Raw genomic sequence first — 144,179 nt, forward strand, 5'->3', positions numbered from 1 at the left:
TGGCAGACTGTCAAGAGTAACGTTTAACACTAGATAATTTATTTCTATGACTATATGATTGGATATCCAAAGAAATCATGCATTTAATTCATTCGTCATGGAAATGATTTACCTGATATGCGAAATCTTGTCAAGATACATTATTCTTTCACATAATTTTAAAACCATAAGCCTATAAACAGATTTTTGGCGAACTTTTATTTTTTATTGTTCAAATTCTTAACGTTCGTTCTGGATTTTTCAATCTGTTCTGCGATAAATATTTTCAAGAAAATTTATTTGCATACTGTCTATTTCAGTAGGATACTGTAGTAACAAAGGTTATTTAAATCATTTATGTGGAAATAGGTTAAGGAAAAGTGTCCAGTCAATGTTGTTAAGTTCGTTTTTTTTTTCCATCGAATTGAAAAACTGATTCAAATTCACTCAGAACAAAATAAATAAAATGTGTACTCACAGTTTATATATGGTGGTAGTTTTCTTTTCAGTTGATTGACCATTATTTCTTTTCGCTTATCGAATTCTGTAATCTTACTATCATTTTATTCCACTCATGATAAAAATTAAAAATGGTTTAACTAAAAATGCGAAAACTCGCCAAGGCTACTTTGCTTGCACAATACTAAAACTACTATAACCCTAAACAAATTTGGCGAAACCTTTCAGCTGAGAATAAAAGGAATAAAGTAAATTCTTTCTCGGTTAAACATTTTTCATTTTGTTCTACGATAATAAATTCAAGAAAATATTTTGCATACTGTCCATTCCAACTAAATGCTGCTGTAAAATATGATTAGTTAAATTAATTTAAGATTAAAAAAACTCATATTCTTACAAATTCATACAAAACAATAAAAAATTTTACCTGGTATTACGTTATCCAATTTTGTTAATCCAGACTTTTCTTGTTTACGCTTCCACCATTTAATACTTTTTTGAAAGAAATAAGAAAAACTAACATTATTTTGAGAAGCTCGAGAATACTACTAAGGGACGAATTAATTTCTGTAGCTGAAAGCAAACTAAGACACATCGATTGCGTTAATAAATACTCAGAACAAACTGCCTGTGTTTACGTCAACAGACACACGTGATGCGCAACGTGGCAATGTTTTAGGTGCAGACGCAGTTTTATAAATCACCGCAAGGTAGCGTATTCGAGCGCTGGAGTTCCGAATTGTTGCATTAATAAAAATATTTTTATTCGCAAAAAAAAAAAAAAAAATCAACACCTCTTGGAGCGATCGGCATCAAAATAGAACCAAAGCCTGTTTACATATGGATTCACATATATTCCAAATTTCAACCAGAACGTAGCATTACTTCTTGAGATAGGGCACTCAAAATGGAAAAAAAGAACGGGTGATTGCGCTACCCCCTTTTTAGCTGTTGACACCAAAATAAAATCAGCTCTTATACCCACTAAGGACTACTTGCCAATAAATTTTTCTTTCATTCCGTTCATTATTTCTTGAGATACAGCAGTCACAATTGACGACAAAAAACGTTCTATAGCTCAACCCCCGTTTGAGTTATTGACACCAAAATTGAATCAGCACTTGTTCCTGTTAATACCAACATATGGACCAAATTTTGTTTGATTCCGCCAGTAACTTCCTGAGGAATAGCAAGCACGCGTAACTCGAAAAACGTCCCATTGCTCCACCCCCCTTGGAGGAATTCGCGCCAAAAACTAATGGGCACAAGTTCACATAGGGGCACATATGTGTACTAAATTTCGTTCGATTTCATGCGGTAGTTTTTGTTGTAGAGCGGCCACAAAAAACTGGTCACACACAGACGTGACACACATACATACACACACACATACATACACACAGACAGACAGACATTTTCCAAAAATGGTCGAAATGGACTCAGCACACCTCAAAACGTTCGAATCCGTCAAAATTCGAAATTCGAAAATTTGCACGAATCCAATACTTTCTTCTATATATTAGATATAGAAGAAAGTAAAAATATGCACCAATATTTGGTTACCTATATGCAAAGAAAAATTGTCACTTTCTGGGTAAATATACAATTTTGACCTCTCTATTTTTACTTTCTTATTAAAGCAATAAATATATGAAGATTATTCAAAAAATAAGGTCTGTCTCTCCTCACAATGTATTATTTACTCCTTTGATTTTCGAAATTTTTGAAAGTGAACTGGATTTTTCTCCGGAAGCTGACTTGCTCGGAGAATTCTCGCAATGTGCCCTTCTGATGACTGATGAAAGAAATACTGTTACGAGTCCAGTCGCTTCAAGAAATTCGTTAAATGACAACACAGTTCTGGAGAAAACTCGGGAGATTTATTTACAACTATGTACAAGAAATATCATTAGCAACTGCTTAATTAATAGCAATTAGGCAAATATCAATCAACACCGTAAACTCAACGGTCACACCACATATTTAAATCAAAATGCGCGAAAACACAGCGCAAAGGCTAATACACACAGAGCTAAATACATGCTCTCCAGCGCAAGTGTTGATACTATTCACAAGCAAAACTAACTCTCCCATTCATCAAATGCCACACGGCTTTTATACTGCTTTGGAAGGTTCGATAAAATTCTACAACTTTCTCATATTTTCTTTTTATTCCATTCACAAATCTTATCATTGAGAAATGTGGGGACCGTATACTTCAGTCGAATGTTAGGGGGTTGTATGTACATTACAAAAAGCTATTTACAGGTTACGTCACTAAGAAAATTTTAGATGAAAAATAATAGAATAAACGCCTAATTTAGCCAGATTACGACAAATTAATCACAAAAATAATTACTATTTACGGAATTTGTAACAGTACTTTAGGCAGGGGTACCCAATTAAGGGGTCATGAACCCCGGACTCCCCTGAAATTGGAGATATTGTACATTCCTCTTAAATGGAAACCCTGCATCACTCTCTTAATATCATCCCCAGTCTCTTAAAGTCAGTTCAAAAAGGACAGCAGATAACACATTAATCACAACGGCACACAAAAAAAACCCGACGACGTTACGTTAGGGACCCTGTTAAGTCTAGTTCAACTAATAGTGCTTCAAAAAAAAAACTGCCCCCCCCCCCCCATCCACCTAAGAACTCAGTCCTAAATCCGCCTATGCGTATAAAGTACTTTATTTTATCAGGCGCTCAAGTCAAACCTTAGAAATATGTACACTAGGGTGTCCCAAAAAAATGAAAGTCGTTTTTTTAAAACGCATACCCTCTTATTTTTTTCCTTTTATATCAAAACCGTTGGAAAAAAAGTTTCATGCAATTTGAAGCACGGTAACCCGTGCCGACTTGCGCCTAAAGGCCTAAACGTGTAAATAGCACGTGTATTCATAAGCAAGCGAACGCTGGCGACGCGATACTTTGCGAAGCTCAAAACAACTGTAAATAGTGTACAGAAAACAAATGAAAACAGAAAAACATATGTTGGGGAAGGGGGGGGGGACTTATCCGTATCAATTTGCAAACCGTCAAACATGTCAGTACGAATACATTCCGGTGAGCGAGCTCAGTATAGTCCTTCCATAGGGAACGAAACATGGCAGTGGAATTGCAAAGTTTGAAAAAAGAAATATTTTTAATAGGAGTCGTAAAACACCAAACTACGGGCTTGCAAACTTCCCTCTAACGGACAAGTTCTGTCTGTTTTGTTTTATAACATTCGAGAAGTAAATTTAACCATCAGTGAAAGTGCAAATATCACTATTCGGGAATGCATCATCTTTTGGGAAAAGGCACGCATTCCCACCAAATCGTTGCGAAATTGTGTGAATAAACTTAAAAACCTGTATCAAATCTGGAGAGACTTACAAAAAATGCAGAGAAACTGCAAGAAGTATTCAGGCAGCGCCAATAAGAATTTTCAAGTAATTTAAACAATTTATTCAATATTGTACATGCTGATGCACTTCGGTTAATCAAAATAGAGAAAGATGGGATTTTCTTGCAACTCCAAAGAGAGCCCGGTCGACGTGGTCACTTTAAGTGGAGTGGATAAAAAAAAAAAAAAAAAAACCTGGCCGACAAAGAGGAAAGGACTCGACTTTGAGCTGTCAAAGAAGAAAACAGGCGCATTAAATACAATTCCATTTCAACATCCTCGGAATTGTATGAACCTGTACAAGAAGATTCCTCTTCGAGCTCTAGTGTAAGTACTAATTCTGAAAATTTCCCTGAAACATATAAATCAGTACCTGGAACAAGTTTGTCAGAACCTGGAACAAGTATATTAGAACCTGGAACAAGTTCCAGGTTCTGATAATACAAGTAAATATGTAATGAGGAGCGATTTTATTACTCCAAAGTCAGTTGCTGCATTGGACAGGTGGCCAAGTATACGAGATTATGTGTTTATTCTTGAAGCTACTATTGACGCACTTGGGTGTTACATTGATGAATTTCTCATAGGTAAATTTTCAATTCAAAGAATTCGAACCCAAAAGCGGAAGGAGCACGAGGAAAGAATAAAAATTAGTTTTAAGTACGAGGTACCATCTGTAGTGAATTTACCTTGGGATATGAAACTGTTGCCTGCTTTGAGTGCTCAAAAATCAAAAGAAGGTCGCTTATCTATAGTTATTTTATATGGATGTGACGGAACAACTCATTGCTGAGTCTAAACTAGATAATTCCACAGGAAAAGAACAAACAAAGGCTGTTTGAAAGGCAGTTTTAGATTGGAATCTCGAAGACAAAGTTAAGTTGTGATATTACAGTTTCCAGAACAGGTCCTTTAAGTGGTTCTTGCGCTATTCTTGAGCAAAAATTTGATAGAGAAATGCTTTCCTTTGCTTGCCGCCATCACATATATGAACTGATCTATCTCACTAAAATACAGTGCTATGGAGGAGCTGCGGAGTTGTTCCGAACTGTACCCTAACTTGGAAAATTTACTTGACTTTTACCGTGCTGAACTTACTAATATTACGCTCAGGGATGACTATCAAGAGTTGACAGAACTGCCTATCATATTTTTAGGTGGAGATACAGAAAATGAATTTAAAATAAGACCACCGGGAGTCATGCACAAAGCTCGATGGATGGCTCGAGCGATTTACTCCCTAAAACTATTATATTTAGTTCACAACTAAAATTAGATACGAAGGAAAATGAAGCATTGTTTGATGTCTGCTTTTTTGTAGTGACAATATACGTGAAACCATGGCTGCAATGCATTTTGACAGTCAAAGCACCCAAAAAAGATTTGTGCTTTTTGATAAAAGTGTGCGAAAATGTGGACACAATTATCTCAAAAGCTGCTCTACAAAAATTCATCCAGCTTTTATGGTATGGTCGATAATATTTCACTCCTTTATGTAAAAAAGACTGTCTCAAAGCTTAGTGCAGTAAACGATGCAGCTGAAAGAGCGGTAAAAATGATGCAGAACTTTCATGGTTTGCTAACAGCTGATGAGGAACAAAAACAATCTGTTACGTTGCGTTCAAGAGCAGCGGACGCTCTATCCTGACTGCAAAAAGCAAACATTGAATTAAAAAAATGTGCAGTAATGTTTCTTTTAGTCTCATATTTTTGTAAATATCTGCTTTAAATAAATTGATGTCGCGTGTAGTAATAAATTATGCAGTTAGCCATTTTTCCACTGTAGTCGCCTTACAGGATTTTAGGTCCAACTTTGACCTCAAGTCGGCACGGGTTCCCGTTATTTAATTGCAATGGAACTTTTTTCTCATGTTTCTGAGGTGAAATGGAAAAAATTTGGAGGGTATGCGTATTTGATTTTACAAATTTTTTTTTCGCCATTATATCTTGGGACACCCTAATGTACACAACTTGGTTCGTTTAATCTGTTTTAAAATCATCAAGCATCTGCCGAGTGCCCTACTAGAGTCCCTTCCCTTTGCTTGAAATCTTAATCATAGGTATCGAAGAGGAGGGATCTAAAATCACTTTTCTCAATTCTTTTCTTCGCATTGGGCCTAATATAATGTAATGTGTGTTTTGATTTATGTGATAGCTTTTCAACTGCAAATATTTTAATATTCTTCGTCACGTATTAATAAATAATTTCCAAAGTGCAAACCTCAATTGATGTTCTTAAATTCCGTTTCCTGACACCCAAAACTATATAGCATAAATTTTAACGAACATAATATCAATTGTGATATACCGAAAAGCACCATGAATTTGCAATTTAGTGTATTAATCTGTTTTGCTCTTTCAACTTTAGTAAAATCAGGAACGCATATAAAATTTTCAAAAGAATCTCAGCATTGTACTGAAATAACTGATGAGAATTGGGACCAAATACAAAAAGGACAATGGTTAATCGGATTGTAAGCATGAAAATTAAATTTTAAAATTTATTTGAATGTTCTAAATAACTGGAGCAACTTTCTTTCTGGAGAGGAAGCTTTCCACAATTCAGTTTCTTGACAAGTTTTTTAATTGTGTGGTATATGTGTAGCAATCTTGTAGGAAATAATCTTGAATTCGGCGTGGTCAGTCAAATTTTGTGCAGTGCTCATTTTATTCTGGATACCAAAGCGAGGCTATAGCATATATAATAATAATAAGTTCAGCATTTAAGCATAAATCAAACTAGCATAAACCCAACTCTCAACCATTTATTAATGATTCGCATTCCATCAATCTCAATGTTGCCACTCACATTGTAACAATACTACATCCCTTCTTTTCCTTTCTTTTTTTTTTTAACTCAAAACAAACAAAATTTTAAAATAAATAAAAGTATACTTATGTACAGTTCTTACGTGAAAATATAGTCCTGGTGCCACTTAGGTTTTTTCTATGTCGTATCGGTCGTGATAAGTTTGTTGACATTGTTGATGTTGAAGCGTTTGGATCTACCATTAATGTAGATCGATCTTCCTGTTCATCTGTTGTTTCATCTTCATTTACGTCTTCAATACCAGCTGCAATTTTCGGATTTTTTTCATTTGTATGACTGATATATTTCTTAATATGAGTTATATTTCTTCGGTAACAAACTCCGTTTGGATCTTTTATAGTAACTGCATTTCCTCTTCTTCCAACAACAGTCATCGGTATTGGTTTGAACGTAGTTGTCAATTTATTTTCTTTCTGTTGCTTCATAATTACTATGTCTCCTACATTAATGTTACTCTCTTTGGCTTTGCGTTCTTGATCTGCATATTGTCTTCCTTTATCCTTAAGAAATTTATCTTTATCTCTGATTTCTTCATCTGTGACTTTTACAGTATTTTCTCTTATATCAGGTAGCTTACTTCTGATTTTTCTTCCAAACATTAGTTCTCCAGGAGGAACACCGGTGGTAGAATGTGGTGTGACACGATACGCAAAAAGAAATTCTTGAAGTTCATGCCTCCAGTTTTTTCCTGTTGCATGTGCAATTCTCAGTCTTTTCAAAATCGTTCGGTTTTGCCTTTCAACTTGGCCGTTTGCTTGTGGCCATAAAGGAGTTGTATGATGATGATGGATACCCCTTTCTAGTAAAAACTTCTTGAAATTTTTATCAATAAATGTCCTACCGTTATCAGTCATAATATGTTTTGGAAAACCATACCTAGCAAATATCTCTGTCACTTGATTAATTAAAACTTGTGCATGTAAGGACCTTGTAATTAAAACTTCAAAATATCTACTATAATAATCCACAATAACAAGCAAATATTCTCCTGCTGGTAGGGGGCCTAAATAATCCATCGAGATGTACTCCCATGCCTCTGATGGTAATTCAGTTCGTGTCATTGGCTCAGGTGGATCTGGAATAGTAACCAGTTGACATCCATGACAAGATCTCACGAATTTGTCTACGGCTTTGTCCATGTTGTACCACCATACTTTGCTTCTTAGTAACCTTTTCATTGCTGTCATTCCCATATGACCTTCATGTGCTAATTCTAAACACTTTCCTTGAAGATCCGCTGGGCATACAATTCTTGTACCTCTCAACAGAATTCCATCGATTTCACAAAATTCATCTTTTATTATCTCATAATGTCTCTGATCTTTAGCCCAATTGTTTGTTCGTAAACTGTTCTTTAATTTCTGAAGATGGTGATCTTTATTTGTAGCAATTTTTATGTCTTCTAATTTAAGAGCTATGGGCACATTAACTTCAATAATATTACGTATGTAATTCTGCTCTTCGTTAGATCTTGCTTCATCTTCTACCGATTCAGAAATATCCAATAATCTTGATAATGGATCTGCAATATTTGTTTTTCCAGGCTTGTAAATGATTTTGTACGAATAGCTCATCAGCCTTAATACCCATCTTTCAATTCTTGCACATGATCTATGACGAATGCCAAATATTGTCTGCAAAGGCTTATGATCTGTGACCAGTTCAAACGTTTTTCCAAATGTGTAAATGTGAAATGTTTCACAGGCCCAAACTAAAGCAAGAGCTTCCTTTTCTGTTTGAGAATATCTTTTCTCCACACTACTAAGTGCTTTACTTGCATAGCGAATAATTCTGGGTCCTTCCTTCTGAAACTGGACCAACACTGCTCCGAGTCCTACTGGGCTAGCATCACAGTAAATTCTTGTACGTGAATCTGGATTATAAAATCCTAAAGTTGGCGAGTTGGCGATAATTTTCTTCAATTTATCAAAAGCTTCATTTTGTTTCGGTCCCCAGTTAAAAGATTCATCTTTTTTCGTTAGTTTTCTTAAAGGCTCTGCAATTGTTGCAAGATTCGGAATAAATTTTGCAGAAAAATTGACTAATCCTAAAAAACTTCTAACTTCACTAACTGTTTTGGGGCATCGAAAATTTTCAACTTCATTTTTATTTTTCACTGTTGGTTGAATACCTTCTTTGCTAATGTGGTGATTTAAGAACGTTATTTCTTTTAATCCAAATTTACATTTATCTTTATTTAATGTAAGTCCTTTTTCTCTTACAACATTTAAGACATTTTCTAAATTTTCATCATGTTGACTTTTATTCTTTCCATAAACAATTAAATCGTCCATATAAATGCAAATTCCTAGGCAGTTCTGAAATGTTTGAGTCATTACTCGCTGATACATTTCTGGTCCACAATTTACTCCAAACATTAGGCGTTTATAACGAAATAAACCTAAATGTGTACAAAAAGTAGTAATGTTCCTCGATTTTTCTTCGAGTTCAATTTGATGATATGCCCATTTTATATCCAGTTTACTGAACACTGTGCTACCATTTAGTTCATGCAAAACTTCATCAATTAGAGGAATAGGAAATCTTTCTCTTTCTATATCTTGATTTGCAATTCTCATGTCTACACATAGTCTCCACTTTCCTTCTTTCTTAGGCGTAACGACAATAGGTGATACCCATGGAGTTGGGCCATCAACTTTTTCAATTATGTCATGTTTCAGCAAATCATTTATCAACTCTTTCACGTGTGACCTTAAATTGTATGGTAACCTTCTTACTGGTTGTGCAACCCCTTTTGCATCATCTTTGATTGGAATTTTTAATTGAAAGTTCTTTAATTTACCAATGCCTTGAAACACATCTTGAAACTTTCCAACAACATCTTCACAACTTGAATCCTTCTCTTCAGAAGAAATATTTAATTCATTTACATTGCATCCTACCCTCAGTACATTAAGTTTAATAGCAGTCTCTTTACCCAATAATGAACTTCCTTCACCTTCAAATACAAAAAATTCAACATCTTCCAACTGTTTACCATGCATTACTTTTATGCTTGCTCTAAAAGCACCCAATATTTTTAATGGCTTTTTATCTCCATAGGAATATATCTTCTTATCAACTAAATAATTTTTGCATTTGATTTTAGATGATTTTAATCTCTCCCATTCTTTTTTTCCAATTACATTACAGCTAGCACCTGAATCAATAATCATAGGTATCTTAACATTTCCCACAATGCATGTAATATACTCACTTTTGTTATTATATGGAAGTGAAAACACAAATTCATTTTCATCTTCATTACCAGAAGAATTAAGATTTCTTACAATCTTTTCTTTCTCTTTAAATTTTTTCGGCGCTTTACAAATCCTTGAAAAATGTCCGAAAAATCCACAGTTCAGACACTTCTTCCCCTTGGCTGGACAACTTAGTGATTTTGAAATATGGCCTTCTTTCCCACATTTCCAACAAATTAAATTATTCTTTTCACGAAAATTTATTTTCTTCTTTTGCATTGAACTCGTTTTCAATCTATTAAGGTGTTCTTCTGGCGATGAAATATTTTCTATGGCTGCTGACTCCAAACGAGACTGTTCATAGGAACGACATAAAGCTTCAGCTCTTTCTAAAGATAACGCATCTCGTTCATCAATTAATTTAATTCTCAGTTCTTTATACGGGCATTTCACAATAATTTGATCTCGAATATGTCGATCAATTTCACTCTTTACAAATCCGCATAAAACTGCTTGTTGGCGAAGTCGAATTATAAATGAATCCATACTTTCATTTTCCCTTGGCGACATATCTCTGAATTTTAAACTTTCAAACGCTTCATTTCCGGAAACCGCAAATTTCCGTGTTAGCATAGAAACGGCAGTCATATATTCATCAGCCGGTTCAGTTCTATACTCTTCAAGTTCTGTCAATGTTTCAAAAATATCTTGAACATCTGTTCCAGCATAATGCAATAAACAAGCTTTCTTACGATGTACATTAGTAATACCTTTGGCTTCAATAAACAATTGAAAAGATCGCAACCATTTTGTCCATCTGATAGCTCTTGTACCTTTGTCGCCAAATGGATGAAATTTCGGAATATCTTCATATAATCTATCCATCTCTTTCAAAATAAACCCTTTTTCACTGCTTTTCGCAATTATTTAACTCTCGTCGCCAAAATATAGCATATATAATAATAATAAGTTCAGCATTTAAGCATAAATCAAACTAGCATAAACCCAACTCTCAACCATTTATTAATGATTCGCATTCCATCAATCTCAATGTTGCCACTCACATTGTAACAATACTACAGAGGCCTAGCTATGTTAGTTGGGAGATTATTGTAGCTGAGACTTTGCAGATTTTTGAAGCGTACAATTTTTTGACACCGAAGACTAGGCTGTAATGCATTTTGGTCTTGTCGATCAGTAAAAATGAGAGCAATTTGTGCCCAGAATTTGACAACCTCTCGAAAGTCTGAGTGATTAAAACATTCCTAGGTTAGTGCTGAGTTTATGACTTCAAACTTTTGCTACTGTGAAAAATATTGTCAAGAATCTCTGTTGTGGAAATTTTCCCTTTTCAGCTTTTAGCAATTTGAATCTGGATTGTTACACAGTGAAATACTGTGAGATCATTGTTTGTGAAGAATTTTTTCGGTTGTGGCAGGGTTGGAAACTGGTTAAATAACCGGTAAAAACTGGCAGAAATCGGCAAAAACTTAAAAGTGTCTCTAATACTCAAGTAATCACTAAATGATATTCATTTAAGTAAAATAAAAAATTAAACTTCACTTCATCATTTTAAAAAATAAAATCCTATGCTAGTGCACTTGATTTAGTTTGAAAAGAGAATTTTCCAATTGCAGATGCTCGTAATATTTGGATTAATCTAACAAAGAACGAAAAATCATATGGGTGCTTAGGAAAGATCAGTGACATACAGAATTAAACAGACATTACTGATTGTGATTTGCTCGCTTATATGCTACATCTAAACTGCTTGTGATTGAAATTAACTTGTGCTTCAAGAAGAAGGTTCCAGAATTTTACTTGCCAATATTAACGTAGATTTTCTACCTAATGTCACAGCTTTGCAAAAAAATTGGCCACATTTCTCAAAATTTATTTTTTCCCTCAAATTTTTACCATTACCCCAGTTATAGTTGGTCAAGTTTAAAAAAATATACAATAGAGGAAAGTTTCACAAACATTGCTTTTTCCTTAATGCATGGTCTGCTATCTCTTCTGTATTTCTCATTTGTACATATTAAATTGAAAAACTGTTTAGATTTTAGAAACCACCTTTTCCAAGGGGCAACTGCAGGGTCCAAATAATGTAACATTTGATTTTGAATTGTGATAATATTGTAATTAAATTGTGCTTTGGTTAACAGCTAATTATTTTTTCCATGCATTTTCAGTTGTATATCAATAATTAATTCTTCATTTTGTGAGTTTTTGCCAGTTTCTGCCGCAAATGTGGCAGAAAGTGGTTTTTGCTATGCCGGTTTAACTGGTTTCTACCAGTGGTTTTAACTGCCTCGGCAGAAACTTGCCAACCCTGGGTCCAAGCTCAATATATCTAGAGACGTTATCATAAATTTTCTAGTCCTGAAATGTCAAGGAGAAATAGTCGGTGACAATGAGCTTGGCTCATGTTTAGTGTTTTAGGTTGATAAATGAACCATTCACAAAACAAATTTACATTAATTCAAATTTTATAAAAGTTCCATTTTTAAAATTAAAAGTGCTTTATTAACATGCAGCATGTGAATCTAAAATAAAGTTTTTCACAAGGACATTTCTAGTCATGTGACAGAAAGATGTTTTGAAAATGTTGCACATATGTGGCAAAGCTAATATTAACTTAAATTAAAAGTAAGCTGCTTATTTATTTTTCCAATAGAATGGGTTTAACCCCTAAAACCCTCCTTTAGGCAAGGACCTTGTGAGAACTCCAACAAAGAAGCACTTGCAGAGAGAGCATTTTGTATTGCTGTGTGATTGTCCTAGAGATTTAAAGAGTGATTTTTTAAAATTTCTCCGTCATATTTCAGAAATATTTAGTAAAATATTTTTATATCATTCAAGAATATAATGTACAGATTTATGGACAATTTTTTTTTTTTTTCTTTAATTTCTACTATAAGTTCCTATCCTCAACTTAAAGGTAGTTTCACAAATTACCTTTTGCTCATTGAAAAAGAGAATCAATTTCTGATCTTCTTTTATAAAGCACAGTGAATTACTAAGTTCAATGCAATGCAGTGTTTAAGTCATAAGTGGTATTGCTGTATGTAAGTATTGCTTTCATTAAGTTTTAATTTTCTGATTTCAGCTTTGATAAAGAAACGAAAGAAAGTCTGGATTTAGAACAAGAATGGGAAGCCATTAAAGTTTCAATTAAAGATCCAAATATTCAAGTTGGCAAAATATTTGCTCCAGACAATCCAGGTAAGGAATAAAATTAATATTACAGAATAGATAATAACCTGTTAAAAATATCAATAGAATAACTGAACCTAGATTGGATTAAGTCACTTTTTCAGGATCTCTTACTTTAAAGTCTGATAAGAAATAGAAACTCTTCAGACCTGGATCTATAAATTTTGCCCCCCCCCCCCCCCCCCTGCAACAATTCTGTATGGTCCTCAGAATGAAGCAGTATATATTTGTAACTTTAATTAGTCTTAGTGAATGTTTTTCAATTCTTCTTTTTTTCAATTTCTTGGACTGCTGGGCCCTTTAAGAGACATACCCCCCCCCCCTCCCCCGGCACTGCGGGGTCTGCGGGTACGCAGATCCGGGCCTGACCATGTTAGAACTAAGAATTGAAACTTAGGCATCATGATGGTGTCTGTAATAAGTCTTTAGACATCAAAGTGAAAAATCTATGTGCCATTTTTGATAAAATCAACAATGTTCGAGAGGTTACAAAAAAAATAATATAAATAAAATGCATTAACAAGGAAAAAAACAATACAAACATGCATTTTTAAAAATTTCAAAACTGAAGATTTTTTTTTCTCTCTACGTCACATCAATTACAAGTTGTGATCGCAATGCGTTGGACAAAGACAAGGCTGGATAGGATCCAAAATTTTATCTGTTGAATTTGACATCCAAGATTGAAAATCTGGACATGAAAATAAAGATGTCAATCGCAAAATATGTCTAAGGACCAATTTATTTCTAACAATGAATGAAATGATGACAGAAGCAAAAGAAATATTTGTATTTTTACATAATAACCCTACAAAGTTTAGTTTCGACTGAATAAGCTCTTAAATATTGCTTTTATTCATTGGTAATTTATTTCAGCTAAAAACAGTTAATTGATAAGTGTCAACTAAAAGATAATAATTCTTAATTTTATTTTTTTGGAAATGATTACTGTTTTTATGATAACACTTATGCTTTTTATTTTATAATTTATTATTTGAAATAAAAATTTCTATCATTCCGAAATTTTTCTCTTGTGACAAAATGAGCTGTTTTCAGTTTTAAAAAAAACATCAACATATACCATACAAGAAAGCAAGTTCTTATTAAATGAATTAAATAATTTGACAGTGCAATTTATACCTAAGCTAGCATCCTATTGTCAAAATGAATGATCAGGTTTTAGTGTGGTCATTAAATATTTGTTCTTACTGAATTTTTTTCCATGTATTATAGGTCTTTACGTACGTTTCTTAGTGACCGTATTTCCGAAAGTTTTCTAGTAAGTTGACTTTAATTATGTTCTTTATCGATTAAGTTTCATAAAATCTAATGCATATATTTTTTCCAATGGAAATTCTGTGTAACCATAAAATAAAGTATAGATTTATCTCTGACTTCATGTGTAGCAAATTCTCTGTAATTTTCAATTAGTTTGGTGGAAATCTGCCTGATATAGTCCAGAATTCACTGATGTATAGAGTGATGAGTCCTTGTTAGTTTGCTTTTCTGTTGCCAGTGTATCTGTATACCATAGTCTCAGTAGCTTAAATCTGGATAATTCATACCAATTTAATGAAAAATATTATGAAGTCAAAATGCAGAAGAGAACTTTTTCCATGTTGCAAAGTTATAGTTTATATTAATTAAGGCATGCATATAGTATCAAAACTAGCTCAATCCATTTTTTAAATTTTACAAAAACGAAGAAAAATTCCCAAATTAGGATTTTTTCAAAGAAAACTGAGTTTTATAGCAATTTTTGGCCTGTACCCGCTTTGTAGCATGATAGTATGCTTCAAAAAATATAAAATTATCTTCTTTACTAATAATAAAGCTGAAAGTCTGTGTCTCTGAGTGTCAGTACGCGCATAGCGCCTAGGCCCTTCAAACGATTTTCATGAAATTTGGCACATAATTAGTTCATGGCATAGGGATGAGGACCTTGAAGCGAGTTTTCGAAAATTCGATTTTGTTCTTTTTCGATTCCAATTTTAAGAATATTATACCGAGCAAATTATCATAACGTGGAGGAGTAAATTACCAAATTATCATAATGTGGAGGAGTAAATTACCAAATTATCATAATGTGGAACCGTAACATGGGCGAGCAAATGAATATAGCAAATTGGTGAGACATTCAGCATCCATTATTTGTAAATCTACAGGCAAACCAAATGACCTTTTAATTTTCTACAACTGCAAAGCCGTGCGAGTACCGCTAGTAAAAGTATAATAAAAAATAACACTTTTAAAAATTCACAGATAGAGCTGTTTTGATATTAAATGGTGAACTTGATAAAATATAATGCACTATAATGCTTGTTTCAAATATGCTGTACTAATTTTACTTTTATATTTACAAAACCAATGTTTATAAAATATAGCTGAATAATACTGATATCCAGCATATATATATATATATATATATATATATATATATATATATATATATATATATATATATATATATATATATATATATATATATTAACTATTTTCAAAATCTTTACTTCAATTTCTGTATCCTATATGTTTTAAAATGCATTTAAATTTTCAAAATATTTTTCAGATAGTTTGTTAAGTACGTTAAAATTCATATATGGACATGAACCTATAATTACCTGTTTAGTTTTTTCGAATCTTTTTTTGAAACTTTTATATCAGACATGTGTATTGCAACTTTGGCCTTAAAAGAAATATTTTTTTCATTGAATGCATGAATTTGTTTTTGTGACTTTGTTCTTCAAAAATAACTCTTCTGGTAGCATGCATAGTTAGTTTTCCAGGAGATACCTAAATTTTGAGCATTTCTCCCGATTGTTTATATAATAACTATATAGTTGTTGCAAGCCTTTACTTTAATTTCCCATCTCTTTAAAATTTCTCTTTGCCCGTTTTGCCCATGTGGCAACAGTAAGAAATATTTTGAGTTTAAATTAAGATTTTTAGAACATAGTTGAATTTATGATTGGAGTCGGATTTTATATTTGTTTGAATCCAGAGAATTCTTCACCATGTTAAGAAGAAATTACTAATATTTTTATGTATTGTGAATTGTAATATTTTTTAAATAGCTATGTGTACATAAATAAATGTTTACAGTGTATAGCTTCTGAATGTTTTTTTGAACCTATTGAATGAAGCGAAATTCAGATTGAAGAGAGAAATGACAAGAGCAAGGAACTTGTATTTGAAGAATAGTAAAAAAAAAATCTCTATTTTTCCCTAAATAACAATGAAAAATGCAATATTGTCATGCATCACAATTATGTACTAGATTTTTTTTTTTTCTTTTTGGAATGTTTGTAGGCATGCTAGTGCTTATTAAAAGATTAATGCCAGTGACTTCTTTTGCAATAAGACGTGACCTAAACTATTTTCAAATTATACCCTAGCATAGCACTTTTGCAGCTAAGAAAAAAAAGCTAAATTCCATTGCACCTAACTTTTTGTATCCTAATTTCAAAACTTGTAAACAGCATAACTTAATATTGTATGACTGCACAGTTTTTTTATCCACTAAATAATGCTTATTTCAGTTCAATGTAGGTTTTTCATTGTAACAGTTTATTTTGAACAAGGCAGTGTCCACATATCAGACAGGTTTTGCAGACCCAAGGAACTGACTGTTTCATGAAACTGATAGTTTGTGACAAGAACAAAGGAGCGAGTTACAAAATGTGTGACATCATGCATCTTTTCTAGGAAAACTAGCTGCGTGCCCGGCGTTGCACGGGCTACCTAAAAAATGTAAGAGCAGTCCAGTTGATGCTTTTGTAGTACACTGACACTAGTTTCTAACGCGTTAAGGAATAAATAAATGCGCGTAAAGCAAGGTTTGCAAAACACCAGTAAAACATATTTTTGCCAAAACACTTCATCAACGTTAATAATCGTTATCAATGATACAAGTTATGAGTACATTTTCAGTCAGCACAAAAGGGGAAAATATATGCATTATCAACTATAATCTTTACTCACGTTAAACTGAATTACATCTGATAGATTATATCGGAAATATTTATGCACAATAACAATCCGCTTTTTACATAAAATAGTCTACTATCCGGCGTTGCCCGGGTGTTTATTAATGCAACATACCACTCAGATAAATATTTGGATGGATTCTATCCACATGGTCGTACAAGAATTACATCAATCAGTTTTCCAGGTACAAACCCTCAAAGAACTCAAATAACTTGTAAATCACTCATTTACTTTACGACGTGCACGGTCCTCCTCGAAAATGAAAGTTATGTCATGTGACAACAGGCTTGAACAAAAAAAAAAAAAAAACCAGCAAAATTTTGCTGCAGATTACGGCAAAATAATCGAAAAGTAAACAACTTAAACACCCTGATTACAGGAAAAGCTTCAAAACAAAAACAAGAATTTTACCTGAGCAAAAAAAATGGCAACAGATCTTTCATCTCAATGATTTTCTTCACGCTCACATACATTTTAATAAAAGCATTGTTGCGGAAAGTTGAGATGAAGCACTGAATAATAATTTAAATGGAGGAAAGCCTTCGAAAAATAGGGATTTGATTTTGAAATCTAAGAGTCATAATTAATAGTTTTTAATTGATATCTCCGCTAATTATTATCGGAGGATTATGTTAAATAGCCAAACATGAAGACGGGAAGATGACGAATCCATCGATACCTGGTTCGATGGTCAGTTCACTGTCGTTCGGGAGAAGAAGCTTGGACATAGATAGATAGATAGATAGATAGATACTCAGATTTTATATGTATAAGATGTTAAAAAAACAGCTTGACAGAGACAAAAGTTGAAAAAAAGTGTAGCATCTTATATATACGGACAACTTATAATGCTTTATTTTCACATAGGTTATCCTTTTGCTATAAATATAACACTTAGATTAATATGGTAATAACAATATTACAACTCAGAGTTTCACGGCTAGCATCAGTAGTATAATTACTTTCCAGGTTTGTAATCCATCCAAAATATTTCTGACTTCTTCTGAGCACAAATGACCTGAACATTTCTTTGAATTTATTTTTGCTCTGAGGAATCTTGAGACGTGTCAGGTGATATATCATCCCAGGGGTCAATTCGGATGCAATTTGGGCCCACTTTGTGGCTCCTTCACAAAACTCTGTATAGTAAAAACAGCCACTTCACAAAATTTTATTTGTAAAAACAGTTCTTCCATCAATTTTAAGCTAAATCAATTGCTCTGAAAGTAAAACATTTTATGCCAAAGAGATTTCAGATTAGATTTGTTATAGCTAAACATTCTTTATACAATATGACAGGATTTTTGTCACAAAAATAACAACCAAAAAATTCTTAAAAAATAGTCCTTTTTTGACAAAAAAAAAAAAAAAAAATGCAATTTTTTTTTCCTCACAAAATGCGGACCTAAAAATAAAACCTGGATAAACCTAGATGGCCCTGGTAGAATCATCCTGCATGAACCACAGCCTACAATTTGGGAAAGTGGCTATTAAATCAAAATTGCATATTTAAGTGTTATAGCTTCTGTTTACCATTTACATTTTGCACTCAGAAATATGCATTTAATTTTATAATGCTTTGATGTTTATAGTGTACCTGTCATGTAGAATTATACCTGTATACATACTTAATTTTCTAGCATTAAGAATGGTGTTGCCCACATAGTTCCTAAGGCTGATAAAGCTTCTATAAGTAATGTTATTGCTGAAAAAAAGTGGAGTGCACTGAAAACAGTTAATTTCCTTAGTAATCCATTTTCTATTCAGTAAGTCTTATGATTTCATCTTTAATATATTTTTCCTAACTTCATATTTGAAATTTAATTTCTGATTTAATAAGAATATTCGTATATCTTTACATTTTGACATTTTGTAATGCTTTTTGCAGTTAAGTATTTTATCTATATCAATAAAAATCCAATGCTTTTGTTAAAACATTTTAAATCAAGAATAATTAAACAATATATTTGATATAAGTATATGTAATTGTTGAACACAGAATGAGAAAAGTATGGAAATAATAAAGTTGTAATACCAAATAAAAATTAAAAACTTTTTTGAGGAATAGTAAAGAGAGCGAAAGTAACTTAAGTGAAAACTGGACACAACGTCCAAACGAGCTGATGTGTGCATCACATGACTTCCTTTTACTTCAATTTAATGTCATTTCCCTATTACTGGCAATTTTAATGTGCTTCAATAGTTTACTCTCTAAATGTCAAAAAAAGTCGCCAAATTTAAACCAAATTTAATTTAAAAAAATGCCAAATTTGTCACTAAGTTGGCGACAAAACTTGGTGACCAAAAGACTGGCGATATATCACTAAGTGTCTGCCAAATTATAACACCACTTGAGTTTACATCGAAATTAACGATGATTTCTCCCAAAAGGGGGCAAAAGACCCATATAGAAACACCCGAATGCTACCAAAAGGGGAGGTGCGCAACCCCCACTATGAGTCTACATACCAAATTTCAACTTTCTAGGACTACCGCTCTTGAGTTATGCGACATACATACGCACATACGTACTTACAGACGTCACGAGAAAGCTTGTTGTAATTAACTCGGGAATCGTCAAAATAGATATTTCACGTGTCTAGACGTTCTTAGGCACCTATCCACGTGTGGTTGAGTCGAGAAAAAAAACTCACCATTCATTCGGGGGTGAGCAAAATGGAAATTAAGGCCGAATTTTTAGTGAAAATTTTTTTGCGAATACAATACTTCCTTTTTTGTAAAAGGAAGTAAAAAAGGGAATAAATGAAACTTGAATTCATGTCTAAGAAATTCAAATAACATTTTTTGCAATCAAGATTAAGATAAGAACCTATCCACAAAAAGAAAAAAAAGTGAACATTTCGAAGAATAATCCAGCTTGCATCTGAGAATACCTTTGTTATATTTCTGATTTTTTATAAATGTTTAATTTTCTTCTAAAATAGGGGGGGGCGGTGGAGTCGGAGGGAAAATGACTGGCTCTGACTCCGGAAAATTTAGAGCCCTCGACTCTGACTCCTCTACCCAAAATCAGTCCGACTCTGACTCGTCAAGCACTGGCAGAATTGTGGATTTGGAGGTAAAATGGCCGACTCAACCTGTTAGAATTTCAAACCGTCGACTCCTGACTCTGACTCCCTTACCCCAAAATCAGAAGAACCCCAACTTCGCAGCCCTGCTTAAATGAGAACAACAAAAAATATTGGTTCATTGAATTTTATTTATTCATTTATTTCATGTTCAAAAATTTTATTCACTTTTTAGTCCTCCTCCTTTGATCTCTGACTTTGTAAAATTAGCTTTGAAATGTTATGCCTCTAGTATAATAGCTCATTTTATGGAGAATAAAAATTGCGTGCACTTCAGTTTGATATGTAATTTGACCAATTTCCAAAAAAAAAAATGTTTTTCCACAAAATTTAAATATTTTTGAGAGTGTCATTTGAAAATTTTGAAAAAAAAAAGGATTTTGATGTACCTTTATGAATACATCTAAACGTTTTCAAAGTGGGACTATGAAGAGATCAGTTACAGCCAAGTTGCATCAGTAACAAAAATTACAATAAAATTTCCTACATTATTTGCTGTAGCTACTCTTTATGGTCCCACTCTGAAAATGTTTGAATGTTTTTGTTAAAATGCATTAAAAATCATGTATTTTTTTCGTTTTCAAAGGACACTATAAATATATATACTTTTTCAATTTTAATTTTCAAGTTTTAAACTTTTTTACATTTTTTTTTTCAACGATACATGAGTAGAAGTACAAAAAAAAAAAAAAAAAAAAGATTTTTGAAAGTTTCATGAAAATCTGAGATGGTCAGGTCCAGTACCTTGTTGATTTGATATAGAAGGGCTCATATCACAATGTCGGGTTTGAACTTCAAATCAGACAGTGGGGTTTTTTTTCTTTTAAAGTCCTTTAACTGAATTTAAAGTTTTAAAATGTTAAGCCTTAATCATTCTTCTTGCTTGCATCCTTATGTACATTTGATTAACCTTAGTTTAGATGTGTGTATTTGTGATTTTTATAACTTTAATTTTTATTTAGGATGTCTTTACTGTCCCACTTGTTTGTTTATGCTGTGAATCTTTATGTAAGTTACCTTTTTTTTTTTTTTTTTTTTTTTTTGTATTGTGAATTTGCTTAAATAACACAGTCTTGTCAATAATTTAAATTTTGTACATTCCAATTGCATATTTGTCAGCAAAATATGGATGAAAAATAATGCAATAATGAAATTATTTATCTTTGCATGATCTCTTGTACTGAATTTTATAAGCAAACCTATGCAGCAAGTTTTCGGTGGATTTCTTTATCAAAGCTGTTTTTCTTTTCATAGGGATGAAATTTTAAGCCATTTACCACTGTTAATATTATTTTTTTGATAAAAGGACTGCTCCTTTCTAATATTTTCAAGTTTAAGGAACTATTGAGTTTTTTTGAGTAAAGGAAAGGTTAACTTTAAAACAAATAAACTCTTTTAGAAAATAGCTTATAACTAAGTTTTAGTGTTTAGTTGATATATTTAATTCAAAAACCACTTTTTTTTTAAATTAAATGCATGAGAATGAAGTTTTGAATACTATGCACTTAAGATTTATTTATTTCTGCTTTAGAACTATGAACACTCTATTGTTCAGAAATTTGTATCAGCACCAAGTGCTACTGATGTTGTTTTTGGCTTAACTTTCATTATTGTTGGAACATTTCTTGGCTTGGTAAGTAAAAGCATAAATAATATCTCTCGATATCTATTTTTGTTTTTAAATGTAGACAGTTGCATTTGTTGCATTCTTTAATATAGTTTATGTTGAAAAAAAATCATTACACAAAGGTTGAACACAAGAAATAAATATTAAGTAGCTGGACCTGTACAGAACTTCTACTTTCTGTTAAGATTGCGCTCTACCGTGTACTACAGAGGTGATAGTGAACCCAAGTAAAATTTTCTGAAGAGAGAAATTTTCAAAAGCTCACCCCCCTCCCCATTGTCAAAACTCTTCAAATATGCATACAAAAATAACTAAATTCATTGGGGGAAAAAAATTTTAAAGGTTTTTTTCTTTTTTTTAAAATAATTTTTAGTTATTGAAAGTTTTGTCAGCCCAAAACTTATGGAAATGGCAACCCTCAGATCACAAACGCACCTTGTGTGCTATTAAAGCTGTGACTTTCTTGCTCAACTTCCATCATCAAGCTTAATGACCACAGTTGCAAACAGCATTGTAAAGACAGTGGTTGTAGCAGGCGATGACTATAGTCATCAGAGTTCAAATGATGTATTTTTTGTCAGCTCCTTTCTGGCACTAAAAGAAAGGTATGGTTGTAACCCTAAAATATAGTCATAACTATATTCTTACTGAAAGATTTCAATTACTAACTAAAAAGGCATTTTTTTACCACAGTATAGAACCCCAAATCCAGAATGCTTGAAATTGCGATTTTTCCGGATTTTGGATTCCGACTCAAAAAACTGTGAAACTCTCCTGTCATGCGGTATTTGTCACGTTTTTTCTGTTTCCACTAAAGTTTGAGAAATTTCTTTTATTTTTTTATCAATCCATACATTACTTTTGATTGTTATGCAATGTGCCAATCTATACAATAAGTAAATCATATTTTTATTAAAAATAATTTTGTACTTTTGTTCAGTACTCTTTGTTTTGCACACTTATGAAAATAAAAAAAGAATTATCGTTTACTAAAAGTGGATGTTAAAAGATTGCTGCACAATTGCAGCAAAACGCATATTTACGCGCAACAACTGGCATGTAATAAACATTTAAAAGGAAACTGAAAGTATTGTGTTTTTAACAAGCAATTGCTGAACTTTAACAATTTTAAAGTTTTAAAACTGGAAAAAAAAAAAAGATTTTTTTAAGGGGAAGGGAGGGTAATAATGTTTGTACACAGCAATAATGTTTGATGTCAAAGCTTAGCACTTTAGTCCAGTTTTTCTCAGATTGTCAATGTAAAGAAAGCAAAAAAAAAAAATAATTTAAAAAATAATATAATTTTATCGCACATTGGAAAAATGAAAAAAAAAAAAAAAGCTTATTAAGTGTATAAAAATAATGCCAAACTCTCCCTAAACTGTATACTGTATACTGATATACTGTAACATAAAAAGCAAATGGTGTGCATTTTATAGTTAGTAATCTGTTTATAGTGGTTTGTTTGAATCTACTTCTAACCAAATATTTAATTCCTTGGATTTTCTTCACTAGGAAAACAAAATTTATTTCATGTTTGAAATCATGCTGAGTTTGTTTCAAAATTACATGGTTATGTTGCTACAAAATCCATTTTGGTTTATTTTTAAGTTCATTCATTGTCCACTAATGTTCTTATTAAAAGCTGAGATTATCTTCATGACATCCCACGTTTCTCAATTTCAATTTACTTACATAATCAATTCATCTTACTTCAGTTTGTTTACTACAAAGCACCATTGTTTTTAATGATAAATTCTATTTTAGATTGAAAATCCTTTTATTTTTTTTTAAACAGATTTTAATTTGCATTGTTTTGAGGTGAAATGTTTTCCAAAACTACAATTTTAGTTTTACATTTTGTATGTTGAGATGTCCATCTTCGTTAGAACTTCAAGTGTCAGTCATATTGGTCAATGAATTCCATCAACTATTATATTCAGTCTTTATGTTTACATAAACAGTAAATGCAAAACCTCTTTGTGCCAATGGGGGGAAGGGGGGGGGAGTTGCTAATTTCTCATGTTTTGGAAGTATTCAAAATTCCCTTCGGGTTCAAACCGTGTCTTTACATTTCTACTTTTGCAGAGTGTGATATCATTTTAATAAATGATGCAGAAGATAATGATAAAAAATGTATTGCATGTTGTGTATATTCAAACTGATTGCAGTTTGAAAAATAATATACTGATAAACATTACAAAGACATTAAACAAATTTCCAAGAGGGTGTGTGTCCCTTGTTCCCTGTGCAGAATTATTTCATAATTATTGGAATAATTAATTTTGTAAGTACAATGCTGTGCTATAAGTTTTGCATTAAATTTTGTTTAAATTTATTCACTCATACCCCATAAGAGTAATAAAAATGAAATGGCCAACTACGGGGCCCATACATGACCAAGCACTGGATTTTTTATATGCCCCCGACTACTGGTGCATTTTCTTATATTAACAATAGGTTAGTTTTTGAAATAAAAATACTTTTATTTCTGAAACATTTTAGTGAATCATTATCAGAAAAAAAGTAGCCTAAAGTTTACAATTTTTTGTGGTTGTATTGATTTTTAAAATTTATAGATAAACAAAAATCAACAATCGAGCTCAAATGTCCCACTACTGAAGCTTATACTCTACAAATAAAATTTAAAATGCAAAAATAGCTTGATTCAGAGATTGAGACTGGCCATGGTATTTCATGGTGGCCCAAATCAGATTTTAGGGGAGATTGACCAGCAGACTACCACTGACTTCAAACAGTTAATGTGTATTTTTATTCTCTTTTACATTTATTGTTATTTTACTTATTCATTTATTTATTTTTTCCAGTTATTTCTAAAAAAGAACCTAAAGAATGTTTTGTTTTGAAAAGTCAAATCCCTTTATTTATTTATTTTTGTGCCATAAAATAAAAAAAAAGCAGTTGTTGCAGTTGAAACAATTGTTGGGAATGGGTACGAAACTGGTAATGACTAGCACAGAATATAAAATCTCTCCGTGAAATATATTCTACTGGCAAACTTCTAATTTTCTAATTGTACCTTAGATTATGAATGTGATGACCTGGTAATGAGCTCTCAAACCAGGGGATTTTATTTAAGTTTTAGATACAATCTTGTTCATATGAAATTGAAATGACTTAGACGATGTACTCTTTTTAAAAATAAATGACACTGCTTTTTTATAATGAAATTTTTTTAAAAAAAATCCTTAAGAGGGATTTAATTCCAGAGATTCGCCTAAACCATTTACGACTGGTAATATTCAACAGCTTTCATTTGTTTCATTTCTCTAGCTATTGACTTGTGCATTTGGTGTAGTTCAAATTTTTTTCATGGACTCCAAGGAATATGAAGACTACCCCAATGGAGAAAAAGAAAGTGAAGATGCAAGTGAAAATGTATCTGAAAAGAAGAAAGCTTTAAAGGAAACAAAAACTAAAAAGAAAAAAGATACAAAGGAAAATCAATCTGAAGTAAGTACCAATGTTTTAACTAGAGCATTAATATTTCATCATTGAAAAGTGGGTTAGTGCATAAGTATAATTTGGGAAAATGGGAGGACAAAATCACCCCACACCTCAAGCACTGCATATCATATATATTATTTCTCTAAGATATTTTTTTTTCTGTGGGAACAGCATAAACAATGCTTCATTAAACGGCATCATTTTTTAAGAACTTTTTCACCGTTTTCGGCAAAAAATAAAGAAAATTCATATTTTGGTTGTTTTGTCGAAAAAAAATTATTTCAGGGTTCGTACGGGCCATGGAAATCCTGGAAAGTCATGGAAAAAAAATAATTAAGTTTCAGACCTGGAAAAGTCATGGAAACTTAATATTTTCATTAAAAGTCATAGAAATTTATTTAAAGTCTTGAAAAAATGTCTTGGGCAGTAAAAAAGTATCAATAGCTAAAAGAGGGCTAGAAATGTTGAGTGGTTTAGTAACATTGCATATAACTTGAACAATCTCAAAAACAAATCTGAGTTTTGGAATCCAATTTCATCCGCTTCTGTAACAGTCACTCGCCTTTTCTTGTAAGGTGATTTTACTACTGAGGCATCACTAATTTTGAATTCACCATTATTTTCAGCACTTTTTATATTCTGTAGTAGCGGACTTGCACGTTTTTGATTTTGCCACGCCCCCTCAAAAAGTAATTCAAGAGCACCCGATTAAGCACCCGAGTTCATTTCAACTACTTGTAAAAAAAATTCATTATTAAATTTATTAGAGTTTTTTGTTGAAGGGTTTAGAAAATGAAGACTTAAGTCAGGAACATAGAAAAAGGGGAATTCTAATACTCTTAAAACAGTAGTACCCAACATACAACTCGCAAAACTGATTGTTGTGGCTGAATTTACTGAAAAACGTGGCTTTACTTTAATGAACGAATATACTGTCAAGTTACATCGGTAATTGGATGCACTATTGACACCAAAGGGCAATGATTTTATGAAGTGAATTTATTATTAGAAACTTAGTAATGACTCATTCAATTTTTTATCAATTCTTTGCTATTCTTCCCTATTTATTAAATATTTGTTAGACATTTAAACAACAGTGTTTTGCATTCACTATATTTTTACTTTACTTGAATTTATATGATAAAGACAAATAAGAATAATTGATAAGTTTCTGGAGTGTGCACTGATATTTTTGAATCACAATTAAGTGCTCCAATGAGGTAGTGGCTCTCATGTAAAAGTTTTTCTAATGCCCATTTCCAAAAGTTGGCAAGTTTTGCATTAAATAGTACTATTCTCTTTGTATAACAAGGTCATGAAAATTTTTATGAAGTAATGAAAAAGTTTTGGAAAAGTCATGGAATTTTTTTATCCAAATTGAGTATGAACCCTGTTATTTGTTGTTTTTAGTATGCACTGCTTCCACTCATAGCATCCTAAATTGGAAACCCATCGTCTCATTTGATTAGAGCCTCATATTAGTAGTGCAAAGGTCGTGAGGTCTAATCCCCATAAGCCGAAAAGTATCGTTTTAGTGACTTATTTTCTTCAGCAGAATTATAATCCAAATTTTAAGGAATATGTAATCTAAACTTGTAGAATTCTGGGCCAAAGTTCTGTTATTAAATTCAGAAATCAAGGCATTAATTTCAACATGGTATTGTTAGAGGTTGATAAGGACAAGAAGTTTCTCAAAAGGTTGTTCTCGGAATTCAGATGTTGCTTACAAGTAAAACACAAGCATTCCTAGATCATTTTGGTGGCCAGAATCTATTTTTTGCTCAGTTTAACTAATGATTAATAGATAAGGCTCATGTTGTGCTCAGATGACACCAATGGTAACAATACAAATAATTCATTTTTGAGGATAAAAGCGGAATTAGAAACAAAAGTTTTTTCAGAAAAACAAAAAATCTGAAGCATACAAATCTTTTCTCGTCTTTTAAGCTAATCAGTTACTAAATGGAAAACTGATGTAAGAAGTATATTTTATAGAAGAAAAACTTTAATTTCTCTATTCAATTATATTCTGATCATTACATTCTTTGTCTACTGTTAACAGAACATCGATTTCTTTTAATGCTGGTTATTGTTTTTTGCATTTTCAAAACCAACTTCTTCCATTAACGACCACTTTTTTGAAGAACAGAGAGTCATCGCCACAGAGAAGTTTCACTTAATAACAATCATGTACTGTTTCTACTTCTGAATTTATGTTATCTGTAAAATTTAATTTTTTTTTTTTTTTTTTTAGGAGGAAGACTCGTCAGAGAAGTCTAGTTCTGTGCGGAAAAGGAAATAAATCTTTGCATATATTTTTTTTTACAGCAATGACTATTATATAAATTCCAGTTTTACAAGCTTTCTGTTCGGTGGGTATTGTATGATGATTTGTTTATAAAATATTTTTACAATAATAAAATTCTCATAAAAGTTTACATCAGTTGGAATCAATGGATTATTATAAAATAAATTTGACTGATATGATGCAATGTACATACACAGACATAAAAAGTAATTGAAACAGTGGAATGGATATTCAACATCAACATAATTTAAAAAAGGAAATACTTAGTTAAAAATAGAAGTATTAAGTTACCTCTAACAACTTTTCTTTTTTTCATTAATATTTCAAAGGAAAAAAAATATGAATGTCTACATAAAAGTCTAAATTATTTACTTTTTATGTCTGCTTATAAATTGAATTGGGTAAAAAAGAAAAAAAAAACTATGTTAAGAGCTTGATTTTAACAGATAGTAAAAAAGAGGGCAAAAACAAGCTGTTTTTGGATCCATTCTTTTCTCAATTGTTTAATGAAATTCTAAAAAGCATTTTTGCCAGTTTCATTCTTTGCTTCAACTGAAATTTTGCTTAGCTAGGTTATCCTGTCTCCTTTGATCTGTAATAATTTAAAATGGATTTCACATGTCTTTTCAGTTTTTCTTCATTCTTTCTTATAGTCCTGTCAAAACCATACTCTAGATCAGGGCTGTCCAACTGATGGACCACAAACTTCTTATTCAGCATATTTCTTTTTTCGACATTGTATGATATCAGTGGCGCACCCACGGAGGGGGCTAAATTCTGTTCTCCGCATTTCCGCTGCTTTAGTTAGTACTACACTCTTTCTCGCCAAAAACTGTGAAAAAAATTTCAGGAGGAAACCCTAAATATCCTGCATCCTCGTTCCAAACGAAGCCCATAATCGTAAATTTCAGTAAAATTAAGTCACAGTTAAATGGCGAAAATTTCCTGGAGGCGATGTTTTATTTGTCTAATGTCATGTCTTATTATAAAGAAAACCGATTTTTACAAATTCAGAGCAGATCCTTGATTGCTCCCTCTTATGTCTCCAAAGAGAGCCTACAATTGCACTTTTTAGAATCCAGCGTTGAAAATTTTCTGGAGAGAACCCCAGAATTTTCTCTATTTCCTCCACATCACCAAAGATAGCGTAAAATTGCGTTTTTAAAGCTTCAATTTCGGAAAATTTCCCAGGAGAACCCTCAACCCCTTAAATTCATCAAAGTTAACCTAAAATTGATTTCATCGGGGAAAAAGTATGGAACTTATTTAAGAAAAGGGGAAAAAAAATGCTTCTTCACAACTGTGGAACACACCACTTTTTCTAGATAATATTATTGCAGTTTTCTTTATTCAAAATTTTTTCTTACTTTGAGAGTGATAAGGTTACTGCGTTTCTTATTACCATTTGAAAAATAAAAATAATTTTGTAGTCAGATGGATAAAAAAGGTCTGAGAAGAGGAAATAAAACTATTTTGTTCTTTTAAAGTTTGTAAAAGTCGACATCAAATATAAACTACACTAAAATGAAAATAAAAAAAATCGGCATTAATTGGGGGGGGGGGGGACTTCCCGAAATATGCCCCTCATTTTAGGAATGAGAGTTTCTTACGAAACTTCAAGCCTCTCCCAGGAAAAAATACTGGATGCGCCACTATATGGTATCAAGAAGCATCCGAGACTCCATTCTTGGTCAAGCCGGGGTCCCCAAAATTTCCTCTGGATCGCTCTTTTACTCCTTTCATTGTATTGGGAGAAAAATGTATTCTACAGGTAAAGGTCAAGTAGTCCTATCCTGTACACTGGTGTTCAAACGAATTCCTAGAAATAGTATTGCCTTGCGTTGGCAGGGGGAGATTGGGAGGAAAAAAAGAAACATTTTAGATAAGCAAACACTGCCTGCAATTGGTTAAAAATAAAGATCCCCCTTACAGACTCTATGGCCTTTGTTGATTTCAAAAAAGAAATAAAGACTCTTACTGGAAAAGTAGGCTAAAAATTAAGCCATGAAAATTAGTTTAGGAAGCATTGTATGGGGGAGGGGAGTGCTTTTCAATTTCCGGGGCTCCCTCCAAAAAAAAAGAAAATCTGTATCTGCCCCAGGGCAAAGATGAGAAATTAGGAAGTACTGATTTCAAGTACATGGAGATGTTTCGCTTCAAAAAGAAAATTTAGCAATTATTAAATATTTTTTTACGATAGATTACAGTCCAAGTTTCCCTTTGTGAAGCTAATATAGCAAGGAAATTAAATTTTTCAAAGAATAAAAAATGTAATACTATTTTGACAAATCCCTTCCCCAAAGAGAGGAGGGTGTAGGGTAACATTTCACGAACCTCTTGTGGGGGAGGAATGACATTAAAAATATAGAAATTTAAAAGAATTTGCAAAATTTGAATAACAATTGTGACATGTTAATGACAATTTTAAATTCATAAGATACAAATTAAAATTGGAAAAGAAACTTTATTTAAAAGAACATACATAATAAACCAATAACATTAAGTAAAAGTAATATCACTGAAAAAGTCACTCGTTTAAACAAATGCTTTGTAAGAACATGCAAGTGTTGAAAATTCTAACATTTTACTAAAAAAAAATTCGTTCATTTTGCAGGAAAACCTAAATCTTTTAAAATGAAATGCATTAAAAAGAACATTTTGGTGAAGCTTAGGGAGCAAATTCTAAGCAGAATCCGCAAAGCCAACTCTGGCATTGCCATAATCAAATTCAGTATAATAACGTCCAATGAAGACATCCCCAAGTATCCAAAGAGGTCCCATTGGTTTAGGAATATCCATACCTAAAAATCCACTCAAGCAAACAGTTTGTCCTAATTGTGAAACCTGGAAAAAAAGAAAACTGTAACAACTTTCCTTGGAATTATCGGAAAAACAAATCTTTTAAAACAAAGATTACAACACAATGTGCATATATAGAAGTATATTTCTTTTTCTTCTCTTTTTACAATTCTTGAAGTATAAATATTTTTAATCAAATCAAATTTATGCTAAATTGTTACATAACTTTAATTTACAATTACAAAAATAAACATTTCATATCATCCGCATCCCAGATTTTAGAATTTAAGAGAAAAATTACGATACTTACTTTAAGAATATAGTCTGATCCTTGAAGATCGAAATTTCTGCCTCCAAATGTAAGAGTTATCTTTGGTAGTTTTGGCACCAAGTCGCAATCCACCATATACTAAACAAATGTTTAAAAATTATAATGAGTATTTGCAGGCAATGCAATTTTCTTATAATTAATTAGCAAGTAGCAACTTTATAAACATTTCATAGAGCAAGAGAATTGAATAAAACCGTAGAAAATTTATGCACTCTGTTTTTTTTTTTAATATTGTTTTAATCATAATTCAGTTAACTTTTTTTCATTAAAATAAGTATGAACTTTGAAAAAATTGGTTCTTAATTCAATATAACTCATCAATTAAATAAAAAAGTAATGCATTTGAAATGTGTGAAACTAAATTATTTTATTATTACATGAAACTTGGACAAAGGTATAAAATAAAAGGTTAAAAAAAACTAGATTATGATTAAGTTTTGTTTGAATAAGTTAATTTAAAACCAAAACAGGAATGTTGCCATTAGTGATTATTAGGGTTTTTTTTTTTTTTTTTTCAAAATTAATGAAACTATAAAATGCACTGCTGGTCTAAGTTTTAAATCAAAAAAATATTAGTTTGCTTTAATTATAACTTATCATTGTAAAAAAGTTTTTCAAAAGGCAAAATCTTTTATTTGACTTATGATTACCTTACTCTACCATGACCCTATATATATATATATATATATATATATATATATATATATATATATATATATATATATATATATATATATATATATATATATATTTTATTTATTTATTTATTTTTTAAAGAGAGAATATCAAGAAAGTGAGGCTAACCTCTCCCATAGCTAAAGGAGTTGCTCCTATTTCTTTATTCAATTTCTCAATTTCAGCTACAGGTCCTGCAATCAAAGAAGTTCCAGTATCGGCAATAGCCTCACAACCACCAGCACAATAAACACCAGTTTTTTCACCAATTGACAATCTACAGGAGAGAAAAGTAAAACAAGTTGAACTGAAATGTAAATGTATAAGCTTGCTGAAAGAAGAGAAATATGTGCAATTCTGGGATGAAAAAAACAAGAGCTACTATTGCGACTACAGTATCAAAGTGTTTCAGAATTATACAGGAACTCCTTTCTCAGTACAAAAGAGGCAATCTTCTGGATGAAAAGATACCAGAAAAAAAACTATATTAACTTCACAAGTTTTGTTCATGATGAGGACTAAGGAGTAGAGATGCAATGAATACTTGGCCTGTCTGCCGAATACCTAGCTTACTATTTGGCCTCGGCCAAATACTATGAAAAAAATACATTTTTTAAATTCATCCTGATATTTAAAGGGCATTTTAAATAAAATTAGCCTTAAACTCATAGTCATGTTATTGTTCTATACTCTCTGTTCTATACTATGCTATACTACTACTCTATACTTCTACTGGGTTGTCAGTTAATAGCATACATTAATTAATAGCAGCTAAAAGTATCTTTTACTACTAATTTAAACTACCTGATTTATTTCAAACCAAATAAGTGTAAACAAAATTAATTTTTTCTTTCTTATTAAATTAAAGAGATTTTTTAGTGTTTTTTTTCCAAAAAATATGAAAATTAAAAATACTAATTCCTACTTGCCATGAATGATTTCCTATATTGTTGAAAACAAAATACAATGAAGCACCGTTTATACGTTTTTGAAGGGACTGTATGAAAAAAGCATATAAATGAAAAAACGTACAATAAGTTTTCGTTAATGTGTATTAGACTCGGCAGGGACCAAATTAAAAAACATGTAATTGATAAAAACGTACAAACAAGAAATTTATAAACAGTGCTTCACTGTATTTACAGTTGTGTTTGCACAATTTAGCAATGGATTATGACAAGTTAAAAGCATGAGTTTCTTTAATAAAGAATGATTAAAATTTGATTCCGAGTACAGTCGACTCCCGCTACAATGCGATCCGACTGACGCAAAATGGCTACAGCGTGAGTTTTTCAGGAGCAACGAATTTTAGAGCTAAAGCGAATTTCTTGCTCTCAACATGAAAATATTTGGAAAGGATGAAAATATTTGGACTTTGTTATTGACTATAAAATATTAATTCGTGAATGTACTTTCATCCTTTCAGCATCACTGACTGCACAAGTTCCCACATACAGCACTATAAACATAGCATTGTTAGTGTGTATGTATCAAAAAACTTCTCATTTTTCATTTATTTATTCTAAATATGAAAGGTGATGAAAAATTGTGGTATCTAAGGACGCTGCTTCATCTAAAGTTTGAAGATGGAAGCGAAAAGCGAAAGCTTTTGACAAGTTAAGAAAAGGTTAAGATTCTTGATACGCTTGAACTAGAAAGTGGGTCAAAGGTAGCACGATAATTAGGTACGAGTGAATCTTTTATATGTATAATTAAAAGTCAAGAGAAGGCAATCCGTATAAGTCCGGGGGGTCCCAGAGGGATGTTACCATAGATGTAAATGTTATAAAAGTAAATGTGAAGCTACTGTATTTAAAAATATATTAGAATGACAATCAGATTGCGCAGGATAAATTATCATCTTCAATTTTTAAGTTATAATTATAACTTATTGTATTTACTGTACTCTTACAGTGAAGGGCTTTATTATTCCTACATACTGTACTTACCGTACTGTGTTATTTTTATGTCTCTCCCTATCATTGATTTTGTGCATCGTAATCTTAGAGTAAGAATTAGTAAATGTAGGGAGCAAGTCCAATCACTGGCTTAGCAAAAGCTGAAGCCAAGAGCCCAACTTAACAATGATGAATGGTTGACATGTTTTGAGTACACTAGCGAAAGAAACATGATTTCTTTCAATGCTTTGCTTTAAAACCTGTCATGTGATTTGGGGTCTTTGATTCACGAATGAAAGTCTTCACTCTCACCATTTTATCTCTTCTCAATGATCATAACAGTATTTTATGTTGAATTATGCAACTTTTTTAAAAATACGGTAAACATTCAGCTCTTTATGTAAGAAACTGTAACATATTGTTAAAAAATGGTCAAAACAGTTTAAAAGGTGTTTAATGTCTAAAATGATTGGGTATGTTGATAAAAAATCATATATACACAACACTTTTCCACAGCTCGAAATTTCGACTTACGCGAGAAGTCTTGGAACGGATCCCTCGCATAAGTCGGGATCCGACTGTATACAAACACAGATAAAAATTTACATTAAAATAAACTTAACATCTGAACAAATAAAACAAAAGTTGCTCTTTAACTATGCCTTCTCCTTACACATGAATGAAAATTAGATTAGAATGGAATACTTAGTAAACAAATATGGATGAAATTTAAGTGGATGTATGCTAGCTTCTCCTCAAGTATTCTCAACAGGTTAGGCTTTCTGCCGGCAGAAACTGGTTATAATCAGTAGAAACTGGCTAACACTTAAAAGGGTCTTTAATAACTCAAGTAATTACTAAATGATATTAGTTTAAACAAAATAAAAATTTTGTTTCATTATTTTAAAAAATAAAATTGTATGCTAGTGCCTTTGATTTAGTCTGGAAAGGGAACTTTTTAATTGCAGATGCTGGTATAGCATTTGGATTAATCTAACAAAGGAAGAAAAATCATCTGAGTGCTTAGGAAAGAGGAGTGACATACAGAAGTAAACAGGCATTACTGATTGTAATTTGCTCGCTTATATGCTTCATCTAAATCGCTTGTGATTGAAATTATGTGCTTCCTGAAGAAAGTGCCAGAATTTTACTTGCCAATATTAATGTAGATTTTGTACCTAATGTCACAGCTTTGCAAACCAAATTGACCCCATTTCTCGAAACTTATTTTTCCAGTCAAATTTTTATCACTACCCCAGCTACTACATATGGTGAACCAGTTTAAAAAAATATACAATAGATGAAAGTTTTACAAACATTACTTGTTCCTTGATGCACTGCCTGCTAGCTCTTCTGTTCGAAGAATATTCTAGTTTCTCATTTGTGCATATTAAATTGAGAAACTGTTTCAATTTTAGAAACCACCTTTTCTAAGGAGCAACTGCAGGATCAAAACAATGTAACATTTGATTTTGACTTGTGATAATATTGAAATTAAATAGTGCTTATTTTCTGTATGCATTTTCTAGTGTACTATGTTAATAATTAATTTTTTGTCATTTTGTGAATTTTTGCCAGTTTCTGCTATAAATGTGGCAAAAAGTGGTTTTTGCTATGCCGGTTTCAACCAGTTCCTACCGGTGGTTTTAACCACCTCGGCAGAAACTTGCCAATCTTGATTCTTAAGTACCTTCAAGTATTCTCCTCCTAGTAAAATATTTTATATCTAATTCAATGCAACCGAGTGAGCATCAAGGTATTGCATTTTTAGGAAATAGACCATGAGTTTTATAATTATGAATAAAGTTCAAAGAAACAAATAGATAAGCTGAAAATATCTCATATATGGCAGTTTACATGTCATGCATGAAAAAGCTCTGTTGTTATAGATTAGTCACATTTAAAAATCAAGTGAATTACTTACCCATCCATTGGAAATTGCCAATATCCTTTACGATCAACAGGCACGTAAGTAAAATTGCCTTTGTAATGAGCTGAGTCACTACCACCAAAGATTATTTCTCCTCCAACTGTAGCACTTGGATCACTAAAAGAATTTTTTTAATTAACATTAATTAGAATATTAAAGTACGATTTAAAGACACTAATTTTTTATGCAATAAATTCAATGATATACAGATATTACAACAGGGAATATATATTTAAAAAATCACCCAAAATACTAGACAAAAAAAAGTATGGTAGAATCCATGTCAATTCAACAAGGGGTGTAACATGGTCTCGGATTTTTTTGAATTTAACATGTTAAAATTCATAAAAAATTAAGAAACCTTTTTTTTTTTGTTTTGCCCAAAAAAAAATTTCTGGGCCAAGATACAGGCCGCCAAAGATGGCGGTTCTGCCATGATTTCTCACTTGGGATTTTCGTCAAAATGTTTAATGTCCATTACCTCAGGAACGGGAGAACATATTTTGTTACGGTTTGTTTTATTTAAAAGGATATTTTTTCTTGTTCAAACACATATGCAACATTTTGAAATATGTGATTTCGTTAATTTTCCATGGTCTTTTGAAAAATAAAAAGTTTAAAATAATTTTAGATTTTTCTCAAAAATGCCAATTTTAAAAATTTACATTTTTTTGTAATTTATTAGTACTACTGAGAACTACCTTCCCTGAAAAGGAGAGTTTCCACTTTTTTGTTTAACAGATTTTAGAGGCATTTGAAAAAATGAGGGTTTTTAAAGAACTCTTTACGTAATGGCAGACATGAAAATTCAAAAAAAAAAAAAATTCGCAACAAGTGACCAGAGAACACGTTTAACTCAGTCATATAGCGAAATTTTCATTTTGAGTCGCCATGTTATCCAGGATATTGAATTTAGTGAGAACATGATGGCATTGCAATTAACGAGCTACGCTGAAAGGTTGCGTGGGGAAATGCAGTAAATCGGCCGGAGGCCGCATTTTTGTTTTCATAAAAAATAAAACTTCTGAAAAAAATCAGAGACCATCATGTTACACCCATTGTTGAATTGACATGGATTCTACAGTATACTTTATTAAAATGTGGAAAATTCTAAATGAATTATAACGAGTAGCAATCATTCTTGAGGGATATTGAAAATAGCTAAATCTAGCTTTCACAAAAACAAATTTTCAGTTTTTAATTGCAAAATTAAATGTTCCAAGAAGAATTTGGGCACATCAGTTTGCATTGAAAAAAAAATCAATTTTTTTTTATTATTGAATATTACTTATCCAAAGGTAAATAAGGTTAATCTTAGCCATAAATATTTCATGACAAAAAGTGAAGAATGATTTGCACACATTATCTGTATACCTACTAACTTCTCCAACTCAAAAATAAGAAGCTCAAATCTCGGAAAACAGAAGAAAATAATTGGCAAAACACTTTACTTCAACATTTTTTCCCGGAAAGTATTTTCCCCGCAAGTAACAATTGTATATTTATTTCAATAATAAAACAGCATCATTTTGAAAAAGAGAGTTTGTTAGAAAAAATGCTGATTTAAATGCTCTATCAGTCATTTTTAAGCAAAATTTTCTTATAGACAATCATGGGGGAAAAAAATATTACTACATTTATGTGGTTCCTTATAATTTTTCAACTGTCAAACTAACGTCACAATCATGACAGTGATATTATGAACTACTAACTATTACTTTACTCAGCTTATTCGTGGCAGTGAAGATGCAACTGAACACACAACTGTAACCAACTTGTTGAGATGCAATTATGTACAAATGAAAAAATCATTTCTACGATTTTTAGGCCTTGGTTTTGTTAGTATTTGAAGTTACAGTGCGTTCAAAGCTGCATTAAGCATAAACTTGTAACTATAAAATTGGAGATGTCAAAAATTACTTGATTAAAATGCAACAATGTTAAAGAACAGTTGTCAAGATTTGAAAATTTGAACACAAATTTACTAGGGTTGGGCTTTTGATGCGACATGTTGAAAACTCAAAAACATGATGAAAAAGTCAAAAACCTTTCGAAAACTGATGTACCGACATTATTGTTAAGTACAGTCATTTTTTAGCACTAAGTTACTGCCCTTACGCAGGGCTAAAGCAGAACCACATGCAATATACTAGACAGCCTGGTTATCACATCCAAAACAAAAGAGCAGTCTCTGGATATGGTGACCGGGCTGTCTAGTATATTAGTCATTATTGACATTTTTTAATGATGCATAAGATTTCCTCATGCTGAAAAATTATTTAACTACTAGCTGCATTGTCCGGATTTGCACGGTCTACCACGAAAATAAAAGTTTTGTCAAGTGACGCATGTTCAACAATCAGTCTTATCTTAGAGGAAAAAAGTATTGTTAATTTCCCATCAAAATAACCATTCTTAAAGAAAGAAAACGGCAAATCAAAAATTCCCGAATAAATTGAACGCAACTTCTAAAATCCAAAATAAAGATAAATCGCCAAATAATAATCAAAAGGGAAAATTTTTATCTCAAAACAAAAACAAAATTTTATTTAGTCACAGTTGAGAAAAAAAAAGTGGCAACCTTCTGAATTGTTTTCATGCTAATTTAAAATGAAATCGTGCAAACGATGAATTTTTGGGTATTTTTCGTGGGCTTTCGAATGGCACCAAAATTGAACTGGTCGGATAATTATTTCGGGTAGAAAAAGCTATTTAATGCCATTTTCGGGTCTTAAAATTCGAACGATTCGGTTCTTTTTTGGCTTTCAAAAACCCTTCTATATTTCTTCTCGGGTACCCAAGTACCTTCTGCCAAATTTGCTCCAGATCCGACGAGAACTGTAGATTTGTATAGAGAACATACATGTATACACACTAATATATATACACACATTCTTGGTTTTATCTATATAGATAATTTGCACATTATATCAATCAAGTTAATTAAAAATTAAATATATTTAATTGTAATAAGTTTAGAAATTTTCCTTTCAATTTATCTGTTATGCTGTAAAAATAGTTATGAATATTAAAACTGTTAAATCTAGTTTTCAAAATGGTTCTTTTTAAATTATTTAATCAATAAAACAATTAGTTACAAGCATTTTATCAATCTAAAAATTCTTTGTCAGGGTTTATATAATCTTTCTCTTTTGAATAAAACTAAAAGAAAGTTAATCAGCACTCAATGATTAATTATAAAGTATCTAAATATTTTTGATGACACTATTTTTTTTTTTTTTTTTTTAACTTTTGTTACTAACTTTTTCTGTAAACTAATATCAATATTCTGTTCCTAAATGAGCTAATATTTGCTGGAAGCGACCAAATTCATTTAAGTTTTCATTAGCTTTTGAAGCCGAATCTGAACCATAACCTGGAAGTTCCGTCTCAGTTGAGGATGTTTCAACAAATTGTTGATAAATACACCCATATTTCAGAACCAATGTAAAGCGTTTTCTCCAATTTTAATTTATTCTTTCCAACCCATAAAATAGGTTTGGTGAACAAAAGGCGTTTAAACTGGCATTTTATTACTGCATGCCTTGAGGGAAAAAAGATTTATAATGCGACTAAATATAATATGTAAATGTTTACTTAAAATGTCTATTTTATTTGTTTTTAAACATGCTGCCATTCATACTACTTTTTATTCTTTCATAATAGCTCTATTTTTCTACAATCTCTTATTCTTCAGACAAACAACTTGTTGAATCAAAATAATGCTAGGGATTTTTTCACATCATTTTAAAAATCTAAAAGTCAAAAAATTTCCTTTAGTGTAAGAGATCAAAATTTAAAAAAACTGTTTACCAACTCTCACAACTTACCGATTGAGGTAAAATGAGAAAATTGGTTGATCAACAAGCTTTTGTTTTATCATATTATCAAAAACAGGTACAACTCCATCAACGGCAATACTGCTAAAACCTAATCCAAGAATTCCATCAAACTTAGCAGCAACAAAAGCAAGTCCAGGTTCTGTTATAGCTTCTCCAAATGTCTGATCTTTAATCTAAAGATAAAATCAATTTAACACAATATTATCAACAAAAAATAATAACTTTTAAATTTAATTTTAAGATTGTTTTGTCACAATTTATACACAAGACATTTACTAACCCATTTGGGACAAAGAACCAATGTGTAGACTTTTATTTAAGCTCCTTCAGGGTCAAACATTACATTCCCTGCAACAGTTATTTTCTCTACGTAACGATCAATATATAGATGAATGGTGTCATTGGAATGAAATTTTTAGCATTGCTAATTCACATTTTCTGCGAAAACTTCATATTTTTTGCGATTCAAATATAATTTCTTTTGTTCTTCTTACATTACTAATAAATTAAATGATATATTAAAGTAGCTTGATATATATGGAAATATTTGAGGACAAATTGCGATTTTAATAATGGAAAAAAAATTAATGATGACAGAATGTAATTCTAATAGGTTTGGTATTCAGACACAATTTTTACGATTTAGCACAAGTTCTAGTTTTGACGCTGATTTTATCCTTTTAGTTTTACATGCTTTTTTCTCACCCTGAAAACATTGTAGTAATGTTCTAAGTTTTCGACTTTTTGCCTATATTAGTCTAATTTTTTCTCAAAAGATCAGAGCTAAAATAGTTGATCTATTAGAAGAGCATTTTTTAATAGATAACACATATAAAAATAATGAATATAAATGTGTAACAGAAGGATTTTCCAAGTTCTGTTCCCATCAAGGATATATTCAACCTTTGGTTTTGGGTAAACTCATTATTGGAAAGGTGGGGGGAGGGAAAAATGCAATTTTCAGACTCAGAGAGTGTGTTGGTATGCAGCTAGCTTGCTCGGCTTCCGGCCTAGATAAAAAATCAAAGCCATCTTCAGGGTCCTATCCAACTGGTTAACCCACAAATAACGTTAGGTACAGGGGACCCTGGAGTGAAAATGATATGCAGCTTGCAAGCCGATAAATTTGGGAAAATCCCAAAGCTTCTAAGCTTGCGAAAATCTGGAAATATTTCTGGTTTTTTGGATAAAACATCACTTTTTCAAAATGAAATCGCTGTTCTTAGTACCGTCACTGCTAAAGGAAAAGATAATAATATTAAGTAATAAAGTTGTTTAGTTCAAAGAAGTTTGGTTATTGCATTATTTTTCAAAGGCAGATATTGAACCTTTTCCAATTTTAATGTTCCAATTCCTACATACTTGTTTTTTATGTAATAAACGTCGTATTTTTAGTACATTTGCATGCATTTCTTTTGCTACCCTTATGGAAAAGGAAAGTGGAATTTTAGTGCATTGCTTACAAGCAGATAGTAATCTTTTAGCAGCTGCATTAGGAGTATATTTCTTGTTATTTTCTAAACAATAAACATTAATATGCAGACCCCGAAGTGGTTTTTGGGGGGAAAAAAGTTGGAAATAAGGGAGTCAAAAATTTAAAAAGTAGGAAAAAAATCACTTAAAAAAGTAGGAAAAAATAGGAAGAGATAGGACTGAACACACGTCAAGAGGAAACAGATTTAGCGTAAACTTTATTTCTAATGTAAAATAAACTAACAGTATTTTTGATTTAAAACTGTCCCAGAAATAAAGTAACTATTTTTGAAGTATTAAAGGGATTTAATGAAAGGTCGACTCATAAAAACAAAACGAAAGAAACAAGCTGACAATTTTCAGTATGGAAAATAAACTGCAGAAAACAAAGGTACTAAATACAAAAATAAAATCCAAATAAAAAAACAACTTTCAACAGTACAGTAATAAAAATTTGAAGTGTAAAAGAATAAAATGCAATATAGCGATCGCAAAAAAAAAAGATAATAATAATAAAACTCATATTTTGGTGCAATAAAACCATTTTTGTTAAAGATTTGTTTTGTCAAAAACGAAAACATTTCTTCGAGAGCATCCAATTATCATTTGAAAATACTAGCACTTTCCGCTCCTGTTGTCATTAACTGCGATACAAAAAGAAAAGTAAATATTAATTTAATTTTAGTTTAAAATAATCAGCAGCTGACATGCATTCTTGCATAAACAGGGGCAGATGTTTGAATTTGAAAAACAAAAGGAAAAGACTGAAAATGCAGAACTAAAATAAATTTGTTCTTAAATATGCAGGGGTGTGGCCAGAGGAAATTTGGGTCCGTTAACAGACCCTTCACAAAAATCTGATCAACCAAAACGGACCTTTCACAAAATCCCGATCAACCAAAACGGACCTTTCACAAAATCCCGATCAACCAAAACGGACCTTTCACAAAATCCCGATCAACCAAAACGGACCTTTCACAAAATCCCGATCAACCAAAACTGTCCCTTCACAAAATTCTGATAAACAAAAACGGATCTTTCACAAATTGTTTATTAGAAGAGTAAATCTCAAATCAAAATAACGCAGCATATTTCCAACGATAATGTTTGGAACCTTTTTTAAAGTTTAATTAGAGGTATCAACTTATACAAAATCTGTGTGTGTGTGCTAATTTTGCAAAAGAAAAAAAAGGCACTCTTATGACGCTCCTGCAAGCCATAAATAACTACTAAGGCCAAATAAATATAATGCTTGTTGTTGGTTTTTATGAAAGAAATTAACAGCTTAAAGTCAGTTTGGATTATAATTTTGCTTGCTTGTTTTATGCAGCGGTGTTGTTGCAAACTTCTCTAAAAAAGTCAGCCGTAAGCACTTTTCTCCCAGCTCATGATTTAATAAACAATAATATACAGCGAAATGAACTTAGAACTGCAAAGGATAGTAGGGATGCAGGGGGGGGGGAATGTAATCGCTTCAAATAGGGTTACCAACTATAAACTTATCGCCACTTAGCATCTGGCGGGTGCGATGTTTAACTGTTTATCAATGTTTAACTATTTATCGCTACTTAGGCAATGTTTAACTGTTATTTTGGGAGAAAGTTATATGGGTTTGATTTTTCGATGCTAAAAAGGATAATTAATTTTAAATGAACTCTTTTATTCATCGTTTTTTTCTTTAGATGCCTACATTTTGAAAAGCGCAATCTTTTTAGATTCGAAATGAGAATCATACTTTATTCTTTTTCAAGCTAACTTCGCTTTATTAGGATGCAAATAAATGAAAAGTCTCTTTATTTTTGTAACAACGCTTATTTTAAGTTTTTAAAGCGGAATTCCATTTTCTTTTATGAGTCAAAAATTTAAATGCCGAATCGATGGTTCATTTTTTATTTATTTATTTATTTTTGATTCAACTGTGTCCAGACATTAATGAAATGTTTATCATAGGACTCTAAAGTTCAATTCTAAAATAATTTTATGAGAAATATTTATTTTACAAGCCGTTTTTATAATTTTGATGTTTTCACTTTGAGGATGGCGATCTGTTTGCATCCGCTATGTGAATCTGATTTTTCAAATTTTCGATGTTTAGTACGCTTTGTTAAGAGGTAAAGAATTAAAATATTTGTTTATTTTTGTAAAAATCATGGAGTTTATACATTTTAAACGAAATTTTGTGTTTTTTAACAATGTCTTGGTTCAAAAAGTTAAATACTGAACCCCTGCCTGAATTTCTTTATTACAATTATTTTAAATACTATACATATAACATTTCTTGTATAATTTAACATAATGTAGAATGGTAAATAAATATTGATACTTGAGGGGTACCCATCTCCCAAAGAGCGATGCCGCCCTCCCATATTCCAATACTTGAAAAACACTCAAGAATGATATTCTCAACAGAAAAGAGGGAAAACACTCAACATTAAGTGTCAATGATGCAGTTTGCGCCATCTCAAAATTCAAAAATTTCGTTTTTACAATTTTTTTTTTTTTGCAAAATTTGATTTTTCACAAAATTAATTGATTTTTCACAAAAATAATTGATTTTTCACAAAAAACGGACCCTGTGAAAAATCCTGGACAGACCCCTGATATGGGACATAAAATTCATAATAAAATAATTAAACTAAATAAATAACGAAATAGGTAAACTAAAAGGTTTGTATTATGTTACATATTTTTAGCATTCAACAAAATTTTTCTTTCAGGAATGTCATTTAGGGGAGTCGGTGGGGTCAATTTCTCCCCTCCCTGGCTTTAGAAAATTAATGCTTAACTATAAAAGTTTGTGTGGTTTTTATTGTTTTCAGACAAAATTTGCATTCAGTATACATACTTCGCTAGCCATCCCGAGGGAAAAGTCAAAATGACGGGCCAGTTTTAATTTTAATCAAGCAATAAAATGGAATATTGTTTTATTGGTTTGATGATTTTTTACCTCCTTCTTCCAAAATTTTTGTCACGGAACAAAAAGGAAAAAATCAATGCATGGTAAACACAACATTTTTACTCAATCCTCACCACACAACAAAAATATTCATCTGGAAATTGTTCACGAAATTGAGAGTAGGGGGGGGGGAGCAACTCCTCGATATTGATGACATATCAGATTAGAAAATACCCATTAAAAAGAAAAAAAAAAATACAGTACATATTTGCTTGTGGCTGTAACCCCCCCCCCCCCCCCCCCCCCCCAACTTTTAAAAATGTGAAGAAATAAAAACGGTATCTCGCACTTAAATTGATTTCCGATTTTTCTCCAAAAATCGGGAATGTTTTGCCCATTTAGGTTTTGCCGAGGTTTTTTTTTTTGCAAATACACTCTTTGCAAGGAAAGAAACTGATTTTTTATAAATTATTTTTTCATGTTTCCTATTTAGAATGAACAATAATCATATTCATGTATGAAAAAGGTTAGTTTCTGCGATTATTTTTGAAGTGTTTCATTTTTGCGAATTTCTGTTACATGTCGCTTTTATTTTGTACTAACATCAAGAAAATATGTACAGTGTACAGGTTTTTCATCTTTTGCTTCCTTACGTTCCTTTTAAGGTTTTACATTGCCTTTCTGTTTAAATAGAGCTCCATTTCCCTTGTAATCATCTATACGAAAAATTGGTGAATAGGAAATTCTGCTTTTCCCGCACTTTTCGAACAGTCGGCCGTTTACTTTAATTAAAGTTTCTAATTGACGGGTAAGTAATATATAATTGCATCAGAATGTGCCAGTATCAATTTCCTTATTGTTTCGTTAAAACAGTAGGACTGAAGTCGGGGCGATAAAAAGAAAAGTCGATCATAAACGCAGCAATGGTAAAAAAGTCACTTACGAAAATTTAACTTTTAAACACGCAGACGCCGCGGCGTTCCTTCCAGAAATTACTGTAGTCAGTCAATGAAAAGTTCAGGATCCGCTTGTTTCTTTTGCTTTTCAAAATTGTAACATGCAGAAAATTATCGGTGCGGCATTGTAAAAATAAGAATCAATGCACAATTAAAAGTGCTATACCGAAGAAAGAAAAAGTAGGAAAAAAAAGGAAAAAGTAGGAAGATAAGTAGAGAGCTCTAAAAAATAGGAAAAAGTAGGAAAAATAGGAACTCTTCGGGGTCTGAATATGGGCACATAAAGTTAAAAAAACTCTTCCGAAATCCATATCCATCCCTTCCACACTCATGAAAGGCTTTGAAATAAGTTTTACTATTTGAAATATAATTTGTATGAAATAGGATGTTAACTAGCTGAATTTACTCCCCCTTACAACAAAGACTTCTTTCTAAAAAGTTGCTGCAAAGGTGGAGATGAACAAAGGCACCTTACCCTTTATTAGTGCTTGGTTAAATCTGTGTAGACTGGATGTATGTACGCATTACTCTGCAGTTCGGTTCTCTTTAAACTGCATAACATATATTGTGTTAAATGTTATATATTTTTTGATTTATTCATTTATATTTGAAAAAGTAAATTTGTGCAGAATTATAATTCGATGGCAGAGTATGAATCAAATAAATTTCTCATTAAAAAGAAAGCCCCTTCCCTTCCCCCACGTCACTTGTGATTACGCATTGGTTCTTAAACATTTAAAATAGTGATTAGGCATATAAATTTTTCCCTCTTTTAATATTTTTCACCGTTTTGAAATTTATAAGCACCTCTGTTCTGTTTTCTTCATAAATTAGGATTTCATAATTTAAGCCTTTTATAGAGGTAGAATTTAGATATCTGGAATAGTAACGGTACCAAATATCACAGATACTCTACTGTATATACCTACAAGGATTGTTTCTTCAAAAATAAAAGTTTGTAAAAAATATCGCAAAAAATCTAAGTTTTAAAAGTATTGTACAAATTACAATAATAGTAGACCTAAGAGAAATAATTTTAATTAATTTATTTTTAAAGACAGATCATAATTTAAAGAGTGACGCTTCTTCAGAAAGAAACGGGGGGTTGGGAATATATAACTACAGCTTTGTATTTGACACTTTATCTCTTGAATAAAAAAAAAGTATACCTTAGATCCTCCAATTGTTACAACATCAGTACTTAAAATGCCAGTCATACTGCCACTTCCATATCTGATTTCTATTCCAGTTCCATTAGCTTTGTAGGTACTAGAAGCACTGCTGTCATACTTATTATGAAGCACTAAAAAGAGTTTATTGTTCCATTAATTTTTTTTTTTTTTTTTTTTTTTAGACGAGAATAAAACAAATCAGATGCAAATTTATTTGTACAAGGAGAATAGAGAAAAATAGTTGATTTCAAAACCTGTAATGAATACCAGTTTGAAGTTTGAACTAATTAAGATGTATATGATTCAGTTTTATTCTTTTTTAAATCTACAATAAATGATTGTGGAATCAAATTGAATTTCACTCATTTTTTTGTTATTCAAAGACCATTAATTACAAATATCCGAATCTTAAATGCATTTGTTAGGTTTGCTTTAACTTTATTTCAGTGTCAACAATCAAAATCAATTAATTTAAATAGGTAATTTTAATCATGATGTAAGTCAAATGAGGCAGTGAGAAGCAAAGGGATGCAAGTGGCAAAATTAAAAATTTGGAGATAACTAGTACACATGGTAAGTGAACTTCTCCTCTGTCTTAGGGCAAGAGATGGTACTAGTAGCCCTGGTAGTTGCTGCTGCATAGCATGATTTAGAAAAAAATTTCAATTAAAGCCTACCTAGGGGCTTTTCTTTAAACACAGTTTACTCAAAACTTGAAAATGTCCACTTGCATCCCTTTGCTTCTCAGTACCTCAAATGATAATTGTTTAATTGATGATTTACACTATTTCTTAACTTGAACCCTAAAAATCCCTTATAAATTTCATTATTTTTGCTTTCTTTTTAACTTTTTCAAGTCGGTACATTCTTTCTTCCCTATACTGATTTTTAGGTTTTTATAATCACTTGACCATTTTTATTGATTCAAACTGTTCTTTTACTGTGAGATTTAACCTGAGAATTCAAATTTGTAATCAGTGGTCAATTTTAAATTAGTTGCTATCTTTTAATTAGTAGCCACTATAAGCATCCCCTTCTTTTAAATGAAAAGAATGAGGTGGTATGAAGTAAAGTCTTGGCAAATGAGGCTTGCTGCTGTATGCATATTTGTACAAAATGAGACACAAAACTTTACATTATTACTTCAACCATTAATTTTTGTAACATTTTAAGCATGTACACAAAAATTTAAAAAAAACAGCAAAACAAACATATTACCCAATTTATTTATTATCCCTACTTTTCTGTATTTATAGAACACTACTATGCCATCTACATTAAATTTGATGATTTGAATCATATATATTTCTATTTAAATTGGTTTTACATCTCATTATGAAAGTCTTTTTGTTAAGTAATGCTTGAAATATATTGGCATTTTAATTTAAAAAATTAATTTTAAGTATAATTACACTAAAAAAAATCTTCCATACTATTTATACTTACAGCATGCTATGTTTGTAAATTTGCACTTCTTAGAGGGCACCCATAAATTTGAAGATCCCGTATCAAACACAACTTTAAAATTTTGAGGTGGGGTGCCAATGGTAATAGGTCCATAATACTGAGCCTGATAAAATAAGACATAACAAATTAATTTTGAATAATCTTAATGATACATCTGCTACAAAGTAAAAATAAAGGATAATAATTTAAAGAAATTAGAGTTGAAAAATAGAAAATTATATGCTGTATAACAAGTTAAAATCCAGGATTTATATGGGAAATGGAATATGAAAAGAAAATCTCACAGTAGAGGTACAACTTTCTTTGACAAAAAAAAAATTAATTATGCACACAAAATTTCATTTTTAGAGCATCAGGGGTCTGTCCAGGATTTTTCACAGGGTCCGTCTTTTGTGAAAAATAAAATAATTTTGTGAAAAATCAATTATTTTTGTGAAAAATCAAATAATTTTTTTTTCTTGTAAAAACGAAAGCTTCGACTCTTGAGATGGTGGAAACTGCATCATTGACACTTGAAGTTGAGTGTTTTCTCTCTTTTCTGTTGAGAATATCATTCTTGAGTGTTTTTCTAGTATTTGAAGAGAGGGGGGGGGGAGGCATCGCTCCCTGGGAGATGAGCACCCCTCAAGTATCAATATTTATCTACCATTCTACATCATGTTAAATTATACTATAAATGTTTTTTGTATAGTATTTAAAATAACTGTAAGAAAAAAAATTAGGCAGGGGTTCAGCATTTAACTTTTTAACCCAAGACACTGTTTAAGAGCACAGAGTTTTGTTCAAACCTTATAAATTCCGTAATTTTCACAAAAATAAAAAAATATTTTATTTGTTTACCTCTTAACTAAGCGTACTAAACATCGAAAATTCGAAAAATCTGATTTCCACAGCGGATGCAAAGAGATTGCAATCCTCAAAGTGAAGGAATCAAAAGTATAAAAACGGCTTGTAAAATAAATATTTTTGATAAAATTACTTTTGAATTGCATTTTAGAGTCCTATGATAAGTATATCATTAATATCTGGACACAGTTGAAGCAAAAATAAATAAATAAAATAAAAAATAAACCATCGATTCAGCCTTTTAATTATTGACTCATAAAAGAAAATGGAATTCCCCTTTAAAAACTTGAAATAAGCTTTGTTACAAAAATAAAGAGACTTTTCATTTATTTGCATCCTAATAAAGCGAAGTTAGCTTGAAAAAAAGAATGAAATAGATTCTCATATCGGATGTAAAAAGATTGCGTTTTTCAAAATGTAGACATCTATAGAAAAAAATAACGGTAAATAAAAGTTTATTTAAAGTTAATTATCCTTTTTAGTATCGAAAAACCAAACCCATGTAACTTTCTCCCAAAATAACAGTTTAACATCGCACCACCAGACACTAAATGGCGATAAGTTTAAATTTTGTAACCCTATCTGAAGCGATCACATCTGCCCCACCCATACTATCCTTTGCAGTTCTAAATTCATTTTGCTGTATATTATTGATGCTTAAATCATGAGTGGGGAGAAAAGTGCTTACTACGCCTATTCAGAGAATGTTGACGCTTTTCCAAAGAAGTTTACAACAACACCGCTGCATAAAACAAACAAGCAAAATTATAAACCAAACTGACTTTCAGCTGTTAATTTCTTTCAAAGAAACCAACAACAGGCATTATATTTATTTGGCGGTAGTAATTATTTATGGCTTGCAGGAGCATCACAAGAGTGCCGATTTTTTTTTCCTTTTGCAAAATTAGCTGATTTTGTATAAGTTGATTCCTCTAATTTAACTTTAAATATGCTGTATTATTTTAATTTGAGATTTGCTCTTTCAATAAACAATTTGTGAAAAATCCGTTTTTGTTTACCAGAATTTTGTGAAGGGTCCGTTTTGGTCGATCGGATTTTTGTGAAAGGTCCGTTTTGGTTGATCGGATTTTTGTGAAAGGTCCGTTTTGGTTGATCGGATTTTTGTGAAGGGTCCGTTAACGGACCCAAATTTGCTCTGGCCAGACCCCTGAGCATATTTCACATGAAACATCTTTAGAAATTTAAACTAGAGACGTACCGAGTACTCGGTAACTACTCGGTACTCGGCATACTCGGCCAATTTGCCGAGTACTCGGTACTCGGCCAAATTTTGATCAGATACTCGGCCAATACCGAGTAGTTGCAAAAAATTGAATATTGTCCAAGACGGATATTAAAATTTATAAAAAAGTGCAAGCATATTAAATATTCTGCAATCATTTTACAAGTCAATTAAATTTTGAGAATAATGAAGTTTTTAATGCTTTAATAGAATAAATCTTTATTTTAATGTCCCCAAAGTTAATAAAACTTATTTATTAAAAATTGTGCAAAAAAGGTGAGTATAGAAAATATGAAATTTTTGCATAAAAAATAGATTTTTGCTACAAACAAAAATTAGTTATAAGAAATATAAAAATTCCTTTGCTTAAAAAAAGGGAAATAAAACACCATTAAAAGCATAGTGCAGGAACATTGCAGACACGTGTTTTGGCGTTACAGGAAATTCCTTTTTCAATGCACAAAATGTGAGCTTGTAGATTTAAAGGCATCCGACAAAAGTCCGATTTTTTTGTCGAATGTCTTAACATTTGTTAGCTCACATTTTATGCACCGATAAAGACGTTCCTTCTAACGCAGAAACACATGTGTGCAGTGTTCCTGCACATTTGCTTTTAAAAATTATTTATGTTTGGCGGACTAGAACTAAAATAGATTGGTATAGTTTGTCTTAATTCCAACTTGATCAATCATACCTTTTATTTATTTATTTTTAATTTTAAAAATAATTTTTTTGTAAAATTTTTGATGTAAACAAAATTTTTTTAAATAATGCGAAATTAAATTTCAGCAGGAATTTAGTTTTAAAAACTTTTATATGGACAAAGAGGTCTATACTACTATTCCAATAAGTTCAAAATTGATCACGTGTGTATCAGTGGTTCTTCTTAAAACATAATTGGTACTTGTTAACTCAGCCGAGTAGTGAAATGCCGAGTACTCGGTAACTCGGTACTCGGCCGAGTAGTGAAAGGCCGAGTACTCGGTACTCGGCCAAAGTGCTACTCGGTACGTCTCTAATTTAAACATAAATGTTCAATAAGCCTTTGAGATGATGTAAAGTATGAGAAGGGATATAACTATTAAATTTGTAAGCAATATGCTGATGGACATAAGAAATCTTGCAAAAGCAAAAAACAGGAGATTCTCATCAACAATGTCCCTTCCCTAAAAAAAAACTTCTATACATAAAAACAATAAGTAACACTATCATACTCAGATTCCTTCTAGTCCTTTGGTATGCAGTTTCTTTTCTCTTTTTATGAAATTATAGATACAAAGATGTATGACTCACCCTCATCTTTTCTTATTGAATACTAAATGTTAAAATACAAGATTGTTACTAATGGAAAGAAAAAATAAAAGCCTTTTTTCAACCGTGCATTCATAAAATAGATGAATAGAAAAGAAATTATCAAAAATTTCATAAAATCTCAAACTTTTGTGAAAAAGTTAAAACACATTCAATAACAATAATACTGAACACCTTTAGAGAGCATAAGATTTCTCACTTTAATTTACACTTGGTAAAGATTCTATAAGATTTAAACAAATCTTTGGTTTATACTAATTTAAAGAATGCAAGTTTAATATAAATTGGTTTCAAGCACAATATTTAGTTTCATAATAAATATCCAATTTTTAAATAAAGCTAGCTAAGTAATATAAACTGAGCTTTTATTAGGGAGACAAACAAAAATCTGTCAGTTATGATACCAACCTTTTAAGAGATGAATTCTCCCAGGTACATGCATGCTCAGGGGGAGGGGGGGCTGCCCCCCCCGATTCCCCCCAAATATACTTTTTTGTTTTTCAACTACAGCAGTGCATAACCAGGAAAGATTATTTACAAAATATAAACCTACAACTTAAACAATTCTACTTACATCCAAATAATTAGATAGTGGCTCAGGAAATGGCCCTTGTCCAAGTAAATGACTACGCGGTTGTGCTACTTTAATTGGAGTTCCAACCTCATGTAAATGTTGTCTAACTGATTGAACATGAACAAGAGGAATTCTAAAAGAGAAAATAGTTGTGAAATTTAGGAATAAAAAATATATACATGAAATTAAAATGACGATTATGAGAAAACACTTTTAAATTCTAAATAGGGTCTAAAGGTTATTTTCTTTCTATAGATGAATTAAGTAAACAATAGAAAAATTTTCCTTAAAATTAGCAATGCATATTCGGTCGGTATACTGTATATTCAACAGACAAACCTAATATTTAGTTTGGCCGAATACTTTAGTATTCAACAACCAAATAGTAAACAATTTTAAATGTTCGAAAGTTGGTTAAAAAAATATTTTTTTATATAAATGAAAGTAACCATATAATACCATTGCAAAAATTTAAATTAGTCCTTACTAATTTTATCACATTCAAAGTAATTTTTAATGGAAGAGAAAGCAATCAGATGCTAAATTTAAATATTGTTGCTTTTTAATTTTTCTAAATCTTATGATCCATTTCAATAGCCTAATGATTTCAAATTCGTATAAATATGGCACTGGGTAACCAGAAAAAGAAAACGTATAACGATAAGTTTAAGTAGTAATCAATAGAGTCAATTCATTACTGGGCAGATCTCAAAAGGTGGGAGCAAACAGACCTCCACTTTGCAGCTTGAACACCAAATGACTTTCATTTTAATTAACTCAAAAATTTTTGCGTTAAATTATAATACTGTATGGAGACAAGAATTGACATAAATTATGGAAAAAATGCTCTTCAAATACCCTTAAAAAATATTTTCTCAAGCAAAAAGGTGGTGAAAAATTACTTGCACATATTAATATTATATATCGTTGGAAAGAGTAGAATTTCCCGCATTCTACGCAATTCGTTTCAAAGATCTAACTTAATTACGATGGGAGTTATTTGCATTTTTAGCTTGAATTTGTTTAGGCTTAGCTGAAATTTAGGCTATATTTTCTTCATTAAATCTATCAATAGAAAGTGAAGGGATTGTCCCACAGTTTTCTTTTTAACACCACTGGTAAGAGCTGCACTTTTTACTCCAGACCTAACTTGACCTATGATCGAAAATTTAACCCTCTATCTCCATTAGAAAAAAGTTACAAGCGAATTAAATAAAGTTATGGCAAAAAAATCTGTTCTCTAAACAAGTTTTTAACCATTTTATTTTCCGTTTCCACGGTAACTCTTTTTGAATCCATTGTTTATTTCCATTTTTCTCATTTTCAATTCTTAAACTTATTTTACTTTGTGTTTCCATGGTTATGCTTTTTAACTTCATCTTTCTCATTTGAATTTCTTAAAAATATTTTGTTACAGATGTGATACCCCCCCCCCCCCCCCCCCATTTGGCGACATCCGATTTTTTACACAAAATTGAAATATTTTTCTCGGCAATGAGACGATAACTTTTTAAGCATGGTATCCCTGGCTAAACTAACCTGTGTTTGGCAACCCGAAGGCAATCTTAGAGCTGTTCAAACTTGTTTGCGGTTCACGTTGGATAGATCTTTGTTTTTCACTGCAATATACCTTATAGGAAAGCTTATTTTGTGCTGGTTTAGATTCAGTAGTTGTGTTTTGATGAATAAATATTAGAAACTGCCAGTTTTTTGAACTTTACCATTAATTAAGAGTAAAACCCAACTTTGGGTGTGTCTCGGTAAGGCGCATTGTTTCATATTCATATGTTGTGTTTCAGACTGAGTGTGAGGATTTATGCAACAAAAATGTAAGTTTTTATTTTAGAATTTAAAAAACAAAAACTCTCACTTCCGAAATTCTTTGTTTTTACAAAATCTTGAGGGTTTCTTGTAGTTTTTAACTTTATATTTACTGCATGTAAATTTATTTTGCAAAAAAAGTACAGTTATTTTATTCTAAAAGTTAATTCTTATCCATGCCAAGAACTATTTAAGCATATTCTGTAAACATGCCTCCTTTAGGTACCGAATTTCTGAAAATAATTTGAATCTGGGGCATTCCAAGGTATTTTTGACATTTATGTAGAGTCCGTAACGTGACCTTTTTTGCCATAACTTTTTAATTTACCGTTTGATTAGCATATTATTTTATTTTGATCTTTTAATACCAACACACCAGCTCAAATTAAAATAATATGCAAATCAAACAGTAAATTAAAAAGTTATGGCAAAAAAAAGGTCACGTTACGGACTCTACATAATGTCAAAAATACCGTGGAATGCCCCATCTACGATTTTATAAAAATATGAAGGTGTTATTTTATGTAAAATATAGTAGATATTTTTAGTAGGTATTTTGAAAGCATTTTTGAATTATAAATATCGGATAAATATCGTGATATATATTGGCAAACCCTGGTCCGCAGCATGACTTTTTTTTTTGCTATAACTATTTAATTTACTGTTTAATTAGCACAAAAAAACTTATTTTGAATTAGTCCTACCAACACACTAACTCAAAATAAAAAAATGTGATAATTAAAGAGTAAATTAAATAGTTACGGCAAAAAAGTGCCATGTTGCAGACTCAACATTTTGACAAAATACTGTGAAATGACCCAATAAAATCATGTACAAATTCATGAAACAAACTTGAGAAATAAAAAAAAACTTGGTTTTAAAATTTAAATTATTATTTAAAAAAACTGCAAACAACTGTCTAGAACAGATTGGTAAGTCACATTCTGTCCAAATTTAGTACTTGAGTGATTATTTTATTAAAAAAGGAGAGGTGGATAAATTTTGGTGTTTTGAACAGAGAAAGCTACAAGCTGAACTTTGAAACGGATTTTTTTTTTCAAATATGTTTTTGTATCTCTCAGTTAAAAAATCTCTGAACTGTATAAATTTTTCATATCTAAATTTTTTTTTCAAAGAAATTAAGACATGTTTCTTCGAAAAAAATCTATTTCTCAATTTGCCATGCTTTTACTACAAAATTGAGTGACATCGACATTTTTTAGAAAATTAAATCTACGGATATCGGCAAAAAGAAATTTCAAAACTTTTTCCATCGAACAAAGAAAATATGTGCAGAAGAGCTAAATCCTTTAATTTCTGGTTGTGGTGTAAATCATAAATTTATTTTAAAAGGGTAGTAATTTTTGTGCAATCATATTTAAGAACTAAGAAAAAGAAAAACGTAGCTCTTAAAAATTACACAAAGGAGCTTTTGTCGAGCTACATTCCGTATTAAAATTTTACCATATGTTAAGAAATTTATATTTTAAAAGTGTAAGTGGCTATCCCAGATAAAATTTGTAGCAGAATAGCAATAATTTTTTGAGCTCACCTAAATAATCTTTTGCCGAAAGTGACACTCACAGAACACAATAGAAAACATAACTTTAAGGAGAACTTCATGGTGACAGCACTGAAAATGATTTTAAAAAAATACAAAGGTATAGCAGAAAACCCGGAAAACTGTCATATGACGATAAGAAATTTAAATATGAGCAAACCAAGAACTTATGATTATGACGAAAACTTTTTTTATGTGCATTGCACTTTATATTTGTGCGAAGGGCACATGACGCAATGACGTTGCCAATAAAAAATAAATGCTATTATTATTTTTTAATTCGTTGTTTATATCCTTATGGTGAAAGTTAAATACGGATTCGTCAAATACTAAACTTTTTGGACATTAACATTAAATTTTACATTGACAAGAAACTTAAATTAAAACCGTGCTTTTGATCTCGTTACCATAGCAACCTGTGACAGCCATTAGGCGTTTACAGCAACAACAGCGCGTTCTCAAATCTAAACATTGAAATGGTATTAAACTCATTGATCAAAGTCTGCACAATTCAATTTCATTATCACTATCTCGCATTTTTATCAATAAAAACTAAATGATGTGACTCTTTTTGCAATTTTAAAGAACTGCGCCTGATCATGTTGCTGCTGCAGTTATTTTTTTTACTTGTAATATTATTTGGTAAAAAAGAACTATATTCAATTACTTAGTAATGCATTTAATTAAGAGTATACAGGCTTAGATGTTTTATAATGTATATTATGCTTTTTTTTAGGAGTTGAAGCCTCTTCTTGCTCTATTCGTAAATATGGAGACAAAAACATTGTATGTGTTTGTAATGAGACATATTGTGATGAATTGCAGCGTTTGTTGAATATTTCCAGAAACCAGGTTGCTTTGTACGAAACAAATGAAGATGGTGACCGTTTTAAGTCATCATTGCTGTATTTTACTCCCAACAGTGAGACTGGTAATAATTAGTTTTGCATTTTGTATGCTGATTTCTGATAGTGCAAAATATGTCCAGTGCAGACTGATTGCTTCATATGTATTAAATAATTTTATACCAGGGAAAATTATTCTTACATACACACACTTGTATTCATCATATGTTTTGATGTTTTTTTTTCCCTCTGTAAAATACATTGAGTCTTAACCCTTTTCCCCTGGAACATGTTGAAATGGTGTGACTGCATATATAAGTTTCAATCTATTGTTGGACAAAGGTTTTATGTAGATCCTTTCAAATGCTGTTATCTTTAGCTTAGATTTCCTATTAGTTTCAGAGCACAATTCTTTATTGTAGATATTTTCTAACTATGGTGCCGTGGGTTTTCTTATGGGATTAAAATTGATATAGGAGGGGAATGTGTTTTCGTTGATAACCTTAGGTTTCCAAAAAGGCACTGAGAAAGTATTACTGCATCGATAATGAGAGAGGTCCGTTTAACTTTTCTCCTGAACTTCCAAACTTTTAGCATAAAGTCCTAGAATTACAATGTCTTCTCTCATCGTTTGGAGAAATTGTCAGTTTTTTTTTGCAAAGGATCAAGTCCTAGCTGAAGACTCAGTGCGCCCCAATAGTAGACTTGCCAGACGTCCAGGTTTGACCGGGACAGTCCGGGTTTTCAGATAAAATCCCGGTGTCCCGGCCGGTTTACTTCGTGTCCCGGAAAAGAGAAATTTGATTCTAGATGAACGAAAAAAAAAAGTCTAAAAATGATTAACTGTGAAGAAATATTAAGAATAACTACTTTCTCCTTTGAACATTGATGATTAAAATTGAAATCGGAATAGCTTGTTAAGATTTTTTACAACAAGATTAAAACCAAAAAAGACTTTCTAAAAAAAGGTTCTAGCCAATAAAAAGTATATGTAAATGTAGTTCAACATTTTTTCCTCATTCAGCATTTCTTTTTACTAAAATAACTTGTAAATATTAAAATATAAGAAATTTATCTGCTTTTGTCATTTCTAAGTACCCTTGTTTTAGGTTCATAATTAGTAACAATTTATTCATAGCATTGAGATGATGTAGCATGAGCAATGAGCTGCCGTATAAAACACCCTACAAACCAGCCAGGTGCAGTGTTCCCTTTTGAATATTGGCGATGCTGGCGGAGGGGGGGGGGGGGTCCAGTGTCCCGGTTGAATATTACAGAAATTTGCTAAGCCTACCCAATAAGATGCCACTGTGACCTCCCAAAAATTTCCTTATTAGACAAATTTAAGTGACAATTTGGACACAGTTTACAACATTGCTGTTATTTTTTTTAATTATTTTTCAGGATCACCAAAGTCTGTCGGCATAGTCCATGTGTAAGTTCATATTTCATCACTTGGTAAAACTCGGAATTTCATTCAGTAAATTGAGAATTCCCCCTCCACCTTTTCTAAAGTAAAGTTAGTAGTGTCTCTATGTAAGCTGAATTGGATCAGGTCTGTTCTAGAAAAATACTTTTTAGTCTTATCTTGGGACATTTAAAGATTTTGTTGGCAGTAAATCGATATAGCATAAAGTTAAATGATGGCGCACAGTTTAGCCAAATTCTTCCATTGATTATTGAGTGAATATCATTAAATTAGTTTCCTTAAAAATGTATGTTTGTTCAAAATGGCTGTGCTAACTGCATGATGAATTTAAATTAAAATACTAATTTTAAATTATGTTTGTGAGACTCAGTGGTGAACCCAGGATTTTGTTCTGGGGGTGGCTGAGGTTATTAAAATTTTGTGTCTCCTTGTCATCTCCCAAAGTTTATTAATGTAAACGTAAATGAAGGCGTATTTCATCATTATCTGATACCTAGGGGTGTTAATAATTAATTAAACTTTCTGTGTCACACATGAAATTATCTTACATTTGATATTTCCTGTTAAAATTTTAATGTAAGTGTGTTTCAAAAATCAAAATATTGCATTATAGATGCCATTGATAAACAATTTGATGGCAAAGCTGTCAATTCTTGTTAAGGATGAAAAAAAAAAAAACTAAAATGTGCATAGTAATTGCAGGTGATAGTGTAAAGGAAATAGATGAAAAAAAAATGCTGAAAACTGATAAACTAATACTTAAAAAGAGTGATAAAAGAGACAAAAATGTTTAACATTTAATACTAAACCTGCCATTTAAAGAGAGAGAGAAAGAAAGGAAAACAAGTACTATAGTTATGAGGTCTGCACTTTTTTTTTTTTTTGGCGCTTCCTTCTTTTAGAGAGTAAATAAAGAACTTTTTGGAACAGGTAGGACAAAATTTCTGAAATTCAATGGGAAATTTCAGAAAACTTACATCCCCATTGATATCGCAAATTCGTGTATCAACTGAAGAGTGAACTTAAATTAAATGATAAAGATATGATGGATGAATGAAATTATATCATTTGTTTTACATTAAGATGGATAAACATTTTAATAAAAGACTAAGAAAAAGAGTTTAATTCTGGTATGCGGTTGGCTGCAGTCACATAGCCGCCCCCTGGATTTGCCACTGGTTAGATTCCATCATTTTATAATGGAAGTTTTCAAATGTGTTCTGCCATGGGAAGGTAAAAGGCAGTAACTGCAAATTTCTCTCTTTTTTTTTTCTTTGCACTTTTATCATCTATATATTGTGATTTAGCTTTATTGTACAAGCTTTCTTATTTGGTTCTAGCTAAAAATAAAGCACAAAAAAAGTCAAATTCCAACCATTTCCCAACTGTTAGTGTGAACTCCTTGTCACTTTTTCCTTTTTCTGCGTTGTATTATTGTGCAGTTCGTTTGCAATTATGACATTCTGGAGTTCATTTTGTTTATTTAAACTTTTATTAATTAATGCCTTGGTTATTTATATCATTTATAATACAATATGTACAACGTTTTTACAATTACCAATCATCACCAAGCCCGGAGCCTGGCTATCAGACCACCGGTCTCTTTCCACTTCCAGCGTAGAATGTCTTATCTTTTTCCCACGGATAGCCGGTTCTTTGGCATTTCCGGCATTGTGAACTCCTTGTCACTTTTTCCTTTTTCCAACCTCTCTTCCACTATCGTCTCTAGCATATTTTTAATTAATTCTTCCTCGTAGTCTGTGGAATCTATAATTAATTTCCTCAACTGTAGTAAGGTGAGATTTGGAGTTACAACTTCCCCTAACTCTTCTGCTAATGCAATCAAAACTGCTTTCTTTTGTTTTGCTAAAAAGGCCATTGCGAGATTTTACTACAATATCAAAATCCCTTACCCTAGCAATTTTTAGCTTATCCCTTGAAGCTTTGAAATTTAAATCTCATTCGAAATTTTAACTACTCACTAACATAACTCATTCACATACAAATGCAATGATAAAAATAACAATTTCCTGTTATAAACCATAGAGAGATATCACTACTCCATATATATCCTTTCCAACCGATAGTGATTTGATTACCGTATTTATACAACAATACAAATACAACTCATACTTCACTCATACTACAGTATTCCTAGAGCAATAGTCATATTTTATCTAAATTACATTATTCACCACTTTGCAATTCAATTCTGTATTTTTCCAACCATGAAATTAATAACCAGTAATTTACTTAGATTTCCGTATTCCAACAACTTCATCTAAATAATATTACTCAAAACTTGCAATTCCATTACTATATTTTTATACCAATAAAAATATATTTTCATGGCAATTACTACTTTTATAGTATTTCTACATCAATCCTTATTTGCATTTAAATACCTCTTAAATTATTCATTTCCTGCTACTCATACAACATTATCATTATATAAATAACTTAATTCACTCATTAAATATGCACTTAATTATTTTCACGAGTATTTCTCCCTGTACCCTTTTACCAATAACAACAACTCAGAGCTCTTAGAACAGTATGCTTGGGAATAGAAAGCTTACCGTTTCTAATGTTTTTCTTCCGGCAAAGCACATCAGCATCCACGATATCGTTCACTTCCTTTCCAATCACAGGGCTTGATAACTTTTCTTGCACGTCTAGCTCCAATGTTGCTATCACTTGGCTATACACCTCCTGGCTCCATTAAAAGTTTGCTGAAGATTCCGTTGAATCATAATTCTGGTTCACAGGACTCCGCTTATTCAGCTAATCCCCACAGGATCATATAGAAACGTCCTTTTCGATTGATCCGCAGCGGCTTCTTTTTAAACATATCCTGTCGACTGCGCCATTGTGAACTCCTTGTCACTTTTTCCTTTTTCTGCGTTGTATTATTGTGCAGTTCGTTTGCAATTATGACATTCTGGAGTTCATTTTGTTTATTTAAACTTTTATTAATTAATGCCTTGGTTATTTATATCATTTATAATACAATATGTACAACGTTTTTACAATTACCAATCATCACCAAGCCCGGAGCCTGGCTATCAGACCACCGGTCTCTTTCCACTTCCAGCGTAGAATGTCTTATCTTTTTCCCACGGATAGCCGGTTCTTTGGCATTTCCGGCCTGACCATGTGTGGGACACCTGTCCCATCTGCAGTTAATTAAAGCACGTGCTGCCCTGGTCAGCCACGGGCTGACAGTTAGTATGGAATTCAAAATGCATGCCTTCAAATGTCTCATTTACCTTCCCATTGCAATATTTACTTTTAGCTTTGCTTTCAATTATTTAAGAAACTGATAGTAACAATGAAATGAACTGACGTGTTTTTTTATTTTATTTGTTTGTTGTTACTTAATTCACTTTCTCTTTCATATCTTAAGGTATGATGTGTTTTAATTTTTTAACCCTTATAATGGTACAGTGAAACCTGTGTAAGTTGACCACTTGGAGTGCACTAGTTTAGTGGTCAACTTACAAAGGTTGATTTCTATAATAAGATCTAATTCTGTGCCTGAAAATAACGGTCAACTTAGACAGGTGGTCAACTTACAAGGTTGGTCAACTTTACAGGTTTAACTGCATTATTTTTTCAATTATTTGTTTATTTTGATTTATCATTCATTCATTTATCTATTTAATTTTATTTTTTCATTTATTTCTAGAAACTGTTAATATTACAGTTGATCCTTCTAAGCAATATCAGTTTATTCTTGGATTTGGAGGGGCTTTTACAGATGCAGCTGGAATAAATGTAAAATCTTTACCTGATAACTTACAAGAACTCCTTTTTAACAGTTATTTTTCGCAAAGTGGTAATATATATATTTTTTTATTTATTCATTTATTTTTTCCAATTATGTTTCAAAATAAGAACAGTGTTCATCAACATTTACATGATATTCTCAATTACGTGATAACTTAATAACTTAAGAAAAACTATTTCATCAGTGAGTAAGACATAATCTAATTTACAGCTTAAGGATTTTGTGTTTTCTAAGGAGGGTGCATAATATTATTTGAAACACATTAAAACATCTAAAGCTGTAGGGAGATCTTATCAGGAACTGATAATATTTATCCAAAAATCTTAGTTGAGTGGGCAGACAAATTAAAAGAGGTTATCTTAAAAATTTTCAATGCTTTGTATAGCTTGGGGAAAGTGCCAAAAGACTAGAAGCTGGTAAACATCATGCTACTCTTTAAGAAAGGATTAAAGAGAAAGCAAGTAACCATATACATGTGAGTCTATGATTACTGATGTGATTTTTGAAACTCTATGAAAAATAAAGATAATAAACTTTCTGGAAGATAATCTGCTGTCGGGCTCACTGTATGGTTTTAGAAAGGAGATATTCTATGTAACTAATTTATTGCACTTCTATGACAAGATTAGCAGGGCTTCAGATAGCAAACATTGTGTATATGCTGTTTAAATTTGCTTTCAAAAAGCTTTCGATAAAGTGTCACACGTTGCTTTGCTAAGCAAACTGGCTTGTATTGGACTTGAAGGGAAAACTTTAGTTTAGGTTAGAAATTGGCTTACTGGGAGGAAACAAAGGGCAGGTGTTAAGGGAACTTTTTCTCTGCTGTTTTAAGTGGGGTTCCACAAGGTTCAGTTTTGGGGGCTATTGTTTTTTATTATTTTCATTAATGATATTAGTGTAGGGCTTTGGAGCAATATTTATTTTTTGCCAAATGATGTCAAAGTTATAGGGGTCTTTAACAATGAAGAACAAGTGCAAAAGCTTTTCAACAAGATTTAGATCAAATTTCTAAGTGGGGTATGAGGTTCAATGTTTGAAAATGTCAAGTGCTTCATTTAAGTCTTGGAAATTAGCATGCAAGCTATTATTTACCAGGATCTATCTTAAGCGAAGAAGAAACAGTTGTAGATCTGGGTGTCTTTATCAGTCAGGATTTTAAGTTAAATCGGTTGTGCAATGTATGCAGCAAGTAGCAAAGCCCAAAAAAAAATGGGTTTTTACAATAGGTTTACGGAACAAGATTCTAAAGAAATTCCTTAGATTTGTACAGATGTAGGGTAAGACCTCATTTAGAATACACTGTTTAGTTTTGTTCTGCTAAGGGTTCAAAGAAGGGCTACGGAGATTTGTAAATGGACTTTCTAATTTAGCTACTGATTCCAGGCTTAGAATGATTAAGATGTATAGTCTTGAGCAATAGGAAGTAAGAGGGGACATGATCCAGTTATTTAAGTTTATTAAAATGTGCTAAATTTCTGCACACATGGCAAAACCAGTGGGTCATTGCTTCAAGCTTTTCAAATCCCAAACTGATCTTAAAATCAGGAAAAATTACTTCAACAGGGTTGTAGGCATTTGGAATAGTTTAGCAGAAGCAGCTGTTACAATTGGGTGAATATTTTTAAGAGGGCTCTTGATCTTCATTGGGGATTGATAAAATGACTTGAACTAGCCTAGCTGGGCCCAGAGGCTGTTGCTGGTCGTCACAGTTATATTTGTTTGTTTAGATATCAACTAATGTGTTTATCAGACTGATAAGATTTCTTAAAGCCGCTCTTAATTATATGTCATGAGTATAAATTTGCCAGAAATTTTAAATTATTATGCTTTTGCAAAAAATAGTTTTAAAAAGAATTTTAAATTCAAACCTGCTACTACAAAGGTGTGAAAATTATTAGTATAATTGTGATTTTTTTCAGTTTTTCTTGAATAATTTTTGTATATACTTATAATAATTCATGAAGGATAATTTATTTTGTTATTCCAATCATTTTTTCACTCCTTTAGAGTAGTTTTGGAGACATTACTTTGTTAAATGTTGGCATTTATAAAATAGAGAAGCATTTGATCTAAAGTACAGTCGAGTCCCGACTTACTCAAGGGGTGCGTTCCAAAACTCCTGGCGTAAGTCGAAATTTCACGTTGTGGAAAAATGTATGCATACAAATTTTTTTAAAGCATGCCAAATACTTTTAGACATTTATAAACACCCCTCAAACTGCTCTAAAGCATTCCTTAACCATATACTACAGTTTCTAACATAAAGAGCTGAACTTTTACTGTATTTAAGAGTTAAAAAATGATTAGATAGTTATTCTTGTCTATATTTTTTTAATACGGTTGTTTCGCCTTTTCATTTATAAACTTTCAAGTTAAAAGTGACTAAAGTTCTTTTTAGTCAGAAACTTTCTTTTTCTTAAGATCTTCACAAACTTTTTTTTTAGATGAAGGTGACACTAAGGTGCCATTATATTTCATCAACTTTTATATTTAGAATGAAAAAAATAAATAAATGAAAAATGCTGAGTGGTTCTTTGATGCACTAGACTAGTTTGGTGTGGGAACTTTGGCTGTCAATGATGCTTAAAGAGATGTAATAACATTTACAAAATCAATATTTAGTAGCCAATATCAAAGCTGATACTTCCTTCCAAAAAAAAATTCATATTGTGGGCGCAAAATTCACGTTAGCTCTAAAATTCGACTCGCGAAAAATTCGCGTTATAGTATCGCGTTTGCGTAAGTCGAATTGCATTGTAGTGGGAATCGGCTGTAATGAAATTGTTCGCATTGCATAAAGCATGTGTTTGATTAACAATCAAATTTAAAATAAAATTTAAAAACTGTCCACTTGCTCTGCTAGTATTTTCTATTCCTCCCTTGGGTTGGCATCAGTATTATTTCATTTTTAAAGCAATTCTTTTTGCAGCTTTAATTAATTTATAATGGGTTGCTTTTTTCTTTCTTTTTTTAAAGAACTTATCATGAGCCTTATCATGAGCAAAAAAAGTGATATTTTTTTTCTAGAAAACTAGCTGTAATAAATAAAGTGTCTCATCTAAAAAAAGCACTATACACAATGAGAAATCCCTAAAAGCTAAAAATTTTGTAAGCATCTGTGTGTAGAATAGAAAGATCTTTGAATTTCAAGTGTAAAAATATAAATTCCAGAGTAGGATTGTGAAAACAGGTATGAAATTAATTCATATTGCCAAAACTAACAGAAAAACAACTGATCATGAACTAAAAATATCACTATAAGCGTATGGAGTAAATGTATGTGATTCTTCTGTTCGTAGAAAGCTCATCTCAGTTGAACTCGTTGCTCGTTATCCTCGTAATGAGCACTAAAATCACATTTGCTATGGCAAAAAGACTTGCTTGGGCAAAAATTGAGCATAAACTATTTACAAATAATTGGAGCAAGATGAGAAATATTAATTTTCCTTCAATTGTTCAGTTTAATTCAAGTTGTTCAGTCTTTTTCCTAAAATTATTGCATACTGACTAAAGATTCAGAACTGTTTCTAAATGTGGCTAAAACTTTCTTAATGAGAAATTTCCCAGAAAATTACATGTACTAAGGTACTTTTTACCTTTTAGGTATGGTTTTCTGATAAATCAATGCTTAAAATGCCAAAAGATTGCAGTCAGTAGTCAGGAGAAGTACCAGTAAAATATTTTCCCGAGTCGCATTACACAAACGGTTAAACACCCCACCCAAGTTATGGATTGGAGTGTAATTTTTGCTCAGGATATCAGTTTAAGCAATGTAAAAGGCATGTGGTCCAAATATCAGCATGAAAAAGTGCTTGAACAATAGTTTTATAGTTAAAAGTTTGGCTTCCAAATGGAGACTTTAAATTCATGCCTAATAGAGTGCTGTGTCTTGAAGCTTTTTCTGTGACCAAAATTTTGAATGCAAAAAAATATGTAAGAACATTCCAGCGCATGGAAACAGTCCAGATGTGAGCCCAATAGAGAATATATGAACCATTGTAAAGAAAAAATTAAAGAAATAGAACTTCACAAACTAGGCCCTATGACGAAGAAATACAAATTAATTGCCAAAAACTTATGAAAAGAATGCCTAGACTGATAGAATCTTTCTTAAAAAATAAGAGGATGCCCCCTCAGTATTAAATGTATCAACATTTTAAAAATAAAGTATTATTTCTTCGATATAACAAAGATTTAGTATAAATTAAACAATTATTCTAATAATTTTCACACCTCTGTACAAATGAGACATTTTGTATTAAAAACAGCTCAAGTCCCTTTTTAACATTTTACTGGAGAGGAAAAGCATTCATGTTTGAGCTGTATTTTAAAGAGAAAGTTTTTGACACAGTTCTTAATCTGATTGAATTAGATACACTCCAAATCCCATTGTAGCTTAACAGCATCCACCAGGAAGTATCAAATTAGGAAGTAAAAAAGCTTTTGGAAACTTCATGGATTTAGCTGGTTTTGATCCTAAATGCCTGATAGACAGTGAAGCACCGTTTATACGTTTTTGAAGGGACTGTATGAAAAAGTGTATAAATGAAAAAAAGCATAATAGGTATATGTTAATGTGTATTAGACTCTACAGGGAACAACTTTAAAAACGTATAAAGAGTGCTTCACTGTATTTGATCGTTTTTTAAAATTTAGTGGTTTGTTTTTGTACTATTTTATATTCAAATGAGAGAAAAACTTGATGTATTTTAAAATCTCAGCCATCTTATCTATTTTTGTCTTATATAGCTATATGTGCCTTCTGACTCATTATTTTTTGAACAAATTATTTTACTAACAATAGACACTGTAACACAGTATTTTGTAGGCTTGGAATACAACATGGGGAGAGTGCCCATTGCGAGCTGTGATTTCTCCACCCATCCTTATTCCTATGCTGATGTTGATAACGATTTTGAATTAAATCACTTTGAGCTTGCTAAAGAAGATTTCTTGTATAAAGTAAGGTCATATTATTAGTTGAAAAAAGCATGATAATTTTTTGAATATTTATCATTACATTCTTAATAAACGTGTTCTATGGTTTTTCTGTTGCAAAATTTGAACTTATTACTGTATAATAATTTGTAATGGCATGAAATAATGTCCGTGGATTTAGAACTAGAAGGTCCCAGTATGTGGTGCTTGCCTATAAAATTAGGCAAGTTAGAGAAGGATAGCGTATAAGCCTTTTCCGCATACCCAGGATCAGATTACGGCATAGGCAACCCAGGGCACCAAATCCGTAGCTAAAGTTTTTTTTTTTTTTAATAAAAGCCTATTATTCAGAATGTAATCTCTGCTATTTTCTAGAATATATACAGTGGCTCCCAAAAGTGTTTGTACACTTTGAAATTTTTTAGTAAAACCAAAATAAAGCGAAACTGATTGGACCAAAAACAAGGTAAGAAAAGGTCAACCGGCAAAGTTGACAAAGCGTGATCGGGGCTTTACAGTTAAAGAAATTATGAAAAATACACATTTGAGTGCTGTAACAGTTTCTGCAGGGTTAAATGAAAATTTTTACATTAAATTCTCTCCTAAAATTGTTCGCCAAGTTCTCTGATTAGCTAGATTAAATGGGACCTCTTCCCGCAGAAATTTTCTTGCTCGTGCGAAAAACAGAAAGATTACGCTTTTCGTCTCAAAATGAATGATAAATAAGCTCAAAACATTTTGGAATGACTTCTTACTTACAGATAAAAATTAATTCAACATTTTTGGTTAAATTGTTGTATAATTGTAAATAGAAAAAAAAATTAAGAACTTAATCTTGTAAAAACTTGTTGGATCAGTTGATCAGGACGGTGAAGGTGTTCTTGTGTAAGGGTGCATATCAGCGTCAGGACTAGGTAGTTTGGAATTTTTTGATGAAATAATGAATCATACTGTTCATTTAAATATTTTAAAAACCAGTTTTAAACTCTTAGCCAAAAATTTGGTTGTGGCTAAACAAACCAAACAACTGTGGCTTGACAAAAAACAACTTTGCTTTTTATCAAGATAACGATAAGAAGCACACAGTTTTCAACGTTTACATCTAGTGCCTCAAAAATTGTCCTAAAGTTTAGAAAATACCCCTTCAACCTCCAGATTTGAACTTAATGTAACATATTTAGAGATATCTGGAGGCTAAATTACAAAAAATACGACTTTGAAACGAAAATAGAGCTAGAAACAGTAAGGCTCGAAGTGTGGTTGAACACTTACTCAGAAATTACACAAAAAGAAAGAAAGAAAAAAGAATGAAATTTTTTCTCACACGTTTAAAAGGTGTTGTTGATACTGCATGATATTCTACTAAATAACTTCATTAAAAGTTAGAATATTCAATAATATTTAAACATTTTTTAAAGTGTACAAAGACTTTTGCAAAATAAAATTTCCGTCACTTTTTGGTTTTTGATTTTTAAAAAATGAAGTTTTAATATTTAAAAAAAAATTTCGTGTAATTTTGTTGAAAATTGATCATTGATCTTGTTATTAAATACCTATTCCAAAATATTAATTCTAACCAGTCCTACTTCATTGAAAGTCGTAGGTGTACGAACACTTTTGAGAGCCACTGTATTGTGGAAAATCTTACTCTTTACTGAGGATAATAGTTTATGCTTTGTAACTAAAAAATATTTTAATGACTAAAATTTATTTTTGTTGTGCAGAAATAAATGATCAATACACAATTTGAATTTTTTACCCTTTATTATTTTCCAATGCTTATCATAAAAACTCATTGATGGTGATTTTGCATCAGTACTCATCCTAAATCGTCCATTTTGTAGATACCTCTGATAAAAAGGGCCATATCTTTGAGCAAAGATGAATTGCTTTTGTTTGGAAGCCCATGGAGTGCTCCTGCATGGATGAAAACTAATAATGCAATGAATGGAAAAGGTGCCTTAAAAGAGGATCCGGAAGGAAAGTATTACCGCACATGGGCAAACTATTTTGTAAGGTATTTAATTCTGATGCACATTTTTAAAAATAAATGACTTCAGTCTTCACACATGCATTGCACTACTGCCGTGTGCGGGTAAAGGGCTGTAACTGCAAATTTTTCATTTTTCCTTGCATTTTTTGCATCTATTGTACGTCATCTTTATTGTACAAGAGCGCTTATTTGGTTTCCACAGAAAAAAAGGCGCAAAAAAAATGTCTACTTTCAACATTTTCCTATTGTTAGTATTGAATTCACCACACATTTCTTCAAATATCTAAAAAAACTCATTTCTGCAGATACTGCCGTTTACCTGCACACGGCATACTACACTCCAGGGTCCCCGTACTAACCACTTTGTGTAATTTAATCTATTGAATGGGGCCAAATACAGCTCTATTTTTACTTCCTTTTACGAAGTAAAGGAAGTATTGTATTTGCAAAAAAAATTTCACCCAGAAATTGGCCTTAATTTCCATTTTGTTCGCACCCGAATGATTATTGATTTTTTTTTTTTCAACCCGACCACACGTGGATAGATGCCTAAGAACTTATAGACACCTGAAATATCCATTTTGAGGATCCCCAAATTAATTACAATTAGTTTTCTCTTGATATCCGTATGTACGTAAGTATGTGTGTATGTGCATAAGTATCTCGGATAACTCAAAAGGGGTATGTCCTAGAAAGTTGAAATTTGGTACGTAGACTCCTAGTGGAGTCTAGTTGTGCACATCTCCTATTGGTCACATTCGGATGTTCCAAAGGGGGTCTTTTACACCTTTTTGTAGGAAAATCATTGTTAATTTCAATGCAAACTCAAGTGATGTTATAATTTGGTTCTTACTTTTGTAATCAAATTTTAAACTATTAAATCATTTGATTTAATTGATATAGGTTTCTTCAAGCGTATAAAGAAAACAATATTACGTTTTGGGGCTTGACAACGCAGAATGAACCATCCGATGGTTGCCTTGAAGATTTTGCTTTCCAATCCATGTGCTTCCCTGCTGAAAAACAGAGAGATTTTTTGAAAAATCACCTTGGCCCCATTTTGCAAAAGGCTGGATTTGGCATTGATAAATTAAAACTAATGATCTTAGATGATGTTAGAGTATTTCTGCCCAACTGGGTTGATGTAGTAAGTGTATTATCTTAATTTTAAGAATTTGCAAATGAAAGTAGAAGCATTTTTTTTTTAAACTTCAGTTGTTTGCTAACTGATTCACTCATTGTTACAGATCTCTATGAGAAACTTTCTTTTTATGTTTTATATGGATGTTGAAAATTGAATTTTTCTTTCACTATATATAAAAGGACCTTTTTACTTTGCATCTGAAATATTATTTTTAGATCAAGAGTTCGGAATTTCGTGTGTTAAATTTTGATGTCATTTTTAATTAAAAAAGGAAAAAATAAACAAGTGAAAGACTAAATTTAAAGTTAAAGAAATTGAAACATATCTTTGAATTTGTTATTATTTTTATGCTAATATGTAAGTAATAACTGTTATGATTTAAATTTATTTTAATGTTACATTTCCATACATAGTGAGAAATATAATACTATAATTTATGTTTCAGGTACTGAAAGATAAATCAGCTGCACAATATGTAGCTGGAGTGGCCTACCATTGGTATACGGAAAGTTTGATGCCACACAAACTACTGGATATTACCCACCAGAAATATTCTAATGTGTTTTATTTAGCCACTGAAGCATGTACAGGATCATATTTCTTTGAGTTCCCCAAAGTATCCCTAGGAAATTGGCAAAGAGCCGAAAGATATGCTCATGACATTTTAAATGTAAGAAATGCTGATACATTCAGTTGTTAATATGTCGTTTGTGAAAGATACAATATTGATAACTTATATTACATTTATCTAGCCTTCACTATTATCTCCACAACCTTTTAATTTCTTGGTATTTATCATGGCATTTATTATTGCATACAACCTTCCTATTGTATGTGAAGACACAATGTTATGACTAAAGATGTTGCTGTAGAAATGAGAGAATATTTAAATTAGGGAGGCCTACAGGGGAGATCAATGCATAGACTGCCATTGAAATTTTAGAAAAATTTTAAGTGAGTCTTAGCCCTTTTTTTTTTCGAGGTCTTGTTATTGGAGGTTGTTTTGTAATATTTTGAGAAGGTGACTAAATTGTTCTTGGGAAGAAGATCCGGGGGCGGCTCTAGCGCCGGGCAAACCGAACCCCTGTCCGGGGGGTTTGGGGGGGATTTTAGTTTGAATGTCTAAAGCACATTTTTCATTAGAGACAAACATGTGCAAAACTATTTTGCAAACATAGATCCTTTTTTGTAGCTTGGGAGTCTAAAAAGTACGTGAAGGTTGTAGGTCGTTTTGTTTTCCTATGTTATTGTACCATAATTGCTGTCGCCCAATGTCAGATGGTCATGTGTCTAGTTGCGAAGCGAGACAGAATGGATGAGCGCCAATTACCATCAAAACCCGCCACCTGATTCTGGGTCTTAGGCCATGTGCTTTACAGCCGTATTGTCCATGGCCAGGGTCTGGTCCATGCCGCTCTCTTCTTGTCAATTGTTTAAAAAAGGAGAGGGGAAAGATTTTATGAGCAATCTTTTGGCTTTGTTTTAGAAGGGTTGTATTTCTCTTTCCTAACAGTGATAAAGAAATGTGCACAACTGACACCACTATCCCTTCCGTAAAATGGTGTTTTCCCTTTGAGTTGATTGTGTACCCCAACAAATTTACCACATGCACCAGCAGGGAATTTTCAAGCAATTAAGTGATTTTTGAAAGTCCGCTATGTATCTTTGTAGTCAAAAGAACTGAATATCATTGGTTACTTACTGCAATTTAGCTCAGATGGTTGCCATCATTGCCATTAAGCAAAGTAAAAAATTGAAGAATATAAATACACATAGTATATATTTCACAGGAAAAGAATTTTTCGGAAGTACGTTTTTAAATAATTATTCGTTTCTTCTATCTTGTGTTAAATCCATGAGGTTAAATAATTTTATAATTTGAAAAAAAAAATCTTTATTTCATGTTAAACTTGTATTTATGAAACAAAGTCAATGATAACGTGGTATAGATTTTAATTTTGTTAATGTTGTTGTCTCAGGTATATTTTTTATTCTCAGATAAAAGTAATTTACGAGTAAAAGTCTCAGAGGGGCAACATTTCAACTAATTTTAAAAAAATTTAAAAGTCTTTTTTTTTTTTTTTTGATCATGAAATTTGAAAAATGTTTTTAAAAAATGAAAAAAAAAAACAAAAACTCGCAAGAAAAAGCTAGACACATACATAACATCTACTGAGAATGAACATTGGGCATCATTGAAAACAATTCTAAAAAAGAAAATAAGAAAAAAAATTACAATGCTGCTGCTTATTTCTCGGATCAACTAATCAAAATGTTCTTTAAAAAAAGAAATTTAGAGGTCACAATGACCTCCGGCGACTTCTCATGTGGGCGACCCTGGAGGGGGGGGCACAATTTCCTTAGTTTGTCTGGGGCACTAGACCCCCATAGTTACCCTACTGAGGGGGATAAGGTGCTGAGCTCTCTCAGAGATTAAGCTCCCCCCTCTACATAAAGCCTAAAAATGCAGAATTTTGTATCTGTTTTTCAAAATTTCCCCCGGCAGAGAACCCCCCCCCCCGGACCCCCTAAAATTTGGGATATTCTATACTCCACTGAAAGATGTGTCCCTGCATCACAATTCCCCCCCCCCACCCCCACCCTTGCAAGGTCAATAAAAATATAGATAAAAAAACGTTAATTCAGAACAAAAGATTACGTCAAGCAAAACTTCAAAACACGTGTTTTTTATGCATAAAATTAACTTTAGCTTTATTATTTAACATATCCAAACAGAAAAAGCAAAAAACAGTTTTTGAATCAATTTTCTTACATTTTCGGGGAAGGGCCCCCGGAACCCCCACATTAGGGGACTTCTTTCCTGTACCTAACCGACCACCCCAGAAGGAGCCAGTCCGTGCCTGACGTGGAACAACTGCGTTCAATCATAACCATTTTAGGGGGGGGGAGGCTTTATTTTTGGAAGAATGTTTCATATTAAAAAAAAAGAATTATCAAAAAGAACGGAAATCAACTATATTTGTAATGCAAAAATGAAAAATTGTCATGTTTGATCTTTTCTTTCTTTTTTTGCAAGTTTTTTTTTTTTTTTTACCGTGGGGAGGGGTAGCACTTTGGAAATTTGTCTGGGGTGGGAAAAATGCTACAGCCGGCCCTGGGAGATCCCCATTCTGAATTGTAATTGTGTATAGTTATAATATTAATTCCATCAAGTAAGGAATGGATATACAGTGGTATCAAGGAATCAAATGATCTAGTAAGGTGTGTCATTTTAGTATCACAAAAGGATAAGAATATGATATTACAGTGGTGGTAAAAAAAACTGCATCACCCATGAAATCCAAATATTTTTAGCATTTATAAGTAATTATGAAATAGTTAACAGTTCTTGCATCATATAACATGAATTGGTATGACATGACACAAGCTCTATTGCGTAAGATTGCATCATCCTTCTAACTGTATAAAAAAACCGTTGAACGTTCGACGCATTCATTTACGATCTGGACTTATGAGTTGCAGTATGTTGAAATACGTTCAACTGACACCACAAAGAAGGAGTGTTGCCGTTGCATTGGACAAAGAAGTATTGTCGTCGTGTTACATAGCAAAAAGAATAAACTGTTCGCAATCGACTATTGTTCGACTACTGAATAAGGTAAAGAGCACTGGAAGCACATTAAGAAAGAGTGGCAGTGGTCGTCCACGAATATCCAATGAGCGCAGGACAGGTATTTGAAATGACTCAGTCTTCAGAGCAGACAATAATCTTCCACAGACCTTAGAACAGCATGGGAAAACGAATCGGGTGTTCACGCATGCACGTCCACTGTACGGAAACCACTGTGTGGTGCGGGTTTGGTGGTACGTCGACCACGAAAGAAGCCATTGTTGACCAAAAAAATGAGGAAACGGCGTCAAGACGGGGCAAAGGCTCACCAAGGGTGAACCGTTGATCAATGGTAATCAGTTGTGTTTTTGGACGAGTCCAAACTCAATCTGCATGGGTCCGACCGACAGCACACAGTTAGACGTCGCAAAGGAGAGGAACAGCATCCCATATCCCAGATGATTTGGGGATGTATTTCTGATCACGGAGTTGGTGGGCTTCACTTTGTGCAAGGAACAACAGTAAACGCTCAGGTGTAAATTGGCATTTTGGAGGAGAAATTGCTTCTTAGTATTTGGGATCACTTTACTTCAGTTCCAAGTGCCATATTCCAGGATGATTCTTCTCTATGCCATAGGGCAAAACTGGTAAGTAACAAATTAAAAACTTTTATCCTGCCATTAGACTTAAATTGACATAGGATTAAGTAATTTTTTTTTTCTCTAAACTCACACACAGGTTCAGAAATGGAAAAATGAGCATGTGGTCAGCAGTTTGCCTTGGCCTGTAAACAGCCCCACTCTAAATCTGATCGAAAATTGTTGGAATAGAATGGGTGTAGAAGTGATGAAACATAAGCCAACATCACTTGCAAAACTCCTGGAATCAATAATTTGTGTCTGGCACCATGAACTCAGTAAAGAATACATTCATCACTCATCCGTTCAATCCCCGCAGATGTCAAGCTGTCATTAAAGCTAAAGGCGAACCAACAAAATATTAGGTTATATTTTATGATGCTCAAACATTTCCATGTTACTTTTGTTTATTTTTGAACAGAAAGAGTGTTACAATTAAAACCTCTACTTACTTTTTCTTCGTCCACTTGGCAACGTGGATACACTTCACATTGTACTTGTTACAGTTTTGGACATGTATTTCCATAAATAAAGTAAACAATTATTGAATTCCTGCAGTTAAATGCTTATTTCATAAGTTTTGCAGAGTTTTACATACATTTATCATTAATCGGTCGACCAAAACTTCCCATGTATCCCATTGTTGTGAAAATGCGAGGGTGATACAATTTTTTTTCCCAGCACTGTATGTATATACAATTTTCGAAAGATCTAGAGTATACAATATTTTTAAAAATAATTTTCATGTTACTGTAAATTGATATTTTACTGATTGATTAATAATTAAAAGTTAAGAAGCAAAATAAGATTTGGTTCAAAAAAACCATTTTTTGTTTATTACTCAAATTATGCAAACACAATAGATCAAAGCAATGTAACTTTTTTTTTCTTTTTCTTTTTAATATGATTCTGGCGAGTAAAAATTTTGTATTTTAAGAAAAATGAAAATGAACTTACTGGTAACTTACAAATGTAAATAGCATTTACAATGGTATTAACTTTGGAACATATGCATATATACAGTGAAATCCCATTACAATTAACACCAAAGGACAGATAAAATTTTTCGTTGTAACAAAATCGCCTGAAAACTTTATTGTAATAAAAATGTTAATTTTGCAAATCCACACTCTAATATAATTAAAAATGCAACATTTACCATTACTAACGATCTAAAAGATTATTAAATACATTTTTTTTGGAAAAAAGAAGGAGAAAGATATTGACCACTGACATTTTATTCATTTGTCGTCTTTACAGAAAGCGTTATTTTCTTTTGTACGAGAAATTTGTTCTCAAAGGACATTATAAAAGGTTCTAATTTATGAATGTCACTTTTTGACCACAAAAAAAGTTGAAATCTTCCTGACCCCCATCTGAAATTGCACGGTGCCTAACGTTTGGCGCATAAAAATCATCTGTTAAGGGTTGTACACTGATCTTCCTGACCCCCATCTGAAATTGCACGGTGCCTAAGGTTTGGCGCATAGAAATCATCTGTGATGGCTAAACACTGATCTTCCTGACCCCCTTCCGAAATTGCACGGTGCCTCACGTTTGGTGCATAGAAATCGTCTGTGATGGCTAGATACTGGCTTTTGGTGTGTCACATCAGCTTATGTTTCAGCATGAGCAGATTTCCACCTTGAATAAAGCTACCTTGAATGGCTGTTCTGAAAATGCAAACTCAGTTTTCATGTTATGACTTGTAAAAGTCATTATTCAATTTCTGAAAACAGCAATAACTAAAAAATATTCAAGCTGATGTTGAGAAAAATATTTCGTTGTAACAAATTTTTGAAAAAATTGTTTCGTTAAAACGAGAATTTTTATATATTATCTTAATGGGTTTTAAAACAGGACCAAGTGGTTTGTTCATAGTAATGGATATTTCATTGCATCAGTATTCGTTGTAACGGGATTTCACTGTATATAGAAAAATATTAGCTTATGTTAGTTCACTGGTGTAAAATATTAAAGATTTGTGTATGGATTGGAGGGCAATCCATGCACCAATGCTGTAGAAATGTGTTGGACATTGTTAAACTTTTTATCAAGTTGCTAAGAAAAAACTGGCAAATATTTTTCCCCATAAAATAAAATATTTGAAACTTGAGAACTTCTAAACGCTCAACCTTAGTTATAGGCTGCACAGTATCTCTCCATCCATTTTCTTTTCACATATTCGTTCAACTTTTCGATTTTTTCCATTCTATGTTTAATTTTATTAAAATTTTCAAATTTCTACCACATTGAAATATATATATATATATATATATATATATATATATATATATATATATATATATATATATATATATATATATATATATATATGTATGTATGTATATATATATCTTATCTATATATATATAGATATATATAGATATTATATCATTATTGGTTTGTTTTTTTACTTTTTTATTGGAAGGTAAAAAAATCGAGGTGTGTGTATAATTTTTTTTTTTTTTTTTTGTTAAAAGTTGGATGATTTTTTGAAAGCAATTGTATTCTTTGAGTGTGATTTTAATAAGGTGAATAGTTGTATAAATTGTTTCAGGTTATATTATAATGCATGTTCTGTAATAAACCTGGACTATTTCTATATATTCTGGCTGCTAAATAACGCTTTATATACATTGAATCATTTTTGTTTTTGCAATATATTATTGACATGAAATTACTTTTATGTTGGTCCTTTAAAATATAATTATGCGAAACATGCTTAAAAGTTTTTTTGATCAAAAAGGGGGAAATAATAGTGCTAAAATGTTTTGATAAAAGCTAATCATGCTGCAAATAGAATTAATATCTTTCACAGAATAAGTATCTTTCGTTTAATATAGGGCCTCAATAATTGGTCAATTGGGTGGATTGATTGGAATTTAGCTTTAGATGAGCAAGGAGGGCCTAACTGGGTGAAAAACTATGTTGATGCACCCATCATCATAAACTCAACTTCAAACGAATTCTACAAACAGCCCATGTACTATGCTTTGGCCCAATTTAGGTTTGTATGTTTACAAATATATTTATATGAAAGAAATTTTCACACCTCAAATCTAGATAGAGCTGCAACTGCAAAATCTTAACTTGACATAGTCTTACAGCTGCAAAACAGACATTTCAGTTATTCTAAGTATCATTGTATAACAGTGAGGTGAAACTAACTTACATTAGGAGACAAGTCATTATTTTTAAATTTAACAGTTGTACTTAATTTTTCTTTACTATTTTGATATTTTATGAAATCAATCTTATGTAATGCAAATTGGCTTGTGGGACCCAAAATCTGAGCAGTCAATACGTTAAGCAAACTAGTTTGTGTAGCAACACAAATTTTTTTTAGTAAAAGAACTAATGTGTGCACTTTTAATTTGAAAAGTTGTATTGCTATTTAGATAATTCTGCTTATTGCATTGATCATGGATGTAGTTTTAGCGGGGTGGTAGCCGTGTGAGGGGGGGATTGGGGGATAAAGCTCTCTGAATGCAGAAAATTTTCCTTTTTTGATCACAGAAAATGACTATAATTCCTGATGTCCCCCTCCAAAAAAACTTTCTGGCTACGCCACTTGCAGTTAGATTTCAAGACTGACTCTTAAATGGTGAAACTTTTTTGGGGACGGGCTATAAGCAAAGAATTGCAAAGCATTAAAATTACAATGATAGATCATTGTTTCTTAAATTGTGTTCTATGGAACACCAGGGTTCTTCCATAAAGATCACTCAAGGGTTCCGCAAAACTTGCATTCTTTCTATTCAAATTAGTCACTTAAAAAATCAACAACAGTAAGGCTCGAGTAAGGCTTTATACTAGTATTTTCTCATTTAACTACCGTAATGTAGTTTCCTTATCGACTAGTTCTATCTTAAATTTCTAAGTCAACAGAAGTTCCTTCAACTGTAAATTTCATTGTACATCTCAGATATTGCGTGTATGTTATATGAAGTGAGGACAATTTATTTAATAATCCTTAAGAGTTTTTTTTTTTTTTTTCATAAAAAAAAATAAGACTTAAGTTTATAGTTTTAAATTTTACATGCTTTTGAGATGATTTTGCTGCAACACATCAACTACAAAAAACGTAGTTTTTTATAAGTTTGATAGATAAAATTGTTATTTTTTGCTAATACATAGTTACATGCATTTTTTTTATAGTAAATGTTTGCCACGTGGTTCTTACCGCATTGGTTTGAACTTACCGAGTGAAAGAGGAGCATTAAAGAATTTGGACATAGGTGCGTTCCAAACACCTGAGGATAAAAGAGTTCTCATTGTAGTTAACAGGTACTTTTTTTTTTCAATTCTCCATTATTTTCTTTGTTTTCTTGTCCTATATAGTACACTACCAGCAGTTAATACATAAAACTTTTGATAAACTCTGAACATTTATGTTTTATACGCAAATTGTGCACCTTCCACATGTACAAAAGCTCTTCATGCTCATTATAAGCAAGTTTGACTGTAATTTTTTAATAAATTTTTTTCCCTCAAAGAAAGAAATAGATTCCAAGTTTATAGTCTTAAATTATACATGCTTTTCAGACTAGAAGCTAAAATATTGAATAAGCTTTGCTGCAATATCTCAATATTAGAACACTTTAAGAGTTTTTTGTTACTATTTTTAAACTAACATATATAAAACACATTTGTATTTAAATTTCAGAAAGATTAATGGATTTATTAAAATACAACTTCTTCTAAGTTCTCCATCAAATTTTAGTAGTTTTCAAACTTTTAACATCAATAGTTTTCAAGCCTTTAAACTAACGTGATCAAAAAATAAATTTAACAAAATTATGAGCGGAAGGATAATGTGTGTCAAAATTAAAGGGTGGAAAGAATAAATGATAGAATCAATGTCATGAAAGTGAAGAGTCAAAATATTTCCAACACATTTCAGTTAAGAGGAACCACTTTCCTAACACTTGAAAATGCAAGTTTCGTATGTTTTAATTATCTCAGACTGACAAGCCTGAAACAAGGAAGAAACTGGAATCTCTGGATGCTGAAACCACCTGGTTGGTTATTTGCTTGCAATTTTGCCTTAGCTTTGACTAAAGGGCAGCTTTGTTTATGAACTAGTGATTTTTATTGTATATTTTTTTCATGTAAGTATCTTTTTTTTTTTTTTCAGGGGAGAAGTTGCTGTAAATTTTAATATGTTTGATGCATCGAAAGGCTATCTTAATGTAACAGCAAAACCACATTCAGTTCAGACTTATGAATACCTCATTAGATAAGCTCAACGCATTGTATAATAACAATTAACTTTTAATAATTTGCATAAATCAAAAAAAAAAACATTAGTTTTGAAATTCACAGTGTTTTTTATGCCTTACTTATATTTGGTATTATGTTTCAGCTTAGCTATATCTAGCAAAAATATCTTTAAATTATTTAAAAATCAATTTTATTTAAAATATATATATATAAGTTATTAAAATATAACTTTCTCCAAACTTTCAATCAAAATCTTGGTAGTTTTCAAAATTTTAAAATGTTTTTCAAGCTTCACAAATTTAACGTACTAAAAAAATAAATTTAATCCAAATTATGAGAGGTAATAATGTGTCAAAATAAAAAGTTCCTCAGAATAAGTGATAAAGTCAATGTCATGAGAGCAAAATGGCAAAAGTATTTCGGACACACTTTGGAGATTAAGAGAAACCACTTCAATAATTCAATGCAACTTACCTACCTAATAAACTGGACATTTTTTCCTGAGTCAAAGTCTCATAAATGCAGTTTTAGATTAATTGAATACTTTTGGTCATGCTAGAACATAGTCATAACTGCTCCCCCTCTCCCTGGATCCAGGCTTGTGTTAACCCCTTCCCACTCAACTCCCATCAAAATCAAAGAGGTGAGCTATGGTCTCCTTTTTCTCGTGCCCCAATACTTCCGAGCACACAACATTCAAGATAAAATAAATTTAAAAATTCAAAAATGAATATGTGTTTTGTTTGCTTTTTTTTTTATATACTTTTCTTGAATTTCAAAAAAAATAGGTACTTTATGACCATTCTCTTAAAATAAGATTGTTAAGGGATTAATTAAGGAGTTCCTTTTGATCCCAAAACATGTTGTTCAATGCTTTTGCATTTGTGCTTCTAATGACAGTTTTCTCATTTACTGTTCTTGCACAGAATTCAAATTTGTCACTTAACAAATAAATGATTCTAAACAATCTTTATAGAGTAGTTTTCAATAAATTTTGTAATATGCTTGAAAGTTTTCTTTTTTAGCATCATAAAATAATGTTTTGTGAATAATACTTGTAAATACTTTATATTGATGTTGTTAATTATAAGTAATATTTACAATTAAAAATATCAAGTTCATTCTGTGAGAGTTTTTATTGTGCATGAGTTACAGTATTTCACACATAACACAAAAGAAAATTTATTCCCTTTATGTGGAAGACTTTATTACACTGGGATCAACTACTTCTATGTTTTTACAATTTATAGAATCCGACAGGTACACAAGATAAATGAAACAATCAGCTAGGAAAATTTAATAATAGAACATCATTTCATTATAAATAGGTTTCATGCAACGGTGGATCACAATATTAAATATCAGTCTCTTAAAAACTTTAAGAAATACTTTACCAATCAATATTTGTATACATTTGTGTAAGTTAAGAAAAAGCTTAGGCACTAATAATCAAAGCCCCAGAAACTTCAAATCATGAGTTTCATTAAAATTATGCTCAGTAAAAAATACACTAAACATGCACAAGATTTGAGCATTTGCAGGTCAAGATCCATTTTAACTTAGGAACTGTGCACTTACTTCACTACTTTTCTTGAACTACATGCACAAATTATTACCATTGTTCATTTTCTAACATGTTTCAATACGTATGTATGCTACTTTAAAAGACCAAAACTGGAGAATGTTGACCATCACCAGTGATTTACTGGAAGTATTTGATCTTTCAAAAGTGTTGTTGCTGTTTTGTGCTACAGGGGTGCCCATAGGGGGGAGGGGGATTGTGGCGCAAGTTGCACCATCAAAATTTTTGGGGGGGATTTTAAAAGTTATATATTTAAAAATTTTTATTTAAAAATTTTTATTGATATATTTAAATTTATGTATTGATCTATTTTTTATTTAACTTATTTATTTAATTTTTTTATTTTATTCTGTTTATATTTTAATTCATTCATTTATTTAGTTTGTCTGTGTACTGTGTATATGTTTTTGATGTAGCACACAACTTTTCTTTTAAAATAAGATAAATAAAAGTAAATGAACAAATTTTAAAAAATAAATTAACAAATTTTAAAAAAATCATAAAAATATTTAAAAAATAAATAAAATTTAAAAAATAAACTAAAAAATAATAAATAAAAAAGGGAAAGAGAGTTGAGAAAACTTTTGGGGGGGGGAGAATTTTCGGGGGGGGATGAGCACCCCTGTTGTGCCAGCTACGCAAGCAATTTGAGGTGTGTTGCTTCCATTTCCTAACTGTACTGTAATTTGATGGGAAGTTCGTCTTCCACAGAACACACATGCCATACAGACCGGTTTAGAAGGCAACCATTACAGCGCAACAACACATTCACATACAGAAAGGACAAGAAAGAGAAAGTACATACCTGCTCAAACCGGGATTCGAACCCAGAACCTCCCCATCCGCAGCCAGGCTTTTCTGACTACTAGACAATCAATAATAACTTTGGTAAGTGAATGTCTAGATTCATCGGCTAATGTTATTCACCAGGTTCTGGACTTTCACAGTAACATATATATATATATATTACAATGAACATGTATGGTTTGTACTCATGTTTTTAATTAAAATGTAGTGCAAAAAATACTAGTTACACTTCAAAGCAAAGCAAAAAAACATATAAAGGAAAAAAAAATTGACAGAGTCATCTGCAAAAAATTAAAATTATACTTAATCTGATTTATGTTATGACTGATATGTATGAAGGTATTTTAATTTGAATATTTATCATATTGATAGTTTCCCCCCCAAAACAATTTTATCGAATATTTTCCATTAAAACTATTCTTAATGTAGTGTTTTATGAAGCTTTTAATCATTACTATTGGGTTATTCAAAAACAAATTGCATTTATTTTTAATAGACGACTTTTACATAATAGTAATATAGCATTGTTCTGAACTATTTCTTTTTGTATAAATCAGAAAGCTAGTGAAAATGTAAACTCATCCATTCATCATCCATTCAAGGCCCTCGAGTCAAAAAAAAAAAAAAAAAAAAATCTGGAGTAGTACTTAGTTCAAAAGGTTCTGCTCTAACTTTGAATCTTGATTTCTGAGAACAAAAATTGTAACCGCAAGTACTGTATCACATAGAATATAGAATTAAAAGTTTACTTGGCAAATGCAAGTATTAAGTCATAAGACATTTTAGCAGTCGTTACCAATCAATAATTCTTCACTCTTTAATGCTGTTAAGTAGGGAGGCAACACAAGCATTTTCATACAAAGTTTTATTTTATTACTTCCACGACAAAAGAGTGATGTTGTGGATTGTTGTGAAAAATTGTGTGAAGTGTGATAATAAAACATTCTCTTTTCTTCTTATAAGATGAAAAAGAAGTCAACAATTTCACTATTTGCTTCCAGGATTGAAATTACTCTTTTAAGTACACCTACATTTTTCTTTTTAACCAATAACTAATCCTTTTAATTAAGCATTAGTAAACAAATTGCAATATTATGTTCCCTTGAATATGAGCGAGTTCTCCTGACAGAGCTTCAAATACCGTTTCTTTGGCATGCAACACTAAAGCTCAATGGCTATGATAGTGGAGAGAAAGTGATTGCATTAGAGTATGATTTTCCACAATTATTTAAAGAATTTTACATATGATACAAAAAAAAAAAATAATCGAAGCTGTAAATGTGCAGCAACTTTTTAGCATTTAACTTTTGATGCATCTTGGTGATATAAACCTGGTGATATTTTGATAGTTGTAATTTTAACCCTAGCTCCAGTGAATTAACACTAAACTCCAGTAGATAGTGTTCATTGTTGACCTTTTTTTTTTCTTCATTCTCTTAAAATGAGTCTTACCAGTTAAACTGTTTAGTCACCGGATCCAGTTCAGCCTTGTCACAATAAAGCATTTCCCTGCATGTCAAACATTATCAAAACATAGTATCCAATTATGCTGTGGCGAGAGTTTCATTGTTGATGACATCAGGAACGTTGCTCAATCGGTGAATTTGCTACTATACAGGGTGTTTCAAAATGAATAGTGGGGTTTTAACATGTTATAATATTTATTACACCAAACTTACAGCTACAAGTGATATATCAAATGAAAGAGAAACTCAAACAGTTTTGTTTGTTGGCATCAGTGCGCATGTGCGTGGAATGTTTCTGCTACAATCCGCTAGAAAGCGCTTGTAGCAAAGATGGCGACTAAGGAACAGAAAGCGTTTTGTGTTTTATCTTTCAGCAAGATCGTGCGCCGCCTCACTGGCACAATGAGGTACGCGATTGGCTTAATCTAACTGTGCCCGACCGCTGGATTGGCCGTAAGGGGCCTAATGACAGGGCTTGTTTCCCATGGTCTCCACGGTCACCCGACCTAACGCCGTGTGATTTCTATCTTTGGAGGTTTATTAAGGACCGTGTGTATGTGCCTCCACTGCCAGCCGACCTTCCCGAATTAAGGAACAAGATTGAAACACCTATTGCAGCAATTACTAATGAGACACTCATCAAAGTTTGGGAAGAACTCGCATATCGTCTTGACGTGTGCCGAGTGACGAATGGTGCTCACATTGAACACTTGCAGGCTATTATGTAAAACTGTTTGAGTTTCTCTTTCATTTGATATATCACTTGTGGCTGTAAGTTTGGTGTAATAAATATTATAACATGTTAAAATCCCGCTATTCATTTTGAAACACCCTGTATATATGAGGATTACCTAAGCATTCGACAAAAAACAGGACACTGATAACACTTTACTATAAGCTCTGTGACAGAAACAACTTTTACCTTGCATATTTAAGACGTTTTTTGAGGATTATACTCCAGAAAATTCGTTAATGTATATTCAATTAAAGTCTAGGAAATATGAGCTACTGCAAGATTTTTTTAATTTTTTTTTTTTTTTCATTCTTTCTAACTCTTTAGAACTTACAAATTCTACATTCATACCATATGAAATCTCCCAATTTTTCAGTGTCTGCAGCTATGTAGTGATCCCAATTTGTTTTTTGCTCCTACTTGCCAGCCCTAAAGCAGTTCTTTTACTGCTGGATTTTGGAATCCCAACTCAGGATCCCACACTCATGTGTTTCTTGACTACAATAACTCCTTTTCCAATTCGGAAAAGAGTCAAAATCTTAACTGCAGAAAATTAAATACTGGTACACACACACATACACACATTATTGCTGTTCCTGAGCTGATTTTGCAATAACTTTATTTTTATCTTGAATGTTGTTCGTGAGCAATCACTTTTTCCTTCAGTTTATTAAATAATGTTTTAAGAGCAGCGTTTTTTTACATAACTGACACTAATGGTAATTGATATTGATTGTGTTACTTGGTCTTTAATAAAAACTATAATCTACAAACCTTTAAACAATTTTTGAAAGAATTAAAGTCTGAATTTTGAAGTATTCTATAAAGCTATCAATATATCTTACAAAAAAATTTAGGAAATATCAGTTTATTAATTGAATTTTTGAAGCTATATTCTATTTATTGAAACATTTTTGAAAGTCATACCTTTATAAATAATTCATCTCATCAATAGTTTATTTGCAGGCACTGCAAAAATTTGAACTGAGAAAAGAGCAATTAGTTAAGGGTACTATCAGCTATTATCATTTTGGGATTTTATAATCAAGCAAGAAGCTCAGTATTTTCTATCAAGGTTTACACAATATATAAAGTTCTGGTGACTGATCAATAAGCAAAACTCAACCAATAATTATTTCCTCAGAATTTTCAAGATTATCAGAACATAATGCACAAGGCAGCTTCCATATTGAAAATCAATTGTAACATTTTAATACTGGGATTGATTTACATTAATTTTACTTTATTCCAAAGTAAAGCACAAGCATAGAAAGTAAAAGCAGAAAATAGTAAAATAAATAAACCTCACGCAAAAATGAGGAGCAAAGCATTCTTTAATGAAAACACTTCAGTAAAAACCTTTGTTAATTTATATGTACATCATTTTAAGTGCCTATAAATATTCAAACAATTTATCTTTAAAAAACTTGAAATTAGGGTGACGGTAGGGGGGGGGGGTCTGAAAGAAGTATGTAGTAACTTCAAAAAATGTATTACACTAAAAAAAATTATAAAAACAAATGGTACATAAAGAAATTTAACATTTATTCTTTCGAATTGTGTATCTCTTCAATTATCAATTAAAAATGAAACATGAGATTAAATGTCATTATTTTTTGAAAAATGAAATTTATCAGTGAAGAACAAGTAATTTTTAAACATGATTTTTGATAAACAGCATTAAATTTACTACACAATGTGCATGATATACTTAGTAATTTGTTTGATATGTAATTTTTTGATCTCTAATGTATCACAAAACTTGTCCATCCAATATTACATAAAAATGAACTGTAAACCTAAAACAACTCTTAAAGCAATGATTTACATTTTTGGCATATCAAATTTCAATATGAAAAAAAAAGGTGCATTATACCACTTTTTCTATAAACTTTTTTTAGTTATTTTTAAAGCCAGAAGCAACAAGGAAGGGGCTTAACTGTTTGGCATGTCTGTTTGTGACATTGTAACTCCAGAAGGAATAAACATTTTATTATTATTATTCAAACTTTTTTTGAAAGGTGATTTGATCAAGACTGTTCTTGGTTAGGCTAGTTCAAAATTCATGCTTGAACAGTAATTCATATTGAAAAAAAATCTAATTAGCCTTTTCTTGTTCAAGATGCAACCATGTCTATGATGGAATAATGTGTAAACACTAAACAATTTAAAAATAAAATTAAGAATGAAAGACTAAAAGTAATATAGCAACAACTTAGTTAGAGTAAAACATATTTTTAGTTTATTAATGAAAATAAGGTATGTATTTTAATAACTTTTTTTAAAAAAGTTAATTTATATTAAGCTTTATATTTTATTAAGCTTTATTTAGTTATTAAAACTTAAATAAAGCTGATCATTCAATTTGACATATAAAAACTTCGTGTAGTGAAAATATAACAAAGAAAAAAAAATCTATTAATAATGAATTGAAAAAGAATAGAATTTAACTAACTAATCAAAACTGAATGCTGTAACACATAAAACTAAAATGGCATATCCTTAAAAAGATGATAAAAATTAGCACCATTATTTTTTTGTCCAAAAAGAAGCTCAAAATAGTTTATCATACAAGTTTTAGATTCCCCCCCCCTCCCCTTTTTAATGCTCACTTTCTTTTTTCACCAAAAATTACATTGGCAATCACAAAAAGTGAAGCTTTCATATAATTTCAGCCGTTTTTTCAAAAGAAGTTATCTTTCTGATATAAGTATAATTGAACTAGTAAAAGACTCAATGGATTCCTTACTATTAAAAGCAAGAACTGAAATAAAGGAACCTTCTCTGATAAAAATTTTTTAACAAATACAGTCAATTTTCAATAACTCAAAGTCCAATAACTCGAATATTACTATAACTCGAAGTGTTTATCAAGTCCCATTCTCTTTGTCCTTAATTCCATGCTAATTATGCTCAATATCTCGAAATTACCTTCCTTTAACTCTTAGTTTTTTCAAAGATTGACTTGAAATTTATTTTGGAAGAAAGAAAACAAGAAAAATATGTATGATTCAAGTGTCTATGAGAGAAAAATTCAATCACTTTCACCTGCAATTCCTGCCCAATAGACCTCTAAAGCAAGAAGAACACCTGTTGATACAATGTGTGATAAAAGGTTTACATATGCGGAAATGAGAATAGCTCGTTTTCTTTTGTTGTACTGTACTGTTTACACGCGAAAGCAAGTAAACCTTAGATCATTATTAGACATGTTGCTGGATTACGAATCTGCTCTTAAGCTTGTCAAGTTGCCAAGTCAACTTATTGTGCCTTTATTCAAAGGATGACCTAAGTTAAGATGCGCTCCCTTTCATTCTTTAGTTCGATCATTTGCTGATAAGTTCGTGAGAGAGTTTTCTTTAGGTGTCTAAGCCAAAGCTAAAAATGTAGGATTTAGAAAGAAAAGTAAATTTTATTTATAACATTAAAAGAAATCCAACAATCAAAAAGAAAAATAATGCATTGAAATATGGCTCCAAATACTCTGTCAATGATATTAAAAGAGAAACTTGAAAAGCGGTGTGAATCCATGAATCCGAATTTGAAACGAATGAAGATGTGCACCTTTCATAAAGTAGAATCAGCTCTATTTGTTTCCAGCAGTACCGAATTCAAAACCATGCCATTCATATTAGTCGACGTTTGCTACTTGCGAAAGAAAGCTAATTTGGCTATATTACTGAATATAGAAAATTTCCATGCCAGAGCTGGATGGCTGGAGAAGTTCAAGACCAGACAAAACTTAGTCTTCAGAATATTTCAGAGAAACTGCGCGTATTATGCTTAAAAACTTTTAAGTTCTAAAATTTTGTCTGTTATATGTACATATTAAAATATTCAATGGTTTTTAATATTATAATGTTGAAAACCGAACCTAGTGGTAAATCGAACTTCTGATAAGTCATTTTCGTCGGTCCCTTTACATTCAAGTTATTGAGAATAGACTGTATTTAGATAAAAAGTTACTTTTAAGCCATATAAAGTGACTCTTTGTTTAAAAAATTTTTTTTGAATAATTAACACTGGTTAGGGCTGAAATTAATCATGGTCACAAAACTGAGAAAAGCTACATGCACATAAGACAGACCAGGGCCATAGGCAAAAGAAAACTAGAGCGTTCTTCCCCCTTTCAAAGTAGGATTTTGTGGTTAATTCATATTCTGCAACTTCAGAAGAAAAAAATCTCCGTGTTTTTCTGAAAAAGTAACATTCTGAATAACTACTAGAGAAAACAAAACTCTTATTAATGGCCATTTAAGATGTCCTTTAAGGAATTACGGCAGAGTCTGGAATTCTTCAGAAAAGTACAGAATTCCAGGATCAGTCAATTTTTTAAGAAAGCCAAATTCCAGGGTTGGTCAGGAAAACTTTTCACCCCAGATTGGTTCACAAGTTAAAATATCTTGGAAAAAAAATGAATAATTTTTTATAATGGCTTTTAATTATTATCAAATTAACATTTAATAAAATATCAACAACAAAACAGTTTTCATCAATAACAAAATGATAAAACTTAGAAAGATAAGAATACATAACATTCTTAAACACATACTATGATTTTTATTGCACATGACAGCAAAAAGTGAAACTTTTCGCTAACGAACTTGAATAAAACATAACAATCTATGTTGAAGACTATAAAACAACATCAATAACCAACAAAAACAATTTGTTAGATTCAATAGTACATTAATTTTTCAAAAAAAAAATTATATATATACAGTAAAATCCCTCTAATGCCGATACTAACAGGACAAATTTTTTTTGTCCGCAATAGAGAGGTGTCCGCAGGATAGGGGTTTAATAATGTTATTTGCATTGGAACTGGTGAATGAAAAATTGTCCGCATAAGAGGGATGTCCGCCTTTAAGGGGTGTTGATTAGGAGGGGTTTTACTGTGTGTGTATATGTATATATATATAGAGAGAAACCATATTAAAGAGGAAAAAATTAGAATACCATAAACCACAAGCCCAAAGATGCGCAAAGCAACTAAAAAAATAAGCGTGGTAAATATAAACATCAATAAAATAACAAGCATACAAGGTTACAACATAGATAAATGACAGAGATGAAGCCAGGACTCTTCAGCAGTGGAAACTTCAACCTATGGTCGAAAAACCAAAAAATTTATGCTAAAACTAAACGTAGGATGTCCTGTTCCAAAAAAGCTAACATTTAGGATTATATTGGGCTAAACGCACCAGATGTGAAAAATGAATGCAGATGTTTGGAACTAAGACCTAAAGCTAAGTACTGAGGTTTCGTCTCGGACATTAGAAGCCAAGGCTATCAATAATGTCCCTCCACCGTACTGCCAGCAAAAATCAAAAGTCTTACCTATGTGTCTGTGTGCAAGTTCCAATTCATGATCATCGGTTCAATTTTTATGCCACTCGATAAAAATAAAATTAAAACAAAACCAATCCAATGAATAAAAAATAAATAAAAGGATCATCCAATAAAACAGGTCTAAAGACATTCCAGGTCGATCAAAAAACACGTTTCATAAAACATCATCAATTGGAGTCCAATCACATGGCTTCCTCCAGAAAAATCATACACTGTCTTTGGACCTGTTTTATTGGATGATTCTTTTATTTATTTTTTTATTCATTTCATTGCTTTTGTTTTAATTTTATTTTTATCGACTGGCACGAAAATTGAACCGATGATCATGGATTGGAACTTGCACCCGGACACATAGGTAAGACTTTTGATTTTTTGCTGGCGGTACGTTGGAGGGACATTATTGATAGCCTTGGCTTCTAATGTTCGAGACGAAACCCCAGTACTTAGTTTTAGGTCTTAGTTCCAAACATTTGCATTCATTTTTCACATCTGGAGCGTTTAGCCAAATCTAATCCTAAATGTTAGCTTTTTTGGAATACGACATCCTACGTTTAAGTTTTAGTGTAAATTTTTTGGTCTTTCGACCATAGGATGAAGTTTCCACTGCTGAAGAGTACTGGCTTCATCTCTGTCATTTATCTATGTTGTAACCTTGTATGCTTGTTGTTTTATTGATGTTTATGTATATAACATTGATTTTCAAAAAACAAAAAATTAAATCAAAAATATATCATTTGATATATTTTTAGAAGTAGCAGGTTAAAAAAATGCTTCTTTATAGAAACTGATCATCTCACCCATAGATGCTAATAAAGGAAAAAATAGAGGAGGAATAGAAGACATTTGCTCCTATTAAAGATTCTACAACAGTTTCAGCAATAGGATAAAAATACATTGATAGTAAGAACTTAAATCTCACTTTTGGTTCATTATTTGATCAATTAGTATGAATATCATCAGGCCCAGCTCCTGGGTTAGGCGATCTAAGTGTCCGCCTAAGGCGGCAAATTTCGAAACTAAAACATTGTTTTTAAAAATATGAATATCTGTTTTTGCGCCATAAGGTTCACTGCTTCAATGCTAAAAAAAATAATAACTTAAGAGTGTGTACCAGTACTTCGATATGCAAAACATAGTTTGAAATGTAACAAGAAATTCAATTTAATTTTAGAGGCGGCAAATTGAGCAATTTAAGTCTATTAATATAAGTTTCAGTGCCATAAGATGCACTACTTTAATGTTAAAAAAGATAATTTCAAGTGTATACCAGTGCTTGGGTATGCAAAACCCAGTTTGGAATTTGACTAGAAAAGCACTTGAATTTTAAGCACTTTACTATTATTTTTATTTTCAAATGTTTTTTTGTTTTATATTATTTTATTATTATTATTCGATTGGGGGCGGCACTTGTCAATATCGCCTAGGGTGGCAGAACTATTAGAGCCGGCCCTGAATATCATTAATATAGGAAGATTTACCGAATGTAAAAATATTCTTTTAATCTGATCCCATGGCTTTCTTGTTCAGGGGAAAAAACCTTCACAACTGAAGCATTAGATGCTAGCTATCATGCCAATGTATGTAGTTTGATTGAAGTTAAAAGTATTACTCAATTGAAAATGGAAAGTTTTGTGTCTGCAACAAAGCATTGGCAAGCAGTGTTAGTCCATTACTTTGAAAAGAAAAGTTTTACTATAAAAGCTGTCACTTAATGTTAAAAATGTATGATACACATTTCCAGTTGCCAAAAAATTCTTGGCATAGTTTTCAACAATTTAAAAGTAATAATTTTAAACATGTGCTAATGCAGAAATAGAGCTTTAGCATTCAAGGTTCTATGCTCGACCCAACAAAGAACTCAACAACACTAAATATTAGCCAACACCAGGGCCAAATTTAGAAGTGTGGAGGCCCCGGGGCAACGAAGGAGTGGAGGCCCCAAATCAGGGTTCGAAAAGATCATCATATTTTCGAAAATATCCAATACTTTGATATATACACAAATATTTTGATATATATGTATATATCCCATGTTTTCGACCCGTGAAAGTTAGGATATTTTGTAAAAATTTTATTGTGGGGTCCCTTTGTTGTGGAGGCTCTGGGGCAGTAGCCCCGCCTGCCCTCCCCTAAATCCATCCCTGGCCAACACAATGCTCATATTCCATAAGAATTATGTAGAGTAGAGAACATTTGTTTCACATTAGCTGGTAAAAAATGAACCTTGAATCCAAAAAACTATTTGCAAAGTGCGACTTCAAAATGCAAAGATGTTTGGCACTGAGTTATAGCAACGAAATGACAATACATTTAACAGCCAAAAGCTTTGGTGAAGCCAAAAAAACAAGGTCTAATAAGTCTTAACTCCAATATTAATTGTTAAAAGATTAAGTTGTGCATCTGGATCAAAAGGTGTGCATTTATTATAACCTCCTGAAACTATTGCTGATAATATATATAAATAACAATCAATACATTTTTGAAGAATAAGCCCAGTACACATAAAATGGATGAAGAGGCAACATTTATTTCAATAAAATAAAAGAAACATTTACTACATGGCAGTAAAAAACCCTATACTGCTTGAACCACGAAAAATTGCTTAGAAAAATTGAACAGATGAGCTTTATCCCACAACATCTATAGGAAGAAATAAAAAACCAAACTGGATAACTAGATCACTTAAAAAGACTACACTACTTCCCTTATTTTTGAAGTAAAGTAATGTGTCCGTTTATTTAAATATTAATGGCTTTTGCAAAAATTTTAAATGGTTATTAATGTGATTTATGATACTTGAATTGAATGTCCCAACATTTTTTGGAATTTGAAAATCAATGCTGTACTTATTTTACTAATATCAATCAAAGTATATTATTTTGATTACAAATAATCATTTAGATATGCCAAATGATATACAAAAGATAATACAAAACGTTTGTTTTGTACCTCACAACGAGTTCTAATCATAAAATGACTTTAATTTGAAACATCTCTTAAGCATAATAATAAGTCCTAAAAACAATATTTCATTTCAAATGTTAGAACAAAAAAAATCTTAAGATGAAAATTAATGGACGGATGGTCTGGCTGCTGAATTTATTTTCTTGAAGAAAACCCTAGTGAAATCTGTTTCTCAACAGGACAAACTATTGTACCATCATGAAAATTACACCCATTAAGACACCACCTCCGATGCAAGCCACAGCAAAAATGGCAGATATATAACAAATGAGGCTGCTTTTTTTCCTAAATAGTGTTTCTTCATCCTGAAACAGAAAAATAAAAGTCCTTCAATATTAAGTAGTACAAACATTTTTCAACAGTGAAAAGGGCTTTCACAGAAAAAAAAAGTGCAAAGTGATTCAGAGGAGCCGCGACTATGCTTATTCCGTCGAACTAGTAATAAAACATGCATCAAGTGGGAAAACTTAAAATCAGGGATGGGGGCAAAAATCTAAGCATATCGTTTACAAATTGACACACTCAATGAACTAGCGAGAGAAAAGTCAAAGATTTACTACTTTGTTAAATTTGTTTCTTGATTATAATTTGCAAATAAAAATTGTTTTAGAGCTTTAATGCTTTGAATTAGGACGCCTTTCCTTCAGGTAAAAAATGCAGAGGCCAACTGAAACCAGTCCTTTCATAAAAGCATGGTCAGATAACGCAATAGGAGTTGAAGTCTGTGAAATCTAAAAACTATAAGAAGCTAAATCTCTGCTTTCTAAATGTGGCAACAAATTTTGTTTTTCCAGAAAAAAAACAATGTAATTTAATTGTCCCATCACAGAAAGAAATTAAGTGTTTGTATTTTAAAGTAAAAATGATTTTTATGTGTTTCAATAAAATAATCCGGTGATGGGACGACTGGAGAAAACTTTTTTAGTCTACAACTCAAAGAAAAAAGGGCAATATGACAGAACAAAAAGAATTCCTAAACACCTAAAACAAATTTATCTTGAAAAAAAGAACCGCAAAAAAGTTGACATGATACTTGTTTTAAGAAAATGGTTTTGATGTTTTTAGAAACATTTATTAAGTCTAACGACAAAAAAGTATAACCTAAAATCCAGAATATTTTAACATTATTACTACAGCAATTTTTGGGGACCAACAGAAAATGACGTCGGAAGCGGGATTACGTATGAAATGAACAGAGTAAAAATGGGGCTCCAATGAAAACCATAAGGGGTAGTGGAGTTGTCCTTAGAGGTAAATGTAGGGTGATAACACAAACATAAAAGCTAATGTATCTACATAAGATCTACACCAAAATAAAAGATCTACAAATTTAAGACCTAACATACTACGAAAAGATCTTACATGCAAACATAAGTAGTATTGATATTAAACACCTTGAAATAAAATAAGTAAGGGAACACTCAAGCAAAAAAAAGGGGGAGAGGGGGTCAGTCTCCTCCCTCCACTACAAAATGCAGATGAACAAGTGAGAGTTTGAATCACTTACCAACTCAGAACAGAGAATAGTACTCAACAGTTTGAGCCTTGTTCTGTATCATTTTGAGCTTGAAAATTCTTATGACCTTACATTTATTAATTTTGCAATACAAAATACATAAATTATTCAAAAAGGTAAATGGAAAAGTAAGTTAATTCAAATTAAAAATAAGGAAAACAAGAACTTTTGATATTCTTTCTCTCTCTCAATGATTTAACTTACACAGTATCCATCAGGTAAGTCACTAGTGTCATCCAAAGAAACTTTACTACCTGGTATTTCACCTATTAAGCAAAAGAAATGTAGATAAATTAGTTTGAAAAATAAATTAACTTAAAATAAAAATAAATAAATATTCCTACATTACTTACTAACATTAAATGGTTTAAGTTTAAAGAAATTGTAATGAACTTCGAGTTTTCAAAAATGACGTTCAAGGACAAAAAAGTCACAGAAAACTAATTGACATACAGGGTTGACAAATTTAACTTATGGTAAAAATGTTAAGTAAATACATTGAAAAATATTCAATACGTAATCATGTAGAAAGATACTTAGCTTTTATATAGATCATTACATATGGGGGAAAAGCAATTAAAGACAAATTTACCTGTAAAATAAAAAACACAATTGCTCAGCATTTCCATTAATTGTGGAAATGACTGCAACTGTTTGACTACTGTGTGATGCATAAAGTAAAATGTTTACCTTTGTGAGGAAACTAAGACAAACATTTTAAAAAAATATATGATAAGGTTCCCAGGTTACAACACACAGAAACTGGATTTTTTTATTTCCAAATCTTTTCTCTTCCACCAGACTGTTTTAAGTTTTAACATACAGCAAATTTTGAGAGAGAAAAAATCGCTATAACAGGGACCTTTTTGTCTTATACTGATTTCCTGTTTTTATATAAGGAATTTTTACGACATATTTGTAACTAACTAGTAATGAATTTACAGACATTGGGCTATCACAAATAATTAGAATTTTTTATGTAATCATGGTAGTTGTTCTCATTCTAATGCTTCATATTAAAACAGGGGTTCTCGAACTTTTACAACTCGCGCCACACTTTAAAGAATTAGACTTTTTTCACGGTACCCTAATCTATCTCTATTCTATACATATACCCCTCCAGGGTTAGGATGCCTTATTAAAACAAATATATCACCAATAAAGCAACAATACTGACTTTACTAGAAATCACGTTGCCAAAACATGATCTTTAACACCATAAAAATGTAACAGCATAAAAAAATCACTTGGAGTTAGGTCCAGAGAGCACGTGTCCATGAAATGTGATTATCGTCATCAGAACCGTATCAAATCCAACAACAAGGAAGCTCATTACTGAGGAAATGGGGAAGATCTATCAAATGATGGGGGGGTGAACCATCTTGCCGGATAATGAACGACCATAGATCGTGACATCTTACAAAGTATGAGAGAAGAATTTGTCTAAAGACTTGATATCTGCCGCATTACGAAAGGTTCAGATATTGAATATTTGGGAAACAAAACTTGCAGTTTCTTACTCCTGTAAAGTCAAAGTTGATAATGTATTGGTAATATGTTTCTTTTATAAGCCTTCCAAGCACTGTAGGGAATTGCCACAATATCTGAAACACTTTGGGTCACCTCTCGCCATTTGTTGCTGCACCCAGTTTGAGAAATTAAGAAAAAAAAAACTGTTGCCAAACAGAGGTGGAGAAATTTGTAGTTTATAATTCTTGTCAGACTTATATTTTTCTGATGAAATTGAGACAAGAAGTTCTGAGGCCTACAATTATTAGAAGTGACAGGGAGCCGAGTGAGGTTACATAGTTCACAAGTGCCTAATGCTGTACTGCATGCAAATGATCAAAAGAACCAGTTTATTTTCTGATGCAGTAACGTCCATTGATGCTCTTGAGCCATTAATCATTAAGCAGAGAAATTGAAATACTGTCAGCCCCGCTTATACGAATAAAACCTCCCAGAACTGAATACTTCCCCATAGACAATGTTAAAGATCCCCACTTAATCGAATAATTTCCCCGGATAATTGAATAACTGCGATCAGCTTTCGCAAATATTTTTGCTGAGAAAATTTTTGAATTAATAAAGTAAGAACAAAAATTGAAGTAAAAATATAAATTAATATTTTTTCCCGACAACGGGCGAGAAAAACATTCATATTCCATCAAAATAATTCCACTAGTCTATAAAATTTTGTTTTTTTTTCTTTGCCATTACAAAAAAAACAACAAAAAACAGTTGATAGCGCAGTTGATAATTAAATTAAATAACACGAAGAAATATACACATTTCAGAGGATAGTAAATTGAAAAATATTAAATGTAAAGCACGGTAAGAGGAGGGGCAAAAGGGAATCAGAAAAGTGTTCCTAAAATAACCTTGAACAAGGTTATTCTTCAAAAAATAATGTGCTCAAAAAAAGTGCCAAATAAAGATTTCATAACTCTAGTTGTGATTTACTTTTTATAATTTTCACACGTGATTGTAATTGTAATGTACATGTAAACTGATTATTAAACAATTTTGTTGTTCATTCAAGTTATTTCAAAAAACTTTTTAGCAATAATATTAAAAACTTCCTTTAAATAGCTATTGATTTAGCATTATTACGTTTTAAGACAAATGTTGCCAATTTAGAAAGGCAAGAAATATTTCCCTGCTTAATCAAATACCCCGATTAATCGAATATTTCTTGGAACCGACGATATTCGATTAAGCGGCGCCAACAATATGACATTGTAAGAAGCCACAATCAATCATGTAAAGTAAACATTTAAAAAAAAGCATAGTTTAGAATATTGAGGATTTAAAAAATAAAAAAAAAAATCTTACCCATTGGACATAAAGTTAAATAGTCTAAAACTGGACCCAGGGTTTCATCACGATGAAGATCTACATCTAAGTCATGAACTTTAAGGATTTCACTGAAATATTTTTTTTATGTGAATAGAAATAAAAGAAAAAGTAATGAAAAAATAAATTTTAAACGTTATTTCAACATTTCTGCAGATCAACGAATTAATAAATTGCCTCTTTATTGATTGTAGAAACTGATTCTGACAATGGGCAGATAAACCACAGTATTTACAAAAATGAGCTTTTGAGATATGCATTTTTCTTCACAAACAATCATAAAATGCGGGAATTTGACGTATTTTTTGTGCTTTACATTCAGCTGAAACCAAACAAGCAGCTTTATACACTAAAGCTAAAGTAAAATAAATCACAAAAATGAAAAAAAAAAAAAATGCAGATTCAGCTGATTACCTGCCCAGAGCAGAATACAGTATTATAATTTCTGAAAATGAACAAAAAATGGTCTGGTGCTTTTATTCCACTGATTTTTTTACTATTACTTACATTCTCAGCACTATAGTACATAAGTAATTTCTTATTCCTCACAGTGTCAATTTTATGCAGGTATAACATGAATTTGAATGTAGAACATCTTTCCGTGCTTATCAATTGCACAAGTACTTTCCAAATTACAGTCATCAGTAAACAATTTCCAACATCATTTACTCCTGATCAAGCACTTTTAAAAGATCAAGTTTGCAACACAGTTCAAAGAAGGAAAAATTCTGTTCAAAAAACCAAGAAAGATTTTTTAATGTTATTGCCTTGAGAAATTGCTATTGGTAATAGAATTTGACTTTGAAGTTGACTCGCTAAATTTATTTTCTCAAAATGAAGTATAATTACTAGAATATTTGTTCAGTAACATAAAAATTATCTTTTTTTTTTTTTTTTTTGCACAATCACTGACAAAATTTGTATGTTCATAACTATTCAGTACTTAAAAAGACACATTAAAAGATTAAACATTACTATTGCAACGTTTTTAATGCTACTTAGAGTCTAAAAGAATTCATTTAATTTTTTTTTTTTTTTTTTTTTTTTTTTTTTGATGGCTGATTTAACTCTTCTAGGAAAATACTATCTTCTGCTGTTCTATTAAGCACAATAGAGAGCCCAATTAATCAACAAGGAAAGTCTATTACTTATATTCACATAATTACATTTTGTCTCTACAAATACATGAAAAAAACTTATTATTCTTTAAAAACAAGTAATGTGCATAGGATGTAATTAATGTCAACATTAAAAAAATTACATTTCAAACAACAGTAAAAACAGTCGCAAGGTATGCCATATTACTAATCTAATACAGTAAAACTCCTTGGATGAGACTACTTTCAATAGCAAGCAGGGGCGTGCACAAGGGGGAAGATGGAACACGTGTTGGACAAGCCCGAACCCAAAAGGGGCCCGAGATTTTTTAAATGAGGGGTGAAATACATGTAGATACATAGGGGTAAACAATACAGGGGGGCCTGTAAAAGTTTTTTGTGACATGCCCCAAAATTTCTGTGCACGCCCCTGGTAGCAAGCAAAGTTGATTTTTATTAAGAATTTAAGTGATAATTCCTAGAAGCCTTAACATTGACTTCCTTAAACAACTTAATCAGATTTTTACTCTTCATAATTAATAAAATATTAGAAATAAGATGTAATTATACAAGCCTTTTAGAAAATCTAGAATGTACAGGCACTTAGATTAGCTGCTTTTCCTATGACTTGCAAAAGTAAGTTCAAGAATAATTCTTTATTCTCTTGCATCAGTAAAATAGCGTTTCCAACTAAACACGGGCCATCCACATCATCCAGACAAGTTTATTAGAAAATGTGAGGGTGGTCATAATGTTTTGGCTCTTTAGTATATATATATATATATATATATATATATATATATATATATATATATATATATATATATATATATATATATACAGGTATCCCTCATAAAACATGGTTAATTCATTCCGTGTAGTATCGAAACCGTGCATATACAAAACTTTTTTACTTATTTTTCAAACTAATTAATCCCGTACTTATTATAAATCATGTCAATATGTACCGTGTTGTACCAAAACCATGTTTTGTGTTATATCAAAACCCTGTTATGCAAGACTTTGAAATAATGTGAATCAAAAGCTCAATAAAACATACAAACAAAAACTGGCAACCAGAGCATACAACGGCCCACTGATCTAAAAATAAGAGTTGTAATAAATGATATAACTTAATTATTTTGCATGCTTCAAATTAAAACTTTTATACACAAGAAAAAACTTTATCAACTTTCTTTACTAACAACAAAACGCATTTTATCAGAAAACAAATCTGAGCTTTTCTATAGCAATAACGTTTGAGTGACAACAGCATAACAAAATATTAAATTCAATAAATTGTGTAAATAAATAAAATTTTGTTTCCACTACATTTTTTATTTATTGTTTGCCAACTTTAGCTTATGTTTAATCCTAGTGATATTTTCTTACAATGCATTGGGAACAAAATATGTAAGAGAAAAATCAGAATATCAAGAAGGCAAGGAAAAATTACTTTTCTAAATCATGCCAAATATCTCTTTCTCGGAAATATTTTTCGGTTGGGTTGCAGTGAAACAAAACTAATGCACTTTTATCTTTGGTTTCAGTTTTTTCTGTATACCCTGTTTTGATGTAGTGACATTCTTGAGTGCCATCTAAAACAGAAAAAAAAAATACATTTCAATGGAATATATTAACATAACAAGAACTAATATTTAATTTAAAATTTAAAAAAATCTCCAACCCTGATTGCTGATCTCATATTAAGATTAACCTTTCAGGTCAGAACTCATGTAAAACTTAAATGCATTTAAATTTTTTCTAGATGACATAGGAAATGCAGAAAAGAAAAGATAATCACAACTATAGTTAATGAAAACGTAACCCATCCGTCAGCATTGCAAAGACTATGCAGCAACAACTACATTACAACAATGCCAGGTTAAGTTTGCCCCAAGAAAATTTGCTAGTCGAAAAAGCAGAATGAAGACGGAAAATTGAAAATCCTCTTAAAAGCTTTTCTTAAGTCAAATATTTTTTAAAGTTTTTTTTTTTTTTTTTGTTTTCCTCTATTTTTTTCTTTTCAAAAATAGCATCAAAGACAGGGAGAACTAGCATAATGATCGGGCATATAACCAACACAAAAATACCAATCAGAAAGAAAAATAATTGAAGCAACATGAATCAAAAACCTTTAGTAGCACAAATGCATTATTAAATTTATCATATTAGTTAATTTCTTTCCAGTTTAGCATTAAATTTTCCTTCACTTCAAACAAGTTAACTGAAAGTAATAGTAATGCAATTAATATCAGTATTTGCTTTTTGTAAACTTGTACATAAATACAATAATTTAAGCAGAAAAAAAATGTATTTTTTGAATCTAAAATGCATTGAACTAATACTTAAACTACGTAATTTAAAAAGCACATTTAATCAAATGATATTTCAGTAACATATAGCCGTCTCAAATTTTCCTAAGTAAAATCCAAAGGTCTAAGCTATCATTAGATAGGACAGCAAAGCATTCCATGGCTTTAATACTACAGATTAGTAGATCATGTTTTAGTTATTTGGAACATACAATGATCCTTAGATGTAGGTTCCCCCAGTGATCCTTCGAGGTGTTTAGTGCTTGGATGGTTTAGCTAAATCAAAGTGCACAAGCTGAGTTCAAATATTTCTCCTATAACCGAAATACCAAATGTCTTAAACTCTACATAGAATTTCGGACATACCACAACAAAATGCACATTGGCCACACTCATGTAAACACTTCATGCATGAGTCGCATCCCAGATCTTCAGTGAAGAAACTTGCAGTATAAACTACACATTTACTCAAGCTGTATTCAAACATTATTAAAATTACAAATGAAATTAATAATTCGCTACATATCAAATTCATAAGAATAAAGCAAATTAATAAAATATTAAAAAGGAATGTTAAAAAATTATGAATCCGAAACTTAGTTAGATACTAGCTAGATGATTGAAACAAGTTCAAAATGCTTGATAAAAATTGCAGAAAAAAAAGGATGCTTGTTTAATGGAACACTTATACGAGCAATAATAAACTGCTTTAAAATGAAAATAATTTAATACATGAATTAAAATATAAAAAATGTTGTTTAAATTATTTAAACAATATATTGACCGAATCATTTAAATAATCTCTGCAACACAAAATGCATAAAAACATGACCGACTAAAATAGGCAAAAATTTCAGATTACACACACACATTTAACTCTCAATAGCCCAAAGTCCCAAGGGACCGACTAAAACCTTCGAGTTATAAGAAAGAAGCCCCCACATTTTTAACAGGAGTTTGAGACCCAATGAAAACTTTGAGCTAAAAGGAATATCTCAGTTATAAGATTGAGCTATTCAGAGTATACAGTATATGAAAATATTTTTTAAAATATCTTTTTTTCCAGCTTTGACAGAGTTAATTGGATTTTAAAAAAAATTTTGGGCTTATGAAAGTAAAAAATTTGCACTTGCCATTAACATGTTACAGCTCAATTGCAAATTGTTTTTCCATGCAAATAAAAAACCTATTTTTATGCTTATTAGCTAGTTTACTTCGTTATACTTGGTCTATTTTTTTTAAGAGGCCTTATTTTCCTTATTGGTAACCATGCAATCTAAAGTGTGCTGTTCAGTACTACATAACTGCTGAAAAATAATGCAAGAATTTTTTGCCCAATTTGCAAATAAATTTTAATAACGTTAAATAACTGCCAAACTTTTCGGAAACTTAACTAAAAAATCTAAGTCTAGTTTTTAATTATCACTAATATACATAAGTAAAAAATAAATATGTTACCTGGATCAGGAATTAAAGGAAATAAGTGATAAAGATGCATTGTTCTCCTTAGCTCCCGGTCTAACATATGAATACAAGCTACTAGAACTTTACATGATCTCTCCAAATCACATATTTCTTTTTTAGGTATATTCTCTGCTCTGTGAACATGAAAAAAAAATAAATAAATTATATTTTATATATATATATATACAGTAGAATACCTTTATAATGCCGACCTGTATAATGCAATTCTCTATAAACCGCACAACTTTTTAGAAGTAAACAATAAGTTTTGAAGTTTAAAAAATCCCTCTGTTTTGCATTGCAAACATAAAAATTGTAAGGAAAATTAAATTTTGAATCATCTTTTCATCTAAAGTCAAAACTTTTAAATGAAAATTAGCATTCACAGTAAAATGAAAATACCAGATGGTTCTTGAAAATGCAGCTGTTTTGCAAACCATGAAGCTAGCAAAAGTGCAGGATATTTCACTTTCTTGTAATAAAGAAACATTTATTTGTAAATGACTCATTGTATAATTAGTGCTTTAATACTCACTACAGATAAAACTCATTCTGAAGTGCTAATATATAGATATATTTTGAATATTAGTTTAAAAATTCGTGAAATGACCTATATAACGCAAAAACCTGTATAATGCAAAAACTCTGGTCCCAAGGTGTGCCTTATAATAGTCTTCTACTGTATATATATAAACACCTCAGCCATTAAAAAAATACACATTGAATTATTATTTTTGTCTTAATGTCAAAATAGTATGAAAGATTTCAATTTTACAAACTAACATGCACTGTTTCATTATGTTTAGCAAAAGCAAGAAAGAATTCCTTATTTATATGTTTTTGATAGATAGAAACAAACTTTCTCTTTACTACCGATAGTAGAAACTGCAGTTGAGAAAACACAAAATCCTAACCTGGGGAATCATTTAAAGGGATATTTTCAAAGTCACTGATTCACAGAAATGAATAAACCTTATTAATAATCTAACAATGCAAAAGTATCTGCAGTAAAAAAAAATCCCAAATTTTAATCAGCATTTTTAAAAATAAATTCAGAAGAGTTTCCAATGACACAATGCCTCCAAAACAATTTTCTAATCAAAAGAAAAACAAATATTTTTGCAAAGCTTTTATGGGTCATTCTCCAGAAAATCTAACTTTTGAATGCAAAAATTTTTAATTTTGAAACCTTTTGTTTTCTTTTCATTCTTACATGAAAGTGTTACCTACTAGAAGTAACCATAAACAATGGCCCAGCTAAGTTCCAATAATTTTGCTTATGAATAAAAAAATAAAAAAATACCTTGTTCACGGAAATAAAAAAAAGGAAAAGACTTTTAATGGTTAAAAAATAGAGGACAATTTAATATCAAAGTAGTAATTTTGTTAATTGGTGTAAACAATGAGCTATTTTAATGATTGGTGGGAATCTACTACTAAGCTCTCCTAATTAAACTACGGCTTAATTAGCAGCTATTCTTTTAGTTCAAATGTGTGTTAAAAAATAGTATTTAGTAAATTTGAAAATATACTGTCAATTTATAATTTTGGTAGAATGCCTAAGAATGATATATTTCCCCTACATCAGTTATTTTCACCTCAGAAATAATGACATTGATAAGGTCTGTCACAGAGGTGAGATTCAGGGAGGGGAGGAATTTTCCATTAATATAGGCCTAATGAATACATTTTTCAGGGAAATATATTTTTTTTCTTCGTTGCTACAGTCTGCACATGTTAAGCAAATGAAAAAATGTTCATTTATTTTTTTACATTAATTTACATTCCTGAAATTCAAGTTCATGGAGGTGAGAAGTCACAATAACCACTTAGTTTTTAAAGCAATGTCACGAAACAACTTCTAACTCTCTTCTGCCACGCGGTTATAACAGATACATGAAACCAATTAACTTAAAACATTTTATTGAAGAAAAATTATGAACTAAATGAACGAACATAAATTAAAATCATAACAGAACTAACATAAGCAACATAAGCCCTTGAACATGAATTCACTGAGTATATATACACCAAACTGCTTGGCTAATACTGTTGCCATTTTAAAAAACATAAAAGTTTTTCCACATACTCCCCACCTGTACTCTTTAATGAGTACACTAAAACTTAATATAAATTAAACAGATCTATCAATTTGAACTAAATTAGACATTTCAATCATCACTTAAATTAACAATCAACTTACTTCAGTCTGAAATTAAACTAATTTAAACATTCAATAAACAATACATTTCATTACAAAACAGTCACTTCGAATGGATAGAGTAGTTGAATTGCTCTTCTTAAGCAACCTTTAGACGTGCGGACTATGCATGCACGTACATTGCCATCTCTTCCTATGAGAACTTTATCGATCACACCCATGTCCCACAGTAACTTATTTTTCAAAGGTCCTTCAACAAGTACTACATCTCCAATTTTTAAGTTCTGTTGGGAGTGAGGATCTAAAAAATTATGAGCACTTCTCAATTGCAATAAATACTGTTCCTTCCATTGAGACCAAATTTGCTTGATTAAACGAGTCTGGAACAATTTACGTTTCTGTAAAGTCTTTTGGTTAGAGTTTTTGTCAAATACCTCAAGGAAATAATTTGGAAAGTTAATCTTGTCCTTTCCTGGAAATAAAAAACATGAAGGTGTTAATGCAATAGGTTCATTTAAATCGTTGAATTCATAGGTAATTGGTCTATTATTCAAAATAAACTCAATTTCTGTAAGGATGGTAGCAAGCTCTTCTAATGTCAATAGAGCTCTACCGAGTATTTTTCTCAGCGGGTCTTTAATACTTTTCATCAATCGTTCCCAGAAAACTCCCCACCATGGAGAACATTCTGGAATAAATTTCCAAATGATGTTTTCCGACGCTACAAAATTCTGCAGCTCTGGATGCTTTATTATTTTACGAAAAGATTTCAGTATTTCACAAGATGAACGGAAAGTCTTTGCATTATCAGAAAATATTATTTTTGTATTTCCTCTTCTTGCTAGGAAACGTCTCAAAGCTAAGATAAAACTTTTTACGGACATATCTTGCACCACTTCAATATGAACCGCTCTAGTTACAGCACATGTAAATAATACAATGTACACTTTCTCACAACTGTTTAATTTCGATTTAACAGTTATTGCACCACTAAAGTCAGTTCCCACATTAGTAAACGGTGGACTTTCAGCAATGCGTTCCAAGGGTAATTGACCAGTTAACTGCTTAGCTGGTTTTAACGAATATTTTTTGCAGATTAAACAAGTAGAAATAACTCTTTTCACGGTCTGTCTTCCTTTCGGTATCCAGAATTTTTTACGCACTTGAGCTAAAGTTGATGATACACCCGAATGAAAGACACGAAGATGTTCATGAAAAATCACCAATTCCGCAAATTTCGATTTCGGAAGTAAAACTGGATGTTTTTCATTTTCAGTCAATGGAGCCTCTTTTAGACGTCCTCTTACCCTAAGAACACCAGTCTCGTCCAGATATGGAGATAAGGAATAAATCTTAGAAGATTTACTAATCTGCTGATTCTTTTGAAGCCTTTGAATTTCCTCGCGGAACACTTCCCACTGCACAGTTTTTATCCACATCTCTTCAGCTTCTTGTAATTCTATAGCACTCAGTGGACCCTTTTCAACTGATAATTTTCTGGACTTCGAAATAAATCTCAACACCCATGCAGTCACTCTCAGTAATTTTTTGAAATTACTAAAGTCGTTAACTTTTAATACAGGACTGTACGATGAAACAACCGTGTTAACACTAATTTTCAAAAGTTTAACTTTCGCCGCGTCATTCGCACAGTATTGTTTCTGCAACGGCCACTCATCACTAGGACTAGCCAACCACTTTGGTCCGCGCCACCACACGCTGTCATTTTTCAACAAACTCAATGATTCACCTCTTGTCAGTTTATCTGCTGGATTCATTAAACCTGGACAAAATTTCCACATACTAGGCGAAGTCAAATCTTGAATAAGACAAATACGATTTGCAACAAATTGTTTCCACTCCCTAAATGAACCTCTAATCCAACACAGACAGATTTCTGAATCCGTCCATAATATTACTCTATCAGACAAATTATTAAATAAACCAGACAAATATTTGTACAATTTTGCAGCCACTAACACTCCTAACAATTCCAGTCTCGGAAGCGTTAACTTTTTCAACGGTGCCACTCTGACCTTTGACATTATAAAGGATGTCGAAACTTCATTCTTCTTATTACTATACCTAAAGTATGCAACCGCACCATAAGCCACTAATGACGCGTCCGAAAATATGTGTATTTCAACAGAATCCCTAAGGTCACTCACATTTATAAAGAAATATCTTTCTACCGTTATTGAATCTAATTCTTTAATCTCCCCATACCACTTCCTCCACTTCAAAGTCAAATTCTCTGGCAATTCATCATCCCAATCTGCACCTATTTTCCAAATATCTTGCATTAAACATCTAATTCTTACAACAAAAGGAGACAAAAAACCCATTGGATCAAATATCATTGCGGCTGTCTGCAGCACACAACGCTTAGTATTTTTCAACGAAGATAAATTACTCAACAAAGATCTTACATCTAATGACAAACTGTCCTCCTTAGTATTCCAATTCAACCCCAACACCTTTAACTGACAACTTTCCAAGCACTCACTAGTACTCAGACCCTGGTCAACCCATAAAGATTCCAATTCAACTGAATTAGATCTGAGCTTTCTTAAGTTGAAACCCCCATCTTTCAAAACTGATACGGCATCAGACGACAACTGAAATGCTTCTTCCACGCTTTCAGCTCCAAAATACAAATCATCGACGTATAATGAACTTTTCAACATTTCAACAGTTTTACGCCTATTATCTTCATATTTTTTTATGTGAGTTTTAATTGTAGCACTGAGAACAAAATTTGACATTGTACAACCGAATGGTAATCGATTCATTTGCATAATTTTATATCCCTCAGAGTTATTTGAAGCCCAAATAAATTTCAAATAGTTACGATCATTTTTTGCAATACTAATCATAAGGAAAGCCTTTTCAATGTCTGCATTGAATGCAATTTTAAACTTCCTGAAGTTTAACATAATATCAAGAATGTTAGCGTTTAAATTTGGACCACATTCTAACGCATCATTTAACGAAATATTTTGCTTTAATTTTGAACTACAATTAAAAACGAGTCTCACTTTAGTCGTATCCTTATCAATCCTAACAACAGGACGATGTGGCATAAAGTATTCGTTTTCAGTTCTAATACATTCCTGAACTATATCTAGCCGTTCCTGTTCCTCAATAATTTTATTATATTCTTTAGCCAACCATTCATCCTTCCGAAGAATTATTTGCAATTCATCAAATCTTTTCTTTGCATTACAAAAGTTATTCCCTAACTCAATCGGGGAAAATTTCCATAGCAATCGTGTTTCATATCTACCCTGAATGAATTTTAAATTTGATTGAAATCTTTCTATTATACGCTTATCTGTTAAAGTTAATTCTTCCTTATCTGTGATACCTAAAACATCAAGATCCCAAAGAACCTGAACATCCTTTGCAATTACGCAATCCGTAGCCAAAACTCCTACGAAGCTTGAATTGCAATTTTGTTGGACCCCCTGAATAGCTAACCCAAACATCGTTGGTACGCAACTTAATGTTTCATTTATTTTGAACACTTTTGAATCGCAAATTATACCCCAAAACACATCCCCTCCAATTAAAACTTCAATTTCATTTTCACTATTACACATATCTGCAAGGAACAAGCCTTTCTGCTGCAATGCATTTTGAACGTTGACATTAGGTACTGCTAAGGATGCTGAAGTTATTGTTTGCGTTACTAAAACTTCAATTTCAATTGATGATTCAGAATTATTTCTATTTGATAGTTTAAGTTTTGCAACCTCATAAATTCTTTCCGATGTTTTTACCGAACCGAAAGAATAAACTGAAAGCCTTTCCCTTCTAACTATATTTAATTTTAAACGACTTGCTAAAGATTTTGTGATCCAAGATCTTTCAGAACCGTTATCTAAAAGTACTCGAGCAATTTCTACAGAATTTGAATCTTTACCTGCACTTGCAATCACTGAACATGTAAGCAATAAAATATTTGATTTTAAAGCCGACGAATTACATTGCGTCACAACAGAGTTATTTTGTTCATTAACTTTGTCATTACTTAAAGGTTTATTCTTAGCATTTTCACATAAAACGTAACTGTGAAATTTACTTTTACAAAATTTGCATTCAACTTTTAACCTGCACATGCGACTATAATGATTTTTCGAGAAACATTTAAAGCAACGGTTTTCATTTTTTAACTTATTTCTACGATCTTCGATAGTTTTATACTCACAAAACTCATGATCTGGACTATTACAAAATACACAATGCTTTTTTGTACTAGCCACATAGTTTGCTGTTGCAGCATAGTTTTTATAACTCTTACTGTTACTTGACCCATTTTTACAATCATTCTTATTCGAATTTTCTGAACCAGATTTAAACGATTCCGACCTTAATTGCACAAGTAATGCACGTTCACGCGATTGAATTTCACTTTCTAAGAAAGTAAGAACGTCCTGAAATTTATACCCTTCCGAATATTTTCTATTGAATTCCAAAACAAGATCTCTAGGAACACGATCAAGTATGATTGGTGTTAACAAATTACAGTATGAATCTATTTCAATGCCTAAACTTTTCAAATTCCTAATTTGAACTTCCACTTTATCAAAAAAAATTCGCAACCTATTTAAATCCCTTGAATTATACACAGCAGGAATTTTCAATAAATTATTCATGTGTAACTGAATCAAAGTATGTGTATTACCAAAACGCTTTTTTAGTAATTCAATAGCCGAATCGTAATTTTCTTCTGATAAAGTAAAACCTTTAATGCAATTTGCTGCAGCACCTCCCAAAAATGTCTTTAAATAATTAAACTTGTCAATTTTGCTTAAATTTGTATTTTTATCAATTGCATTATTAAACTGATTCATAAACTCCAAATATCCCACTGGATCCCCATAGTAGGTTTTAATGTTTAATCGAGGCAATTTTACAGTCCTAACATTCTGAACATTTAATTCTGAGGAATTAACTGAACTGGAATTGTTAGTTTTAGTCTCTAAAAGTTCTATTTTATTTTTTATTCGTTGTTTCCAAAGTACTATATTTTCCGAATATTCTTCGGAAATAGTACAATCCTTTTCAATTTCATCTAGCGGTAAATACGCTTCAATATCCAAATTCACAAATTTCAGACTCTTTTCTTTCTCAAGTAATTGCTCATGAAATTCTTTTAAAATACTCGACTTAGTATCATTATCCTCGCTGCAAGTTTCAATCTTCACCAAAAAGTCATCTATTTTTTTAATTAGTTTAGTTGTCGTCATTCTAATAGCTGCTCTTTTAACTTTTAACTTTTCAATATCTGCCATTTCAATCCTTATTTACTTCAATTACCAACTAACGTATATAAAAGCACAATTTCTATAATTCTCAAATCACGAGCCAAATTTCCTACTATTCAACAACAGTTCAGTTCACAACAACACAGCAGAAATAACACAAACTTCAGTCAAAATAGAAATGAAAAACCACTCACGACCTTTGCACGTGCTACAAAATTTCCAACAACTTCCACAAGCAACTTCAAATACAACTCTCACAATTTCCACCTTTCACGACTTCACGGCCTGATGCACCAAAATTGATGTCACGAAACAACTTCTAACTCTCTTCTGCCACGCGGTTATAACAGATACATGAAACCAATTAACTTAAAACATTTTATTGAAGAAAAATTATGAACTAAATGAACGAACATAAATTAAAATCATAACAGAACTAACATAAGCAACATAAGCCCTTGAACATGAATTCACTGAGTATATATACACCAAACTGCTTGGCTAATACTGTTGCCATTTTAAAAAACATAAAAGTTTTTCCACAAGCAAAATCCATCTTGTTTTCCGATACAAAATCTCACAACTTCTTTGTGGCTGAAAATAAACAAGGGGACGACTCCCTCGTATCATGGAAAATAAAATTTGATGTAATTACTGCCACGTGTTAATGAGGAATGGCGCTTTGTGTTTAGGTAATGGAGGTGAGAATTCATTGTATGACATGACTCCTTAACCTACTAAAACTAAAACACAATATTGAAAAATTAAACAAACTTAAACAATTAGTATCTGAAACACTTGTGAGCGGAATAATGAATAAATAAGTATATAATTTTAATTAAACAAGTTATTAAGCAACATAAACAGTCACATATGGCGTGTGACATGCCACGGAGGTGAGAATTCACATGTTGTGAACCAAAAATATACTAAAATAAAAATTATTATTGAAAAAATGTTGGGAGGTTTAAATAGATAATTTTTTTTGATTTCATTAAAAAGCATTGTTAACTCAATTGTTCCTTCTTTCAAAAAAAAAGTTTTTTGTGAAAAAGGCATGTGACAGAAAAGTTACACTTTTTGAAGAATGACCTTTATATGCACTTATTTAGAAATGAACTTGAAAACTAACTTTTACAAGTAAAAGAGTCAATATGCAGAGGGAAAAAGGCACCACTCTATATCACATAAAGCACTATAAGTACATTCAACTCGTCAAAATGATATCAACACATTTCAATAAATAAAAACTGCAAGTTTCCAACCAACCTCCTAAAGGCATCAGCTAATTGCGTTGCTGTAGAAACAACTGTATCACAGGCTTTCTGCTGCCTTTCAAGCAATTCTAATCTTAGAGATTCTCCATCAACATTTGTTCCTATCGTCACAGCTAAAGAGTGATATTTACAGATCTGGTGACTTAAATCCTCAATTACCTGAAAGAAAAGAAAAACCTTAATAAATCATGAGTGTTGTGTAGATATATGTAATACATAATTTTTAAAAAATTGCGAGTAGATTGTTTTTTTTTACGTGCTTAGTTTGTGTCAATCTAAATTTCATAATTATTTCATTAATTTTCATTAAGAATCTACTTGCTTATGAAATTTTACTTGTAAGCTGTTTTTCCCACTTTGCTGGCAGCTAACATAAGAGTCTATAACAATGTAGCCAAGGGGTAGCACTAAAATGCATAAGAAAATTCAAAAATCAAGTGTTTATTTTCTACACGCAATTTTATTGTTATTATGTTACCAGAAAACTTTTGTTTAAGTTATACAATTATATATATATATATTTTCTATGCCTTGTACAATGTAAGGAAAATTGAATTTTGAAGACAAATTTTTTTCCCTTATTTTATTTATTTATTTATAAAAAAAATAAATTATTTCACAAGAATTGATGTTGTGACAAAATACAGTCACATAGTGGACTCTGGTAAGAAGCAAATTTCAAAGCCAAAGCATAGTCTTGAGCCTTTTGTTAAAAGAGCGTTGGGGTGAAAAGGTTTCCAGTTTGTTAGAGGATTTTAAACAAAATTGAATTTGAGGGCATAAGTTACTAGGTTGGATTTTTCTCATATTTTTTTAACTATATACATGATCGGGCCCCCTCCAAAACGAAATCTTGCCTTGCGTTTGACGAACCTCACCGGTCGACCAGTAAGTAACCAGTTACTAACCGCAGCGTTCTATGATCAACCGGTTACCATTCTAAGCAGTTGATTGGAGCACGTGATCATTAGCTGTCACGTGATTAACTAACCGGTCGCTACCGGTCATTCTCGTCGAACGTAAGCCTGGCTAAGCCACAGTCTATATGCTTAACATTAACTCATTATAGTTCGGGCAAACCTAAAACATATTTACAGTTGTCTTGACAGCATTTTATGAGATTTGCATTGGTTGCAGCATATTTGAGCTGCAAAGACATTATTTGTACATTGCACATATATAATATTACTTGGAAATATAATTGCATAAAGGCAAGTTGAAACTCACCTCAGTTTAAATACAAATACAAATGTGACGACCAGCAACAGGCTCTGGGCCCAGCTAGGCTGGTCCTAGTCAATTAATTAGTCCCCAATGAAGATCAATGGTCCTCTTAAAGCTATCCACTCCCTTGCTCATTACCACCTCTTCCGGTAAGCTATTCCAAGTGCCCACTACCCTGCTAAAGTAGTAGTTATTCCTGATTTCCAAGTTAGCCTGAGATTTAAACAGCTTAAAACAATGACCCCTTGTCCTGCTTAATTTGACATCACTATCAAGAAAATTATATTAACTGCACTAATTAAAAAATTTTAGTCTTAAACAAAATAAATTCTATCAACTATCTATTGACAATATATATTTAAAAAAAAAGTGTTGATCAGCAACAGGCTCTGGGCCCAGCTAGGTTGATCCTAGTCAATTTATCCCAAAAGAAGATCAATGGCTTTTTAAAAGCTATCTAACCCCTTTGCTCATTATAGTCTCTTCCAGTAAGGTGTTCCAAGTGCCCACAACCCTACTAAAGTAATAATTTTTCCTAATTTCCAGGTGAAATTTTACCCATCAACATCTTTCCTTTCGATAAATTTAAACAACTGAATAATGTCTCCTCTGACTTTCCCTTGCTCCGAGCTACACATATTAAGGCTTTTAAGTTTGGCATCATAATCTAAATCTGAAAGTCATCTTACTAGCTCAGTAGACCTTCTTTGAACCCTTTCCAGTACAGAACTTTCTTGAGATAAGGAGACCAAAACTGAACAGCATACTCTGAAACAAGGTCCTATCAAACTCCTTCTAAAGGCAAAAGTACCTTCTTAGATTTGTTTGAAATAGATCACTTGTTAAATCCAAGCATTCTGTTGGACGCATGTCCATGGGATGAATGTTTAGCTGTACAAGAAATTTTCTTTTGTTAAACACCAAGTGTGGCACAACCTCAATATTACAAATCTCTTGGGACAAGAAAAAAAATTAGAAATATTAAGTTTTCAAGTTACCCACAATTATTTACACATAAGGTTTTTTTTATTATTATTATTATTATTTTTTATGAGCATCAATTCCAACTTCTTTTGTCATCTGCAAACTTCAAGGTTCTTATTTTATCTTCAAGCACATTCAGAAGCTTTTCACTGGCCATTTTGCAGAAGATAAAAAACAGAGAATAATGTTTAACGAATTTTCCTGTTCTAGCTTGGAAACTGGTCAGCTACTAAAACTCTACCCATATTCTTCAAAGTGGGCCTGTGTTCCGAAGAAAAGCACAAAGAATGTAAACTCTAGGGGGAAAGAGTTAAAAAATACCACAGCACTCCAATGAGACCCACATTCCCATTGTCTTGCCTCATTTCCCTATTATTATACTTTCAGGAAAAAATGGTCAAAAACTACAAGCATGTCTCCAGAACTAGTTCTGCTACAAACATTACCAAGGAAAACCAAACAATTGAAACTTGCTTCTGTACAAAAATTTCGACCTATCAAGGGTTTCAAAAAATAAATTTTGACATAACTACAGAAAATACATTACATTTTTCACATAAATACAAACAAATTGACGAGAAGCAACAGGCTCTAGGCCCAGCCAGGCTGGTTCCTAGTCAATTTACAATCCCCAATGAAGATCAATGGCCCTCTTAAAACTATCTACTCCTTTGCTCGTTACCACCTCTTCCGGTAAGCTGTTCCAAGGCTCCACTAACCTGCTAAAATAATAATCTTGCCTAATATCCATATTAGCCTGAGATTTAAATAGCTTAAAAAAATTAACCCCTTGTCCTGCTTTCAGTGCTAAACTTCAGCCCTGTAACATCTTTCTTTTTAATAAATTTAAACAACTGAATCATGTCCCCTCGGTCTCTTATTTGCTCAAGAAGGTACATTTTTAGCATTCTGAGCCCGGAATCGTAGTTTAAATGCGAAAGTCCATTGATTAGCCTTGTAACCCGCATCGGCCAAATTTTTGTGTTGACACCCTTTCTCCTAAAGGGAACATGATCAACAACCGTTTTCACTAGGTTATCCTTAAACTCTGCCCACTGAAGATTCCATATGCTATTGTCCAATAAAATGAAGGTTTTTTTTTTTTTGGATGCAAGGGTGTGCAAAAATGACAACCCAAAAGAATTTTGCCAAAGCAAAAACAGCAAAAAAGTTAAAATACCAAAAGCTTACAAAAATATGGCTACTCTAAAACTTTACACAAAACTACATGCATAAATATTGTTCTCAGAAATATTAAATTAAAAAAATATATATAAGAACAAATATACCTTTACAACAGTTTTAGGAGCAATGACTTGAGCTACCTCCATGCTGAAGTGATCAATAATTTCTGAGCATTGTGTAGAAATAGAGTCGGCTTTAATAGAATGTATGTAATCAACAACTGGAGGAAGGCAATCTGCAAATGATGGCATTTGATAACTTCTAGATGTGGAACTAATTCCTGGATTGCCACCATTTTCCATAATGCTACAAAATAAAAAAAATATTCACTTCTATTTATCTTCCAGAAGAACTTTGTAATTATTTAATTTCATTTATAACAAAATCTTGTTTAAAAACATAAACCCATTAACTTAACCACAGTGACCTCCATTTACAATGGATTCCATCTCATGTGAATTAGAGATACAACGATATTGCGGATGGACTGGCAAAAGAGGGCTCTACTATGACTCAGAATAGTGGGGATCCTCTGACATAACTTGAACTATACTCCAGATGTAAGGCTACTATAAACAGCTCTAAGAGATGTCCTCCTGAGCATCCATGGTATTTTTGCGAGGGTCCTGGTGCTTCCCTTGGATTTGAGGGTGACAGGAGAGATCAAACTGCTTTGGTTCGCCTGAGCACAGGTCATCTAAAAACCCTCAGATTTTCCCATGGTAATAGGATTTTCCCAATTTGCACCAAATGTTATACTGAAGAGGCCACTGCACAACATCTGATTTTTTGTGTTGGTTTGGTACGAGAGGATCTACTGAAGAGACCTGCTTCTGTCTTGAAGTTGATTAAGGCGAACAACCTCATGGATCCGATCTGATTCAGAACAGAGAGATAAGCAAGAAGAAGAAGACAGACACCTCAAAACTAAATTTTTGGGCAGGGGATAGTTCTCAATTTACCGAACAAAACTCTGAATTTTTCAGAATCATAGGAAATTTTACAACAGAAATGAGAGCATACACACCTATACTGTACCTGTTATAACAAGGAGACACTTAGACATCATTTGAAGAAAAAAAATAGTAATAATCAGTGATGTTCGTTTCTGTTTTTCTGAGGGTATGAACCCAGTAATCCATTACCCACAATATGTGTATGCAATCATATACTTAATATGTCATTATATGAAAATTTTTGAAGCTTGAGAGTTATACGCTTTACTACACAGCTAAAAAATATTTGAGAGTATATGGCGTACGTGGAGTACCGTATATACTCGCGTATAGGTCGATCTCGCGTATAAGTCGACCCCCCCCCCCTTTTTCAGAGAAAAAATCCAGAAAAAATCTAAAACCCGCGTATAAGTCGACCCCCATACTTTCCAAAAACATCGCGAATTATTTTCAAAGAAATTTCAAAATAATGAACACATTTATTTACAAATAAAATAGGAATTAAATAGGAAAACATTTCTAAAAGCCTTCAAACTCGGATTCCGAGTCGGACGCAAAAAAAAAGTTCATTAAAGTCCGCTTCCGTCATCACCGCGTCATCGTATACATCGGCGGCTGCAGAATCGTCAATGATATCAGAGGTTGCGTTCGACGAATCTCACCGGTAAACCGGTAAGTAACCAGTTACTAACCGCGGCGTTCTATGATCAACCGGTTACCGCAGCAGTTACCATTCTAAGCAGTTGATTAGTTGATTTGAGCAAGTGATCATTAGCTGTCACGTGATTCACTAACTGGTCGCTCCCGGTCGTGCTCGTCGAACGCACTCTCAGTCTGAATGGCGTGACTGTTGACGATAAATATTTTCATATGTTTCACGATATTTGTTAATTGCTGATTTGATCCTTAATAAAGAAGAATAAAATTATCTTTATTTATGTGTATTATTTAGGTTTTTTAAGTTATTATTTTTGAATAAGTTTACTTTTTCACACGATCAACTTATCAGCAACTACCTGTAACCGCACATCGGCATTTCTCGTAGCTTCCTAGCTCTCGTTGATCGGAAAAAAATTTCAGAAAATTTGACCCGCGTATAAGTCGACCCCCCCTTCCTTTGATCTCATTTTTTGGACAAAATTTCTCGACTTATACGCGAGTATATACGGTATACCTTATGGGACCACTACTGATAATAATAAAAATAATGCAATATTACAATTTATTTTCTCTAAACTTGCTGGATCATCAAATAAAATTTGCAGATTAAGGAATTTCTTGGCAGGTCATAGTGACCTGCTGTGGGTCAGGTGGGGCTGATCTTTTATTTTGTGTGTTTAATTAACACCACAAGATTTAATGTAATGAAGCACAGATAGGGAGAGTTCCTTTCTTGAAAGACAAATATCTATGGAATATCTGTCCTGCGTTGGTGGGTTGGATAAGAGAAAACTAGGTACAGGGTACGTAGGAACTCTAGTTTGACAACTCATCGATTGTTAAACATGTTCCAACAATAACCTACTTGTTCCTCACTGTAACACTAATTGTATCTGATAATCGTAACTGACAATGATTTTTATATATATTTAAATTAAGTTGCTCAAGGATCTACTCGCTCAGATTTATCTGAGTATTTAAACTCAACAAAACAAGCAATTGGTAAGTGTTGGGTGTCCCTGAGGGTCTCAAATGGGAAATGTTTCTTACTTTAGTGACTGCAATGAAAGGATGATCCAAGCAGAGCATTTTCTGCAGGAGTGCCCATTAGGGTTTCTTGGTTTGCTTTATTCTCTGTAGAGCAAAATGTAGGCAAGACTTGGACATAACGAACTTATTTGTTTCTAAATCAAATACTATAGCCGACAGTTTTAACTTACACCTTGGGACCAGAGCTTTTGTTTTGAACAGGTTTTGAGATTATATAGATCATTCTACAAATTTTGAAACTAACATTCAGAATATATCTATATATTTGCACTTCAGAATAAATTTCAACTGCAATGCATATAAAAGCACTAATTATATAATATATCTATTGTCATTCACCAGTGGCACACACAAGGGGGTCTGAACTCCTTCCTTGAGCTCTTGTATTTTTTTTTTTTTGATTGATTTTGATGCTATGTATTTTGTTCATACAATAATTCCTAACAAAGATTACAATAATTTCAGTACTCATAAGAGAAAAAATAAAATTATCGTATTAAGATATTTTTTTCAAATTGTGCACTTTTCCTATAATGAATTGCACAAGTAAGAGATCTTTCTTGACTTTGAGGAAGCTAGAAACATACTTAAGTAGTACCATGTGTGATGAATGTTTAAATGGTCTTGCACTGCTGAATTCAATAGTCTATAGAAGCAGATCGGTGGCTATAAATGAATACACCATAACAATCATATTTTTACATGAAATACACCACCAGCTCAGTCTTTTCCAGCGGAGGAATGTAGTTTCGTGCGGTAATTTACTGAATATACCATGCCTTGCCTTCAATCTTCGAGTTGAACCGAACCATTGCTTCGGTCACTCGTCTGGTCTGTGCTAATTATATTAGCTACCAGTTTGTTTGGCACTCTTGGCTTCCTAAAGAGGTTTTCCATCTCCAGCTCGGTCACTTTCCTATGCCGGGCTGATGAGTACTAATAAGCACGAAACTGCAGTCCTCGGCTGGAAATGACTGAGCTGGTGGTGTATTTCATGTATTTCTGCTTTAGCCCTGGCTAATGGGCAGTAATTTATCGAATCATGTTTTTAGTTTTGTAACTGCAGATTATCATGATATTTTTATTAATAATTATGCTAATTGTTTTTTGAATAATTCATTTTTCAGTTTTTTGTTCTCTCAAATCAATAAATCAAGTGCATATGTTGGAATGTGATATGAGAATGGGACTTTCAATCCTGGACACTCCCCTTACAAAATTCCTGTGTGTACTACGGTCATTCAGAAATAAATATGTACACAATTCAAAGAAAGTGAATTGATCCTACACTTCTACTAGCTTCATGGCTTTCCTAACAGCTGTATTTTCAAGAGTGATTTTTTTTTTTTCTGTTATGAACGTACAGTAAAACCTGTAAAGTTGACCACCATTGTAAGTTAACCACCTGTGCAAGAAGACCACTATTTTTAGGCACAGAATTAGATCTATAGCATTTAATTCAACCTCTATAAGTTGACCACTAAAGTAGTGCACCACAAAAGGTCAACTTACACAGGTTTCATTGTACTAATTTTCATATAAAAGTTTTGAACTAAAATGGAAAGATGAAAAAATGTTTCAAAATTTAATTTGCTCAACAAGTTTTATCTTTGCAAGGTGGAGCAGAAGACTTTTTACAACTGTAAAACTTACTGCTTATACTTATGAAAAGTTGTGTGGTTTATAGAGAATTCCATTATGTAGGTCAGTGCTATTCAGGTATTCTACCGTAATATCTTCTGTGCAAAGTATGTCTACTGTCAGGGTCGTAACCAGACTTTTGTTTCAGAGGGGGTTTTACCAAACACATTTTTTGAAGCAATTTATATGGTCTATCGTATTTGGTTTCATGTGTATTCTATAGATTTTTGTAACAATAGATTATCTAAATGGAGGGAGGGGATGTTCTTACAAAAAGCCATAGTGTTACATAATAAATGAATTCTCAATAACTACCATAAACACACGATGAGTTTATACAATTTTTCAGTCATACTTATTTCATTTCACAAATAAAAGTGAAATAATAATTGTTTTTGTCACCAAAATATAAATAAATAATGGAAAGAATTTCTTTGGGTGAAAAATTTCGGAGGGGATTTGAACCGTATAAACCATCCCCTTGCATACGGCCCTGTCTACTGAGGTTGAAATCTGATGTTCAAACCTCAAAAGGTCAGTTAAATATTCTTGAAGAGGGAAAAGGAACTTAAAATGGGGCATAATACAGTAGGCAGTTTTTTTTTTTTTTTTTGATGATGATATTTAGATTTTAGTGCAATCAGATTCACAGGTCATTGATGCATGATTAAACAGAACTTTTGAGGTTTAAACATCAAATTTCATCACAGTTGAGATCTTCCAACTTAAAAATAGGTCCTTGTTATTGCTACTAAAACTAGTCAACATTTTAGTGTCTTTGCTCATAATTTTGAGAGTATACTTCTCACAGAAGGTAATTTTTATTTTTGATTTGAGAAACGATTTAAAGCTGTAGTGCCCACGGGGATTGGTTCCTTTTGGCAGGTACGTATTACATTTCGATTGGAGGGGGGGACTCAAAACGAGTCTCCCTACGTTCCATTTCTGCAAAAAACACCCCCCCCCCTCAACCAAAGTGAACAACACCAACCTCAAAATTTCAACAATGCACTCTGTGCCCCCTGTGTTGATTAAAATGATAAGAAATAGGGATTTCTGCATTATAATCATCACGAATGAAATCAATAGTGTCTATTCTCCTTCACAATACATTAGAAACGGAATTAACAGATGCATTCTATGAATTGTAACGAAAGATTAGTTGACACTAAATATTTTTAGGGATAAAAAGAAAACGATGACTATTTTTTTCAATAAAACGACAATCTTGAATCAATAAGCCTTGCGAGTAAAAAGCAAATAAAATTCATAATAAAGTAAATAGTACAATAAAACTTGAACAGAAAAAAAATCAAAGTTATCATATCATCTTTTAAGTTTAATTAGAATGAGAAAAGAATAATCATAGAAATAAATGTAATACATACTAGAGAAGACACAAAGCAAATAATGATTTATAGCGCACAAAGTTACTATTCAGTTAAGTTAACAAGACAATACATATTGCTATTCTTATCATATTTATTCGAATACTAAACAAATAAGTAGGATTCATTTCTAATCATTATTTTCCTCCACAAGAGAAAATACAAATAGATACACAAGCCTGCACAAAACCACGACCGGCATACAAAAAAAAAATTCTATTTAAAGGAATCCATTTAAAACGCTTGCAGTGACATCTGGTGCCGAAAACTATAAATATTTCTTAAATATTAGCTTCGGAGGCCACAAGCACTCAGTGATATTTTCATTGAAGAAATAATTTGATACATTTGCTGTTTAAAAACCATAGTTCGATAAACAGTTAAAACCGGTTCACAAGCATTTAGAAAGGCTAAAGGTTCCAATCAGCTTTTTTTGAGCGAAGGGATGAGGAATAGCCAAGGAAGAAACGCATTGTTTTTTTTTTTCTGGAACTTGAAGCAATGCATTTTCTGCGTTAAAAAGTCTAAGAATATGTATATGCATATGCATATACGGCACAATCTCTATTCTCAGACTAAAAATCGTAAAAATTATTTCCAAGAGGCAGTGGTGGCTCGTGGAAAGGGCCAGAGGGGGCCCGGGCCCCCTCACTTTTTTCAAACTCTTAATTCATAACTTTTTATTTATTTTCCTTTTTTTTTGTGCGCACCTGCTTGAAATTAAAAAAAAAATTGTACTGTATTTTTCTGGGTATATCCGCGGACTATCTGTTAAAACAGTAAAATCAATGAAGTGCGGATTATACGCAGCTGCGGATTATCTGGGCGCGTGTGTTTTCCCCTTCAACACTAACGCATTGAACCTCAATATTTACAGCATGTTTCGCCATTATTACAGCATGAGACCGTTCTCCTATCCGTATGTTGTTTACTTTACAAAGCTGAAATGTTCTTACGCGATTCAGGAATTTAACAACGTACAGTAAAGGAAGAAGCCTTCATTTGCAGAAGATTAGACCCTTTGCTCCTTTCTTGACTCTTTGTCTTCAAATAATTAGCGTACTATAATGACAATTTAAAGACTAAATAATTATTTTTAAGATTATTTTTTATACTAGTTTTGAATATGCTTTAAAAGTTATTTATTTGCATCGTATTATCCGCGGATCGTACGGAGATGTTTTTTTTTTCTTCTAGCCGATTTTAAGACTTCAATTTTGAAAAATATTCCAGGAGAGAGCTCCAGAACTCCTTCCCATAAAAATCTTCAAACTTGTCTACAACTGCGTTTTTTGGAACTGCAATTCGGAAAAATTGGAGGGGGGGGGAGGACGAATTGATTTGATCGTTGAGAGTCTCGGAGCTCCTTCCCTTACTCAAACGTCAATAAATATGGCCTATAACCGCGTTATAATAAGGCTTTCAATTTCCACACATTTCCACGGAGTCCCCTTGTACTGTTCTTTCCCTAGCTTCACCAATAAAGATCGTCTAAAATTGCGTTTTAATAACTACAAGTACCGCCTACCTTGTCTAGTGGTCAAAGAAGTCTGACTGCGGCAGAAATGTCCCGGGTTCGAATCCCGGCTCGGGCATGGACGTACTTTGTCTCTCATTTTCTTATCCTTTGCGTGAATGTGTTGTTGTGCTGTGAATGGTTGTCTACCCTATAAACGGGTCTTCATGGCATGTGTGTACTGCAAAAGTTGGACTTCACACCAAATTACGGTATAATTGGAAAAGTGAAGCAGCGAACCTCAAATTGCTAGTCTAGCTGGCACACGTCAACAACAACAAAAACTACAAGTTTCAAAAATGAGAGATTTGATGAGCTAATTAAATCAATCAAATTAATGAGATTTTTTCCTGTTATGCCCCCTCCCTTAAAAAATATTTTCTAGTTGCACCACTGTTATGTGTTGTGTTGTATGTACGCGTAACGTGTGTGCATATATCGTTACAAGATTATTTTTTTTATTCAAAAAATGTCTTCCCATTATCACACAGAAATTATTGTTTGTTTTAAATTACTGCTCATGTAGTTTTAAAGAAAGTGTCCCAAATTATCAATAATTTGAAGAAGATAAAAAGATTTCGATGTTTGTTTTTCTTTGTCTGCGTAAAAATTCTGAATCTGGCCCGTGGGCGTCGGCAAATTCATACGCAGAAGGGTACACCAGCATGTAAGTGGCTATTTTTTTTTAAAACTAGTTTTTTAATTAATCAATTAATTAATTATTTTTGTTCATTTAGTTTATCTATTTTTGTTTTATTTATTTTAAAGCGAATACTGAGATGCATTTTCATCTTTGTTAAAATTTATTAATTTATAATTTTTACTTATTTCTCTGATTACAATATTTTTGCTCTTTTGTAATTTGCAATTGCTTAAAAAAAAATAATTTTTCTCATTCAAAATAATTAGTTATTAAAAGATTAAAAATAATATTACTATTAAAATATTAGATTAAAATTGCTTTTTAAAATTTATTTATTCATTTTGAAAAGCCAGGGGGTGAGAGTGCCTCCCTTGAAGCACCAGTAAGGGGCTGCAAGGGAGGCGTAATGCATCGCCGGAAAGCGTACTGGATATAAAAGTGAGATTAATAATTTTCGTGATGTATTTTGTAGCTTTTCCATATCTGCTTATTTAAATCTTATTTTTTGAAAATCAGGGGGTGAAAGTGCACCACCTTGCCGGCAATCATGGACATAACATGATATTAATATCTTTCGTGATTTACTTAGTAGTTTAAGCAATTTGTAGCTAGCTTGTCCTGTGTTTCAAAGGAATTTAATTTTATTTATTTGAAAAAGGTAAAACAAACAAATGCCGTAACTTTTAACTTGCTTTGAAGCTTAGTGAATGACAGTAATTTTTCATTGTTTTTGTGCGAAACATTCTTTATTATTCATCTGAAATTACAATACAACATAAGCTTCCTGAATCCTGTAATTTACCCCAAAGAAAACGCGTGGAATGGAATGTTTTACCTTTTTCGGTAGTATTGTTAATCACCGCAAGGTAGCGTATTCGAGCTCTGGAGTTGCGAATACGTTTTTGAAGGGACTGCATGAAAATATCGTATAACGCAGCATACATTAATATGTATTGAACTCTTTAGTGACCAATTTTTAAAATGTAAAAATGATAAAAACGTATAAAAGAGAAACGTATAAACGGTGCTCCAATGTATAATATTTGCTTGTGTAGTACACAGGCGGCTGCAGCACCGAAAATGTGTCGGGGGGGGGATAAATGTGAGAGTTAGGGGGGTGCCCTTAAAGTGTTTTTTTTTTTTTATTTTTTAATTTGTAAAATTGGGCTAAATTATTTGATTTTAACATTACTGATCAAATGATCTCTAAAAAATGTGGAATAAGTGACCAGTATTCTTATCTTCTCCACTTAAGTTTTAAAATTGTCACTTCCCTGAAGCCCCCCCCCCCCCCCTCACACAGGAGAGAAGAGCGAGCATCTGCAATTTCGTTTTTGAAGATCTTCAATTTCTCAAAAGTTCCAGGGGAAAGCCCCCTAATAATTAACAACATCGAAAATAGCTTAAAACTGCGTTTTTGGAACTTTAATTTCGAAACATTACTGGCCCTAATGTTAGAAAATATGGTCTTAACAATCGCGTTTTTAAGTCTTAAATTTCAGAAAATATTCTAGCAATGGTCCCTGAACCACCTTCCTCTAATATCAGTTTTTAAAACTACACTTAGAAACAATTTAAGTGGAATAGTCCCTGAATATAAATGCTTAAGTTTTAGGACCATAATTTTGAAACAAATTTCCAGGGGGAGAGGCTCTGGAACCTCTTTTCTGTAAAATCGTTTATACCGTAACGTTTGTCTACAATTGTGTTTTTGAAACTCCAGTTTCAAAAATTGGGTATGAGGGGAGGAGTAATTGATTTCGATCTATTTAATTTAAAAAAAAAATCGGTTGGTGGCAGTTCCGGAGCTCCATCCCTTACCCTAACGTCAATAAATATGGCCCATAATCGCGTTTTTAAGGCATAAATTTCAACAACTTTCCGCTAAGACCCTGCACGTTTTTCCCCCTAACATCAGCAAAGAAAGTCTAAAATTGCGTTTTCAAAACTACAAGTTTCAAAATGTTCCCGTGGGATAACCCCCGCTCCCCCTCCTTATCTTCCCTATCCGATTAGATGTTCTCCCTCACTCTCTCTTTTTTACCAAGTACCCCCCCCCCCCCCCCACACACTAAGAAAAGCTTTTCTCTGGTTGCGCCACTGAATTACGCGCATTGGAAAACTGGGTAATGCTGGGATTTCGCTAGATGCCAGAAATTGGGGTCGGATCTTACCCCGTGAACTAACTAAATTGCAAAAAAGTAGAGAAGACAAAATTTTTCACAAAAAAAGTTTTTTCGTCGGAAATATCGTTTTTCGCCTTTTAAATAAGGATGTAACCCCCCCCCCCCTGCTTGTTGATTCAAAGAAACAGAAAAAAGTTTATGGTTTTCTGCATTGTAAATTATTAAGGAACTAGATATATTATTTTCATTGTGTCAATTAGAGGGCCTCCGAATCAGGTTGTGCCTGGGGCCTCAAAATCGCATGATCCGAAACTGCTTTGGCCCAGTCGGAAAAAGAGTATTTTGTTCCCACTTCTGTGTAAATTTAAAAAATAAAATAATTAATTTGAACTTTGGCATCTTGAATTCAAATTATATTTTTCGCAATCACGAGTGTGTGTATGTAGGCGTGTGTGTTTGTGTGTGGGGGGTATGTGTGTTTGTGTGTAGGGGGTATGTGTATGTGTGTAGGCATGTGTGTTTGTGTCTGTGTGTTGGCTTGAGTGTGTGGGTAGCTGTGTGTATGAGTGTGTGTATGAGTGTGTGTATGTGTTTGTGTGTGTGTAGGTGTCTGTATGTATGCGTGTGTATGTGTTAGTGTGTGTGTATGTGTATAGGTGCATGTGTTTGTGTGTGTATGTGTGTATGTGCGTGTGTGTGTATAGTTGTGTATGTATGCGCGTGTGCGTAGGATATGGATGCAACTTGGAGACTGTTTTCGCTGTAGGAGCAGCATCGTGAAGAGCCGGTCGACGGTGATGCTGCAGAGGGTGCTGGTGGGAAAATAAAATCACAGGACATCAAAACAGGCAAATAAAAGCAATAAGCAATCGTGATTGCTCAAAAAAAAAAAAAAAAAAAAAAGGCAGTCATGTGACTGCCGACAGAAGTGAAAACTTAGAAACACAAATAAAATTTGGTATGTTTGTACGCGCGCGCACGCGTGTGTTCGTGGTGTGTGTTTAATTTTCATTTAAAATTAATTATAGTTTCAAAAATTAAAGTTTTATAATTTGTAGATTCAAAATATCAGCTACAGTCCAGTTTTTGCGTTTATCAGCAATGCTGGTACAGGTACACCTGTTGGTATTTCACCAGTAAGAAATAAATGGTATCACAAAATAAATGAATAGTGGCTCTCATGAGGTCATGGCATCTCATGAGGCTCTGTGAGTTGAATTTTGATGTATCAACTTTATGGGTTGTTTTTAATATTTCGAAAATTTCGAAACAATGTGCGATTTTTAAGTATAGAAATAACTGTTGTTACCTACCCTAACTGAGCAGCATTAGTTTGAATTTCTTTCACAATTCATCTCGGCTGTGTACCTGTGCCTTATTTGGACAAATTCATTTTCACCCAACTAATACAGTTGAACTTATTTATTCACAAATTTGAGAAATTGCAAATACGCTCCAAACTTGGGACACTGTCCCAAGTTAGGATACACTGTATAATTTTATTAACAAAAACATATAGATACAAGATTTTATACATTGAGGGCTATTTTGATGACAATAAATGTGTCATACCATAACAGGACAAAACAGTTGTCATTGCTAAAAATAATTGAATCTATTAATAAGTAACTGGTACTTTGCCAAAATATTACATACTGTCTGACCACGGATTGTATGGAAAGACAAACATCCGTTTTACTGCCGGAAATGGACGAATCTATTTTTTTTTTACCGATGTCAGCTTTTGCAGAAGCAGAGTCTCATTCAAATGAGTGGAATACGCGCATCAAATTTTTGCTCTTCCCCCTTATTCACATAGATTCGTCTTGTTTGGACGTTTGAAAATTCCATGCAATTCGTGGTTGGACAGTACTAGTGGTACCCACACGGCTTTGCTCCTAATAGAAAAATTAAATGGTCTTTTGGTTCGCCTGTATATTTACAAATAATGTATGGTGAATTTTCTCACCAATTGGCTTGTACCCATGTTACGGTTCCACGTTATGATAATTTCTTAATTTACTCGTCCATCTTATGATAATTTTGTTCTTAAAATTGGAATAGAAAAAGAACCACATTGAATTTTAGAAAAATCGCTTCGAGGTACACACCCTCATGCTATAAACTAACTTTGTGCCAAATTTCATGAAAATCGGCCGAACGGTATATGCGCTATGCGCGTCACAGAGATCTTGACAGACAGAGAGACTTCCAGCTTTATTATTAGTAAAGATAAAGATATTAGTTCTACTAATGAAAATGAGTCTCCTCAAAGTATAGATGAGGCTTATTCATTTGTTGTGAATTTCACGTACAATGAAAGAATGCAAATGAATGTGAAAAGACGTGAAAAAAGGAACATGGAGAGCTAACAACTATTTGGATTCACCAGTTGCTTTTATGATTCCAAATATAGAGAAAAAAGCAGAAATATTGCATTCAAAAGAATTAAGAAAACTGGGGAGACATTCAATGTTTTCATGGGCAAGTGTACACAGGGGCGTAGCTAAGGGGGGGGGTTTGGGGACAACCCCCCCCCCCCCCCCCCCCCCGAAACGTTAGTCTCAAAAAAAAAGAGAAAAAGAAGAGAGAAGAGAAAGAAAAAAAGAGAAAAGGAAAAAATTCCAAGCGATTATATATATATATATATATAAAAGAAGTAACCCCCCCCCCCCCCGAAAGTCGGGTCTAGCTACGCCACTGAGTGTACATTCTGAAATGATTGAAAATTTACAAGATTATGTTCATTCTATCTAATATTCTTTTCTTTATTGGGTTGTAAAATAAACTTCTTTTAAATGATAGTTGGTGTCCCAAACGAATATCTATGGCTGAATACATGAAAATAAGATAGAAATGGTAAGTCACCCAAGTTAGGGTGGGAGATCCTTAACTTGGGACAATGAACACTTTTTTGTTTCATTTTTAAAGGGACATATCTACACATCTATATCTTGTCTTGAGGTGCAATTCTAGGGCACATCCTAAAAATAGAATAATTTGTTCGAATGGAAAGCATGATTAATATGCTACCGAAGGTAAAAGTTCAAAACTGTCCCAAGTATGGGCACTTGACTGTATCGAAAACGCTTGAACTTTGTATTTATCTAGAAAACCAAAAAGTAAAAGAAGCACCTTTTGTGTTTTACAAAACTTCTCTTAAAAAGTACCCTTTTATATGAAAGTGCAATGCCTCTTTTTTGGTCTGGGGGAAACACTAGTTCCCTCTGGGGATTTTTTTTTTTTTTTTTCTGAAACTGAAATCAATTTTAGGCTATAGTGCAGATAAAAGGGTAACGGAGCTCTCCCACGAAAATTTCAAAAAGTGAAAATTTCAGCTATCTTTAGTGACTTTAAGGGAATGGCGAAGGTTCAAAGACTTTGTCCAGCAATTTTTTGATTTTTAAATATCAAAAACACAATTGAGGGCAAGAATCAAGAACCAGCTACGTCCAGACTCACTCATTTTTGGTAAGACCAACAAATAACATCAGTGTCCGGTAGAAAGGTCAATATCTTTCCCACATTATTTACTAGAAAACAGAGGTCTGATCTTACATTTGTGTCCCGTTGTTGCACCAATCGGAACTTCTATACTCTCCACCCGCAAAAATGAATTTACAAAAAAAAAAAAAGTTTGGACTAATAACGACTTTTGGGGGAAGATATAGCAGTTAACATGTGTTTAAAATTATACTTGGGCATAGAGTGTGGTTTTTCAAATTGTTTGACATTTTGTCGTGTGTTTTTGCGTATCACGGCAAAACATTTGCATTTATTTTTGAATAGCAAATAAAAATGTAAATACCTTGTTTTTCTTACTTTGACGACCTGTGATTTTTCTAAAAGGGCGGTTAGTTCCAATCTCATCTTTTGTATGGTCCCTTAAAACTTTAAGTTGGAATATCTCCCTGAGCACAAATATCAAGTTTTTTGTGTTAGTAATATCTTTCAATGGAGATTATTTCCCTAAATATGAGTTAGGGGACCTAAGGCCCGTATAAAAAGTTAAATTTTGCATTTTTTGACTCATCTTTATATTTGCTTCAAACTTTCAATATCTTAACTCTGCATCTGATTTTGAACATTTTTGCAATTAGAAGTATACACCTAGGACTAACGGTTGCGAAAATAAAGGTCTTTCAGGTTAAAAACGGAACACCCTGTATATTCTTACTATTCAAACACATTTCATTTTCTGGGTTATTCAAATTTGAGAATGCACATAGGACCCTTTTCACGGATAAAAAGTGGCCTTGCACGTGACACCCATTATAATTTCAAAATCTTTTAATCGATATGAGAAAAAAATAGTTTTGCTCAAATATGAAGCTTTGATAATCTTCATATAAGCGTGATGGATGTGGTGGGACGAAGAACTGACATGGGAACCGCTTTGGCTCTAGGCGGTCCTGCCAATGTAAATTCATCATAGAAATTGTAATTTTTAGTCATGAAACCTGACAGCAAATGAGCATGCGATCAGCAAAATTCGGGCATGAAACCGATGCATGGTGTTTTAGTCTTGGTGTTCTAAAAAGTTATACATCAAACCTCTCTTTCGCACAACTCATAATAAAAGTTCATTATCATCACATTTTCTTGAAGACTATTTTCTGTTACAAGAATGGGGAGCAAGGGCGCATTTAAGGGGGGAGCCGAAATCCCAAAATAGATTTTAAAGCACTCATTGTGAATAAGAGTTTATTATTTTTAAATTAAAATTTCAAAATTTTCTCATAATTGGGGCTTTGGTCCCTGTCGAAAAAAGTTTCTGATGATGAGGGGGGGGGGAGGGGACACTGAGCCGGAGGTCTTGCCCCTGTTTGAAAAGGACCTAGTCACGTCCCAGAAAGTGAGTTTATGTCATAGAAGCATAGCACATGAACGCGAGAGCCGAAATTCCAAAGGAGAATTTATAAGCTTAGAGGAGAAGAACATTTTTATTTAAACGGATATTAATTCTTGCAATGTACATAAAGGGTTTAACAGAGACAAACTTGATCTAGTAAATGAGAAAAAAAATTTTTATTCTCTTTGATATGCCTGTGTATTTAATATTTAGTTCATTTTGTTCAAAATGCTTTTTGATCATTTGTTTTGAATTTAGTTGTATACTTTAAAATGTTAAAAAAGGGGGGAGCGGGAGTGGGGGCTTTTTTGAAAAATATGTTCCGGTTCATGTTTAATCATCGTAAAGGACATAACATGAAGGAATTAATTTTTTTCATTGACCAAGCATTCAATGATATAATTAATCAATTATATAAATCGTTAAAACCGCAAAAATTTTTATGCAAAGCGTATTTTTTTATGGCGTTTACTTGCATAAGAGTGCTTGTTTTTCAGATTCCCCGAACCCCCCCCCCCTTTCCCCAGGGCCGGTTGATTTGAAAGTTTCCAGGGCCGAATTGCCTTCCCAGTCCACCCCTGGAAGAGTGGGAGCCCTATTTCTGATCATTCGTTTACGTGAATAGTTTAAATTCCATCTAGCACGCAGAAATGCAACTAAAACTAAATATAAAAGGAAGAAATAGAGCTCATTTCCCGTAAGTTGCCACGCGTAAGTTAAGCCCTGACGCTCTAACCATCACAACGGGGTCGTTTCCTTCAGTCAATATTACTACCTGAAATTGATAGAAGAACCCCCCAAAACAAGTAACATGGAGCCAGAAAAAACTTTATTTCTCCCAACAGCTATTTTTATTTATTTATTTTTTAAATGTCCGATTTCGGAAATAGGCGTGGTCTTCATGACGTCACAAGTGGCGACTTTGGCGCGCTACTCCATTACCGCGCTAAATGTTTACGCTTTGCTGTCAACCGCATTTCCAGTTTATGATAATGTGCGCTGTGAGCTAATGGCATCACTGAATGGCATTTCATGATTTATGATGTCATGCGCAGAAGCATAAAAATAAAATTGAGTCTGAGCACCGATTTAAATATTTTTTTAAACTTATTAAACTTTGTCAAATTACTTAAAAAATGGTTAAATCCTATGCTTTTAAGCATGCTCTTTCAGAAAAAAAATACTTTGAAAATTTCGGAAACAACCCCATTGGTAATATTTATTTTATTTTACTATTCTTGATTCAGAATTAACTTATTTTTCACTAGTGGTACCCGCACGGCTTTGCCCGTAATAGAAAATTGAAAGGTCTTTTGGTTTGCCTGTATATTTACAAATAATGTATTGCGAATTTTCTCGCCAATTGGCTTGTGCCCATGTTACGTTTCCATGTTATGATATTTTCGCAATTCACACGTCCATCTTATGATAGTTTTGTTCTTAAAATTGGAATAGAAAAAGAACCACATCGAATTTTCGAAAAATCTCTACGAGGTGCAGTTTTCTATGTTCTGAAAAGACCGGAAAATACTTCATGAAATTCTAAGTCATCATCCAAATAATGAAAAACACTTTTTCTAGTCTGGGAATGTGTCGAGTTTCATCAAATAGTTGCTGAGAACCAGCGAGATTTCCTTTAATGAACATTGATTTCCGTCTTACATAAATTGAATTCACTCATTTTCTATCATTCTGCTCAGAAAATTTGGGGGTGCGACCGCCCCCTCTTGATCCCCCTATTTGCCGCCCCTGCCCCCCCCCCCCACACACACATAAACACACACGCCTACACACTCGTGATTGCGAAAAACATAATTTGAATTCAAGAGGTCAAAATTTAAATTAATTTTTTTTGACACATAAGATAGTATGATGACTATGGAGTTTCAAACTTTCAGATGTAAAGAACTACGATGTTTTTATTAGCGTCAGGTGCTCCAAATTTCAAGGAAAATACTGAAATTTGTACTAACTGCCCACCAAGTTTATACCAAGTTTATACAATTCTTCAGTAACTAGAAAATCGCCCGTCAAGGTATGACGGGAAAAAATGGATTTTATATTTGAACGAAGCAATTGCCTGTTTGCTAATACTTTTTGATAGTTAAAATTTTTAACCCTTACTCCTGTGATTATCCCTAAACTCCAGTACATAGCGTTCATTGTTGACCGCTTTTTCGTTTCTTCATTCTCCTAAAACTAGAAAGTCGGCCATGGTATGACGTCTGAAAATTGTTTCTACATTTGAACGAAGCAATTGCCTTTTTGGTGATATTTTGATAGTTGAAATTTTAACCCTTACTCCTGTGATTATCCCTTAATTCCAGTAGATAGCGTTCATTGTTGACCGCTTTTTCGTTTCTTCATTCTCCTAAAACTAGAAAGTCGACCGTCATGGTATGACGGCTGAAAATTGTTTCTACATTTGAACGAAGCAATTGCCTGTTTGGTGATATTTTGATAGTTGAAATTTTAACCCTTACTTCTGTAATTATCCCTAAACTCCAGTACATAGCGTTCATTGTTGACCGCTTTTTCGTTTCTTCATTCTCCTAAAACTAGAAAGTCGGCCGTCATGGTATGACGGCTGAAAATTGTTTCTACATTTGAACGAAGCAATTGCCTGTTTGTGATATTTTGATAGTGGAAATTTTAACTCTAGCACCAGTGGATTAACCCTAAACTCCAGTAGATAGCGTCAATTCGCAACTCCAGAGCTCGAATACGCTACCTTGCGGCGATTAACAATACTATCGGAAAAGGTAAAACAGTACATTCCTATTGTTTTCTTAGGGGTAAATTACAGGCTTCAAACAGTTTTTGGTGCAATGTAATTTCAGAAGAATAGAAAAGAAAGCTTCCCACAAACACGATAAAAAAATTACTGTCATTCACCAGCCTTAGCTTTTCCATGCATGTTAAACATTACCAAAACACATTATCAAATTATCATGCCGTGGCGCGAGTTTCATTGTTGAAACACGCGGGTTACTTTATTATCGGCTATTATTTATATGAAGATGACAGTCTTACCAGTAAAACAGCTAAATTGCCGGATGCAGTAGAGCCCCGTCAAAATAAAGCCTTTCCCATCCTGTCAAACATTACCAAAGAAAAAAATAGCATCAAATTATCACACCGTGGCGCGAGTTTCATTGTTGATGACGCCAGGAGCGTTACTCGATCATTCGTTATAAAAAATTGTGAAAATTGTAGTTTCATTTTCGAGTAAAATTTAAAAATTAATCTGCTTTACACTTTACTAATAATAAAGCTGAAAGTCTCTCTGTCTGGATGTCTGGATATCTGTGACGCGCATAGCGCCTAGCCCACTCCTCCGATTTTCATGAAATTTGGCACAAAATTAGTTTGTAGCACGGGGGTGTGCACCTCGAAGCGATTTTTCGAAAATTCGACGTGGTTCTTTTTCTATTCCAATTTTAAGAACGAAACTATCATAAGATGGACGAGTAAATTACGAAATTATCATAACGTGGAACCGTAACATGGATACAAGCCACTTGGCGAGAAAATTCACCATACATTATTTGTAAATATACAGGCGAATCAAAAGACCTTTTAATTTTTCTATTACGGGCAAAGCCGTGCGGGTACCACTAGTAATTAAATAAATAAGTAGTAATTTTTTTTTCAGCAAAAATAAGGAGGGCGGGCTTAAAGGATTAGTTATAAGAAATTTCGAACGGGGTTTGAACCCTAAACATCCACCTATTAAATCCACCTATTATCCGTAGAAACTACACCACATCAATCTCGATGAACGACCATAACGAAGCAACTAAAATAAAATTTACAAATTATAGATACAAAACTCTTACCTCCAGCTCGTACGAGTGAAGGGAGTAGCATGTGGCAGCAGGGCATAATCTGCTAGATCATTTTTTAAAGTATTCTGTTTGTTGCTTTTCGCGGACTTCCGCGTTCGGTTCGCATCGTAAACTTGGAACATCTGTTTATTGATTTAAAAGACTATCTTTCTCCATATTGATACGGAATAAGAGGCGACTTTACTACGGAACTACTACGGGGAAAATAATCACACCGCTCGCAAACATCCATGTGCCGGCTCTTGAGCGCGTGACGCAATCTACTCGTCCCTGACACTTCATTGGTCCATTAATCGTTTGCTTTTCTCTATCTCTTTTTATCATCGCAACGGCGAAATGGACGTGACAAGCTTGTGGATCGGAAACATTTCATGTGGCCAAAAATTGATTTTCTGCTCGATTTAATGTTGTGGTCTGGTTTGATGGAGTATTGGAAAATAATAATACTGGGGATTTTTAGGCATACCCTGAAATTAATTTGGCATTAGTATTTGCAATCGATATTAAATTTGGGTTTCGGCCGTAAAACGAAACCCGTACTCGTGTAGAGAAGTCAAATTAGCAAATTTTAGGAATGTAGCCAAAAAATATTTTTTGCTGGTTCTTGCGCTAAAGCAATTTGCGGGACTTCCATCTGCAGTCTAAAAGCGTCCACTTCAGTATTTAATAACTGTTAAGGTATTTTTTGTAACATCAAATGTAATTATCTTAAAAAGACGGAAAAGAAAGGAACCAATTTCACTACATTACGATTACTGCTAGAAAGTTTATGTTTGGCAGTTTTAAGACATTTTTCTTACTGGGGTCGTTTCCAAAATTTTAAAAGTATTTTTTTCTGAAAGAGTATGCTAAAAAACATAGGATCTGACCATTTTTTAAATAATTTTTTTAAGTTTAATATTTTTAAAAAATTACTTAAATCGGTGCGCTTTCATTGTTTACACATCTGTCGTGTGACATCACAAATGATGAAATGCCCTTCAATGTTGCCATTCAGAGAACAAAATATTTAATACGCATCTTTACTCACGTGTATTGGCAACGATATGGTTGGCAGCAAGCGTAGAGCGCAATTGTAATTCGCTGCTTGATTATCATAACGTGGAAATGCGGTAGAAAGATGCGCCGAATTGCATTATTTGTGACGTCATAAAGACCACACCTTGTTTGAAAAATCGGACATTTTAAAAAATTAATTTAAAAAAAACTGTTGGGAAAATGAAAGCATTTTTTGGGTCCATGTTTTTTTTTTGCTCATTCTATCCATTTCAATGACTAAAAGTAGTACTTATGACTGAAGGAAACCACACCATTCTATTTATTAAAAAATTAAATATATTCTCTAGTATATTCATCTATGCTAAATTATTTCTTATTTCGTTTTTCGTCGGTCTTCCAATCAGAGAGAGCCGCGACTTCGATGGAAGGAAAGGGGTACCCATAAGCCCGTCATTAAGGGGGTCAGGAGGGTGGGCAATTTACCCCTCCCCCTTCCGCATAGTTTGAGAAATAAATGCATTTTTATTACATGGGACTGTTTTTAGTTGTGTTCTAAATTATATGCATTAATTATGTGTACTACTAGCTGCGTTGCTCGGCTTTGCCCGGTCTACCTTGTAAATAACCACTGTGTCAAGTGAAGCATATTCAATAACCAGGTTTAAATGAAAGGGAAAAAAAACATCATGCAAAATTTCCCCGTTAAACAATGACGACAGGTATTAAAATATTTTTAAGAAATTAAAATAAAATGAGAAAAATTGATTTAAAAAACGTAAACACAAAATAAAATAAGTTTAAGAATTCGCAACTCCCACGCTCGAATACGCTACCTTGCGGTGATTTATAAAATTAAAAAAAAGGGTAAAACATTGCGTTCCACGTGTGTCTGTCGGTAAACATAGGTAGTTTGTTATGAGTATTTATTAACGCATTCTATGTGTCTTAGAGTTTGATTGCTTTCAGCAACAGAAATTGTTTCGTCCCTTGAGCTTCTCAAAATAATGTTAGTTTTCATTATTTCCCTCTAAAAATTGAGTTGATTGTCGTAAATGGCGAAAGCGTAAACACAAGAAAACTCTGGATTGACAAACTTCGCATTTGCAAGAAATTCGCAACGAATATGCTCGTCTGTTCGAAGCTTTTTTTTTTTTTTCTTTTTTTGAAAGAGGAAAACGTTATACCAGGTAAATTTTTTTATTGTTTTGTGTGAATTTGTAAGAATATGGGGTTTTTTATATCTTAAGCTCGAAAGAAGGATTTGATAAAATTAGCAGAAGAATTAGAGTTTTATCTCCACCTAGTTTAAAAATAATTAATTCAACTAACCTTATTTTACTGCAGCATTTAGTTGGAATGCACAGCATGAAAAATATTTTCTTCAATATATTACCGTAGAACGAAATGAAAATTTTTCACCGAGAAAGAAAAAGTATTGTGCGAACAAAGAACCCTTGGCGAGATTTCGCATGTCAGTTATGCCATTTTAGTTTTTTAAATGGTAGAAAGATTACAGAATTCGATAAGTTTAAAGAAACAATGGAATATCAATTAAAAAGAAAACTACCACCATATATCCGTGAGAATTTTATTGACCATTTTCATAGAATGACAGAATTAAAACATAGTTCAGAAATTAGAAACATACGAAACAGAAAAAAAATAAAATTTACCGATTCAGCAATTTGAGAAATAACCCAGATACAAATGTAAAACAATTAGCGCCAGCCAAACAAGACAAAGAAACATCATCTTCCTCTTTTGATAATCAATCGTAATGTCATCTAATTGAATTATCTAGCATTAAATTTTATTCTTGTCAGCCTTATAGCCACAATGAAAATGTAATTCCATCAAGAATTGATAAATATCGAATTCAACATCTTGGAAATGGCTACTTAGAACTACAAACTACTTAATTTGCATTAATTGCCGACGCTTAGTAATGCTTCTTAAATTCTCATTTCTTTCTACGTGAACCAGAATATCCCCAAGACTTTAAAATTAATTTACTAGACTTATTAGCATTTTCTACGCTACGGCATGCGTTTGTTTTACCTTCCATCCGCCATTAGACGGTGGTTGCAGTGCCCCCTATAGTTTGTTGGAGTTGCAAATTGAAAATGAGAAAGATGGAAATACATAATGGATTCAAAAAGCGTTACCGTGGAAACGCAAAATTAAATGGTTAAAAACTTAAATAGAGAATAGATTTTTAAACTTCATTTAATTCGCTTGTACCTTTTTTTCTAATTGAAATAGAGGGTTAAACTTTCGACAACTGGTCGAGTTAGATCTGGAGTAAAAAAACCAGCTCTTTCCAATAGCGTAAAAAAGAAAACTCTGGGACAATTCCTTCACGTTTTGTTGATGGATTTCATGAAGAAAGTAGTACCTAAATTTCAACTAAGCCTAAAACAGTTCGAGCTAAAAACGCAAATAACTCCCGCCGTAATTAAGTTAGAGTGTTAAAACAAATTGCGTAGAATGCGGAAAATTCTACGCTTTCCAACGATCTATAATATTACTATGTGCAAGTAATTTTTCACCCCATCTTCGGGAATTTATGTGAAAATTGGGCCTAAATTGGAATAAAAAAAGAACTATTTATCGATTTTTTTCAAACCGTGGGAATTTCAGTAAAATAGGCCGGGTAGTTCTCTAATTTTGCGAGTTCAAACACACAGACGCTTTTTGGAGACTTCATTTTATACTATGTAGAGATGCCCTTCCCTAGAAAAATGAGAATTCCCGGTCTAGGTATCACAGCAATGGTACCCGGGCTACCTAGTACCCCAGGCTCAAAATAAATAAATAAATAAATATAAGGTAACCAATAAAGCTCTTGCCATATTTAGTGATAGAAAAAAAGATGGCTTACAGAAAGTATAGCCAATTGTTTGTGCTTGAAGTAATCTGCATCGTCATATCGAGGATCTTCTGACAACGTGTCTCTAGCTGTGTAATATCTTTCAGGTAAAATTCGGGTGTCTTTTAGATGCAAAGAAAGCTGTGTGTGCTTTGCGCAGGTCTACTTCTGTTATGAAGAATTTTCCCCGAAGATAATTGTACAGGGATTGAAGGTATGTGGTAATTTGTTGGCGCAGGGTTAGTTGAATACCAAGTATGGCACAAAATTTCTCAACCAAGTTGCCGAATGGTATCCATGGCCACCCGTGCACATGCAGTTGCACGTTATCCTGCAGGAAGAGTAATTCTTTGCGTTTCATTAATCACCAGTGATGGCTCTCCTTCGTTTGCAATGCTTGTTGCACACGTTCTAACTGTTGTGAGTACATGGCCGCATCGATGGTTTGGGACGCTGGAATCAGCTCATAGTGAACAATTTGGCGACTCCACCATAGATACAAAGCATGTCTTGTGTGGGTGCATAGATGGTCATGCGGTGTAAGAGGCAGTGACCTGTGATGACAACCAATGTTTGGAACACTCGGGAGTGTCATACAGGACTTGCTTTTCATCACTAGAAATCTCTCGATTGAGTATGGGTGCATTATAGTGCCGAGAAAGCAACGACATACAGGCTGCCACTCATTCGTTCTTGTGAATTTCTAACGGCTTGTGCGAAAATCGCTTTTTTAGCCTGTTCGACTTACTTAAGCGGTGCAGACGTTTTATCAGAATCTTGAAGCTGTCTTGCAAGTTCACCATATGTTAGGCTACTGTCCTTGTTGATCATCGACTCCAAAAGACTTCATTATCCAAGGATGGCGGTCGTTCACTAGGAGGTTCATTACAAAGAGACAAAACTCCAGGTCTGAATTTTTGGAACCATTGCCTTGCTGTACGTTCACTCACAGCACTGTCCCCAAACGTTTGACACGTTCAACGAGTTGATGCAACTGCTGAAAAACCTATTTAAAAATCATAAACCAAAAAATACCGAACGAGCTCCTTTGACACTTCGATTTTGCTCTCCTACTGGACAGGTCCCGCTAGAGCTAATCTCCCTTGACAGGTGTTTAAAACACTTGCTATACTAACTTACATACTTAACAGCTGCTTAAACCAAGTGACACACGAATTTTACGCACCTAATTATTACTTTTTTCAATGGTAAAGTAAAAACGGCAAGAACTTGATTGGTTTACCTTATAAATAAATAAATATGGGTCAAAAATGTCGCGCACTTATTTCCTAGCTAGGCAAAATGAAAGGGGAGCACGTTGCAAGATCTGGCAAAGAGTCTACAGAATGAATTTAATATTTTTCAAATTTGCATCGAGTGCCCCCCCCCCTCCCATCCTATAAAAGAACGGGCCTGAAAAGCATGATTATAACCCTACAGAATTTTAAGAAAATGAAAAACCTGAGAGCTCGCGAGTGAGAATTTTGCTCACACTAACTGTTCCCCTCAAATTTAACAAATACAAAGTATACTCGACTTATTCATTAATTTTTGTCCATTTAGGTACAGATCTGGTTTAATATTTGATGAAACAGAATAAAAACAAGGTTTTCAATAAATCACCCAAGCACTATATTGATGAGAAAAAACACTCATATTCAAAGGGTAAAAAAAGTTCCGCCAGAACTCACTCGATGAAAACAAAAACTCACACTTCGACTACTCCGACTAGCTAATCCCCTTTCCCCACAACAATCAGATAACTACAGAGCACAAGTGCAATTGCAATTTGAATCTTTCAATCGAATCAAAAACGCCCAAGGCAAAGATTCCAAAGTTAGCTCTTGTGGTCCCATAAACGGGTAAGACAAGGCTGGGGTGCTCATCTACCCTGAGATTGATGGGGCACTCCCTCAAGTACGCTTGCAGAACGTTCCTATTTTAGGCAGGGCTGTCGAATTGGAGGGAAAATGACCGGTTCCTACTTAGATTATTAGAATTTTAGACTCCGACTCCGAATCAACACCATGGCAAAAGTGCGGACTAGGAAGGAAAATGATAAATTCCGACTCCGACTCTTAGAATCCTTTCACTCTCGACTCCGACTCCTTTTCCCCCAAATCAGTCCGACTCCGAGACTCCGGCTCCGCAACTCTGATTTTAAGGGGAGTCAATACCCTAAATACCCTCAACATCCAAAGTAAAAGTTTTCCGTCAACTCCAAATTGTTGTATACTGTCCAAATATTGTTTGGTAAAAAGTTACACCGTTTTCAGCGTCGGGTTTTGGGGGGAGGGGGGGAAGGGGTTGGCAAATTAGTAGTTTTTATCAGTTTTTTTGGAAATATTTAAAAAACTATGAGGTTTAGCGCAAAAAGTGCAATATACAAAATAATCTACACTAAATTACGAACAAAATGGTCCTAAGCATTATTTTCTTAAATGAACGGTTCCAGAGTTACGGCGCGGCGGGTGTAAAAGTAGAAAATTTTCAGATTTTTTTGGAAAATGAAATTCTAACTACTACGTAAACAAAAATAACTAAACAATTTTATTAAAAAGTAATATTGTATAGTCGTATTCTAGTCTAAAAGAAGCTAAGAGGCATTACATGGGATCCCACTAGGTTTGGCCTACCCTCATCGAGTTTCCTAAAATTGTTACCATAGATGAAGAGCAAAAGTTGTAAAACGTGAAAGTAAGAATTTCTACCTCTTTCTAGAAACGTAGAAATACTGGGAACGGGAACCGGTTTACTGCAATTTGCGTGAACTGTGATAAAGCACTTGAAGTTAGACTAATAGCTTTAAAAAAGACTGAGAACAAAACATTCAGAGATACATTTGAAAAGAAAGTTAGCTGTTCAGTCTCTAGTCTCTATTACCAAGTCTATGACAATTAACAACACCACTGTATGTGTGAACCCTAATACCAGGGGTGTTTTTGATCCGAAATTTCAGAAATTTCCGAAAATTTTGGGTTAACAACACATTTTAAAACGGAAAAATTATTTTAAACAATTAAAAAAACTTTTAAAATAATTTTTATAAATGATTTAAATGATTTTTGTATGCATATTTGAAGAGTTTACTGGGGAAGGGGGAAGGGTCGAGCTTCCTCATAGTTTCAGAAAATTTCACATTGCCTTCAGAAAATTTTAATTGAGTCCACGTGCGCCCCTGCTTAATACTCTCTTACATCGGATTGTGTGCACTGCATGAAAATATGAGAGATTGTAAGAAATACTGTCGAACCCGCTTAAGTGAATAGCCATTTTGCCACGAGAAAATATTTTAATAAGCGGGATATTCCGAAAACCTGGATAAAAATAACACATTATATTAGTTTGGTACATTGAAAATGTATTATATTAAGCGGGATATTCTTTTAACCGATGTTCTAATAAGCGGGCTCAACTGTATTTTAATTTGAATTATGTGCATATCCTCCATCCTTGTTCGACGAATCTGGCTTGATAAGGATGGGGAGCAAATCTTCAATGGTGTCTGTTTTGGTTCCAGATTCAAATGAATCATCGATCACCCCAGATTTAGAAAAAGTGTCCTACATCATTGATGATGATCACCTTCTTCATTGTGTTTTCTGAGGTTTCCCAGCTACTTTCAGACAGATTTGCGAGCAATACATTAAATTACGTAATTGCTCATTATAGGCCAGCAACTTGTTTTTGATGAATACGAGCAAGGAACCTCAAAAGATGAAGAACAATTACATAGATCACATTCTACTACTAACATTGAAGTCAAAGTTGAAGACTCAATCGATGTAACTATCAACCAAAGTGAATTTCTAGCTAACACTAAAAACAAAAGGGGCCTTATTTCTCTCCTGACAATGTACTTGCAAAGAGGTGGTTGCACAGTTCATCAAGCATCAGGTGATGCTGTCTTATTAATAGTTTTAACAGCGATTGATAAAGCTAAGAATGGAGTAGAAGCTTGTGTGATCGGTGATGACATGGACTTACTATTCTTGTTGAATGTTCATACACCATCAGAAAACAAATTGAAAATAGTGGTACCAAAGAAAGGAGGAGGTATGCACTGTTTCGACATTCAGCGAAGCATTGGAGATATGAAGGGTGTACTCTTTGCAATATATGCCTTCACAGGATGTGACAATGTACCATCTTTCTACAAGAAGGGAAACATTTCACCATATAGGAAAGTGTAAGCCAACAATGCTCTTCGTACGAAGCTTCTAAGTCTTTAATGATTCCAAAGCCGACCCCAGTGCAGTGGCTGACGCAGGGAAGTATTTCTTTCTTGCGATGTTTAGAGCAAATAATACTGAAGATCTATATAGCTTTCGCTAGCAGTGTTACTTGCAGGCTATTGCAAAGCAGCCCATACATTCATTGTTCAAGTTGGCTTACCCCCACTTCAGCAGCAACCAGGCAGCATTCATATAGACCCTATAGAACCTATTACCAGGTTCAGCAAAGGCTGGATGAGAAAAAGAATTTACCTCCAGTGGGGGTGGAAGAAGATTAGTGAATACCTGAGACCAATTATAACAATGCGTTCTCCAGCTCCCTGGGAATTACTTTCCCTCATAGTGCGCGTTTGCAAAGCCGAATGCTTCCGTAGCTGCGAGTGCAGAAGTAGTAGTCTAAACTGCTCAAGCATGTGCAGCAATTGCTGAGGTCTAAGAAGTAATAACAGGGGCACTAATATCATAGACGAAGATCTAGAAGAGGACGGTGGTATGCTTGAAGAGGACTGAATACTGGTGAATAATTTACATCACACTCTATCGCATTCAACGTTCTACATTTTTATTAAACATTAGTATTGAACTCAGTTTACGAACGTCAAAAATATACAACAATAAAATATGATTGTAATATACAGGCAAATATGCCTATTTTCTACAGAAAAAACTTCAAAAGCTGCACTTATAAAAATGTCATAATTAAAAATGATATAGCAATAAATCATAATTGTTATGAATTTTTATAATTTAAAAAATCATCTATGTTTAAAATATATTCATTTTTATTGCGGCATTGTCTAGAGAAAGTTTGTGTTTCTCCATGCTGCAGATTTATATAGCCACGGTACATGAATGCTTCTTTTCCCTTACAAGTAGAGCCCCTTGAGTAGGTGGTGAGGTTGTCGTTCCTTCAAGGGTTTATCACAAACGTACCACCGGCCCTATAGATCGCAATTTGCTTTTACAAAACACTCCTCATACAAAAAATTAGTTTTCTAAGTGATAATGAATATTTTTTCCGAAAAATCTAAAAAAAATATGAAAATTTTCTATTTTTCACCTGCCGTAACTCTGCAACCATTCACTTAACAAAATAATGTTTAGGACCATTTTGTTCGAAATTCAGTGTAGATTATTTTGTATATTGCACTTTTCGTGCTAAACGCCATAGTTTTCTAAATATTTCTGAAAAACTGATAAAAACTCCAATTTACCAACTTCTTCCCCCCCCCTCCCCCCAAAACCCGACGCTGAAAACGGTGTAACTTTTTACCAAACAATATGTGGAATGTATAGAACAATTTGGAGATGAAGGGAAACTTTTACTTTGGATGTTGAGGTTAGGCCTTTTTTTGGTCTATTTGCACCGTACTATTAGCAGTAAGTTAAAATAAGCTTTGAAAAAATGTAAAGCTATTTTGATGAGGTATGATTTTCCCCTTTAAATTGCAATATCTCGAAATGGTATTTTTGAAACTAAATGTCCCTTTTTCTCAAAAACTAAATTGTGTTAGGCTTTGAAATTTTTAAGTAATTTTTTTCTCATATTCGAAAAATATTTTTTTTATAGAGCTGATTTCATGTTGCAAAATGGCATTTTCTGAAAAAAATACAGTGATTTACACATTAGAATAAAAAAAAAACTAAGCTTTCTTTCTGTAAAAATTTACTTCAATATAGAAAAAAGAGTCTACTTAAGGTACAGAAAAAATTTCGAAATTGTATCTTTAATAGATTTTCAGAAAAAGGTACATGAACCTGAGCAAATTAACATTGGCGGTATAGGGGGTACTGACTCCCCTTAAGACTGCTGTCGCTGTGCTCGTAATAAGGGGATGCAACAGAATCACTATTCCTTGCGTAACACTTTCTTGACATTGATCAATTCTGGTTTGAACGTGACCTACCTACAGGTTTGACCTAGAAGTCGGATAGCTTCAGAGTGAGATTTTAAACTGAATCCTTCTTTTGAGCTTGCGTGAGGTCAAACAGCCAATTATAACATTTGATTCTCTTAAATTTTTTTCGGTAAGTTTGAAAAAGCATGCATAGTGCTTGAAACAGAATGCAAAAATATAACTGTGAGGGAATGTTTGATAAAATATGGATTCAGAGAAAAAAATGCATTGAGTTACAGCCCTTTATCTGCAATCTATGCATTTAAAGAAATCTTGAAATTTAACTTTTGGGAAATGGGAGGGATTCTATTTTTATCGAATTATAAAATAGGGGCAAGTGCACGTACCTACATCATTTAGAACTGGAAATGCAAATATAAACCATCTACAAAAATCTCGAGTACAATCGTGAAACCAGCTGGCACAACTTTGGCGACTTTAAAAAGTATGCATTTAGAAATATTTGATTGTAAAGTTCGCAATTACAAGCATGTCATGTTTGAAGGTTTGAACCAAAGCAATTAATCCATTATCTCAGTCTTTCTTAAACTTATGTAGTCCGTAGGCCCTTTCCCTTAATAAATTATTTTCAAATAGAAAAAGAACCGACTTCAAAAAACAAAGATAAACTAAAAAGTAAAAAATAATTGGTCATACTTACATACGATTTCCTACCCAAACGTATAATCAAATTTATTTTACAGTTCCAGTACAAAAATCAACTAAAATAAACACCCAATTATAAAATAAACACTGATTTTAATTACGAATTATATACGATCTCTTAATTTTTAATAACCATTTGAAGAACGGGCCTCCTATAAACTACTACCAAACGTAACTGACAACCCAACAAATCCTGAGTTAAACACTAATTTAACAAAACGCTAAAGTCTTTAAAACTAAACCTACTCAGTTACGAAACAGATTCATTGCTTGTGTTTTAATTTTTAATATGCATAGCCTTCTGATTGTTCTGTTCATTAATAAGTAAAAAAAAAATAAGTACAGTGAAGCACCATTTATACGTTCCTCTTTTATACTTTTTTATCAGTTATACGTTTTTTAAATTGGTCCCTGCAGAATCTAATACACATTAACCAAAACCTATTATACGTTTTTTTTATTTGTACGCTTTTTTCATATAGTCCCTTCAAAAACGTATAAACGGTGCTTCACTGTATGTATTATGCATTGATGTTGTAACTAACTTGATTTTTCTGTGTGTTGGGGGGGGGGGGCGGCGCCAGGAAACTTTCGCCTCGGGCGTCGTCAGTTCTTCGGATGGCCCAGTCAGTGGGTCGATAAAAGGAGCACCAAGTGTACTTGGGAATTAAACCTTGGGGGCTCCGCGTTCGGCTGACCACTTAACCGGAACATCTACCTTACACCCCAGAGTTCTTGGTCAGGAAAACTGAGATGGGCACGGTAGGCCTAAGCCCTCATAGGCTGTTGCGCCTGTGGGTTTTGGTTTTGAGGATGGTCCTATACTCAGTTCAGCGAGAGCTGATAGAGGAAGTAAACAAAGAGGGTTACTACTTTCATGACTTACTCGCCCGATTGGCAATGCTGTTCGCATTGAAAGCGCGGACATTTCGCTTATCTGATTGGCGCTGTTTTCAATCATCCCAGCGCCAAGCAGACAGCGGTAACGCCAATTGTCACGTTGCTTTGTTTACGTCCACTATCAGCTCTCGCTAAATGGACTATAGTGTGTTCAGTGCCTCATCTTCAATTCTTCCGAGCCTGGAAAAATCTGGAAATTGCGCTCTAACCCTTTCTTCCTTCAAGTTTTTCTGTCTGGTTTCAACGAAAAAAAACACAGATATATGGCGAATTTCCACCCCCAGTATTCGCCGCCGGTTTGTTCTTCCTAGATCCGGCACTGAGCGTGTTTCGTTACTCGGCTTCCAGAATTCTAATTCTGCCTTTGACAGCCTTCGTTCATCTTCCACAGAGCCTGCACCAATAGCCCGTGACAGCCCTTTATGTCCGCAGATGTAGACCTTGACATTGAGTGTCTGGAAGTTTGCCAAAAATGCTTTTCCTTATTCGTTGTTTTTAACCTTCTCTTTTTCTTACAAACTGTCTTTTATCTCATTACTGTCACTTCTGGTCAAAGACAGATTCTGCAAAGAAACAATAGATGTTAGAGTATTACTTCATAATGTATTCTGAACTAAGATATTTATTATTGTTTTGCAGATTCTTGTTCTTTTGTTTTCTCTTTCGAAGACTTGAGATACTGCCGAATTAAAAGATGAGCATGAAAAATAGGTAACTTATGGATACAGTTTCTAGTTAACTGCGTGAAAAATTGAATAAATTGTGTGCTTCAAATATTTTATTAGTCCTGGTACAAGCTCTACCGATGATATTTATTTTCTTACTAGCAAAAATACCCGGCGTTGCCTGGGTCAGTAATAATTATTAGAAAAAATCGTTACTTGCTTTTGTTTTCTGTTTTAAGTGAAAGAATTTAAAACACATCTTTTTGACGTGATTAAAAATCGAGTTTCTTCCTTACCCATAAAAACTAAAATAGCAATAAGTATAAAGAACAAAGTAGTATTGATTTAGAAACGAAAGCACTATATTTAAGCATATACAAATTTAAAAAACATGAAATTAATCTTCTCATGTTTAAAAATATTAACTTGTTGATACTTTTTTTTAACATGGAATCTAAAACCTTCTCTGTATGGCTAATGAAGTACGAAATGATTAAAAAAAAGTAGCTGCGCTCGTAATCCCCTTATACTTGCTTTAGTTATTTCGGGAAATTTCAATCATTGTGTCTCTTGTTGCGATTTTACCAAATTTGCGAAAGTCGTTTCGGGGTACCTTCGATGATGCTCCCCCATTCTTTCCTTACTTTGTAAAACGATATGCTATTAATTTTCGTTACAGAGATATCGTCGCCAGATGCTGAGATATTTTTGGTCACCATAAAATGGCGCTAAACGTTTCATCCGAAACGTTACCAAAATAAGTAATAAAATTTGGTGATTGTTTGAAATTGTGCAAAAAGGAAAATTAATGGAAGTTTTTGTACTGTTTATGGATTTGGCTAATTTAGTTGCTGGATTATTTAACACAGTAAAAAAAGTCTTTTGAAAATTCTTTGATTGGCGATATTTTTGTCGTATAATTATATTTGTAAGTTTCTGTTTGCTCGATGGCAACTCTGTCGTTTTCCTTTTTCTTCCGTTTGAATAACGGCTCTTATCTTGTTCTTGTGAATTAGTGTAGTTTTGTGTATTAAAGCCTTAATTAGGTTGTAATTTTTCTCTATAACAATTTAATACACAAAAACTCTTGA

The 144,179-nt window shown here is 32.5% G+C and overlaps 4 protein-coding genes across 4 annotated transcripts; 2 read left to right on the forward strand and 2 right to left on the reverse strand.

Moving 5' to 3' along the window:
- The first annotated feature begins 5,950 nt into the window (after positions 1-5,950).
- On the forward strand, positions 5,951-27,671 carry LOC129222682 (thioredoxin-related transmembrane protein 1-like). Its single transcript, XM_054857213.1, has 8 exons — positions 5,951-6,303; positions 12,969-13,084; positions 14,309-14,354; positions 18,703-18,828; positions 21,114-21,159; positions 21,683-21,784; positions 25,073-25,252; positions 27,501-27,671. Exons 1-8 carry the CDS (start codon positions 6,149-6,151, stop codon positions 27,546-27,548), a joined length of 819 nt encoding a protein of 272 aa, XP_054713188.1. The 5' UTR covers positions 5,951-6,148; the 3' UTR covers positions 27,549-27,671.
- Positions 27,672-29,998: 2,327 nt separating this feature from the next.
- Positions 29,999-54,559, reverse strand: LOC129222684 (lysosomal aspartic protease-like). The gene is made up of 9 exons (XM_054857215.1): positions 54,341-54,559; positions 50,968-51,100; positions 46,973-47,096; positions 45,524-45,657; positions 39,018-39,202; positions 35,182-35,304; positions 31,489-31,636; positions 30,664-30,762; positions 29,999-30,398 (listed from the first exon to the last, which is right to left on the reverse strand). Exons 1-9 carry the CDS (start codon positions 54,409-54,411, stop codon positions 30,237-30,239), a joined length of 1,179 nt encoding a protein of 392 aa, XP_054713190.1. The 5' UTR covers positions 54,412-54,559; the 3' UTR covers positions 29,999-30,236.
- Positions 54,560-54,935: 376 nt separating this feature from the next.
- Positions 54,936-79,044, forward strand: LOC129222683 (lysosomal acid glucosylceramidase-like). The gene is made up of 10 exons (XM_054857214.1): positions 54,936-54,991; positions 55,086-55,280; positions 60,312-60,461; positions 65,242-65,375; positions 67,196-67,368; positions 68,248-68,491; positions 68,934-69,158; positions 75,544-75,707; positions 76,859-76,987; positions 77,838-79,044. Exons 1-10 carry the CDS (start codon positions 54,949-54,951, stop codon positions 77,941-77,943), a joined length of 1,563 nt encoding a protein of 520 aa, XP_054713189.1. The 5' UTR covers positions 54,936-54,948; the 3' UTR covers positions 77,944-79,044.
- An 11,781-nt stretch (positions 79,045-90,825) lies between these two features.
- On the reverse strand, positions 90,826-117,989 carry LOC129222582 (uncharacterized). The gene is made up of 8 exons (XM_054857097.1): positions 117,872-117,989; positions 112,281-112,482; positions 108,776-108,942; positions 100,070-100,209; positions 97,753-97,894; positions 95,179-95,270; positions 92,548-92,609; positions 90,826-91,132 (listed from the first exon to the last, which is right to left on the reverse strand). The coding sequence occupies exons 2-8, from the start codon at positions 112,476-112,478 to the stop codon at positions 91,013-91,015; spliced, it is 921 nt and encodes a 306-aa protein (XP_054713072.1). The 5' UTR covers positions 112,479-112,482; positions 117,872-117,989; the 3' UTR covers positions 90,826-91,012.
- Positions 117,990-144,179: the final 26,190 nt, after the last annotated feature.

Source organism: Uloborus diversus, chromosome 5, assembly GCF_026930045.1.
Source record: "Uloborus diversus isolate 005 chromosome 5, Udiv.v.3.1, whole genome shotgun sequence".
NCBI classification, from domain to species: domain Eukaryota; kingdom Metazoa; phylum Arthropoda; class Arachnida; order Araneae; family Uloboridae; genus Uloborus; species Uloborus diversus.

Bases quoted from the DNA above. Each gene is read 5' to 3' on its own strand.
- LOC129222682 (XM_054857213.1), top strand. From the start codon at position 6,149: ATGAATTTGCAATTTAGTGTATTAATCTGTTTTGCTCTTTCAACTTTA. The intron at 21,160-21,682 runs GTAAGTTACCTT...TTTCTGCTTTAG, and splicing joins TTTATGCTGTGAATCTTTAT to AACTATGAACACTCTATTGT. The intron at 25,253-27,500 runs GTAAGTACCAAT...TTTTTTTTTTAG, and splicing joins CAAAGGAAAATCAATCTGAA to GAGGAAGACTCGTCAGAGAA.
- LOC129222684 (XM_054857215.1), bottom strand. From the start codon at position 54,411: ATGAAGTTCTCCTTAAAGTTATGTTTTCTATTGTGTTCTGTGAGTGTC. The intron at 45,658-46,972 runs GTAAGTATAAAT...AACTCTTTTTAG, and splicing joins ATTTACAAACATAGCATGCT to TGCTTCATAATAAGTATGAC. The intron at 31,637-35,181 runs GTAAGTAATTCA...TCTCTCCTGTAG, and splicing joins TGGCAATTTCCAATGGATGG to ATTGTCAATTGGTGAAAAAA.
- LOC129222683 (XM_054857214.1), top strand. From the start codon at position 54,949: ATGTTGCTGCTGCAGTTATTTTTTTTACTTGTAATATTATTTG. The intron at 69,159-75,543 runs GTAAGAAATGCT...CGTTTAATATAG, and splicing joins ATGCTCATGACATTTTAAAT to GGCCTCAATAATTGGTCAAT. The intron at 75,708-76,858 runs GTTTGTATGTTT...TTTTTTTTATAG, and splicing joins TATGCTTTGGCCCAATTTAG to TAAATGTTTGCCACGTGGTT.
- LOC129222582 (XM_054857097.1), bottom strand. From the start codon at position 112,478: ATGGAAAATGGTGGCAATCCAGGAATTAGTTCCACATCTAGAAGTTAT. The intron at 100,210-108,775 runs GTTGGTTGGAAA...TCATGTTCACAG, and splicing joins TTAGCTGATGCCTTTAGGAG to AGCAGAGAATATACCTAAAA. The intron at 91,133-92,547 runs GTAAGTTAAATC...TTTCTGTTTCAG, and splicing joins ACTTACCTGATGGATACTGT to GATGAAGAAACACTATTTAG.